Source organism: Myotis yumanensis, unplaced genomic scaffold (genome assembly GCF_028538775.1).
Source record: "Myotis yumanensis isolate MYYU_CA2020_CCGP unplaced genomic scaffold, mMyoYum1.0.hap1 SCAF_10, whole genome shotgun sequence".
NCBI classification, from domain to species: Eukaryota; Metazoa; Chordata; class Mammalia; order Chiroptera; family Vespertilionidae; genus Myotis; species Myotis yumanensis.
Window position 1 is genome coordinate 24,836,450 of NW_027223761.1, and position 144,179 is coordinate 24,980,628.

A 144,179-nucleotide genomic window follows, 5' to 3' on the forward strand; every position below is an offset into this window, starting at 1 on the left:
AAAACCCTAAGGCAGTGGTTCTCAACCTTCCTAATGCCGTGACCCTTTAATTCAGTTCCTCATGTTGTGGTGACCCCCAATTTCATTGTTACAAATTGAACATGATTAAAGCATAGTGATTAATCATGAAACAATATGTAATTATATATGTGCTTCCCAATGGTCTTAGGCAACCCCTGTGAAGGGGTCATTCGACCCAACAAGGGGTCGCGACCCAGAGGTTGAGAACTGCTGCCCTAAAGACTCCATCAAAAAATTATTAGACTTAGTAAATGAATTCGGCAATGTAGTGGGATACAAAATTAACGCCAAGAAATCTATGGCATTTCTATACACCAATAGTGAACATACAGAAAGAGAGACTAAAAAAGCAATCCCATTTACCATTGCACCAAAAAAAAATTAAGATACCTAGAAATAAACTTAACTAAGGAGGTAAAAGACCTATACACAGAAAACTACAGGACACTGAAAAAAGAGATAGAGGAAGACATAAACAGATAGAAGCACAAACCGTGTTCATGGATTGGTAGAATCAACATCATCAAACTGTCCACACTACCCAAAGCAATCTATAGATTCAGTGCACTCCCCATTAAAATACAAATGGCATATTTCACAGACCAAGAACGAACTTTCCAAAAATTCATCTGGAATGAAAAAAGACCCCAAATAACTGCAGCAATCCTGAGAAAGAAGAACAAAGTAGGTGGGATCTCAATACCAGATATCAAGCTGTATTACAAAGCCACTGTTCTCAAAAGAGCCTGGTACTGGCATAAGAACAGACATATAGATCAATGGAATAGAATAGACAACCCAGAAATTGACCCAAACCACTATGCTCAATTAATATTTGACAAAGAAGGCATGGACTCAAGACTATCTCTTCAATAAATGGTGTTGGGAAAATTGGACAGATACATGCAAAAAAATGAAACTAGACCACCAACTTACACCATACACAAAAGTAAACTCAAAATGGATAAAGGACTTAAACATAAGAAAGGAAACCATAAAAATACTAGAGGAATCCACAGGCAGCAAAATCTCAGACAAATGCTGAAGCAATTTCTTCACTGATACTGCTCCTAGGGCAATGAAAACTAAAGAGAAAACAAACAAATGGGACTACATCAAAATAAAACCATCAACACAGCGCAAGAAACCATCAACAAAACAAGAAAGCCCACTGTATGGGAGAACATATTTGCCAATGTTATCACTGATAAGGGTTTAATTGCCAACATTTACAGGGAACTCATACAACTTAACAAAAGGAAGATAAACAATCCAATAAAAAAAATGAGCAAGGACCTAAATAGATATTTTTTGAAAGAAGACGGAAGGAAGGCCAAGAGACATATGAAAACATGCTCAAAGTCACTAATCATCTGAGAGATGCAAATCAAAATGACAATGCAGTACCATCTCACACCTGTCAGAATGGCTATCATCAACAAATCAACAAACAACAAGTGCTGGAGAGGATGTGGAGAAAAAGGGAACCCTTGTGCCCTGCTGGTGGGAATGCAGACTGTGCAGCCACTGTGGAGAACAGTATGGAGTTTCCTCAAAAAACTAAAAATGGAACTCCCATTTGACCCAGTGATCCCACTTCTAGGAATATATCCTAAGAAATCAGAAATACCAATCAGAATGGATATATGCACCCCTATGTTCATAGCAGCACAATTCACCATAGCTAAGATTTGGAAACAGCCTAAGTGCCCATCAGCAGATGAGTGGATTAAAAAACTGTGGTACATCTACACAATGGAATACTATGCTGTGATAAAAAAGAAGGAATTCTTACCATTTGAAACCTCATGGATGGAACTGGAGAGCATTATGCTAAGTGAAATAAGCCAGTCAGAGAAAGATAAATATCACATCATCTCACTCACTTATGGAATATAATGAACAACATAAACTGATGATCACAAACAGATCCAGAAACAGAGAAGCATCATCAGATTGTCAAACATCAGAGGGAAGGTAGGGAGGATGGGGGTAAAAGGGAGAGATCAACCAAAGGACTTGTATGCATGCATATAAGCCTAACCAATGGACACAGACAACAGGGAGTGAGGGCATAAGTGGGGGGGGTAGAGGGGGATAATGGGGAGATAAGAACACATATGTAATACCTTAATCAATAAAGAAATTAGTCAAGAGAATAAAACAAACCTTTGAAAATATGAACCTTTTCTCAAACATGGTAAAGACAGTCATATGCAGTCACAAAAAAATGAGACCCTATAGGCAATAGTACAAAACCACATTTTATACGAGACAAGTTTTATTTGAAACACAAGCTTTATTTGAAACAAAGGCTTTCTTTAAAAAAGGCGTTATTTGAAGAATGGCTTGATTTGGTACAACACTATTTGTAGGCGTTCTGGAGACTCTCATTTATGAGCAAAAGAATTTAGATCATACATGTGCTACACCAGAAGGGATGCTCTGTTTGGAAAAGAGAGAACACGGCTGCAGACATCTAAAGAGTTGGCATTGGAGATGATTACAAAGAAAAGAAAACTCTCATGAGAAAGGTGACATGTTCAATGCTAAGGAAATTAATATGTAAATGACATGGATCATGGTCCCCGAAGACAAGTATCCTTAGCATATCTTACCAGATACACTCATTGGAATCTAACTGAAATTACAGGCAGGAGATTCAGTTTCTATTCTGGACACTCCGCCTTAAGATGCGAAGCCTTGACATGACCACATCCCAGTCGGCGTAAGCTCCTTCTAGATGGCGGGATATCTCAGTCCCAGCTTCGTAGCTACTGCGGCCATGCAGTAAGCGCCAGTTATCAAAAGTAATCACATCACCTAGACAAAAGATTTTTCAATATGAATAATCATGTCTTTAATGTTTGCAGAGCTAGAAAATGAAAAATATCCGTGCTGCTTAGTTCACATCAAGAAACAGTATGTTTACTTCTTTACATAAAACCTATGCATTCACTTTTCACCCAGATCAGGCCACTGGATACAAATAGCTTTAGACATTTTGACATTTAAACTACACAGCCTGGCCGGCTCCTTGTGAGCACTTATATTGTTTTTACTTAAAGTGTTATCTTTGTGTAAAATGTTTGAGTTGTTCTTCCTGACTGCTATTTATCTCTTACTTAGAAATCTTTGTTTCCAGTATAATAGCATCAAATAATTATAAAGATAATGAACTTCTTGGTTTGTCTTCTATGTTTCTGGTATTTTATATACATTATTTCTAAGCCTTGTAAAAATCCTAAAAAAGAGAGTATTATCTCATCTTTTCATACATGAAAAAACTAGGGCTCCGAGAAATTGAGGGATTTGCCTGAAGCTACAGTGCCATTAAATGGGGAAGCTTGGATTCCAGCTCCTATTTATTTTGTATTTTTCTCCCATGGTATTTCCATTTTACGTTACTGCTCTAAAATTAAGCGTGGTGTGACTGCATAGCAGTCAGTTTATGAAGATTCCTAGTATTACTTTATGATAACACAATCAATTCAAAAAATAATCACAAATGAAAAAAGTCTTCTACTTGGTCAAAGCAGTGGCAGAGAGAAATTATGCTTTTTATTTGAAGCCTTGAGTTTGATGTTGTTTTACTGAGTCAAGATGGTCCAGGAAAAACACAATGCTTTCTGCTCCTTTATTTTTTTTTAAATATATTTTTTTTAATTGAGAGAGGAAGGGAAAGGGATATAGAGATAGAAACATCATCGATAGGCTTCCTCCTGCACGCCCATTACTGGAGACGGAGACCACAACCTGGGCACGTGTCCTGATGGAGAACTGAACCAGTGATCTCTTTGTTCAAAGGTCCACGCTCAACCACTGAGCCACACCAGCCCAGCAAAATAAAGCAGTTCTTGAAGTTTTCCAGCTACTTGAAATAAAGGAGCAGAGCAGGCCAGTGTGGCTCATTGGTTGAGCATTGACCCATGAACCAAGAGGTCACTGGTTTGATTCTCAGGGCACATGCCAGGTTGTGGGCTCGATCCCCAATAGGGGGTGTGCAGGAAGCAGCCGATAATGATTCTCTGTCATCATTGATGTTTCTATCTCTCTCTCCCTCTCCCTTTCTCTCTGAAATAAATAAAAAGAAATGCTTTATTTCTGGTAACACAACATCTACCAGATCAAATAAGTTTAATGAGTAAACATTACTCCTATAGTTTAGAGTGAGAATAATGAGGGTAATTTGATGTCTACCAGGATAGAAGAATTAAGTACAAGCTTCAGTTTGTATTGATTGGCTATCAGGGTAGAAAATATAAGTCATCAGTCTTGACCTCAGACATGAGATTTCCTTAGGTTTATAGCTTATCTTTCAGGTATTAATTCTTTAGGTTGGAGTTATTAAATTTTTCTGTGCTTAAGCAATACCTATGAGCTTGTTAAACATGAATATTTTAAAGCCTGGGGAGTCAATAAAGTGGGAGTGGGGGCTGGGAGTCTGCTCTTTAAGCAAGCTGGCTGCTCCCCAAGATTCTACTGTAAGTGTTCCACATTCGGTGCTTGAGCAAAACAGCTCTCTACTGCTCTAAATGGTGAAGGTTGAAGGAAATACATCCTTTCAGTTGTTTGAGAAAACGTGTTCACTGACCTGGATTCATCTTAAAAGTGAACTTGGATTCTTTACAGTTCATGAGGTCCACAAACTCCTTCAGAGCAGCATAAAAGGGCTGAACCTTTTCAACAGGCACATCGAATATCGTGTCTCTCGTTGCATTATTGAAGTTGATCCGAATCACTTGGCCTTTATCATCTAATCTGTTTTTTTTTGAAAGAGAAAAAGTTAAACATATAAGTCATAAAATATCGATTTACATTTATAAGGATCAATTTGTCTTGGGAGATGTTTCTGAAATACAGTATTAAAGAATGCAAGCACATGTACAGAAAAAGTTAATGTTATCTGTTAAATAAAAACAATGTATTTATTTCTTTTTTCATTTAGAGAGTATTTTTTAAAATCTACCCCATAAGTTCCAGAATGATTCAAATTAATTTAAAATAAGCATTACCGAAGACTATCATTATAAAGTTTTTACGTTTGGAGAAACAAATTCATTCTTCATTCTTTAAAATAGTAGCTTTTACATTACTAAATTATTTTTATGTTATACTTCAGAAATTGGGCTTTTAAGCCTGATTTTATTGGAATATTATTGGAAAGAAAGACCTGTTTTTTAAAAGTTTGAAATATTCTTTTCTAACTCAATCCCTAGTTTACAGATGAGGAAACTGAGGGACAGAGAAAAGAAGAGACTAGCCTAAGGTAGATTCTTTGAATCTTTCTACCTGTGGCACCCTTTGTTCCATCCTCCATATTACTGACAAGGATGCCATGACTTTTAAACTTCTTTGGGGTTTTTTGTTTTAGCCACTCTGGTGATCAGTTATTTTTTAAAATATATTTTTACTGATTTCAGAGAGGAATGGAGAGGGAGAGAGCGATAGAAACACCAATGATGATGCCTCTTGCATGCCCCACACTGGGGATAGAGACCACAACCCAGGCATGTGCCCTAACCGGGAATTGAACCATGACCTCTTGGTTCATAGGTGGATGCTCAACCACTGAGCCCTGATACCAGCTGTGCAGTTATTTTTTCACTAATATCATAATTCCTTGATGGGAATGGTTATGGTAATTATGATCTGTCTCTTTTAGAGTGAAAGGAACTTTGTGATTCATTAATCAAATGCAATAAGAATTGTGTGTCTTGCCATGACTGGTTTGGCTCAGTGGATAGAGCGTCGGCCTGTGGACTGAAGGGTCCCAGGTTCGATTCCAGTCAAGGGCATGTACCTTGGTTGCGGGCACATCCCCAGTGGGAGGTGTGCAGGAGGCAGCTGATAGATGTTTCTCTCTCATTGATGTTTCTAACTCTATTCCTCTCCCTTCCTCTCTGTAAAAAATCAATAAAATATATTAAAAAAAGAATTGTGTGTCTCATGGTATATTGTGCTAAGCTTTAATTTCTGAGGGTTCACATACATAAGCAAAAATAATCAGTTTTCTGTGTGTGTGTGTGTGTGTGTGTGTGTAACACAGTCTCTGTCTCCTTTCACCTAGTATTTAGTCTCTATCTGAGAAAACAAGACACATTTATTATTTGACATTCTCTGCAATGACATGAGGGGAAATAGAAAGCAAATTAGTTATAAGGTCTATAGAAGACATTGAAAAATGTTAGAGGAGATAAATAGCTGGCATCTTGAAAAGCTGCCTATGACCTTATAACATAAAAAATACTTTAATATGTAAAAGCTTTGTAAGAAGGAAATCATGTGTGCAATAACAGAATAAAAGGAAGGTCCCAATGCAGGATTACAAGCTAAGGAAAGGTTAAAAGCTCTCCCAAACGAGGAATGACTGGCTATATATTAACTATACAAGCCAAGAATTTAAATATAAACTAGCACCATGGTAACTATAAACCAAAAGAGATCATCAGTGATGCCAGCACCAGAACACAATGAAAGGACTGTAGCATCACCTCCTACAATCTGCTGGGGCTGTGAGTCCCCTTCACTACTTAGAGTATTATGTCTCATTGAGAGATAATGATACTTGATGGGACTTCTTGAACTTGTTGAGGAAATGGCACTATGGTGTTGTCCACTACATCACATTTTATGAGGATGGGCAGTAAAAATTTATTTCAGATTAGAAGCATCTTGAATCTTGCAAATTAAATATGTCCCCCTCTTTCTTTGGTCTCTAGAAATTTAGAGCTGAAATCTATTACCAGTATACTAGTATGTGTTGAACTTTATGGACATTCTAGCTAGCTAAAATTTATTCTGCCCTTTCTGAGTCAGAAGGTGGCATTCATTGATTTTCTCTATTCATTCCTACTTCAATGGTATGTGGTAGGTATTAAATTACTCCCTTTTTACTGGCTGCCTTTTTACCATGGGTTAGTCAGCATAAGTCACTTTACCAAAATCGTAAAACTAGGGAAGGAGTTTTATTTATGTGATTGAATTTGAAACCACTAAGAAGCAATGCTATAACTTAATCTCACTATTATTATTTTTTGTCCAAGTTTTTTTATTTGTTTATTTTTTCTTGTACTGTACCTAACTCTGTCAACAGCCTCCAAGTCTTTTTGTACTAGATAGAGCATAAACATCTCAAAAGAATTATAGCACTTAAAAACATAGAAGATGAAATGAACCCAAATGCAGAGATGACCAAGGCCCTTGATTAACTAAAAACCCTCATTGTTTCATCTCCTATTGTTAAAAATACATTTTTGAGTGAGTTAATGTTAACCATTTGATATTCTCTAGGGATGCTCTGAGACCTTGAAAATGGTCAAATTTTGGAATTTTATTACCAAAAATAACAAAGCCAAATCATGATTCAGATGGTGAACATTCAGGTAATTTCACTCAATAGCTAAATTTTTGGCCTCTCTTCACTAGCCTTGCAGAATCGGCAAACATATTGGGCCACAACAAAATTAACAGTTGTCATGGGTCCCCCACCCCCATTGGATCCCCTCGGATAAGTCTAGTACCTACCTGACAGCATATATAGTTATTACAGAATTATTGACTATATTACCTGAGCAGTACTTCACATCCCCATGACTACTTTGTAACTACTTAATCTCTTTACTTTTCAACCATCCTCTTCAACCCCTCTCATTGACAGTCAGCAATTTATTATCTGTATCTATGAGTCTGTTTCTGTTTTGTTTGTTTGTTTATTTTGTTCTGCAGATGCCACATAGAAGTGAAATCATATAGTATTAGTTGTTCTTTGTCTGTCATAGGTTTTTAAGGTAACTTTTGAACAGTTAAAACTGTCATGATAAAACTGGTAATCCAAGAGTTAGTTCTTCTCTTTCTCATCTCAATGACTGACCTCTCAGAGATGTTATCTTGATCTAGAGTTTATTTTTGACCTCTTTCTCTCACATCCTTCATCTACTATGTCAGAAAAATACGCTGTTTTGTCTTACAAAATATGTCCCCAAACGAGTGCGTCTCCACACTTCCACCATCACCATTTGGACCACTCATGTTCAAGGCACCCTCTCCTCTAACTTGAAGTCCCGCAGTAGCTTCCTAACTGGTCTTCCTGTGCCAATCCTTGCTCTTCTACACTCCATTCAACCCAGCAGCCAGGGTGATGGGTTTAAAATGTACATAAGTTTGTATAAACGCAAATGTCTCTCTTTTGGTCAAAATCTTGCAGCAGCTCCTATTTCATTAACAGTGAAAGCCAATGACTTCCAATGGATAACAAGGCTCTTCATGGACTTCCCCCCATTTGACCTCCTCTCCTAATACTCAGCTCTACCCTGGCCCTTGGCTTGATTGATTGCACCAGACATGCTATTAGGCCTTCTCAAATCCTTTGCTCTAGCTGTTTCAGGAAATGCTTACCTCTGAGTAATCTTCTTCATTGCTTTAAGTTTTTGCTTAAATATCACCTACTCAGTAAAGCTTTCCTCACCACATTATTTAATCATGCAAGTTCTCTCCTCCCTAAGTATTTGGTCTTACAGATTCTCCTTATCTTGCCCTACTTTTCCTTTTTTCTCTTCAGTACATGAAAATGTTTTAACATTCATTGTAATTTATTCATTTGTTTTAAAATTTCTTATTCTCCCATTGACTGTAAGCAGGGATCTTTGTTTTGTTCACTGATGTATGCCAAGCACCAAGAAGAGTGGCTGGCCTCCATAAATATTTGTTGAATGAATAAATGAAGGCTCTATTGTGTATATAAGACAACTGAGTTAGTACACTGGGAATCTGCTTATTTATTAAATGAGTTTACTTTCATAGTATCTGGCTATGTCTCCTGAAAGAAGAATATAAACTCAATTCTAAAATTGGAAACACCCCACAATCCACCAATGGGATCTTATTAAATAAACCATATCCTAGAAACACAGTGTAAAATAATTTTTTAAATAGAAGGATACATTTGTGGCCTTTGTAGATACTTAAAAAATTATGATCAGATAATGTCCGATGAAAAGAGAACACAAAACGTTCCATGTAGGGAACATATGATATTTGTTGGCATCGATTTGGGAAGACATCCTGTTTCATTCTCAGTCCATGTGGTTCAGATGAGGCTGTCTTTGCCCCGGGAATGAACATGTGACCTAGGAATGGTTAATAAGAATTGTCTGACTTTCTGTCTATGGAGATTGCTTCAAGGATACACTTGGACACAAATTGGGCAGTGAGTCATTTAGCTTTGTTGTGGCTATTGGGAAATAAACACTTTCTCTGTGCTGTGTTTACCAGCTCTCAGGATAATGAAAACTTGGAACTTCCATCGATTATCTTTGAAAATGAAGCCAACACAGAGGATGGCAAAGCTAAGAGGTGAAGAAAAAAATAGATCAATTTCAGATAACACTGTTTTAACTCCTGGATCTGTCTCATCATTAGATTCTTCTACTTCTGGCTGAAAGTGTTCTGACTAGCACAATCATACTGATCATAACTAGGTAGAACTTATGTTTTAAAAACTAAGTAAAAATTAAGTGTATATGAAGTCTTAGTTATGTCTCATATGAAATGTGATAATTTTTTTATGGTGGAAAAATTCTTTTTCACTGTAATAAAAAGTAGAGCTCTGGCATTAACTGAAGCTTTCTGTGTTTTAGCTTTAGGTTAATGAAGCTTTTGCTATCAGCTGTTGTATTACTGTGAGTAATTTTTAAATAACTCTTACTCTATAATTTTGTGTTTGGATTGCACAGAGAAATCGCAGTAATCCACTCCAATATCTGTGAAGTCCACAAAGGTAGAGGACAAAATCTGGAATGCACGAGGATTTTTTTCCTTGAGCTGTCGGCATACGTTAAATCCATCTACAATTTCTGAATCACCCCCGGTGACTGTTTGTTTTATGCAGTGCAGAAGCTGAACCTATAAAAAGAAATAGAGAAATAGGTTTTTAAATGACACGTACTCACATATTTTTTACACTGCATTAAAGAAAGCTACAGGAAGGTATGGATGCACTAAAATCAACAAACCTTTTTTATCTGTCTTTGGGTCATCAAAGGGGCTGGGGAGAAAAGTTGCTCGCCATCAATACTTTATAGTTCAAAAATTGTTTCAGTTGAAGGCATGGACATGGATATACTAATGTTCATTAGCAAACAAAAGGCACAGATGAAAATAGGGGCAGGGAGCTAGCACTTCACGTTGGAGTATTTATGCACCTCCCCTTGGCCTTACAAAGGAGGTGGGACCTAATCTGGGTCAAGGAGGGTGGATATGATTTTGAATACGTAGAATAGAATGGAGAGAGCAAATCAGGTGGCAGCAATGACGGGTATGCAAAAATGCACACTTCCCTGGGCATCAAAAAGTTTGGCTGCAGTAGAGGATCACTCCTGGGAATGGTAGATGCACTTGGAAAGTCAATTTGGAACCTCATCATGGAGAGTCTTGAATATTAGATGAAGGGTATTGGACTTTGTTTTGTGCTCAGAGGAGAGTCGTTAAAGGCTTTTGAATATGGAAGTAAAGACTGAATTAAACAATTTCAGTCCAGTGGTGATATATGGGATAAATTTTTAAGGTGGGAACTACTGAGAGTGTTATGTGACAGTTCATATGGACGGATAAGAAGCTAATGATGGCCCTGGCTGGTTTGGCTCAGTGGATAGAGAGTTGGCCTACAGGCTGAAGGGTCCCAGGTTTGATTCCAGTCAAGGGCACATGCCCGGGTTGCAGGCTCGATCCCTAGAAGGAGGTGTGCAGGAGACAGCCAATCAATGATTCTCTCTCATCATTGATGTTTCTATCTCTCTCACCCTCTTTCTTCCTCTCTGAAATCAATAAAAATATTTTAAAAAGAAGCTAATGATGAGGGATATGAGGATGAATAAACCTAAGAAACATTGGGAATGAGAAACCAAAAGGAGAATATTAGTTATTTTTATTAAGATTTAGAAGGAAACGTTAAACATTATTTCATTTTGTAAAGCAAAACATAGTAAAATTTTAAAAATAATTTCTTTTATTAAGCAGAGTTTGTTTTCTTTGGTTATGTGACTCCTTTTGGTAAGTCAGCATGGGTGGATTATTTTTAATAACTAAATTTAGACCCTGACTTTCTGCTTAGAGAGACTAACACCATTCAGCTGTGAAAACTTTATTCTTACAGTGTGGAATAAAAATAAAAACCAATGTCTGGCAGTTCTTATTGAAAAGAAGAAGCAAATATGATCAAATACCCAGACTAGGGAATAATTATGAGTGGGGGAAATATCGATTTAGCTTGCTTATCTCCATAGATTGTCTAGAACAATGCCATCTATTTGAACTTCCTGTAATGATGGAAATGTAGTGTCTAGTCCCACATGGCTACTGTGCACTTGAAATGTGGTTAGTATGACCAAGGAGCTGAATTTTAGATTTTATTTAATAATAAATAATTTAAATTAAAATTTAAAAAGTCATTTGTGGCTCATGACTCCTGTAGGAAATAGTGCAGGTCTAGACCACAATCCTCCACCCTCCCAAAACTGCATACATTTTCTCAATGTTTTAAATCTTATGCATACTTGTTCTCAAACTATGATTGTATGATTTACATTTATTAAGTCCTCACTCCTGTCCTTAGAATTTTATACTTTCATCTTCATTTTATAGGTGAAGAAGCTGAGACCTAGAGTTGAAAAATTCAACCAGCTAGTAAAACTCAGCTAATCCATGGTAACACTGCTATTCAAACTTTGGTCTATTTGCCTCGAAATCCTCATACAGCAACTTCCTTTCCTATAAAGAGAGAAACCTCTTTATAGCACTCCTAATAATTCAGTATTGTGTGATTTGTGTCTCTGTGGTTTGTAAATGTAAACTTTCATCTTAGATTGATGATGCCTTATTTTCTGATCTTAGGAGAAAACTGGTCTAAATTAATAATAATTCAGTCCTTAAGTTGATGCTGTTTTCTTTTAAACTAAAAAAACAAACACACGAGAACTTGGCTGGAGATCCTGGCTAGGCTGCTGATCAACTGAAGGCTGTCTCCTGTCATTCCTTCTTCACCGACTCCGTCCACACCTTTGGGAACCCCTGGACCTGCTGGGGTTGGACCCCAACATCTGGTGCCCGAACAGGAACCCTTAGTGCCTGGTACGTTGTGCCTTGCTCTGTTGTATTTTGTGCCTTTAAATCAACGCAGCAGATCCAAGCAACAGCAGCCCCCTGATCACCACAGCCTCCTGATCACCGCAGCCTCCTGATCACCACACCCTCTGTCTGTGGAACAGCAACTGTACGTGAAGCCTCCCCCCACCAGCCAGAAGAGCCAACACAGCTGTGAACAACACCCACCAGAGGAGCTGCTGCCAACTGGAAAGCAGCTGCTACCGCAACCGTCTGAGCAGCAACCACAACCCAAGGAGCCCCTGCCACCCAGGGAGCAGCCACTGAACACCTCAACATCTACATATGTCAGCGAGATCAAACATGGGTAGGCAAAGAAACCCCCAAAGGAAAGAAAAGGAGGACTCGCCAGAAAAGCAGCTAAGTGAGACAGAGATATGCAACATGACGGAAAAAGAATTCAGAATAAGGTTCCTAGAGTACATGCACCACATGTTCAAGAAGCAAGAAGAAACAGATGAAAAACTCAACTACTTATGCAAGAAGCTAGAAGAAACAGATGAAAAAATCAACAACTTAAGTAAGTCCCAAGAAGAAATGAAGAGTGACATAGCTTCAATAAAAAACTCCATTGAAAGTATCAACAGTAGACTGGGAGAAGCGGAGGACCGAATTAGTGAATTAGAAGACAAGGAAGCAAAACACACTCAAACTGTACGGCAAATGGAGAAAAAAATTAAAAGACAGGAGGAGAGCCTAAGGGAGCTTTGGGACAACATGAAACGAAACAACATACGAATAATAGGGGTGCCAGAACAACAGAAAGACGAACATGGATTAGAAAACCTATTCGAAGAAATAATATCAGAAAACTTCCCTGAGGTGGGGAAGAAAAAAGTCACACAAGCCCAGAGAGTCCCAAACAAGGTGAACCCGAAAAGACCCACACCAAGACACATCATAATTACCATGGCAAATGTTCAGGATAAAGAGAGAATCTTACAGGCTGCAAGAGAGAGACGGAAAGTAACATACAAGGGATCTCCCATTAGATTATCAAATGATTTCTCAACAGAAACACATCAGGCCAGAAAAGAATGGACGGAAATCTACAAAGTGATGCAAAGCAAAGGACTGAATCCAAGAATACTCTATCCAGCAAGGCTATCATTCAAAATTGAAGGGGAAATAAGAAGCTTCACAGACAAAAAAGGGCTAAGGGAGTTTATCACCACCAAGCCAGCCATGCAAGAAATGCTAAAGGGACTGGTGTAAAAAGAAGAAATATCAAGCTCAGAAAGAAAACAGCCACACACACACACACAAAAAGAAATGGCTACAAACAAATACCTTTCAATAATAACTTTAAATGTAAATGGACTAAATGCTCCAACCAAAAGACATCGAGTGGCTGAATGGATAAAAAAACATGACCCATACATCTGCTGTCTACAAGAGACCCACCTCATTAGAAGGGACTCACACAGACTGAAAGTGAAGGGATGGAAAAATATCTTTCACGCAAATGGAAAGGAAAAGAAAGCTGGGGTAGCAATACTTATATCTGACAAAGTACATCTCAAAGTGAAGGCCATAACCAGAGATAAGGAAGGCCACTTCATAATACTAAAGGGATCAATACAACAAGAAGATATAACCCTGGTAAACATATATGCACCCAATGCAGGAGCACCCACATACATAAGAAAACTTCTGGAAGATATCAGGGGAGAGATCGACAACAATACAATCATAGTAGGGGACTTTAATACACCACTGACATCACTGGATAAATCCGCTAGACAAAAACTCAGCAAAGAAACAGCAATCCTAAATGACTCACTAGATCAGATGGACTTAATTGACATCTTCAGAACACTTCACCCCACAGCTGCGGAATATACATTCCTCTCAGGTGCTCATGGGACATATTCAAAAATAGACCACATATTGGGTCACAAGCAAAGTCTCCACAAATTCAAGAAGATTGAAATCATAAAAAGCTTCTTCACAGACCACGATGGCATAATGTTAGAAATAAACTACAATAAAAACAACCCAAAATACTCAAACACTTGGAAGCTGAATAGCATGTTATTAAATATTGATTGGGTTACCGATGACATCAAAGAAGAAATTAAAAACATCCTGGACACTAATGACAATGAAAACACAACAATCCAAAACCTCTGGGACACAATGAAAGCAGTCCTGAGAGGGAAGTTTATAGCTCTACAGGCCTATCTCAAAAAACAAGAAAAAATGGTAGTAAATCATCTAACTCTACAGCTCAAAGAATTAGAAAGAGAGCAACAAGAAAACCCCAGAGTGAGCAGAAGGAAGGAGATAATAAAGATTAGAGCAGAAATCAATGAAATAGAGACCAAAAAAACAATACAGAAAATCAATGAAACCAAGAGCTGGTTCTTTGAAAGGATAAACAAGATTGACAAACCCCTAGCCAGGCTCACCAAGAAGCAAAGAGAGAGGTCCCAAATAAACCAAATCAGAAATGATAGAGGCGAAATAACAACAGACCCCACAGAAATACAAATGATTGTTAAACAATACTACGAGCAACTCTACTCCAACAAACTGGACAACCTGGAGGAAATGGACAAATTCCTAGAAAAATACAACATTCCAAAACTCAATCAGGAAGAATCTAAAAACCTCAATAGGCCAATAACTATGGAAGAAATTGAAGCAGTCATCAGAAAGCTTCCAGCAAACAAAAGCCCAGGGCCAGACGGCTTCACAGGGGAGTTCTACCAAACATTCAAGGAAGAACTAAAACCTACCCTCCTCAGACTACTACAAAAAATTCAAGAGGAAGGAACGCTTCCAAGCTCATTCTATGAAGCCAGCATCACCCTAATACCAAAACCAGGTAAAGACATCACAATGAAAGAGAATTACAGGCCAATATCCCTCATGAACATAGATGCCAAAATCCTCAACAAAATCTTAGCAAATCGGATCCAGCAGTACATCAGAAGGATCATACACCATGACCAAGTAGGATTCATCCCAGAGATGCAAGGATGGTACAACATCCGTAAATCAATAAATGTGATACATCACATAAACAAATTGAAAGAAAAAAACCACATGGTCATATCAATTGATGCAGAAAAAGCATTCGACAAAATCCAACACCCATTTTTGATAAAAACTCTCAGAAAGGTGGGAATAGAAGGATCATACCTCAACATAATAAAAGCCATATATGACAGGCCCACAGCCAACATCATACTCAATGGACAAAAACTAACACCATTTCCCCTAAGAACAGCAACAAGACAGGGATGCCCACTCTCACCACTCCTGTTCAACATAGTACTGGAAGTATTAGCCATTGCAATTAGGCAAGAAGAAGGAATAAAAGGCATCCAAATTGGAAAAGAGGAAGTAAAACTGTCCTTATTTGCAGATGACATGATATTATACATACAAAACCCTAGAGACTCCATCAAAAAGCTACTAGACTTAATACATGAATTTGGCAATGTAGCAGGATACAAAATTAACCCCAAGAAATCTGAGGCATTTCTATACACCAACAGTGAACTTTCAGAAAGGGAGATCAGAAAAACAATCCCATTTACCATCGCACCAAAAAAATTAAGATACCTAGGAATAAACTTAACTAAAGAGGTTAAAGACCTCTACTCAGAAAACTACAGGACGTTGAAAAAAGAGATAGAGGAAGACATAAACAGATGGAAGAACATACCATGTTCTTGGATTGGTAGAATCAACATCATTAAAATGTCCATACTACCCAAAGCAATCTATACATTCAACGCACTTCCCATTAAAATACCAATGGCCTTCTTCAAAGATCTAGAACGAACTCTCCAAAAATTCATCTGGAATAAAAAAAGACCCCGAATAGCTGCAACGATCCTGAGAAAGAACAAAGTAGGTGGGATCTCAATGCCAGATATCAAGCTGTATTACAAAGCCACTGTTCTCAAAACTGCCTGGTACTGGCACAAGAACAGACATATAGATCAGTGGAATAGAATAGAGAGTCCAGAAATTAGCCCGAACCAATATGCTCAATTAATTTTTGACAAAGGAGGCATGAACATACAATGGAGCCAAGATAGTCTCTTCAATAAATGGTGTTGGGAAAATTGGACAGACATATGCAAGAAAATGAAACTAGACCACCAACTTACACCATACACAAGAATAAACTCAAAATGGATAAAGGACTTAAATGTACGACAGGAAACCATAAAAATTCTAGAAGAATACAAAGGCAACAAAATCTCAGACATATGCCAAAACAATTTCTTCACTGATACAGCTCCTAGGGCAGTTGAAACTAAAGAGAAACTGAACAAATGGGACTACATCAAAATAAAAAGCTTCTGCACAGCAAAAGAAACCATCAACAAAACAACAAGAAAACCCACCTCGTGGGAAAACATATTTGCCAACGTCATATCTGATAAGGGCTTAATCTCCAAAATTTATAGGGAACTCATACAACTTAACAAAAAGAAGATAAACAATCCAATCAAAAAATGGGCAAAGGATCTAAATAGACACCTTTCAAAAGAGGACATTCAGAAAGCCAAGAGACATATGAAAACATGCTCAAAGTCACTAATCATCCGAGAGATGCAAATCAAAACAACAATGAGGTACCATCTCACACCTGTCAGAATGGCCATCATCAACAAATCAACAAACGACAAGTGCTGGAGAGGATGTGGAGAAAAAGGAACACTTGTGCACTGCTGGTGGGAATGCAGACTGGTGCAGCCACTATGGAAGGCAGTATGGAGGTTCCTCAAAAAATTGGAAATGGAACTCCCATTTGACCCTGTGATCCCACTACTAGGAATATATCCCAAGAAACCAGAAACACCTATCAGAAAGGATATATGCACCCAGATGTTCATAGCAGCACAATTCACCATAGCTAAGATCTGGAAACAGCCTAAGTGCCCATCAGTAGATGAATGGATTAGAAAACTGTGGTACATCTACACGATGGAATACTATGCTGCTGTTAAAAAGAAGGAACTCCTACCATTTGCAACATCATGGATGGAACTGGAGAGCATTATGCTAAGTGAAACAAGCCAGTCAATGAAGGAAAAATACCACATGATCTCACTCATTCATGGATAATAAAGACCATTACAAACTTTTGAACAATAATAGATACAGAGGCAGAGCTGCCTCAAACTGATTGTCAAACTGCAGTGGGAAGGCCAGAGAGAGTTGGGGGGCAGGAGGGAGGGGAGTAAGAGATCAACCGAAGGACTTGTATGCATGCATATAAGCATAACTAATGGACATAAGACACTGGGGGGTAAGGGAGGGTAGTGGTTTGTCAAGGGCGGGGGGGGGGGGGGAAAGGATACTTATGTAATACCCTTTGTAATACTTTAAGAGGAAAATAAAAAAAAAAAAAATAAAAATAAAAAAAAAATAAAAAAACAAACACACATGTGCCAAAGCTGACCAAATCATTGTAGAAAACCATCTCATCACCAGGGCACTGAGGGGTGAAGCAGCATGATTAAAAATAAGATAAAATGAAAATCTCCACTTAAAATACACTAAACTCCAAGAAGGCAAAACAATAGCATAACTTTGTCTCTGGGAGAATAAAAATGTTCCTTAAATCCTTTTAGATTTTGCCATAATGAAGTCATAGAATATTTCAAATATAAATCTTTAAAAAAGGTCAACTGATGCCTTTTACATATGGCAAGGCCAAGTAATAATCTTCTCTTCTATATTTACATTTTAATGCAATCTTATGAAAGAAAAAAGGTGATGGAGCCAGACGACACTTTCACTACTAATTCAAGAGGAAAATATATGCATGATGTGTATAAAACCCAATTTTATTTCATGTAAGTCATACAGAACCAAAAATATTTTCTTTCTAAATGTTGCTTTATGGCAGCATGTGACTTCTGGCCCAGACAGAGAAGTCGGTGAAGCAACATCTGTGTTTCATTTGAGCCGTGTCTCCTCGTCCCTGCCCCGTATGATCCAAATTGATCAAACGGAACTCTCAACAGGTAACTTATCCAGATCATTTCATTTGTACTGGAAAAACATAGACTAATTCTGTTTGTTAGGAAAACATGGGAACTTAGGGACAAAACCCCCTCAATAATTCAAAATGGAAACTTGAACAGTACACAAACAGTGCCTACATTTTAATGATTCCTCTGCTAGAATTTAGACATTTCAAGAATCATCTTTTATTTTAAAAATCTCCCATTGGGTCATTACTTTTAGATGTTTCATTTGCTGATGGGAGACAGGCACACTTTTGTGGCATTTCTTTACCTCTTTATAGCATATCTGTTACATCTCTATTGCAGGTAAGGTGCTGGGTTAAGTCTTGAGATATAGAGAAGTCTAAAATTAAGTTCCATATTTAAAGAGTTTGTAATATATGATAATGTGTATAAATAAACATCACATTATATCAGTTATGGAAATTTGAAACTCCGACTCCAGGACTTTCACTCCATATTGTGCAGTGAAAATTGGAGGCCCAAGTTCAAGTTCAAGTTCCCTATTCATCAGATGTCACCCTGTGAAAGTATTTAGCCTTGCTATGCATCATTTCCTCGTTTGACATAAAAAAGACATGATCTATTCTGTCTACCTTAAAGGAATGTAGCAGATAAAGTGGTATAAGTAAAAATACTTTGAAGGAATATAAAATGCTGTGAAAATGTCAAACATTATACTTCAGGAATATTTATGAAGTCATTTAGTCACTTTTTCATGGGCTAACAATTTTAACCCAGAAACAAAACCTAAACTCATAAAAACAAACAAACAAAAAAACAGCAGATAATTAAAAAATTCAAATAAAAGCTTTCTAGTTTGATTTTTAAAACTTTATTCCATCTAACTTCTCCAACCTATCTTGAGCAGATGAATGGGGCTGATTAGCTTGGCTTTTAACCCCAAGGGTTTTAGAAAATTTCTAGATCACAGTTAGAACAAATCACATTGTGTGTCTCTTCCTGACTCCAAACTCCATCTAAAAAGGTAATTAGAATGGCCATTTCAGTATCATTTCGTTCAAAGAAATCATGTGGTATCCTCTCAACAAAATAATTTAAAATATGAAGTCATATTCTAGACTAGCTTAGTTAATGCAGGTGAGGACAATGGGTAACAAGAAGGGCACAGAGAAATTGTGTTCAGTCAACGTGTTAACAAAAACACAGACTAATTTTGATTTTTATCCATTTTACCTTCATTAACTAGAGAATTAACCCAAATTTCCACTTCCGTTTACTCTTGAAGATACGGATTTCTGTGTAATATTTCATTGTCCTATTTAACTCTAAAAATAGAAACAAGCCCAACTGGTGTGGCTCTGTGGTTGAGCAACAACCTAGGAACCAAGAAGTCATGGTTCAATTCCCGGTCAGGGCTTATATCTGGGTTGCGGACTAGCTCCCCAGTGTGGGGTGTGCAGGTGGCAGCTGATCAATGATTCTCTCTCATCATTGATGTTTCTATTTTTCTCTCCTCTCTGAAATCAGTAAAAATATATTAAAAAATAGAAACAAAATATCTTTTTAAAGGTAGTTTCCTGACCATATATTTTTCGGTTTAGCAAAACGGTGCTTTTGCAAAAAAATGTAGCTGGTTTACTAAAATGACAGTTTCTCAATAACATAGTGGAAGAGGATCCTAGACGTTCTCCCGAGAGATTTGTGGCTCCACGCTGAAAATCCTCCCTGATGAGGAATCTGATAGATGGGAGAGTAGATGGTTTTCCAAACTAGCCAGGGTTGCTCTGCTCCATGCATTTACACCCCCTTTGTAGTCTGTCTTTGCAGCTTCTCCCATAAAAGGTGAACTCTGCTTCCTCACTTCTTGAATCTGGGTTGAACTTATGATTTACTTTGACCAAAAAGCATAGCAGAAGTGACATTATGTTGGTTACTAGCCTAAATCTTGAGAGGCTTTGTATATTTGGTTTGCTCTCTGGAAACTCTGCCAGCTGCCATGTGCATAAGCCTGAATTAGCCAGCTGGAGTACGATATGATAGAGCAAGTGGGACAGGGACAAGCCATCTCAACCATCACCTCGGTCAACCAGCCCCAGCCGACTCAGCAGCAGCAGCAGCAGCAGAACTGCCCAGATGAACGCAGCCCAAACTGTAAAAACATGACCTAAGTAAGTAAGTGGCTGTTCTTTTAAACCACTAAGCTAGGGAGATGGTGTTCTTTTTGTGTTTGTTTGTTTTGTAATAGCTAATTAATATGAATGATGGTCATATGACTTTGTGGGGGAAATCTACATTGTGTTCCCTTGTTTTATTTTTTCTTTTAACTCTCTTGCGTCTGGTAAATGTGCAAAAAGACCTCAAGATGTACTGCTGTGGTAAAATGTATTAGCAAAGCCAAAAGTGCCACTAGTTACAGGAACAAACAAAACATGTTAAGAAATATACATGAGAATCTTTTATCCCTTGGGAATGGGAAGCTATTCAGGATTTAGGTACAGAGATATTATGAGGTTGGATTGTATTTGGAGAAAGCATAGGACAAATTCGCTATATAATATGATCGTCTAGGCTCTGAATAGAGGATATTGGTCCTTGGCCTGCCCTGTGGAATGTGGCGAGGCTCACCTTACCCCAGGTGGGTGATGGAGCGCTGGGTAATCAGTGTGAAAGCTGAGCTTCCCAGTTGTGTAAGCCACATTGTTTGCGTCGATTTTGTCTTGCACCTGCCAAGTATGTCTGTAAAATACAAGAAACATATGTTTAAACAGGCTGTAACTGAGCCAGAGGAAATGTGTTAAAATGAACTTGATACATGGGGGGAATGGAAACTTTTCATTTTATGAAATAATTCCCATAATGGTGATGAGCCAAGGAAGACGAGTCTGACCTTTCTTTGTCTAAAGTAACCATTTCCGAATTAGCATCTCTTCACTGCTCTTCTCCTCTCCAAAATAGAGTAAATTTGTCTGTTCGACAGAGTTTATAAAGAGGTGTATGTGGAATTTAGGTTGTTTTTAATAGCTTCATGCCTTTCTAGAAATGATTTATTGAGGTGAAATTGACATAACATAAACCATTTTAAAATAAATAATTCAGTGGCATGTTATACCTTTATAATGTTGGTAACTGCCACCTCTATCTATCTGGTTTCAAAAACATTTCCATCACTCTAAACTAAAACCTCTTACCCATTAGAAGTTTCTTTCCATTCTACAGTTATAGTTCAACATCCTCCCCTCTCCTCTGTGTTTCTGGAAAATGCAGAGGCTTGGACAGACTCTATTTTCTCTCTTTGGCAAAACTATAGAAGACAGAATATTTAGGTATCTTTCTGTTTGTAATGTCTTTTCACTTTTATCTTTTCTCTCAACTACTATTGGTTTCCCCATATAATAGCTTCTATAGGGATGATGGGAAAAATGCTTGATTCTTTCTTTTTATTTAACACTAGAGGCCCAGTGCATGGATTCGTGCACTGGTGGGATCCCTCAGCTTGGCCTGTGCACTCTTGCAATCCCTGACACCTTGGGGGATGTTGGGCTGCCGGTTTTGGCCCAATTTCCTGGCCTGCGGGGATCGGGCCGAAACCAGCAGTCCGACATTTCCTGAGGGATGTAGTAGTGTACGAAGTGGCAGGTGGCCAGGGAGGAGCCCGAGCCCAGGCTGGGTGCCATGCTGTTCCTGCTCATCCTGGCCCCACTGTGCCTGCCTCCACTGCAAGTAGCACTGCTGCGGAGGCGGGAGAGGCTTGTGCTGCTGCAGCTGCACTCACCCACCATGAGCCAGGTTTCTGGTGCCCATGGGTCAGCTGAGCAGCGCTCCCGCTGTGGGAGCATACTGACCACCAGGGGGCAGCTTCTGCATTGAGCATCTGCTCCCTGGTGGTCAGTGCACATCATAGCTACTGGTTGTTCAGTCATTTGGTCACTTAGGCTTTTATATATATATAGATATTGCAATGTAATGAATTAGTTTTTTACCACTATAAGGTGAATGATCAATTTTTAAAAAGTAACATTTATTGATAAAAATGTATTAAAACTAGACAGAGATAATGGTTTCACAACATTGTCATTTTACTAAATGACAGAATTGTGTGCTTTAAAATGGTTAGATTTATGTTATGTAAAGTTTACTTTCATTGCCAAAAAATAGCTTGCCTTAAAAGTTAAAAGAAGTTAACAGAACTAGTAATGACTTGCAACCCTGTGACATGGAAAGAAACCATTTTTCAGATTTTGTAAGGCTTTTCAGAAGATTAAGACCATGGGTAATTGGAAAGAAACAGTGTTCCTAAATGAACCCAAGTGTAGTTTGAAAAAAAAGTCACTATACATGCACATCATTTTATTGCTGTTACAATGTATATTTATTAACTATGTTCACACTTATGAAATCATTTTTCAAGAAATGTATATTGAGCACATATTCTATTTGAGGCATTGTTTTTCAATAGAGCTAGAGCAGGGAACAAAAAAGTCAAGCAAATGATCAAATCTAAATCACATGGAGATAAGTGCTATAAGGAGGTAAGGACTGGGGGCCAGAGGACTATCACGGCAGAGATAATGCTTTGGGAAGTGGTTGGAAAGAGCTGGAGTCTTTCACAGAGATTTGAATGAAGTCAGGGAGGGAGAAGTATGTATTTCTGGGACATTTAGTGTTTTAGGCAGAGGAATATGACAAGGAAAGGTTGGGGTTTCTCCCTATTTTCTGGGGCAGAGAGTAAAACTACTTATTTTTTTTCTTCTCACTTAAAACTATTTTTATTGATTTTTAATGAGAGGAAGAGAAAGAAACATCAGCGTGAGAGTACACTATACATGGACTGCCTCCGGGGAACCCACAACTGGGGCATGTGCCCTGACTGGGAATAGAACCAGCAAACCTTTGGTGCACAGGATGATGCCCAACCAACTGAGCCACATCGGCTGGGGCTTTATCTTCTCATATAAATTCTGGGTGGAAAGCCTGGTGTATCTTTCATATCTTAAAGAAAAGGTTAAAGAGCTATCCACTGTGGCCATGAACTACAAAAAGAGCCAGTTAAAAGGGGAGAAGCATATATATCCTGCTGCAACTCACTTCAAGTATGAGTCAAGCAAACCAGTATATATAGTGACTGTTGCCAAGAAGTACACGATCTCTATGAAGTTCATGCCACTCCACATAACATATGTAATACAGATTCAGAATATTGTCAGCATCAGCATCCTAAGAATTATCAAGGCATAGGAAAGGATGGGATTTAAGGAGTCAAAAGAACTAACTTCATCAAGCTGCAGAATATATAATATCTTCTGACTAAGAAGATGATGCTGTTGACACTGTCAGTAGGGAATGACTGCATTCAAATTTTCTTTTCAAAAGTGATGATAGTTTTGCATTGATCCACCTCCCTTCTTTTTCTTGGTTCCTCCTATGATCAAGGGTCAACTAACGAGTTTTGCTGCAGCCAAGAGCTGGCTGAGAGAGCAGGTGAGAGCTTTAGCCAGGGAACAACTCTCTTCTTTGTTTGACATTAATTGGCTTCTACAGGGAAGGGGGCCGGTGTCTTGGCTTCATCGGAGTAGTTCTCTGGCCCTCTGAGCTAACTGGCAGGGGATGATAAACATTTTTTAGCCCTAGAGTATCTTTGGGATGTGTAGTCTACACGTCTGTGCTCATACATAATGATAAGTCCCAAGAAAGGAGCTTGCCAGTTCCAATCACAAAATATCCTCCTAATAGTTTTAGCACAAGTCTGGAAAAATCCTGAAAATGTCATCTGGTCTACCTTTCCTTGTAGAAATTAATCATGCCAAGAAAGCTGCTGACTGTCTGGGACTCTAGGCTTTCACTTATCCTTCTCAAATCCAAATCTCCCATGAAACACGGCAGAAACAAATGCAAACACAATCCATCGACCTGTGTAGAAGCTATCTTGGGGAGCTTTCACGAGGTGAGGGTGTACTGACATGCACTTCTCACTTGAGACATATTCTAAAGTGTCCTAAGTAAGGCAAAACTCAGGCAGATTATCAAGAATTCCCAGGACTGAAGCAGAGGGGCAGGACTGATCCTTCTGCAACTGAAGAGGTGGACTCAGCACAGCATCTCCCCCACCTCCTTTTTTTAAAAAAAATATTTTTATTGATTTCAGAGAGGAAGGAAGAGGGACATATATATATATTAAAAGAGAATCATTGATTGGCTGCCTCCTACATGCCCCACACTGGGGACTGAGCCTGCAACCCAGGCATGTGCCCTGACTGGGAATTGAACTGTGACCTCCTGGTTCATAGGTCGATGCTCAACCACTGGGCAACACCAGCTGGGCCTCAGCACAGCATTTTTATCTAATGGTGTAGATGCTTGGTATTGTGCTACAAGTAATCCTGCTTTTGCCAAAGATGCTGTTTTAAACAAAGCTAAACAAACAAAGATGCTATTTTAAACAAACCACCGAGTTAAAAGTACAAGGTGTCATTCTCAGCATTTAATTAGATTTTTTCCTTATATTTTTCTCTATCCAAAGGTTTTGTGAATAGCTCCTATGTATTACAATACTTATTTTTAGAGAATATTTCATGACTTGGTTTAAAAGCTGATTTACTAGCTTTACCCTAATCTAGATGGCCAGTTATAAATATCATGATATTGTATGATGTTAATAGTATTTTGTGGCAAATTTAAAACCTTCAGAATGTATAGGATGTTTATTGTTTTTGCTAAATTGATCCTTTTTGTCCTGGATGATACATTTTATTCCTTTTTGGTTAGTGGCTCCCACTTGGTGAATCATGCTGGATTTATTTGTAATCTTTTTTTACTTTTGAAATGCTACTTATGTAAAAAGGTGTTCTATATCTGCAACCTGGATTTATTTATTACTAGCAGCTACAACTCCCAATGTTGACCTGCTGCAAGCTCTTCTTGTCAGGTCATGAAAGAATACTTTCATTGGGACAACATTGCTTTTCCAAATGAATTAAAAACATATGTTCATACTAGTATGTTATTTTTAAAATTTTAACATGCAAAATGATCTTCTAGCTAAAATAAACAAAAAATTTTATAGTTAGCCATCCAAAGGAATATCATATTGTGTATTATTTGTAACTACAGTGTGACACTTCCACATATGACTTCCTAGAGGCAGTCACTCACTGGAGCTCTAGACATCATTTATTTTTGCATTATCATTTATTAGGCACACACAATGGGCCAGGGATTGAGGATATGGAATGGAATGGAATAGAATAGAATAGAATAGAATAGAATAGAATAGAATAGAATAGAATAGAGTAGAATAGAATAGAATAGAATAGAATAGAATAGAATAGAATAGAATAGAAAGAATAGAATAGAATAGACTTGCACCTCATGAAACTTACAGTCTATGGAGAAGACAATATGATTAATTTTTCAAAGCTAAAGTACAAGGTGTTATTAGAGTAAAGAAGTGAAGATGAAATGGAGACCTGAAGGTTGAATAGGATTTGCCTGGAAGAGTAAAGGTCATTGCAGGCAGAAGAAAGAGTTTGTCAGAAAGCCCACTGGAGGGAGAGCATGGCCTCACAGAAGTGAGAGGAGTTCACTCTGGGCCGAGTGGTGATTTTCTCTATGTCTATTCTTGGCTTCCCTTCAAATTTCTGCTCCTTTATTGTTCTGTAAAGTCTTACAAAAATATCTCAGTGCTTTAGGGAACTGAGTTAAAACATATTCATTATCTCATAACAACTGACCCTCTATCAAAAATGTTTTTCTGAATGAAAACATGGACTCAATAATAGTAAATAGTGTTATTTTCCTGGTTGTCTATTAATTTTAATCCTGGTATAAGCTCTATATTTTAGGTCTATTCAGTGATGACTACTTTAGCCATCCATTATTATTGTTATGTTATTTCTAGGGGAAGAGTTATGGTTATTTGTGAACAATACTTGGCATTTGTATTTTAGCATTTTTTAAATCCTCATCTGCAGATATGTTTATTGATCTTAGAGAGAGGAAAGGAGAGAAAGAGAGAGAGAAAGAAACATGGATGTGAGAGGGAAAAATTGATTGGTTGCCTCTCATATGGTACTGAACCCAAAACTTAAATATATGCCCTGACCAGAAATTGAACCCATAATCTTTTGGTGCATCGGATGATGTCCAACCAACTGAGCCACACTGGCCAGGGCCTAAGTTTATGTTTTAAAAAATCATTATCTTTCAGTTTTACTTGCATTATGGACACACATTACATTGCATTTATTCCTAAATATGAAAAAGTCCATACCATTTTTAGGTGATAATTAATGTTCCCAAACACAAACAAGAAAGACAGAAGAAACCTTTCTGATATGTTCTTACTCAATCCATCAAGCTAATATGGAAATCTTCATGAGATATAAAGGTGTAAGGTAAACAAGGAAGATTCTGAGGTTATGATGCCGACATAGTTTTTAATTTCTCTGAATTCTCCCTGCAAGACATCTGGAGTGCAAATCCCAAAATTAAGGGACAACATCTAATCAAAATTAGGTGAAGAGATATATCTATGACCCCTCCCCCCAACACACACACACAAACACAGAATGAGTGGGTATAGATAGACCTTCATAATACGTGGTATCAGCAACTGTGTAGAAGAGAGCAGAGGGAAGCAACTAGGTACCTGATGGATCTGAAAAATTCCCAAATTGCTAATAGATACTTGCTAGAAAGTGCAGAAGGGCAATTTATGAATGGCAGTTAAATCTGAGAGGGGATTTTCACATTCCAAATAGCTGAGTACAAGAAGCTCTGGGTAAGGGACTGGAATTGTCTGGGCCCCATGAACTCTTAAAATGTACCAGACACATTCCCTTCCATGATTAAACTTCCATGTGAGAAAAACAACAACTCCAAATTGAGCATTATAGGGACAAAGTAATGAAAAGGTCCAGATGAAAGTGAAGGAGAAGAACCAGGTCTTAGAGTGTTATCAGCCGTAGTTTTGAAATACAGCTTAAAACCATAAGTTTCAAAAGGTTTATGAATCATATCTCTCCTTAAATAGTTAAGAAAACAGATTTTTACATAGAAATTGGCAACATAAAATGATTAAAGTTTAGTCTATTTATAGCTACATCTAATGAATCAAAGGATTTTAATTAATGATACCATATATGAAAAAATAATCTACTTGAGAATTGGAAACTAAAAAATAGGGTGACATATTCAGGACATTTTTTTAAAAAAAAAATCATTAAAAATGAAGATGAATCTAGAAGGAATGCAAGATCAATATACATAGCCCTGACCGGTTTGGTTCAGTGGATAGAGCATCATCCTGCAGACTGAAAGGTCCCAGGTTCGATTCTGGTCAAGGTCATGTACCTTGGTTGTGGGCACATCCCCGGTGGGAGGTGTGCAGGAGGCAGCTGATTGATGTTTCTCTCTCATCGATGTTTCTAGCTCTCTATCCCTTTCCCTTCCTCTCTGTAAAAAATCAATAAAATATGTTTAAAAAAAGATCAATACACATAAAAGATAATGCCTTTAGATAACTAGAAGATAAAAGAAGGAAAAATTTAAATGTAAACAAAAAAGAGATAAGAAGGATCTGAGAGAAAGTAACAAAAGGCAAAGATGAGTTAATATATGCATATTAGGATTCCCTACAAGAAAAAACCCAAAGTAAAGGCCAGAACAAACACTAAAAACTGCAATTAAACTTTTTTTCTTGAAATTAAAGAAAAAGGTTGGAAACTGCGTACTGAAAGACCATATCATATACTGTCTTAAAAATTGCCCCAGAACAACCACCAAATTTACATAGTCTATAAACTTAATGATCCTTAAAAATATATATATTTGGGCATCCAGGTAAAAATAAATCAAATTATTTAGAAGGAAAAGAAAATTAGATAACCAATAAAACCATAGTGCATATTGAAGATGCCTTGAGCCAAGAATTTTATATTTAGCCAACTCAATTTTCAAGTATAAAGGAGTTAAACTGCTGTCAACATGCAAGAATTCAGAGAATATTGTTCCCCTGAGTCCTTCCTGAGGAATTTACGAGGGAATGAGCTTCAGACAACTAAAGTGAGTAGTGAGTGATACATAGACAAAGCTCTGGTGCTGATTACTCAACTTGTTTTACTAACATAACTAATTGCAGGGAAGAAAAAAAGCAGATACCAAAAAACTGCAAAATTGGGAAACCAAGCTGTAGTGCCAAGTGATGCGCACTTGGCGAGAATACTTTAACCACCCCCGCAAAATAAGGTGGTCAATATCATAAAATCCAGAAGAGCTGTTACATTTGGGGACTGGTTAGGATATGTAGGTGGGTTCTGGAGTGAGTGGCAATGTTCCATTTCTTGACCTGGATGGTATTCAAAAGTGTTTGCCTTGTTATAATTTATTTTGCTTTATGTGATTTTTATGTATCTGTATTATATGTTACCATGGGAAATGCTTTTAAAATTTATTTTTAAAGGTTAATGATACTCCCAATAGTCAAAATGAAGACAGGTAATTATAAAAGACTAGAGGCCCGGTGCAGGAAATTCGTGCACTGAGGGGTGGGGGGGAAGATTTGTCCCTCAGCCCAGCCTGCACCCTCTCCAATCTGGGACCCCTTGGGGGATGTCTGACTGCTGATCCCTGTGGGATCGGACCTAAACTGACAGTAGGACATCTCTCTCACAATCTAGGACCCTGCCTCCCAACTACTCACCTGCCTGCCTGCCTGATTGCCCCTAACCACTCCCCTGCCAGCCTGATTGATGTCTAACTGCTCCCCTGCCAGCCCGATCACCCCCAACTGCCTTCCCCTGCCAGCCATCTTGTGGCTGTGGGTGCTGCCATCTTTGAGGGCGTGGCAGTCAATTAGCCTATTCCCTCCTTATTGGCTGTGGGTGCCGCCATCTTTGCAGCCTGCTGCTCAGTCATTTGGTCGTCCCTCACTAACCCCCCTGTTGGCCTGGTTGCCCCACGCAGCCTGTTCAGTTGTCTGTTCGGTTGTGATGGTCGCTTAGGCTTTTATATTTATAGATAACACCCTCTAAAAACATAAAGAAAAGTGTTATAGCAATTTGCTCCAAAGTCCCAAAGGCCTTTCTTATGAAAAATTAGAATGCATTGCATTACAAAGTAATTCCACATTAAGCATATTAAGTAGTTTTTTTGCGGGGGGGTGGGGGGGGGTGGGAGGTCAAATTATGCTTAATTTATTTCATCTGAACAAGAATTAGATGCTAGTTTAGACTCCTGATGTGAAAGATTAAACTATATACTCTATCTTCTCTTGTGACAAGTTAGTTGCTTCCTTGTCATTTTCCCTTTGCATAAACATTTAGCTATAATTGAACTTAATAGGGGGGAAGAGAATTAATATTCTGTTGCTGTTGTTATAATTTAGAAATTTCTATATTATTCTATCAAATTATTTCCTAGCATCTGAGCCAAAAATATGAGTAGAAGCCACATTTGATAGTCAACATTATTATGGCTTAGGAACTATAGGGGAAATGTTAGATGATAACAAACTGCCAAAGAAAATATTGCAGACTGTTGAATCAAGTACTCCTGGGTTTGCAACCTGATTGTTCTGCCTCAGTTTTCTTACCTTTAAAATGGGGATAATGATTCTTATCATAATCATGAAGATGCAAGATAATGATGATAAAGCATTTAGCTCAATACTTACCCCATAAAAGGCGCTTCATAAAAAATTATTTTCCCCATCCCAATAATAACAGTTGTCTGTCCTGGCTAGAATATAACCACGGAGGCAATGGGGTTCAGAGGACTTGAGAAACAACTGCCTTATTAGGGTATTTTATAAATTTTCTCAAATGATTTCTAGAGGAGCATGCGACACAGAAGTTATTTTTCCTTTCATTCATGAGATGACCTCATACTCAAGTGGTTTTGTTGGCAGCAACTTTAATTACCAGGAAACCTGATATTACAGAGGGAACCCCAGGGACTGACTCTTGGCTGATAACATAACCTGGGGTTCACAATGGCCAAAGAACATAGCTTGTAACCCTGCTTAGGAAACTCTAATACTCACAAGAATACACATTTTAAAGGCCCCTGCCCCAAGTCAAACACTATGGTTAGTATTAAATCTTTAAACAACTCATTAAAAAATCCCAGTGTGAATTTTTTACAAAGTAGGATGGAATTACAACTAAAGTCAGAACTCAGACAAGTTTTCTTTGCTTTCTTCCCAAGTCTGAATTGCTTTTAGGTGGTTATTTTTTTTTTTTTTCATAACTCAGAAGCCATTTTTATTCAAGATGGGTTGTATGGTTTTCTCAAGCAATTTCTTGGCTACAACTTCACCAAAATGGGTAAACATGTTTTTTTTTCCTTCCCAGTTAATCCCCACACTTCACAAATGTTTTCTGATAACATGAATATCAAGCAAGTAGCTGCTTTCAAAGTCAGTTCTAGAGGCTGTGCTAAGGGTAGTTGCAATTTCTACGGGTCCCGATGCCAAGGAATAATAATATTTTTCACTCGTACATCCTCAATCTCTAACACAACATAATGTGTGAAATACTGCCGGGCTGGCTTACAGAAATGCTAGCAGAAATTCAGTGAATGCTGGAAGGGAGATATTCTTGTACTCCCAGAAGCCATTTCAATTTTGTTAATCCTTAATTGGACTGGCTGGTGTATTTGACAAAGCGCCCAGTATGGACACTTTCTGGTTGATATTATTTTATTCACCTCATGAAGCCTGCGTGCAAGGCACCCATGCAGATGCAAAGGTGGGCAGTAGTATAGAATTTTACATTTCTCCAGCAAACTTTTATTTGAAGGCCTCAAAGGGCATAGCAGGTATTCACACACTCCTACAGAAAGAGAGAAGCAAGTCTGCAGTTGAGGAGAGTCCTAGAGCTCTGGGAAATTAAATGAAAAGTTTGGATCTACTTCTCACAAATAGCCAACAGGGACGCCATGACTAAACTGTTTCCCTATTGGTCCTATGGTCAGCTGTCCGGGCTGTAACAGGATACAGCTGCTTTGGGGCACTGGGTCCTCAATTTTTTTGGAACTAAATATTCTGCAGTAGTTATTTATATTTTCTCTACAATTTGTGGCCTTATAACTTTTATTCAGCAATCATACAGCTTCCATGCTCATTTCCTCAGGTAAAATTTAACTATCATGAAGATCCATAAGTTTCTTTACTTTTAAAATATATATATTGATTGTGGAGAGGAAGAGACAGGGAGAGAGAGATGGAAATATCAATGATGAGAGAGAGAGTCATTGATCAGCTGCGTCCCGCACGCCCCTATTGGGGATTGATCCAGCAATGTGCCCTGACCAGGAATTGAACCTTGACCTCCTGGTTCATAGGTTGATGTTCAACCATTGAGCCATGCTGGCTGGGCCTGATTGACTGTCTAATAAAGAAGGGTCCCTCAGAATTGGTCATAAGGTTAATTTTCTAACTAAGGACTGGCAAATGACAGTAACACTAAGAAAGAATTTTAGCATATATTCCCTTTCACTAAAATTTCCTGAGAGATAAGTGTGTGTGAGGCACTGAGCTAGTACTCTTTTCTGTTGGGTTAAATTTTGCCATAAAATTAAGATAATTTCTCCAATAAAGAAAGTAATTTTTGCCAATTTTTGGGGTGTGAGCAATAGGGACATGGATGAGGCATCTGGCCCCACTCTGTAAAAACTGCATTGCCCCAAATCAAAGGTTTAAATCATCCTTAAAAAGTTATCATTTTATAGACTGTCCCACAAGTGGATATATTTGATGACATTGACAATGGAAGTCTCTTTACTAACTCTTACTCTTTCCTCCCAGGAATGCTTTCATCATCAAGGCCTTAGGTTGCCGAGCATTTCACATGGTTGCATGAAAAGTGTGTTGTCTGTTGATACACTGACATAATAATGACAAGCATCTGAGAAAATACAGATGTGGATAATGACATGCACTTTTGTCCTCAAAGCTGTTACCATTTTTGTCTTAGTAGTTGAACATAATTTTATAGTTATAAAATGTTCTAATAATTATTGCCTTCATCTGCTGCTTTGCAGCCCTTTAAAAACATCTAGGCATGCATTTATCCACTAAACATTTATTCTTTGTCCACTATATACCGAGGCTGCACAAAATCCTGGAATCTACTGTTTTTGTTCATCCAATCAACCATTTAACAATTGAGATGACAGCCAAAAACCAAAAGTAGATATAACACGTCTCATTTTAGACCCATGCAATTCAAATTCGCCAAATATAACCCTATTTGAATGGAAAAGTGCTAGGTGGGTATTAGTTTGTAAGGGAGGCATATGTAAAGTAAGACCACACTATTACTGGTTTTGGCATCTAAGCAAGAGTGAAAACCAGTCTCCTTGAAAAATGTACATGAAAAGCAAAGTTTACCTTTAACCTTATCCATTTTCCTTTCTCTATTCCTCTCCTAATTTTGGCAATGCCTCTTCTCCATTATTTATTGTCTCTATTTATTCATTACATGCATTCACTCACCAACCAATTATTTTTCAAACAAGAGTAAGGCACTTGGCCAGTGGGAAAACAAAGATATGAAAGAGAGGGGCCCTGATTAAGGCAGCTACTGATTCTTCTGTGAAGATAAGTCATGTCCAGGCATCAGCACAGTACAAAGACGAACATGATGAATGCCATTTAGTGTACATAACTGTGAGAGCTCAGAGAATGTAAAATACCCAAGTTATTTGCTAATTGAGACCCGCCTTTTCTTGAAGAACCTCTTCCTCTCAACCAGAGGTTTGTAACCATTGCTGCACATCAGAATCACCTACAGAGTTTTCAAAAGTCCTGATACCCAGGTCAAATCCAAGTCCTGCTTTAAAAAAAAAGTCTCTGGACAATTGTCTGTGTCCATGGGTTATGCATATATGCATATAAATGCATTTGTTAATCTCTTCCCATTCCCTTCCCCCTTCCCTCTAGGAAAAAAGGGGATGTCTGTAATACTTTCAACAATAAAGATAAATTTTTTAAAAAGTTTATAATGGAACCTAAAAAAAAAATATGTGGAGAATGGTGCAGCCTTGGTTGAGAACCATTGTTCTAAATATTCCCTGTCCTTTTAAATCTCATGTTACCCAAACATTAATATCACTTTCCCTCGTTACCATGGAGAGGAGCAGAAAAAAAAAATAACTTCAGGGAAAATATTCACTTTTCTCATTTTCTTCCCAACAACAACAACAACAATAACAAAACTCCACAAGTAAGCAAACAAATAAATACAAAGCAAAACCCAACAAAACTGTCCTCTTCTGTAAGTTCGTAAGATAGGAAATGAAAAAATCCCCCTTCCCGCCAAAGGAGAGATCTTGATAATCAGTGGTGGGACTAGCAGTAAGGAGGCAAGAAGGGCATTTGTGGCCTGGGCTATTTAGTTTGAGAGATTCAGCAAAGAAATGTGATCATCTGAGGAAGGTGAGACCGAGTAGGTTAAACCTGTCCGATTAGATGCACAGGTCTTGGACAAAGGAAATAGAATAGTAGTAGGAGGTCTGATTTATTTTGACAACGAACACTTAGTATTTATTCCAATAAACGTCACAATATTAGATCAGTGGCCAAATTGTATTTTTACCATTTTTAATAATAAAACAAATAAAGACCCAACTCATAAATCAGGACTGAGAATTTGACCCTTATGTGATGGATGGGGGTGGGCACTAGGGAACTACAACCAAGAGCCACCCATTTGGCCACTATCATGAAATTGTGAAATGTGTTGGCATAGATACAAAAAGTCTGCGTCAGCAAATAAAAGCTCAGTGCAACAACGTAGGAGAGATTTATTTTGAAATGTTCTGTTTACCTCTGGTGCCTGAAAGCATCCTTTCCCTGTTTTTCCTTTATACTATTGATAGTGACATGGATTAAGAAGCCCAGGGATAGAAAAGACCCAGGTCCCAACCCTGGTTCCCTTTTAACCACCTGTGGGAATGTGGGTATAGTTTAATGGGGGCTTCAAATTTCTTATCAGTGAAATGGGAGATAATAACTAGTTCAGAAAGTTGTGAAAATTAATAAAGAACAAATAATACCGTTGAGGCTCTTAGTAATTTTGTGTTTGCCTGTTGTAGCTGCTGTGATCTCTAAGGTCGTTCAAATTCTTGCCGATGTAGGAAAGGTACACATTTTATATGGCATTAGTGGAGTGTGTCATCCAGGTCTACATATAGCATCTTCTGTTATAAATGAATTTGCTGAAATCACTGGGGGCAAGTGATTGAGCTTTTCCAATCCTCTTTTGAGGTCTTACTATACTAGTAGCTTAGGGCTGGCGAACTCAAAGCCTAGCAGGGCCCTCGCAGGCCTGAGGCTGGGAAGGACTTTGGCAAACTGGAGAGTCTGTGTTCTCTCAGGGGCAGCCTCCACTTAGGTCCACAGGTTGTTGGCATGAAGGGCCTTAGTCTGAGCTGTTGCCAGATTTGATTTTTCAAGAAAAGTCAGATCCATATTTAATGTAAAATCTCCCATTTTTAAAGTACTGATGGCTAATTTAATTTTATTTCTACATCATGTGGGCCAAACAAAACATCTGAGTACAGCCTGTGTGCCATCAGTTTTCAACCTTGGGATTTTGAAGGTCCTTTTCACTTCCAGTGTTCTCTACTCTATGAGCCCAAGAATAATTATCTATATCTCATATGAGAGGTTCACCCTAAAAGTTGGAAATAAAGTCATGCCCCCACTTCCAGATAAGTGTTTCCTGTTGTTAGTGTTTCACCATCTATAATTAGTTTTACCTCCCAGGCATTTCTTATGCAGACAGGTTCTTGTTCCAAAGTTAAAATATGTTTCCTGTTACTTGCTGAAGTGCCTAGACTTAATTTTCTGCATGTTAATTTTATCCTTTTTGTTTGTTTGTTTTAATACCTCTGGTGGCTAGTTTCAATCCCCCAGGGCCCAATTTTATTTTATTATTATTAATTTTTTGGTTAATCCTTACCAGAGGATATTTTTTTCCATTGATTTTCAGAGAGAGTGGAAGGGAGGGAGGGGAAGAGAGAGAGAGGAACATCGATGTGAGCGAGACACATCGAGATAAAGCCTGTAAGATTGCCTTCCACCCTAACTGGGGTCTGGATTGAACCTGCAACCCAGGTGTGTGCCCTTGACCAGGAATCAAACCCATGACTCCTCAGTGCACGGGCTGATGCTCTAACCATTGAGCAATGTTGGCCAGGGCCCAATTTTATTTTTCACCAACTCTTGGGAGGTAAAACTTGGATGAACTTTAACATTTGTAACACTAAGTGTTTTATAAAAATCTTAAAGAAACACAGTCTTCCATTCCATCTCTTATGGACCGAATTGTGTCCCTTGAAAATTATATGAGGAAGCCCTAACTAACCCCCAATGTGGCTATGTTGGGAGATAGGGCCTGTAAGGGAGGATTAAGGTTAAGTCATAATGTGGGGCTTATGAGACTGGTAAGAAGAGGAGCAGATACTAGGACTGTGGGTCCACAGAGGAGACACTGAGGAAGTGGTCATCTGCAAGCCAGCAAGAGGGGTCTCATCAGAAACCAACCCTGCTGGCCCCCTGATCTTGAACTTCTTGCCTTCAAACTGTGAGGAAATAAATTTCTGCTGTCTAAGCCACCCAATCTATGGTATTCTCTTATGGCAGCTCTAGCAAACTAATACACACCTAAAACTAGCCTGATGCCTTTGGTATCTGATGTCTTTGGACTTTTAGACTTCTGAAAAATTCCAGCCATTCTCAGAGAAACTTCATTTTTAGACTTATCTTCTCATCTGACTTCCTGCTCAAGATATAGAAATTTCTGTATCTCCAACCAAAAGATGATCCCTTCTGAGAACTATATTAAACTTTACATATAATGGCAGAATATAAACTATTGGATAACTCACCCGTAAAATGTGAGATAAAGGAAACCAATCCTTTTCCCAAGTTTGACAACTTCTCCTCGTTTGTCGGATGCTCCAGTGAGTCGCACTATGCCTACTCTCTTGAGGCTGGAGAGCCACTTGTATGCATGTTCATCATTTTTTAAAACGTCTTCAAAATCCAGAGTAGGTAGCTGGAGTTCTGAGCCCCAGTACTGACATTCTGTGAATTAAGAAAATGAAGAAACCGGATGGGATTTTTTTGTTTTTATTTACAGTGATAACCTCAGGGAAGGGGCTAGTTCTTTGAAGTTGGCTTTTGGTTCATCATGGACTTTCAGTCATATTAAAAATGCCTAAGTCACCAGGTTTTCTTCCTTGGAGCCATGCTAGTCTACTTATATACCCCCCTGTCCTTCCCCCTCCCTCCCGCCCCGTTTTCTACTATGCCTGATCCATGACAGATACTCATTATACCACATTTGTTGAGAGAATGTAGTTTAGCTCATGGCTGACTCTTGATCTGTTCACCTTTAGGCTTCTCTGTCTGGACACTGCTTAAAAATAACCTTGAACACTGTGTGTTTTAACAGCCAAGTCCTATTGCTAAACTCCAAATAGATGATAACATTTGAATGGTGGCCTAGAACATCATATGCCTAATCTTGAGAGTGTGGGGATTGTTTCTCGAGGTAGGTACAGTTCCTTCTTTCTTATTTTGTCTGATAAGATGATTTCTCTGGGGTTGCATTGTCCTTTGGCATCAGCAAAAGCTGGCAGTGGTAAGAGAAGTTGAAAGGTGTGGTCCTCGGATGCTTATACACCTTGGTGACAAAGCCACAGGAGATAAAGTCAAATGCATGCATTAGCTCTTTGGTTCTTTATCTTAAATGCTCATAAAATGTTTGCTTGGAAAAAAAAAACACAACAGGAAGAAAAACAAATATAAAAAACAATTTGATTGCAAACCAGGATCTCCCAAAAGAGGTGGAACACAGAGGACATGGAATTTTTTCAGGGGAAATAACTCAGACATTACAACTGCATTCAGGAAAGACTTAACTCGAGCTAATCCATCTGATTTCTTTTTTTTTTTTTTTCAGGAATGAATTTACCTTAGGAAGGCAAACCTTCCTAACAAGTGACAGAATGAGAAATTATGATCTCAATATCTAAGCAATGCCTCACTTTTCTAACTGGGGACTATACACCATGTTACAGAAAACAACCTTAACACCCCCTTCCCATTTAAGAATGAGGAATGGGTCAATGTTCCCTGGTAGTAGTTGTAGACTGGAAATCATTTCTTCAATGTTAACATAGCTATTTCTGCAGAAACAGGGATTTCTTAGGAGTCAGATAGTGAAAAGATGCAGGCAGGTGCAAGGAGCCACTTCCTGCTCTTCTACCAGCTAGTGGCATAAGGACATTCACAGAGGTGAGTAGGTGTGTGCCTGTGGGAAGACCCAATCAGACTATGCATGTATATATTGCCAAAGTTTCTGGGTTATTATGCATAACAGCTTGCATAATGAGGCAGAACTTCTGGGGCCTAAATTAAAAACTACAAATTAGTTCTTCCAGGTTGCTGAATTAATACATTTGGTGTTAACATTATTTAGTATCTCATACATTCCACAAGCCAAAGTAACTTAAGGTATCTTCTCCAGTAGTTGAGTTTATATCCAGCCATTGATTCCTAACTTCTCCTTTTACAATTTCTCCTTTTACCTCCTCTCTCTCTTTGGGACTGAAAGGACGATAGCCTGACCTGCTCCTTTTCCTTTTTAAAGCATTGCTTATCAAGTGCTTCTTACACTTGAGACAACCTTGGGTGTAATGTTAATCAAATCGCTTTGGCAAAGAGAAGCAGCTTAGCACATGGGCCATTTTGTATTATGCCAAAGCAGGTCGGCTAAAGTAATAACAGACAATGACATGTGAAGGCTTTGGAGTAAGGGTCATACTTTTTTTGGGGGGAGGGTGGGTTAACATACAAGTTCTTGGTATTCCTTAATTATATTGGTGACTCAACACTTATTTGTTGGTTTATCTTTTCAATAAACCTAGTATTTTACTATGTCAAGGCACTGGGATAGGTGGTGGGTTTTAAGGAGTTCATAGTCTATGGGAGAAGTAGACCTTGGAACTGACAATGAAAACACAATATGATAGAGGCTACAGTTCAGGGGTGGGGAATGTTTTTGTTTTTTTTTCTGCCAAGAGCCATTGGATGTTTATGACATCACTCACAGGCCATACAAAATTATTACCTTAAAAATTAGCTTGTTATATCTGGTCAAACATTTGATTAACTCCTCCTAATGCCTTGGCAGGGCCAGACCAAATGATTTTGCAGGCCTTATACAGCTTGTGGGCGGGTCGTTCCCCACCCCTTCTATAGTTGAAATATGTTCAAGATACCATGAAGGTATCAGATCTTCTGACCCCTTATCCCATGCTCCTTCTTGGATGCCAGCTATTCTTTTACATGCATGAAGTTCCACAGGTCTGTTCCTCATGGCTCAACTATTTCTTCTAAAATCAAACAGGCCTGGTTTCTTATGAAGGAACCTCTTCTCAAAGAGGCACTCTACTTGGCTTTGTTGTGAATGTTCAATTATGTGGTTGTTTGCTTTGCCATCCCACTTGCTCTTTTTGTTTAAAGTCTTCAGATTGTAATATCTGATACCAATCAAGAAAGTCTGCAGAGAGAAGGTGATACATGTCATAAATAATGCTTATTGGCTGCCTCACTAGAAAAGTCATTTGGCTTCCAGTTAGGAGAAACATTTCCTGGGCAAAACGTCAGTGTTAAAGATATAAATAACAAATCACCGTCTCTTCTTTCCAAAGCTTACCCTAAATAAACCATATCCAGAAACTTGAAAAATATTTCAAACTGCTTTAAGCTTATTGGCCCTAAATGAAAAGCACAGGCCCATAGAGTATTAGAGGCAGGTGTGATGTTAGGGACTCAGCTGGCATCTTCCCATGGCTTTAGGATTTCCCGCCATCATTAGTTCTCATTATTGACCAACAAGATTGTTTAAACCACAACCGAGGATCCTCTTAGTTCTTGGACACTGTGATGATCTGACTGACGACAGGTTGTTCATTGCCGGGTAGACTGTTAGATAGATTAGTTTTCTACATGGCCATGCAAAAAATGTGTTACCGTTATTACAAACTGTTAACTAATTTACTAATGAACCTTCATTGTAATGTTTAGAAGAAAATCTTATGTCCTGGTGACAACAAACCAGCGTGGAGAGTTGGTATGCTCCAGATGCAGTATTGTCAAGCAGAACTTCTGAGAAAATTCGGAAATATTCTGTTGTACTGTCCAGTACTGTGGCTACTAGCAACAACCTATGGCTATTGATACTTGACATATGGCAAGTGGAACTGAAGAACTGATTTTTAAAAATTTAATATTAACTAATTTAAACTTAAACTTAAGTAGTTACATGTGACTGGTAGTAGATGACACAGGACATGAGTAAAGTGCATGGAGGCAAAGAGGCCTGGTTTTAAATATTATTATTTTGCCTCTTAGCAGCTAGTTTCTTGGTCTCTTCTCTGAACCTCTGTCTCATAATTTATAAAATAGCCATCGTTACATTTACCTTGCAGGTCTTTTATTAACAATGCATTGAGATTGTACAAGGAACCTAGCACAGTGCCTGGCATATAGTAGACTAATAATAATCCTATATAATAAAAGGCTAATATGCAAATTGACTGAATGGGGGAACCACTGGTCTCAATGACTTGCACTGACCACCTGGGGACAGACACTCAATGCAGGAGCTGCCCCCTGGTGGTCAGTGTGCTCCCACAGGGGGAGTGCCGCTCAGCCAGAAGCTGGGCTCATGGCTGGTGAGCGCAGAGGCAGTGGCAGGAGCCTCTCTTGCCTCAACAGTCGGACATCCCCCGAGGGCTCCCACATTGTGAGAGGGTGCAGGCCAGGCTGAGGGACTCCCCTGATTGCATGAATTTCATGCACTGGGTCTCTAATAATAATAATAATAATAATAATAATAATAATAATAAGTATAGCTAATAATTGCTGAGTACTTTCTAGGTGTCAGGAATAGTGCAAGGTGCTCCCTATATATTATTTCCTTTAATGTTCACAATAAATATACATGAAAGATGCTTTCAGTATTTTCATGTTACAGAGAAGGGAACAGAGATCCAAGTCCTGTAGCTAATGATTTGCAGAGTTAGTCAGTCAAATCTACCAATAGAAATTGGTAGAATCACCTGATTCCAAAGTCTATAATTTTAACAACTACACATAAAATAAACATTGGATGCCCTGAAATACTGTCATCCCATGTATTTTTATGTTCTATGTCTGAAGGTCCATAGCTTTTCCTGTCCCTTATGAAGGAATTCTACTAGATAAACAAGAAAGCAGAGCAATTTACAATAAGGAACACTGTGTCTGAACTTGCTCTAGCCTGGGTGTTTAAAGATAAATCTTGGCTCCTCATCAGGATTTTAAATTCAGAAGAAAACATTATGAGTAGGCTCCATTGCACAACTCTACAACAGCATTGCTTTTCACCTGTTGTGAAATGAACCGAGGCTTCAAAATCAGCCGGCTCCTCTACCTTATGCCATTATAATTCAGGGATCATGTCAGTTTGGTTTTACTTGAGGCCAGTATCACTTTCCAGAGAGCTTTGGTGACTGTGGCCAGGAAATAGAATAAAGAGAGATTGGAAAAACAATTTCACTAGATGTAAATGTTTTAAAAACTTTGAGTTTGTATTTTGACTACTTTGGGGGATTCCAGAAGCATCTGCTTTGGGCTCACACTGAACACATCTGTATACATTTATAGCATGTTTCAGTGAATTTGTTTCTACGTGAGTCACTTTCCCATGATAGAATAACACGCACACACAGGACGCTCGCCAACACACAAGTGCACACACACACAATACCCTCTGTTTTAAAACTGCAGAAGGAGTTAGATGCTTTCAATCAAGGTTATACTCTGCATGTGTAAAGTTAACCAATTTCACACAAAGATACTGGGTATAAAGCAAGGTTATCAGTCCCATAGAAGCATGGTGTGGACTATACATATTCAGGCTGGCAGGATTTCACTTTCAGAGTGAGGTTACAAAGATTTTTAAGTTCCGCAAAATTTATAGTGTTCCAGCTATAGCTCTTATTTTGGCGTACCCTGGCAGGAGCTTCGCAGAAATCAGCCACCGAGGGCCACAGCCCTGTGCAGAACCCATGTCCTAGTGTGAGCTGCTCATACACTTGATAAAGCTAAGGGTGACTTTCAGAGACAGCGCTGTGACTCACCAGTCCCCAAATCTATCATCACATTTCATATGTAAGCCACTCAAATTTCCATGAGAGGTAAATTACATTTTTATGAAATCCATGAAAGATAAACTACATTTTATGAAATCCACAGAAACCTTAATATTGAAAATGTAATTTAGAAGCATCTTTTTCAGTCTCCCCCAACTGTAAAACATGACTCCTGGGGGCCCAAAAGAAAACCTGTTTGACTAGAGTAAATCATTTGTCAGGCAGATACACTGAAAGCTAATTGAAATTTCCCACCTGGGTCTGGATACATAAACAGTATGGAAAATGACGGAGTATTTAAGGCATGAACCACCCCGTCTAATTTAACTTACGGGCCCGCTAATAAAGACTTCCTTGAACATGTGCTTCACACATCATAAAGTTTACGAACAGGCTACAGGCTGGCTTTCAAGAAATTATTTGTACAAGGTTTCCTTCTTGGGGTTATGAATCACATTCCAGGATCCTAAGTTCTATTTCAGAAAACGAAAAGGCACAAAGAAGCGCTTCAGCTACAGACTCCTGAGCGCGACATGCCGCGTTGCAACGTGTTATTTCAAGAGTTTAGGACCTTCCGATCACCTGCGCCTAACTGTGCTGTTGGCTCTGAAACAACCAATCTCTTTACTGTCTTTTCCTACAAATGCCTCATAGGGGTCCAGTTAAAACAAAAATCTGACCCCTAAGACACCCGAGTGGAAATTGGGCTTTGATTTTTCTCTCTGCGCTAAGGGGATCCAGCCCTCTTTGGATGTGCTTTTACTTCTTGTCTAGTGAACTCAACATGTCTCTCAAGATTCTGGTCACATGTCCTCACTTCAATTGAGATCTTCTGACCCTGAGACGAGGATGTGAATGCAATCAGTTGATTAAAGAGGTATCCTGGGGGCACTATTAGGAAGTGGAAGGTGTATTACTGAATAGGTTACTGCTTTTGGCCACAGGGCTTGGCACTGCTGGACCTTACGGCAACACTGTAGAATACACTTGAGTTGTCCACCCTGGGGCAGGGAATCCCCTCATTCCTGGTCTTTCTGGCCTTCCGTATATCCTGGCCAACTGTGCTCCCAGGCAGAGAAACCTTCCAGCGAAGAGGCAACCAAGCAGCATGAAGCTGCTGGCAAGTGTAGAAAGAGCGCTGGGGGCTATGGGCGGGCACTGACAGCCTCTACTGTGCCTCCTTCAGGATCTGCAAGGGTGGGTGAGGTGGCTGTCTTCTCTGGTCCCCCAGCCCGATACACACCACAGTTACAGTGCTTGTCACATTATGCTGAAGTGATCTTTCACTTATTCAACACATGCTTATTGTAAGCTTTGTGAGGCAAAAGAGATATCATGGGCGAATAGAAATAGGTGTAATTGCTTCCCCTGTGAGGAAAACAGTGAATAAACAAGGAAACAAACATATAAGCACATAAAAGTAAACATTGCAGCAGTGATAGGGAGTTAACAGGGCATATTGATACTCATTGGGAGATAGATGGGGACCTATTTATACTAGTACATGGCAGTTATGAAAGAACTAGCTGAAGAGATGCTACTTAAGCCAAATCCTGAGCAGTGAGAGAAGCCAGTCATGACTAGGTCAAGAGGGCAAGGAGATGAGTGTCCTGGTGGGAGGGGCAGAAGGAAGATGGAGAATCTCTTAGCTTGTTGGAGGAACTCAAAGTCACTGAGGGAGAACACATGAGGCAACAAGGGCATTTAGCAGATGAAGTGGAAGTTGTTTCCAAAGCTAGTTCATTGAGGTTGTATGAGGCACACCCAGAGAGGAAGATATTGGTCCAATTTGATAGGGACATTGTGTCAAAGTTATTAACTCAAGATTTGAAGGTAACAGATCTGGATTCAAATATGAATTCTGCTACTTTCCATCTACATGACCCTCAGAAAGTGATATATTCTCTCAGTTCAATTTCTCCATCTGGAAGTTATGGGATGAAAACAACCTGAAGGGTTGCTGTTAAAGTTAAATGAGATGATGTTTACAAAAAGCTCACCATAGTATACTTGATTAACTATGCACTTGAACCAGACTGTCTGGAGGAAAACACACTATGATGACTGATCTTATTGCACACCCACTAATCTCTAGTGAAGTCTTACACTCTTCTCGCTGACAGTTTCTCACATTCTCTGTCATCAAATCTCCCATACTTCCTTCCCCTACTCATGCTCAACTGAAAACTTGGCTTTGTATTTCAGTAAAAACATACAAGGACTCAGAAGAGACCTTCCATGTGCTCCCACTATCACAGTCACCAACCTGCCTGCATCCCGTGTCCTTATTGCCATTTGATGTAGTATAAGACATATTTATCAATGTATTGATTGCTTTCTCTACCAAGATGTAAGCTATTTAGGGACAAGGCCTTCCTCTGTTTTGTTCACCACTGCATCCCCAGTACCTAGGACAGTGCCTGGTACATAGTAAACACTCATAAATATTTGCTGAATAAATTCACAATAAATGCTAGATGCTCAATAAATGGTCACTAATCTTAGATATTTTCCTAGAGTCCAACTGTCTAGTGGGGGAAGATGGTCAATGCACAAACATTGGCCATTCATTGCAAAAACTCCAGTGACACAGAGAGAGGAGCCCACACAAACTGCTGTGACCACACAGAAGAGGGAGGGGGAGGATGAATGGTATTTAATAGAACAGTTGATCTTTATTCAAGTCATGGCTCTGCTAGTTCTTGTCTCTTTGATTTTGGATTAATTACTTCAGTTCTATCAGCCTCATTTTCCTCATGTGTAAAATGATTGTAATAATAATGTGGCATTTGTGAAGATGTTGCTAGGATTAAATTGAGAAATAAATATAAAGTACTGAGCTCAGTACCTGACATAAAGTAATGCTTTTTAAAACATTCTGAATATATTAAATATTGATAAAATGACACATTAATTCTAGGATACAAACAAACTGATGACACTGATGGTAATCAGAACTAGAAAGTTGTCATTGTACTTAATCCTTGCCTTGCAGATGAAAAAGACGGTTTCTTCAAGGCATATGAATTGATAATATTCTATTCACATCTAAATTCTTTAAAAAATCTGAGGAAGAAGACTGGCGATGGAGTAGGAAAAGCGATAGAAGAAAAAGGGGCAAATGATGTTGGTAGTTCAGAGAGTTGTAGTGAAGGCAGTAAGATTTGATCAGATTCTGAATTATTTTGATGATAGAACTAACAGATTTTCTTGAGATACTGGATGTACAGTATAAGGGATAAAGGGGAATCAAGGGTGGTTCTGCTGCCAGAGAGATGGAGTTGCCCTTAACTGAGATGGAAAAGACTGTGTGAGGAGGAGGATTATCTAACACCATTGAGTCTCATTGGTGGAGGATCATCTTTCCTCTTTTTTTTTCTTATTGCTCCAAGTAAATTATTTTATAAATCCCCCTTTTGGCTGTCCATCATATATTTTGCTGGATCACTTTATTCTGAGGTAGAAACTCCCATTATGCCCCATTGAAGTTAGAGTTTGGAGACTGCTTCCTCCTGGAATGAGCATATTGTTTTTCTTTAGTTATCTTTCCTTTATCTTCCTTATTGAGATTATCTACTTGTATATACAGTCATGAGATTGTGCCTAATTTGGGCCTGAAATTTATTTCATCCAAGTATTTAGCTTACACATGAAATATATATGTCGATTGTTGGTATTTTCACCTATAGAAATCCTTTAACTATTACTAAATAACACAGCCACTTTCTCTCAAGTTTGCTGACCATCCCAGCTTCAGCAAACATTTCTAACTCACAGATTGAAATTAGGTTTATAGTTAATCAGACTTTTCACTGCTCTCCTTAATTTTATTTCAAACTATCTGCTGCTAGGAAGGTAAAATTTTGGCCCAGACTTTGAACCAATGTCTGAATGACCAAAATCCTTTCCAGGGCAATAATTCATTCCTGAGCCACTCTCATGTTTTTAATCAAAAATATAACATGATTATTTTCATGGAAGGGAAAGTTGAACATAAGATCTTACCATGCCACTGTTGTTTCTTTCTCCTCCTGTTCACCCAAATGCTCTTTACTATGCCTCTGCTTCAAGTTCATGGCTCTCTTAACTGGAGGAAAAAGGGAGAGGGAAAGGACCTAACAGGCTTTGAGGTCTGTGTCCAGGCACTGTGTGAAGCCCAGCAGTTGCATTTTATCCTTTATTCTTTACATCCCCAAACTGAAAGGACTGCCTCTTTTACATAGAAAAAAGCAAGGCTCAGATCATTTATGAAACTAAGTCAAGTTCACAGAGCAGAGTGGCAAAGCCAGCTCTGCTGACTCCAAAGCCTTATCTCCTTTCATAACATGGTATTCCACAGGTGAAGAGCATTCTTGACATACAACACTCTTTCACTTTCTCTCTAGTCACCTTTTCTTTTTGAAAAAATGTATATACTTCCATTGTTATATTACAGCCTTGCATTTTAATGTGAAATTATGTCTATTTCCTTGGCTTGCTTACCTTCTTATCTGTATTTTATGGTTTGACTCAGGGATGCATATAAATAACAGGTCGAATCATTGCTAAAGGGCTTCACTGGGATGTGAGTTGGACTCTGCAGGTGAAATTTGGTCAAACAGAAAGAATGGAATAGGCTATCTGGGAAACAAGGAGAACTTGGATAAGAGTAAGAATTCATATGCTTGTGGGTGTGGCACCAGATTGTTGGATAATGGGAAAACGATGGACTTCATTGTGCCACAGTGAGACACAGAGCGAAAGGGAGGAGAGAAGATGTTGGGCAACAGGAAAATTACCCTACAGAGTTGCGCAAGCCAGGTGTGAACACAGAGGCCATATTATTTTAATATTATTTTAGACATGACATGATGAAAAGCTCCAACCAGACATGAGATGATAAAAGTAAACTAAATTGTGGGCAAAAGAGAAAACCAAAACAATATATCCCCCCCTATAACCTGTTGAGTATCAGTCTTTTCTGGGCAAGCATACAATATGCATGGAATTTTGACAGCCAGTGGGAAAAAGGAGAAATGAGTTTCACTAATAAGATTGAGCATTTTTTCTTTCTTTGTAAACAAATATACTGCTCAAGAAGGTCAAGCAAACTCTCAGGGCTAGCTGGTCTCTATAGCTATTTACATCCGCTGCCAAGGGAAATTTGTGAAGATTGAGTTAATCCATAAAGAATGATATTGCCCTTCACTCAGCATTGCACTACTCTAGAGGATAAGTAGACACTTTTTCTATCATGCAGATAAAGATTTGGAGGCATAAAAAGGTTAAGTAGCTCGCTCAAGATCATAGACCTAGCAACACCTAAGATCAAGAGCACTCTTAACTTCAATGCTACACTGTTCTCTTAATAGCAGTTACAGACTGAGGAAAATGCAGAATTTTGAGAAAAAATATAGTAATGTTAGAGCATTCATTGAATAGAACAGAGGCTAAAAGTCAACTAATTTGTTTGATTACTACTTATTTATTTTTTGCCATGTGCACATTTAAAAGTTTGGGACTGAAACTTAAAAAGAAGAAATTTAAGTATGATGGAGATATTTATTACCCCCAAACTAAAGTTGTGTAGTTTTGTGATCTGCCACTTTGAAAAAGCAAAGTAGAGTCAGAAGTGAGAGGTAACAATTTTTTAACCAGTTGTCATGTGTGTGTGTGTGTGCATGCGTGTGTGTGTCTGATGACTCTCCTAATGTGTAGGCACTAGCAAAAATGGCAAGCTAAATATATAACATATGTGCAGGTTTGGTAAAAATGAAGCCAGCATATAAAGTGGTCCAACTTTACTTCTTGAAATTGCCACACTTTTACATTTTCTAAATTTATAAATGCTAAATTTAGAGTCCAACTGCCAATGTTATAAAACCCACTTCTAGTCTGCAAGAAAAAGTAAGCCTAGTTTCTGAGAAAATAAAGTTTTCATTCATTGAACAAAGCTCATTCTACTTTTACTCTGTTTGAAAAAAAATAGAAACATAAAAAGGAAATTTACTTTAGTGTAACTACAGAAAATTGTTTTTCCAATAGTATAAAAGGTATATTTTCCTTAATTTTTGAAGTGGTAAGTGTACTGAAAAAAAAACACATGAAAAGGAAGTGGACTGTAATAATTCTTCCTTGAAATAGATTTGCTTTAGGTTCTCAAAAATATCCTCAAACTTTTTAAAGACTTTTAAATACATCAGCTTTTAAAATATATAATTAAAAACACATGGTCAGGATGTTATTTATTTAAACATTTTTCTATTTATTATTTTTAAATTGAGGTAAAAGCCTATATAATAAAGAGGTAATATGCAAATTGACCGTCATACCCTCACACAAGATGGCTGCCCCCATGTGGTCACAAGATAGCTGTGCCCATGTCATCACAAGATGGCCACCACAAGATGGCCGGTGTGGGAGAGCAATTAGGGGTGACCAGGCCAGCAGGGGAGGGCAGTTGGGGGGAGACCAGGCCTGCAGGGGAGAGCAGTTAGGAATGACCAGGCTGGCAGGGGAGGGCAGTTAAGGGTGACCGGGTTGACCAGGGAGGGCAGTTGGAGGCGATCAGGCCAGCAGGGGAGCAGTTAGGCATTGATCAGGCTGGCAGGGGAGTGGTTAGGGGGTGATCAGGCTGGCAGAGGAGCGGTTAGGGACAATCAGGCAGGCAGGCAGGCGAGCAGTTAGGAGCCAGCAGTCCTGAATTGTGAGTCGGACATCCCCCGAGAAGTCCCAGATTGGAGAGGGTGCAGGCTGGGCTGAGGGACACCCCTCCCTTCCCCCAAGTGCACAAATTTCATGCACCAGGCCTCTAGTTGGTACATAACATTATATTAGTTTTAGGTATATAGCATAATAATTTGATCTTTGTATATACTACAAAGTGATACCAACAATAAGTCTAGTTGCCATCATCAGCATATTGACCCCCTTCACTCATTTTGCTCATCCCTCAATTCCCTTCCTCTCTGATAACCACCAATCTATTCTTTGTATCTATGAATTTTATTTTGTTTTGTTTGTTGATTTGTTCTTTAAGATTCTACATATAAGTGAAATTATATAGTACTTGTCTTTCTCTGTCTGACTTATTTCACTTAGCACAATACCCTCTAGGTCCATTCATATTGTCACAAATGGCAAGATTTCCTTCTTTTTTATGGCTGCCTAGTATTCTGGTGTGTGTGTGTGTGTGTGTGTGTGTGTGTGTGTGTGTGTGTGTTTGTGTGACATCTTTATCCATTCATATATCAATGAACACATTGGTTGTTTTCATATGTTGGTTATTGAGAATAATATTGCAATAAATACAGGGTGCTTATATCTGTTGGAATTAGTGTTTTGGTAGAGATTAAAGAACAGGACCACTGACTTCCTATCTTACAGGTTGATATATGTTTCTCTTGAATCCAGATTCTACTCCCATCCTGTTTGCTACTTCCCTGGTTTAGGCTCTCAGTGTCTTTTGCAGGATCATTTCTAGGCTGTGCTATGGTCACCCTGCTCCCAGTCACTCCCCAGACCAGTCCATTCAACACAGATGACCAGACCAGGACCTTTCTACAACACAAATCCAATCACTTTACTGTCTTTTGTAAATTGAATACAAACCAAGAACCAAAGGGGTACAGTGGATAAGGGGGAATGCAACAAGAGAAAAACAAAGCTAAGGAGACATTCACAAATGTATAAGCATTTAAGAAATTATATACCTTTGGTCAAAATCAGAAGGATTCAACTCTGAAACTGTAAAATGCATTCTAAAAAAAAGCAAAGCAATCTTCTTATTAAATTTATCAAGATCTTAAACTCATTTCTCTGGCTTTATAACATAAGCTTGAGAACTAATGGAGGGACTATACCTGAGCTCTATGTTGAGAAACTCCCTTGATGAATGGTTTAGGACTGAGACTCTTAATAGGGCATGTAAGCCTCTTCATGGTTTGGCCCCTTCCTTCTGTCTTGTGGACTAATAATTTTAACTTTACCAGCATTAAACTAATCGCAGATTCCTAAACCTACCCTGCTATTTTATACTTCTGTGATTTTCCACAGGCCTTTTTCTCTGTTGAGAATTTCTTGACTTTCTATCTTTGCCTGACAAACTGATTCTTCAAAACCCAGCTAAACCATGACTTCCCTTTGGGGACCCTTTCCTCATCTCTTCAGATTCCTTCCTCTATGTTGTAATTAACCTATGCGTGCTGTCATGGACTTAATGTATTTTACTTATTTGTTTTCATGGCTTGTGCACCCTCCTAGACTTGATACATCCTGGAGGACAGAATATATATATATATATATATATATATATATATATATATATATATATTTAACTTGGTATTTCCTTAAGGAGCTTCCAGCACAAAATAGGTACCCAATCTATGTGCCACTGGAAAGGACATTGTGAGGGAATGATTATTATCCACGTCTCCCTCCCAGCTGTGCCTGTCCCATGACAAAAGCCTTTTCTGGCAGATTATCATCTGTGTCTTCAGTTTTGAGTTCCACATCCAGTGCCAAGGGAAGATCAAGGGAAAGTGGTCTGCATCTTGACGCCAGATTTTAAAAGGCTCTCCTCACTCTAAGGAAAGTGCAGAAGAGGAGGAATTGCCACTGAGGACCGAAAACCTAACAAAGGCCTTTCACGAATGTCACTGAGTCTGTTTACATGTTCTGGAGTACAAATGTTTGAAAATATGCAACGACAGTAAAATAACATGTCAAGCTCTATGGGCAAAAAGCCATAAAAGCAATACTCTCTAAAATGGCCCATTAATTTCTACTTTAACCCACCAACTGCACAGCTTGAGAATATATTTTAAAAATCTGATGTTGTTTTAAACCATTAAAATATTTTCCAGTGTCTAAATAGCAGCCAGTTCTCCTTATATTATTCATGATTGCCGTGTGACCAGCTTTTTCCACTACTTAACTGAGTGTAGTATCATTTCCATTTTGCTACTGCCTGATAGCATTGAGAAATGTAAGCTATAAACTGTGCTCGTCAAGCAATATTAATGGGAGGGGGGTGGCCATGTCCTTTTATAATGCTTAAAAGCTTAAGCTGTAATAATAAGAAGTTGGCTTTTATTCCCTGAAATAATTAAAAGAAGAGCCTGAAGGAAATGAAAGTAAAATCCAACAGGATTACAAAATTAGGGCAGGGTTAAAGAAAAGTATTTTTAGTGCCAGAAGAAATTTAAAGAAAATAATAGTACATTTGTGATTCTGCTATTTGACCCAATTGCTACTCGGTTATGTAACTGGAGAGTCTGTGAAGTAACTAGCAATGCACTCACTGGGGAAGGCAAGAAAAACATATTTCCCCGGGTACTCATATGGATCCTGCCAGCTGGCTGGGCTTGAGAAAGAGGAAAGTGATTCCTGGTGGTTTAGACAGAAAGCACTGGAACAAAATTGTGTCAGTTGTCAGAATGGTGAGGCTAAGGGACTAGAGCAGTGGTGCTCAACCTTCCTAATGCTGCGACCCTTTAATACAGTTCCTCATATTGAGGTGACCCCCAACCATAAAATTATTTTCGTTGCTACTTCATAACTGTAATTTTGCTACTGTTATGAATCGTCATGTAAATATCTGATATGCAGGGTGTATTTAGGCGACCCCTGTGAAAGGGTCGTTCAACCCCCAAATGGGTTGCGACCCACAAGTTGAGAACCGCTGGACTAGAGGGACCTAGTTCTTTTATTTATTTTTATTGATTTCAGAGAGGAAGGGAGAGGGAAAGAGAGATAGAAACATCAATGATGAGAGAGAATCATTGATTGGCTGCCTCCTGCACCTTCCCCCTCCACTGGGGATTGAGCCCACAACTGAGGCATGTGCCCTTGACCGGAATCAAACCCAGGACCCTTCAGTCTGCAGACTAATGCTCTATCTACTGAACCAAACCGGCTAGGGCTAGGGACCTAGTTCTTTGCAAGACTGGCCTATGCTTGAAGTGGAAGGAACAGTCATACCCTGTTGATAACCACAGGACAAGGTCAAGCTGTGTGGTTGAAGTTGATTAATTAGTAACATTTCCATACCCATTACCAAACTGTTATACTAGTAAGTCTAGCATTTAAAAGCACGGAGAGTTACTGAACACATCTGAGATTTTCAGAATTGAAAGGAGTAAGGTACTATCTCTCGATCTTGGGATATGACCCAGAATTCCCAGAGAGGTGTTACAAAATTCAAGGAGCCTGGTCAAAGAGGCACAGGTCCAATATTTCCGGTTAACAGTGGAAAAGATAGTTCAGGAAAACTTGCCTTGTTAGTGTGTTTGTAGAAGTTGAGATTCTAGAAAATACATAAGAATCATCATGTTTCTAGAATTTGCCTTTGTCCCACATAATCTTTGATACAAATCTTCAAAATACACAGAGAGTGAATTATTAACACTTCCCACTTCTCTCTAGTGTCTCTTCTTGAGCTGTAATTATTGTGTATCTCCTAAGAGTCATACTTTAAAAATACCTATATTAATATTTATTTTATCTTGTCTCTCTGCTCAAGAATGAAGTCTTTTTTTCTCCATAGCATTCATTAATGCAGATTTCCTGAACATTTATGTGGTCACAGGTTCCCTTGAGACCCATATAAATTTTCCCCAAGCAAATGTGCTGTGCACACTTACACGCACGCATACTAACACACACACAGACACTCATATAAACACAGCATGGGGTTCATGGATCACACAATTTTATCTGTGGATACCAGGTTAGGAATTCCTGCGTTACTGATTTGGTGTTATTCTGGCCTTGGGTCAAATTATTAAGACGGGCAACTCTGGTTTGTTCTGCCACTATGCAGCGGACACTTTCAGAATGTCTTCTGTGCCAGGTTTCACAGTATATGACAAGGATACAAGTTTGCTGTGTTTCTTTCCTTCCTGTCTCTTGAGAATGTCTAGAATGGATCTATATTTCTTTTCATCACTATCCAAATGACCTGTGTTGGTAAATCATTAGACATTCCACATAAATTACCATAACATTTTAACAAAAGCACAAGGGTTTGAATTTGATTCTGAGCAAATTTCTTCCCATACGAGTTTTAAACGACATTGAAGATCATGACAAGGTTACCTGGAAAAAACAATTCTCTTTGAAGTTTTTCTCTGGCCTGCTGTGAAAAGCATCTCTTCTTCAGCCAATCAGCTTCAAATTCACTGTAATGTTCGCTTGGCCATGTGATAAGAACCTTATAACACAAAAAGCAAATATCACCTGTATGTATATTATGCTTCTGTATACTCAGTTCTCCACTATTGCCCTGTTTCTGAATGTCATTTAAGGTAATCAGGGAATCAATCCCCTCCCCGCCACGCCCTTTTTGCGTATGTACGCACAGGCATAGAATAAGCTTTTGAAAAACAAGAGGATTGAAAGCCACTGGGATCTATCTGAGTTCTGAGGCCCCTTAAATATCACACAAGCAATAAAAACTGGCTAGACCTGACATTCTTTTCTGTATTCTCTAAACCTGTGATTTCCACACTTTTTGCCATGACTTGAAGTTAGAGTATCAGAAATAGTAATGATGTGACCAGGCAGATAATAATAATAGAACACCACATTGAGTGCATACTGTGTAATGAGCACTACAGACATAACTCGTTAGTCCTCATGCAACTCTAGGGAGAAGGCATTACTATCATTGACATTATTTCAGGTGGGGGATGTAGGAGTAAGTACTATTTCTATGGTCGCACAGCTAGCATGCAGGGGACCCTGGGAGTAAAGTGCTCCAGTGGAGGTGAAGACAAGAGTGTGAGGAGGGTGACCTTGCTGGTCACCTTTGCTTCTCTGGTAATTATCCTAGTATTTGGAAGAGAGAAACATAGGGTGGTGGCCACATCTAGTTTGTGGTTTTGAGAGATATGCTTTTGGGAATTCTAGAACAATCCTTGCACAGCTACTCACTAATTTTGAGTGCTTACTATAATGCTAGGCACTAGTCGAAACATTTTACCCATATTATCTCATTGAATCCTCACATTATCTTTTTGAACAAATTCTGTTAGTACCCCTAGTTCACAGATGAGTAAACTGAGGCCCAGGAGCATTCTTTTTATTATAGAAATAGTTCGTTTGTGTCTTTAAGGCTGTCAGTCACTAAAGGAATGAGCAACACTAGATTTTATGAACAATAGTCATAGTAATAAAAATAGTAGGAATAATAACAGAATCTTTTAGTTACTGAGCAGGCTCACTTTGCACCCAGCACTACCCAAGCCTGATGACATATACGATCCAATAATAATTCATTATGTACATTATTGGACATCAACCCCTTTATTTATCTTGGGAAGGAAGGGAGAAATGGTAAGTTAGAGATAATTACCCTTTTTCTGTCAAACGACAAGTCTTTAATACCAATGTTCACATCAAGAGATTCCACGAGAAATTTCCGTGCTTTCGCAGAATCCAGGTAGCAGTGGGGGCACTGGCAGTTGTCCCTCAGCCACACGGCAGGGTAGAAGGACTCCGTACCATCCTGCCAGAGAATCTGCATCAGATGAGCCCCATCCAGCACTTCTGCCTTCTGGATGGCGCAGTGCATGTTTCTGGTCCTTGCAGGTAAATCTCGTCAGCTACCTGCTAATGCAAATCAGTGTTACAAGGCATCTCAGGCAGATTGGGTCTGAACGTGACCTCTAAGAGTGTAAACAATTCAAGTAGACCCTAGCTTCGGCTATTTGCTCATCTGCCAGAGTTTGCGGTTTGACTTAGCAGCGCTGGGACCTTTGTCCTGGTGCGAGTATTTCGTATGTTGTAAATAGAAACACATTGACTAAAAGTCAATAAGATAAACGTGCTGAGTCAGGATCCAAAGAATTCCTTGTTTTTCTCACAGTCATTTTAAATAATAAATTCAGAACCACTGACATGTGCACCTTTAAGTTCTGTTTGTATAAAAGCTCTGGAATTTTTGTAAGAGAGAAAAAATGCTCCATAGATTGAAAGCACAACAATCATACTTGTACTATTTTAATGGATGCCTAATTGTACATGCCATTTAAAGAAAAGAATAGTTTATTGATTTTTGGAGAGAGAGGAAGGGAAAGAAATAGCATTGTGAGAGCACAACATCTATCGACTGCCTCCTGTATGCCCCCTATCGGGGATGGAGTCCACAACCTGGGCATGTGCCCTGACTGGGAATTGAACTGGCAACCCTTTGTTGCCCGGGAGGATGCCCAACCAACTGAGCCACACAGGCCAGAGCTGCACATGCCTTTTGAAAAAAATGTTTCTGTAACACAAAATTAGTAAGCTTGTTCTAATAAGGAGACTATTAATGCAATTTTAAATTATACTTGAAGAGGTACTGTGATCCAATACATTGTACTATTTCTATTCTATCATTTATTTTCTTTAACTTATATAGTATATTTTCTCAAAGTGATATAAAAGTTCCTGGGCTCTGCAAAGAATGTGTTTGGTTTGTTCGCTGAAGATTTTCTGTTTGAATAGAGTGCACCTTGAGATTTTGGTTAGTTTACTCTAACCCTTTCATGAGTACTTTCATGGCTTTCCTTGGGAACGCATTGCTTCTTTTCATGAAGAAATCCACCAAATTTGAGAAGATGCAGTATTGGCAGAAAAGGGAGTCAAGTGAGAGAGCAGGCTTACTTTGCACCCAGCACTACCCAAACCTGATGACCTGTGTAGTGCTGTGGACTGAGCACCTCAGTGTTGATTCTGATTCCAATCATGGCTATAAATTTGACCTTCAGAAATTATATCAATGTTCTAAATCTCACTTTCTTCATATGTCATTCTCCAGGAATCTAAACTTAGATGGAAGAAATAGAATTTATACTGAAGAAGTAGAACTTCTTAATTTCTTTCATGTTATAATTAGGTCATCATTAATAGAAGGTGACATGTGACAATAGAAACAGAGCTTCATTGTCTTGGGATGAAGGGGAGGCAGACACACACATAGTGACTGCTTAACAAGTATCTTCTATGTACCAGGCACAGCAATTGTCAATGGAGGGTTCAGTGACAAGCAAGACAAAATAGCTCTCCATCTTTCTTAAACTTATAGATAGGAAAACTTGATACATCATTAAAAGAACTTAAAAAATACTTCCCACAACATTAAAATAAAACAGCTTTTAGGTGATTGTTTTACATATACTTCTTTAGCTTGGTTAATGTAGTCAGGTTATAAAGGAGGGCCAGGAAAAAAAAGGCCTCTTTTTTTTTTCATTTAGATAATCCTTCTAAAGTTATCTAATGATGAAAAGGAAAATATAATTCATTGGGATTCATGCTTATTCCCACGTGGGAACTCCCATCTATTTTCTCTTAATAATTTATATAGCAACAGGAGAGCGCTGTTACCTAAAAAATCATCAAAAATATAATTTAGTTCAAACCTGGGTATTTATCTCAGATTGAAAAAGAGACCCTCGGGAAGTCCCAATGTCAGTTTCTCTGCGGAATGAGTAGGGAATTTAGTTTTCCTGATAGAAGGGGCAGCTGGCAGGTTTTCTCATAAGAATGGTTTCCAAGGACAGTGATGGTTCCAGTCAGTCTGGCATAGTGTAACCAGTCCATTAAATCACACACGATGCACATGGACAAAATGGAAAAGTGTAGTAAATTTTATCTAAGTCAAGGATTGGCAATAATTTTTGTAAAAGGACAGATAGTACATATTTCAGGGCTGTAGGCTACATACAGTACCTGTTGCCTATTCTTGTTTTATTTTTCCAAACACTGTAAGAATATAAAAGCTATCCTTACCTCATGGGCTGTAGAAAAATAGGCTGTAGGCCATATCTGGCAAAGGGTTGCCTGTCCTTGGTCAAGTTACCTAAGTCATGCTTTCACTACAGTGGAATACAACCACGCTTAACTACAGAAAACGGCCCTCTTTTTCTTCCTCAGATATCAGGTTAAACCTATTAAAATATATACTAAGTATCTTTGTGCCTGCTGAACCAGAGGGTACAAAGATCACCATGAAGTTCTAGACCTCGGGGAAAAGCAAGATAATTATGAAAGTTAATAAAAATAATTCTGGGCAGAAATTCATAGTTGCCTGAGAGGCTCCAGGACACCACCTTAGAGAAAATGGCAATTTGAGTAAGCCGTAAAGGCTTTTTGATCAATGTTACTGAATACATGTTCATTCCATCTTATTTTATTTCTCCCTCATTCTTTTTTTTTTAAATCCTCACCTGAGGATATTTTTCTATTGATTTTTTTTAGAGAGAGTGGAAGAGAGAGGGAAAGACAGAGAGAAATATTGATGTGAGAGAAACACATCCATTGGTTGCCTCCTGCACAAACCTTGACCAGAGCTAGGGCTAGAGAGGAGCCTGCAATCGAGATACATACCCTTGACTGGAATTGAACCTGGGATCCTTCAGTCTGCAGGCCGATGCTCTATCCACTGAGCCAAACCAGCTAGGGCTTTTCCTCCCTCATTCTTTAGCACAAGCATATGACTAGTAATTTGCTATTTTCACATCTTCTCTTTGTAGCCAAGGTTAGTGTGTGATATGATACTGGCCAATGAAATATATCTGAAAGTTGCTGAATTTAGAACAATTTAAAAATAAGCAGACTTAGTTGCCACATGATGTTTCCCCTTCTTCATGCCTGGAATATTGATGTGGTGTTGGCAATGGAGTAGTCATTTTGCAAACATGAGGCAAGAAGCAGAAGATTAAAATCTAAAAGTAGCCTGGGCTCCCCATGGTTCTGTGAAATCATATGCCCACTACTGGATAGTCATGTCTGGACTTGTTTTTGCACAAGAAAAATAATAAACTCCTTACAGATATGAACCTCCATCTGCCAGCTTTTCTGGATACAGATAGGTTGGATCACATGCATAAAAATCTGTGAAAGGTCATTCCAAGGAGCGGGGGCAAAATGAGCCAAGGAATTAAGATTTTCTGAGTTTGAACAACAGAAAATATTTGGTTTAGCTGGAGCCAAAGGCTATGAGAGACAATACAACTTAAAAGAAATTAAAAGGTATGTTGTTAACAGATCAAGAAGCACTAGGCACACAGAAGTTTGGCCTCTATTCTGTTATAAATGGAACATTTAAAATATTTCTTCCAGGCAGGAGATTGACAAGGGAGATGATACTGAGTACAGTGTATTGGAGGCAGGTAAAAACACTAGAATTAGAGAAGTTGTTTGGAGTTTTAGTAGTGACGAGGTTAAGAATAAATGAGAATGCTGGGAGTGGACGTGTAGAGGAAAAGCTGGGAGGAGAGGTGTGAGCCACATTGCAAAGTTCATTTGAAAGTGTCCCTCAGTGTTTGTCCTCATTAATTTCTCTTTGGCCCTTTTACTAAAAACCATTTTATGAAAGAGAATGACTTTGTTTTCTATTCTATAAGAAGACAATTCTTTGGTGAGCTTGCTTAAAAAGAGCAATTACAATAATCTATTAACGATGATCAAGAAGTGCAATGCAGAATGCAATTGTTCACATGGACAGCCATGTGAAAATGTGGATGTGTTACCAGGCACGTGGTTATACCAAGATTTCTTCTAGTACAAGGCTATGCTTTTTTGGTGAGTGGAAAACAGACAGAGAAGGGAGATTCTGGCTTCCCAGCAAATAAATATCTACAGGCATGATGGAGAGCCCAGAGGCCAAATAGAAACAAGAAAAATTATTTACATGTATCCTATTTTGTTTATCTGGGTATTCTTTTTGGTACTTAACCTATTTGTAAACTGATGGATTAATCACTTGCTAAAATTACTTGCCAAGAACCAAAGGCAAAAACATATCTTAAAATATAAACACATGCGGAAAAACCTTTGTAGCTTTAAAGCACACTTTCTTTACCCGGAGACCATATTTAATTTTTAAGGTACATTGTACAAAATAGCCAAGGGAGGTGTAAAGTACAACGTAGAGTATACAGCCAATAATATTGTAATAACTGTGTATAGTGCCAGGTGAGTATTTAAAATATTGGGGGGACTACTCTGCAAAACATCTGATTGTCTAACCACTATGCGGCACACTTGAAATGAATACAAAATAGTTTTGAATGTGAACTGTAATTGAAAAATAAAATATTAAAAAATACATTTACAAATTGGTTCTGGCCTGTTAGTTCCGTTTTTGTAGACTATAATCATCTCCCCCCCCCCCCCCCCCCTTCATCCTCTCTCTTTCTAAATCCACTCAGTTTTTCAGGCTATTTTCCTAAGATGTGATATCTAGATTCTGCACCTTTTCAGTCTATACGTGTTTTTCAAAAATGGTTTACAAGATACCATAGATGAAATATTTCTAGTACAGAAAAACATGAAAACTAGTACTTTCTATGTAGGAAGAGTAAAGAATATCTAGAAGTTTTTTTTGATTTTTTTTTTACCTTGTGAGTTTTAAAGAATAGTGGTAACTGCTTATGGGCAACTCGTTTGGTTCTAAAATAAGAATATTTGTTTTAATTATATTGATATTAAGGTTACAATAATAGTAACAGTAGAAGCTTACTTTATTGAATGTCTTTTCATGCCACTCACTGTTCTAAGTGCTTCATGTATATTAACTCATGGGATCTTCACTACAATCCAATGAGAAATCTACTGCAATTACCCAAATAAGCAGCAAAGAAAGAGGTTAAGGGCTATTAGCATATAGATAACAACAAAAGCCATCTTAAGCTCTTCAAGGGAGTAAGACTATTAAGAAAAATCTTGCTCATTTGTTTTTTTTTATCATCCAAGTTCCATGTGTGCTGATCTATATTCTAAATTCAACTAATTTTCAGTACTGTGGTCATTAATGGGTTTGAAAATGTTTTGGTTGGGAAGAATTTTTATAAAACTTAAAATCAGATACATTGATTCTTAATGGATACATTGTTTGAAGGGTGCATTTTTCACCACAGTAAACGTTGTTCCTGTACTTAAAGATGGCACTGTGCCCATGTCCTAATTATTGTTGAAGTGATCACACCTACAGACATCTGTACCAACAACACTAATTATAACCCAAACTTCTACTTCAAGCTTTCTGCGTCTCTATTTCCTCCTCCTTTGTTTTTTCTCCTCTTCCTACCTAGCATGTTTGAACTGGAGAGGGAAAAGCACGTTTCCAGATATTAGGGGAACCTGAGACTCTTCCCCCAACCCACTTGACCAGTAGCTATCCTTAGAAGGTATTTCAAGAGAGGTTGCACCATCTGGACTTGGCTGATGGTAGGTTGCCTGAGGCACATGAGAGTGTGGAAGAACTGGAAAGACATGGGTGTTGCTGAAGTTAATTGTTTGAGTGTCTATGAAGGTGTTGGCAGGTCATTTCTACTCTTGACAATCCCTTTCTCAGCTGTAGGACAGATGTGCATGGCAATCCAAACCAAAGCACGGAGGAATGAACGGGAAACAGTTTCCCCCTTTAATGTTCCTTGGCTTATGTAAAGGTTTGTTGGGGCAAATGTGATGAATATTAAAAAAGAAAAAAGTTAAGGATCATCAGTATTTGAAAGCAAATTATAAAAATTTATAAGCTGCATATGAGTGTAATATTTTAAAATCTATTTTTCGATTTCATCCACTTGACTTGTTAAAAGCGATCCCATTTGAAGCATCATGGACATTTAGATATTTGATAAACTATTGTGTTTCTCTGGAGGAAAGAAGTAGAAAAAAGCACCCTAACTGGTTTGGCTCAGTGGATAGAGCATCAGCCTGCAGACTGAAAGGTCCCAGGTTCAATTCCAGTTAAGGGCATGTACCTTGGTTGCAGGCACATCCCCAGTAGGGGGTGTGCAGGAGGCAGCTGATTAATGTTTCTAACTCTCTATCTCTCCCCCTTCCTCTCTATAAAAAATCAATAAAGTATATTATTAAAAAAAGGAAATAGAAAAAAGTAGATAACTCCAGATATATATATTTCTACTTACTCCATGATTATAATTTAATTTATGAAATATCACATTAGTTTTGGAGGGGAGGAAGTAGTTTTTCCTGGCCCAAGAATCAGAGCTTGGATTGGTGGAGATTCCTATCTGATGTGATAGAGTTCTTTTAATTTCTTGGTGTGTGTGTGTGTGTGTGTGTGTGTGCGTGCAAAAATGTCTCCTCTCCCCACTCCCTTACCCTATTTTTTCCCTTCAGAGTTATGGAAGTGTGTGTGAAACTCCTGTTTGGCACAACCCAGTTTGTTTTAGAGATTATCTTACTGCAGCAATGGGTGTGGTTTCTGTCTTTTTTTTATCTTTTTAAAAATTTGATGAATTCACATTTTGTCAGCTGGTTTCTCCAGCACTTTTTGGAAAGTCAAGAAAGTGGCTCTGAAAATTATTTTATGCATTGACATTAGAAATGAAATAAAAAATAAACTTAGAACTAGAACTCTCGAACCAGAGAGAAACAACCTGGGATAACACTGGGTTTGGTGCAAGGAAAAGAGAAGCTCAGAGATGTTGGGTGTGACTTGTCCGAGCCCGCACTGCTGGTTAGTGGAAGAGAGTGTCCCAAAACAGGTTGGCCAGCCAACTGTGCACAAATAAAGTGAGTATTTTCTAATTCTAATAAAAGAGAGTGCAAAAATTTCTCGAATGTGAATTACAACTAATTTGAATCATAGGTTTCAGATGGGATTCTCAGGAAGTTGATGCAGAAACTTCATAGTAACTATACATAAAATTAAAATTGAGGGAGACTAATAATATACACTTGAGGAGGCTGATTCATCTACTAGATTACTCATCACCCCAAATAAAAAGTAATTATTTCTTGACTGTTTTTTTTTATTGGAAGACAAGAATAGAGTGAACTCATGTTACCAAATGTCAGTTAAAATTCATCTTCTCTACCTAAGTAAATCATCAGACCTGCTATCATACTAGCAGGATCCCATATATTTGACCTCCTGCTTCTACTAGTAGGTGGTAGGATCAGAAAATGATCAAAATGCAAGAAACATGCATATTGTAGGGGTGTATGGGTATAAGGTGTATATATAAAACCATTTATTCAGCACTTAATATGTTCTGGCCACTCTTATAGTGCTTTCTATGTGTTAACCTTATTTAATCTTCCTGACACTCCTATGAAACCAGTACCATCACTTCCATTTTATATATAATCTCTTTTAAAAACATGTTTTTATTGTTTTCAGAGAGGAAGGGAGAGGGAGAGAGAGATAGAAACATCAAAGATGAGAAGGAATCATTGATGGGCTATCTCCTGCATGTCCCACACTGGAGATTGAGCCTGAAATCCAGGCATATGCCCTGATCAGGAATCAAATAGTGACCTCCTAGGTCATAGGTCTACCCTCAACCATTCCAGTGGGCTCTAGATGATCTTGAGCTTGGAGAGGTGAAGTAGCTGACTTGAAAGCAGAGGAAATAGGAATTTTTGACCACTGCCTAGTACTACATCATGGAGAACCTATGGCTGAATAATTTTCTAAGCAATAAATTCAATTCACCAAAAATGTACTGTAAAATAGTAGCTAAAATCTCAATACGATTGGTTGTTAGTTGACCTCACCATGCTACATTTCATCCTTGGAAGGAGAAGATCAAAAGTTGTTTCCCAAATAATTGGATGCTCTCCCCCACCCCTGCCACATTCCCAAACATTACATATTGCTCTTCCTTTATATTTCAACTTTTAATCATAAAACTCAATTAACTTCCACTTGGTAAGGTTGAGGTTGACAGGATTTTATTAGCAATGTCTGAACTTTAATATCATTGGAATATATACACACCCTAATCATTATACTTGCTGCATAAGGCCCTTCAACTTAGATATTATTTTATTTTTTAAACTTGATTTAATAAGTGGCTGAGTTACTTAATAATTTATGAATATATGTTCAGCTGAATAACAAATTCTATAAAGCCATCAGAAGAACCAGTTTATTATCTTGACCAGGTTCACTATTCTGCTTGCTATTTTGTTTAAAGTCTTAAATTGTATGCACTCACTTGTTCCTAAATTGTAAAAGGGAAAACTTTAGCTTTGCTCTGGTGGAATTGCCACATTCAGATTGGAACTCCAATGATCAAGGCGTCCCTTTACTGATGTAATGCAGAGTATTCATGCTAGACTTAAGATTTCTAAAGCTCTGAACCAGAACATATATTCATTATGAGAAATTTTATATTCCAATGAAATTGATGCAAAATACCTGTCATATCTCTTCTTGAGCTACATTTAGGGAGCAAAACACTTGAAAGGGTGCACAATATCCTTCCTAAAGACGCTTGGTACATCTAGCTTTTTGGGCTTAACCAAGGGCCAAGGTTGAATATGCAGTCACCTTTCTTTGGGTTGGGTTGTGAATTATTCAATGAGGAACATTCCCAACCAGAACACTCCTCCCCCACTCCCCTACCACCCAGTCTGCTTTTTAGACAGTCTTCTCTCTGTCCCCTCTGTATGCTTTCTGGATCAACTTAGGGATTGCAAAGTAACTTGACTGCTAGACTAAGCCAAACATAATTAGGAAAGAGAAGCTGCCAAGAGGTAATCAGATCCACTGCATTCCAAAATCAAGCCCATTCCAAATGCCTGTTGGACCATCCTCATTGCAGCCCACGTGGCCATGAGATCCATGCACCTGGATTTCCAATTGGATGCTTCCCACGCCCCCCCCACCCCCCACCCCGCCACAGTGCATAGACCTGAATCCACAGACTCTTCAAAGAAAGGAAAGTTCAGCTCCATCATACCTGTTCTCAGATGTGCTTTAGACGCCAAACCATGCAAAATATACCAACGAAAGAAAATGTCTTTTAAAAGTCCTTTGAGGAGGGAGCCTCCTGGCATCCGTCACCTCCTGGATTGATCTGACCCCAGTTTCCGATGTCTGATGTGGGGCTAGTAGTTGGGAACCTTTCTCTCTGCTCCTGGCAGCTCCACCGCAGCCCTGCCCCCAGACACAGTTAAGGTTTGCAAATGAGGAGGGATGTCTCAATCAGAAGGTGTAGCAACTCCTGAGAGGAGCTTGGAAATTTTAAAGAAGAAAAGAAAAGAAAAAAAAAGAGCTTTTATGGCCTAAAGGGAAAGCAGTTAGAAAGAAAAGAATACTTTCACTATTGCAAGTGCCTGAAACCACAAAGCCCCAGGTTTCAATGAAAAGCTTTACCTTAGTTCAGAACCTTCCCTGACAGAAGGAGGCGCAGGTCTCACCTGTCTTGTCTCCTGTCCCAGCACTAGCAGCAGCAACAGCAGCAAGTGAAGGAGCTGTCACTCCTGTCCCACCTGTTCACAGTGACAGCTCTTTTATTGCAAAACTCGCTTGGAGAAAAGGCATTGAGATGCACATTGAACAGGGAGGAGCTACCAGCTCTCACCTGAGCAAGAGGTGAGGTGGTATCTACCCAGCCACCATAGAATATTCCATATGAATCCCTTTAGAGGGAGCTTGATCCGTTGTCCAGGGCTGGTATAAGGCGGGAATGGGTCCCCCTGAGCCCTATGCCCTGCTTTCTCTGCTGCTTTGGCTGGAATGAACAGTAGCTGCCAGAGAGGACTTTTCTGAAGGCACCTGGTTGCCCAGTGACTTGACTCATAACACACAGCCCTTAGGGCAACAAAAGGGAAAGGCCAGGATGGGCAGAGGGCCAGGGACCCAGAGCCTGGTTGCTGGGCATTCAGATGGGAAGTGCTCAGTGCAGGGGGAGGGCTGGTGGACAAGGCTAATTTCCTAGCTCCTAACAGGGTCCAGATTCCATTAAAAGAAAGTCTGCAGGTGGCAACAAATATCCAGGAAAGAGGGGCCTGAGTCCTCTGCCTTCCTCTCACCACCATCAGAAGCAGCATCAGCCTGCTACTTGTTGCTTCTTGCCTGAAGGGCATTCACAGCTGGGAGACTCAGGAACAAAAGAGCTAGACATAGAGAAAGCCCAACTCTCCATGGCCTCCTCCATGGTTGGCTGCCCAGGACAACTCCCCTTCCAGGGCTGCAGCAACCCCTCCTCCCCTTCCTCAATAATGCCCTGACAGCTCCTTTCACAGCAACATTGAAATTGTGTCCCTTCCTGCGGTCCCCTCCTCCATCTTCTCCTTCCTTCCTCCAAATCCAGGTCAAGTTACTGACACCCAGTGCCCAGTGACAATAACAGCAGGTTTTGTTTCCCATGCAGGGCAGGACAGTGTGTGAATCTGGAATGCTCTTGTAAATGCCCCAAGCCATTGAAACCCATGGTAACTGAATTTACGGCCAGTAGCAATCAGTTAATTATATTCTAAAATTTCTGATGATATAATAAAAATACACTCAACTATTTTTATTTCACACCTGATGATTAGTAACAATTATTGGAATATATTTGGTAAATTCTGTTTAAGCTTTAAAAATGTTGCTGAAAAGAGGGTGTTGCATATACATGGTTTCTAAAAGAGGAGTAAAACAAAAATAGCAAACCACAAACAAACCTGTCAATAGTTAAAGTTTAAAAACCTGCACATGTTGCCCTAGCGGGTTTTGCCCAGTGGATAGAGAGTGGGCCAGTTGGCTGAAGCGTCCTGGGTTCGATTCTGGCCAAGGGCATATACCCCAGTTGCAGGCTCAATCCCCAGCACTGGTTGGGGTGTGTGCCAGAGGCAACCAATCAGATGTGTTCCTTTCACTTCGAGGTTTCTTTCTCTCTTTGTCTCTCTCCCCATTCCTTTTCACTCTCTCTAAAAATCAATGGAAAAATATCCTTGAGTAAAGATTAACAACAACAAAAATTACCCCCCACATTGAAAACAAACAACAAAACAAACAACTCCTAACCTTGGTGTGAGAAGCCCCTTTAAGATTAAAAAAAAAAAAAAAGGAGCATTTCCCTCAAGGTTCTCTCTCCCCTGTGCTAACCCTTTAGTCTCCAGTCTCCAGCTTGCTTTCACATATGGCTTCTCAGTCTAATATCCTGGAAGTCACAAGCACTATTACCTTTCTGAAATCCAGATGGAGAAAATGAGACCATAGTATTACTGTTCATGAACTACAAAAGGTGACAAAGGTGCATTGGTACCAGAGCAAGAAAGGTTGAAACTTTGCCCAGGCGTTCTTTTTGTCTTCTTCTTCTTTTTTTTAGATTTAAGAAAAGTTTGTTCTTAAAGTTAATTCCATGTTAAGGTCAGCTAATTGAACTTCACTGTAGCCAATGCATTAGACATTAGAAACACGTTGAAACTCAGTGTTCATTTTAAACAGAAATATACCAATGCCCTCATTATCAGGAGCACAGATGAATGAAAGACACTCTGGAATGCTTGAAAGACTTCTTTAGTAATGTCCAAACAGCAGGGTTTTATGACATTGAGCAGGATCTCAGAGATTTTTATTATTATTTAATTCCTAGAGGCCCAGTGCATGAAATTCATGCACGGGGGGGGGAGGGGGCGGGGGAGAGGAACTCAGCCCGGCCTACAGCCTCTTGCAATCCAGGACCCTTCAGCGGATGTCTGACCGCCAGTTTAGACCTGATCCCACAGGACTGCTGGCTCCTAACCACTTGCCTGCCTGCCTGCCTCATCGCTCTTAACCACTCTGCCTGCCTGATTGTCCCTAACCCCTCTGCCTGCCTGCCTGATCATCCCTAACCACTTGCCTGCCTGCCTCATCTCCCCTAACTGCTTGCCTGATCGCCCCTAACAACTCTGCATTCCTGCCTGATTTCCCCTAACCACCTCTGGTTTGGCCCCCGCCATGGCAGCTTCATCCAAAAGGACGTCCAGAATGACATCTGGAAGGTCATTCAGCTGTCTGGTCTAATTAGCACATTACGCTTTTATTATTATAGATATGACATACAATATTATATTAGTTTCATGTATACAACATAGTGATCAAATATTTATATACCTCATGAAGTGACCACTATGATAAATCTAGTAACCATCAGTCACCACACATAGTTATTATGATTTTATTGACTATATTTTCTATGACGTACATTACTAATTTTATGACTGGCAGTTTGTACCTCTTAATCCCCTTCACCTATTTTGCTTACCCCTCCCGACCCCCTTGCCATTAGCAACCATTAATTTGTTGTCTGTATCTATGAGTTTATTTTTGTGTTGTTTTATTTCAGTTTTTAGATGCCACATGTAACTGAAATCATATGGACTTTATCCTTCTCTATCTGACTTATTTCACTGAGCAGGGTATCCTCTAGGTCTGTCCATTACTCAGAGATTTGATGGCAGGTGGTGTTTCTTGAGGATGTAGCCATGGGAGTCTGGTGACTCTAGTAGCAGCAGACTTGTATTATTTTTAGCATATGCTGGTGCTCAGGGAACTGTCCTGGGAATAAGAAGATATTATAGATGGCAGGACTAATTAGATTCAGCGAAATCTAGTACCTACAGAAAGATTATGCAGCTTACACCATTTCCTATTTTGAAGAAGGAAAAATGGGATTTGCCAAGGATACTTCTCATACAAACAGTTGATAGACAAACATGGTAATTGACCATACCTTCACTATGCCCTCCATTGGCTAATCAGTGTGATATGCAAATTAATCGCCAACAAAGATGGTGGCTAATTTGCATACTGTAGGCAGGGTGGGACAGCGCCATCCCGCCTGCCCTGCCGCCATTTGGGCCTGCTATCTGCGACCCGGGGCGGTGGGCATCCCGTGTGCGACCTGGCCCGGGGCGGCCGGGTGGGGCAACGAAGGCTTGAAGGCGGCTCCGGCCAGAGTGAAGGCCTGGGTCCCCGGTGCCAGAGGAAAACCGATGCCGGCAGCCAGGGGAAGGGAAAGCCTATTGCACGAATCTTTTCATGCAACAGGCCTCTAGTATTTATATAAAAAGAAGAAAACCAAAATGGCCCATAATCCCACAGCCCTCATATTGTTAAGAAAGTTATAGAAAGATATTAAATGACATGTACTTCTCTTTTCTCCTTCTTTGAAATTCCTTTTCCTCAAAGGTAATTACTGTTAATAATTTTTTGGCATGTACTGAAGTATTTATTATGCATATGTGTAACACAGTGGTATGCTGGTAAACACTGAACAATCTGCTCTCTGTGCCCATGTGTTTTTAATTCCCAGGTAATAATGAAAGTGCTTTTATTACCCAGGCTGACAGGACCCATGAGCAAGGAGAGAGCCCAGTCCAGAATTTTCAAAAGGATTCAGCTGGGTATGCATTGAATAGGAAGCTGTCTTGAGTCTTTCCAGTAACAAAAACTATTATGATAAATAAACGTTAGTACTCATTTTGCTAACTCAAATCAATAGCTAAGTTCTGAAGTTTTAGTTTCTAAGAACTTAGTAATTTTTGAGTAAATAATAAGCTGTCATGTTATTTTTCTTGGGCTGAAAAGAAGGGTGGTAATAAGCCAATTTAATCTTGAAAATAATTTATCTTAGGTATTTAAATATTTAATATTTAAACTGTTATACCTTCTTGTAGTAGAACACACCCTCCATGAAAGCTTCTGGACTTTCATATTTAGTCCCATTCTTAGAACAGGAAATGGAAGCCTCGACCCTGCTACCTGTGTTTTAGGGGGCTCTACTCTGGCCCTCTTCCATTTGTACCACTCTCCATAGTGATATATCTATGGTGCCAAGGGACCACCCAGAGCCTGCACCATCTCCCAACTCTAGATAATGCTCTGCCAGCCAGACCCTGAAATTTCTGACTTTCAAAGACTTATGTCTACTTCCAGGGCCTGTGAGTTTTCCCTTCCCTTCCTCCAGTTGCTCTGCTCTGCTGGTCTGTACACTCTCATCCCAGAGGTAGTTTAGGGGCAGCTCTCTATGTGTGTGCTGTATAGATGTCGCTTAGTTGTATGTTCTGGAGTGCCCACATGATCTTCCTCCCACTGCAGGATGAAACTTGAAATGCGACAGGAAGTGGAGATCGCTGTGGGTCATGGGCTGCAGGATGGGGGCTAGAGTCTAGGGACTGGTTCTTCCTTACCTACCAAATTTTAATGTGGAACAACAAGGAATATGGGAATTCTAAATTCAAGCTTGATTTTCTAGGCTATGAAGGTATATTTTTTAAGGTTAGGTTATATAGCACATTTTATTCAACAGGTTGTTACAAGCAGTGGTGTGTTGCTGGTAGCTGTTTAACAAGAGGCTCTCTGAAAAAACAATGAGTTAATTGCAGTGTTTGCCATTGTGATGGTGATGATCCTGCCATGGCCAGTTTCAAGCTACCAATGCAATGTTATTGAATGTGAATTTAGGAAAGGTGCATATAGTTGGCTCTCCTGAGCCGATAACAGCTGGACCTGGCACACCACTGTTTTAATTTTAAATACAGTCATGTGCCACTTTACAACTGGGGTATGTTCTGAGAGATTATTGTTAGGTGGTTGTGGGAGCATCATAGATTGTACTTTCACAAACCTAGATGATATAGCCTACTGCACGCCTAGGCTACATGGTGTAGCATATTGCTCCTGTGCTACAAGACTATAAGGCATGTTATTGTACAAAACAACATGGAATTAAATAAAGCACAAGAGAAAATGATGCAATCAAGAGACAGTGAACAGGAGATGTATGAGGCTACTGCCGACATAACTGGCTTAGTTTTACAGCAAACTTTTTTAATAAGTAGAAATAATACATTTTAAAATAACAATAAAGGTATAGTATACATAGTAAATACATAAACCAGTACCACAGTCATTTATTATAATTATCAAGTATGTACTGTACACAATTGTATGTGCTATACTTTTATATGACTGGCACTGCAGTAAGTTTGTTTACACCAGCATCACCATTGCATTATGAGTAATACATTGCATTATGACATTAGGGCAGCTATATGTCACTAGGAGAAATAGGAATTTTTCATTTCCATTATTATTTTACGGGGCCACCGTGATATATGCAGTCCATCACTGACTGAAACATTGTTATGTAGTATGTGACTGACTATATTGAGGCATGGTTTGGGAGCCTCAATTTGTACTCTCATCCTTGGACCCCCAAATGTTAATATTTCATTCTAGTGCATGGAAAAGTGCTGACATGTAACGGATCTTTAATAAATGCCTCTTGAATAAAAGGCCCCATTAGTTGTATGACTTTAGGTAAGCCATTCATCTATAAATTAATCTGCACTTTACAGAGTTATTGACCAAATGATACCGTTCATGTGAAAGCATCTAGCACAGTTCTTGGCACCTCATATACAATCAATAAATATTGAACCAATAATTTCCATTCAATCAATCTTATCTTTTTTATTATCATATTTGGGAAAATTCAAGTTTTTTAGTTTAAACTAATTTTAGGTGTTTGTAATTTTCTGCATTTGTCTGTAGGTCAAGACACATGCCCATAGCTTTTAGGGTTTTCCATGGAGAACCTTTTGTGATAGACATCTCATTTTCATACAGTTCCCAAGGGAACAGTGCTCACATAATGTTACTCATTTTAGAAAGTTTGGTAAAATTCCATTTGGCTGCAAGTCTGTTGTCTGAGCCTAGGGGAGGAAAGGCAGTGTTGTATGCTCTAATTTTGTTCTCACTTGTATTTTATATTCTGAGATGGTAGAGAGAAAAAATGGTTTTGAATTAATACTTAAAATTTTATCATTCCATATGTTACCCTGAGTGAGGAATGCATTAAGTTTTTAAGACGAACTCATAAGAAATAGGAAATACAAATGATTCAACAGTGCACCCTTCCTTTCATTTGCTTGGCTATTTTAGTAAAGCTTGATGAGTGATAATTTCTACTTGGAATAGTTGTCACTCATGGACAAAATCCATTGGTTGGTGATTGATACACTTAATATAAACATTATTTTTTTCTTCAGTAATTTCTAAAAGAAGATATTTTCCTTCTCATGGGAATGTTTTCTTCCTCCCAAAGTATTTCAGTGTTGCTACCATGAGCTCGATGAGCCATTGTTTTTCCTCCTCAATATTGCTCCAGCAGTTAGATAGACAATTTTTTTTCTCTTTTCAGTGCCACAAATTGCTTTTAGTTTCTCCTATGAGTTCCTACAAAACAGTTGTTTGAGCTCTGTTTTTATAAATTCAAAAACCTTAAGAAATAAATCTCTGGTAAACATAGTAGAGACTTTGGGAATCTTCCTTTATATTATAAAAAAACACTTCTTTCTCTAAAAGATCTCCTTAAAGGAGTATCCCCTATCAGATTACTCAAGTGTTGAAAACTCATCTGAACAGGCTGCTGAATGAAAACACAGATTCATCAAAATGGACATTAAGTTAAAGGCAGAGCTCAGGAAAATCATCAGCAAATATAGATATATAACTTACAGTTTGGAAGAAACTTAGATATCTTCTGATCCAACAATCTTATTCTATAGATAGTGAATCTGGAATACTTCCAATCTAAAGGAAAACCAAATATCATCAAGGGACACTCAGATTTTCATGTCTATATTAGTGAGAATGGGCTGGTTATGTTATATAAATAGATAACTGTAAAAGCTCAACACCTTAAGACAACTAAGGGGTATTTCTCACACACATGGCATGCCAATCACGTGTAGGCAGTGGGATCTGCTCCATGAGGTTGGGGATCAAGACTGATAAAGTCTCTGCTCCCTGGACCACCACCAGATGCTGTGAAGAGGGAAAGTAAGTCCAGTGGTCACTTGTCTCTCCAAGGACGTAGGGAACTACAGTCCAACTATGGTACTGAAAGGGGGAAACCGGAATATTACTTTAACAGTCCCAATATCTGGAAATCCTTATGACTTCTCTTGTCACTGACAATTTTCAAATGTATAAACTAATAGACACAAATAGTAAATATGAAATATACTAAGACTTAATAAGACCTTAAAATAATGTTTTGAGAATGCGATTCTAGACAATTTATTCTAGAAAATTATTTCAGTATTAAGCAGGCGAAAAGTTTCTTCCATCTCTCACCTGGCTGCATTAGTAAGACCCAAGCACTTGTAGGATAAATAATATTAACATATCTAAGGAAAGGATCAGTAGGAAGGTGAGGAAACATTGAAAAACAAGTGTTAGAATAGGAAATCATATGTCACCCCTCCAGCACCATCCAAGGATTTGGCAAAACAGATGGATGCATTAATGACTGATAGCATGTATTATTCAGTAACATCGGAGACCCAAAGATAGTTCTTGCTCACAGAGACATTTTTATGTCAAAATTTGGCCTCCACAGATTTTTTTTTCTTAGAGGGAGAAAATGGACTGCTCAGGCTAATATGAATATTTGACATTTGAAAGCTGTATTCTTATTATAATCCAACAAATTGGTCTTTGCATTATATGCTGAAGTTTGGACATTGTAAGGAAGTCTCACTAAGTGTTATCAACTCTGGAGACTGACATTTTCAGGGTCTGCATGGCCAATACTTGATTGTGGTAAATTCATCCAAGAAATGCTACTGGATAAGGCCTTCTACTCATTGGTCAGGTAACCTTCTGGCAACATCTGAACTCTTGTTTCAACCATCTAACCCTCCAAAAGACAGTTCTTGCCTTCTCACATTGATAATAATATCTTCGAAGTGTGATGTGAAGGGTGCTAGTTAACCTCCCTCCTTAATATGGTCTATTCTCTGCCCAAAGAAAGTACACTAGTGGTAGGTGTCCCATTGATTGCAAGGCACAGTATCTCCTCATTAAGATTTAATCTTTTCCTGAGCTCTTTTTAAATACAAATGTCCTTTGAGAGAAGCACTACTTTGTCACTACTATTTACTGAGCACTTCTTATGGAGCAGATACTTTAATCAGTGGTACTAAATGAATGTTACCTGTGGATTTGAGGACAGACATCGATAAACCGTTGCTTTCCTAAGATTATCAAATAGTTCCCAAATCAAAACTGTAACATTTGTCAGAATCCTATAGGTCCACCTTGAAATTAACAGGTTTCCTCCGAGTCTCATGGCAAAAATTCAAGTGATCTGGAAGATGGAATATGTCTTTTATTCTTTGGCTAAATTCTAGGAGACTCGGTGGGACCCCAGGGAGCTTTCCTTGCTATTTTCTTCTTCTATTTTTTTAAAAGCTGAGATGTAATTGACATATAACATTAGTTTCCGATGTACAACATAATGATTTGATATTTGTATATATTGTGAAGCAATCACCAAAGTAAGTCTAGTTAACATTCATCACCACACATCGTTATAAATTTTCGTTTTAGGACTTACTCTCTTAGCAACTTTCAGATGTCCTTGCTGTTTTCTGGTGAGTGTACCTCCTGTGTGAATCTTGTCCACAAGTTGGCTCTGAAGTTATTTCATCAAAGTAACACAGACTTCTGTTTGCTGACTTGTTCAACAAACAAAGTACTCTCCAGGCTGTTGGGACACCTCGACAAAGGACTTAAACAGATGCCTGGGCAAAGAGATTTAGGCTTTGATAATATGCTGTGAAAGATGAATTTAGAATGGGTCTGGAAGAAAATATATGCTACACTGGAACCTCTTCACAAACATGGCCCAGTGTGTGCGCTTCATGGGCAAACCTGCCTTTGGGAATGTATATTAATGGCTTTTGCTCACTTGAAACCAGACCCGAAGTCTCACATTCTTTTCTTTTTTAGGTGCATTTACAATGCTTTTTATTTGTTCTCAGTTTTATATGGTTCTATAGCATTCTTTGTTTTTCTTTCACGACCATTTTTCCAATTAGCTCACAAGGCTCTGACTGCTTTTTTGGCAGAAAGAAGGTCAGTCGCTCCTCCCTCACTGCCTGTTTTGAGCAGTGGGTGAGGAGAGTTCACACACCCTTTATACAAAGCATTTGGAAAACAATGATTTGTGAGTTTATTATTTGTCTAGCCAAATCTGAATTCCTCAAAATACTCTATTTTTTTCCTACTTAGGGAACTATGTCATCTTGAATATCAAAAGCCACTATTAAAGGCTTCACCCAGACATGTGTGCTTAATTTGCCAATGCAGGAGTGAATTTTAAAATGCTTTTAGATAGATAAGTTGAAGATATAAAAACATCTCAATGGAAAAGTTGTTTTACTCCTCTAATAAATTACTTGAAAGGCTTAGGCAGGCCCATTAATGGATTTAAACAAAAATTAATAAACACAGAGCTCTAAAGCTGAAAGTCTTCTAAAAGCAATACAAATGGGAATCTGGAACTCATTTGCGTTATAGTACATTAGCATGACTCGGTTACTTTCATGAGCCCAGTCACATGTATGTATAGCATGAGATTTTCCTTGTGTTTCATTCCTTTTAATTGATAAGAGGATTATCATTACTGACTGCCTTATCAATAAATGATGTTTAAAATATTTATTTATAACTTATACTATTTAATATATTATTAAGTTAAATAACATTAGTGATAAATGCCAGGCACATAAGAATTATGACACATCATGTAAATATACTAATTTATTTCTCAGTGAGATTATAAGAAATCATTAAGTGGAGATTATGGCTGCAGAATTCTGGGTAATGAAGTTTTTTTATATTTAGAGAAACAATTATATCTACTCCTCTGTCCCCAAATTAATTTGTCAGGGAGAATCATGGTAATGGTTTGGAGAATATCTTTCAAGATTTTTAATGTTTATATAGACTTACATAAAGGAATGTCTACAAACACACCCACATACATACATACATTTACATATATAAAACACATGTTTAAGCTCATGTATATATAAGAAATGAGATTATATTACTAATTGCTTTTTCACTTATATTGTGAAAACCTTTCTATGTGTGCATATGTAGTAATACCTTATTATTTTCAGCCGCTGATATTGAAACAATGAGATTCTATTTTTTACTGGTTTGGTAAAATTGGAAAAGATTAAGGCTTGTTTTGAGGTGGGCATGGAGGAACTGGTCCTCTCATATCCTGTAGGTGGGGATGTAAATAGGCAGTATATGACAAAGTTTTAATAAAAATGGACCAGAAATGCTAATTCTAGTTTTCCAGCTTATAGAAATATTTTCTCAAATGAATAACGATTTGTGCAAAGAGATATTCATTGCAGCTCTTTCTTCTTTTTTATTTTTTAAACTGAGACTAAAAACAGTCATCCCTGAGGGTTTTTGAGATTGCTTCTATTCCCTCCAATCTCACCCTGAAGCATTTTTTTGTGTCTCTCTATCATTTTTTTTATTCCCACCCCTCACCCCTCTACTTTGGTAACCATCAGCTTATTCTCTATATATGTGTGTTTCTATTTTATTTTCTTTATTCATTTGCTTTTTGTGGTTTTCTTTTTTTAGATTCCACATATGAATGAAATTATATGACATTTGCCTTTCTCTGTCTTATTTATTTCACTTAGCATGAGCACTCTCTGAGTTAAAAAAAACTTGAAAAGGTAAACAACCTAATGCTTATCAATATGGTGGACTGGCTGAATTAACTCAAATCTGTTTATTTCTCACATTGTGCCAGTTATGAGAAATAAATAGATTTGAATTAATTTAGCCAGTCCATTGTTCTAGACAGGGCTTGCCTGCGGTTTGTGAGTTTGGTTCATTTCTGCTCCATGTGTCTTCCATTCTTTTTGGACCAGTGAAGCGGTCCACCCAAATTCACTCTTTCCACATATCTCAGCCTCCCTCAGTTCAGTGTGCTTATGTGACTTAGTTTCCTCTAATGCAATTTGAGTAGTCATTATTCCAAACCTCAGTGTGTTCTTCCACGTTCACTCCTACACATAACAATGAGGATTTAGAGGGTTATGGAGCCACAAGATGGAAGGAGTTTAGGCCACTGGATGACCACATAGGAGAGCCACTCCATTGACTCAAATGATGCTCCTGGGCCCCTATTGTGTTAAAACACTGGACGTTTAGAGGCTATTTGCCATATAAGTTTAATCAAGCTAATACATGATCAGGTAGACATAGGTTCAACTCTTATATTTATTTTTTAAATATTTTAAAATTGATTTCAGAGAGGAAGGAAGCAGGAGAGAGAGATAGAAACATCAGTGATGAGAACCATTGATTGGCTGCCTCCTGCACACTCCTACTGGGGATCAAGCCCCCAACCCAGACACATGCCCTGACTGGAAATTGAACTATGACTCCTGGGTTCCTGGGTTGCCACTCAACCACTTGATTTTTTTTTTTATTCGATACGTATTATTGGGCTATTCACTTATCCTCTCTGTGATTGTTATTTTGTTTGTAATATGGATATAACAATAGCTTCATCATATATTATAATTAAGTTTTTGGTTAGGTTTGTAAACCACCAAAGTTAAAACTATAAGATCATTTTCCCCCCTTCTGTTTTGAACCCAGGAGCCCAGGGTTAGATTAATCAATCTTTAGCCATGAAGTACTCCCATCACCGGCTCATTATTGGTTGTACTTGTTTCATTGTTTATAATTATTTAAAAATCTAGAGGCCTGGTGCTTGACATTCATGCACTGTGGGTTGGGGGGGGGGGTCCCCTCAGCCTGGCCTGCGCCCTTTAGCAGTCTGGGAGTCCTCAGGGGATGTCTGACTGACAGCTTAGGCCTGCTCCCTGTCAGCTGTCAGCCCAGCTTGTGGCTGAGCGGCACTCCCCCTGTGGGAGCACACTGACCACCAGGGGGCAGCTCCTGTGTTGAGCATCATAGTGACCGGATGTTCCCCAGTTTGGTCAATTTGCATATTACCCTTTTATTATATAGGATTTTAATAATACATCAAACTCTTGAGGAATCACCACTCAATATAAGAACTAGAATATTCCTTGAAATTTCCTTTTGCCCACCATTTTATGGGGTAGGTCACAGTTATCTAGCATAGCTAGATATCAAACTACAGAAAACCCTTACTCTTTGGTTACAGGGCTTTTCATCTGTCTGGTGAAGGATGCTCAAGCTCCTCTGCCTGTGTGATTAGAGTCCAGAGTAAAATATCAACATAACATAGGAGAACTTTTAGTCCAGCCTTATTCTGCTAGTTAAGTCTTCTTGGAGAGTAGCACCAACTTCTCCCTTGCAGTAATGAGAAGGTCGGGTTCCCAATCTCATAGCTGTGTGATGATGTGAGCGAGTGGCAGAATTTGCTACATGGCATGCATCACGTGTTTGTGGAAGCACCATTCCATCTTGGGGCATAATGAGGGGACTGGGGTCTAAGCCTCTTGGTTAACTACGTAGTTTGATGGCCTTAAGTATTTGACCAAGACTGGTTTCCATGGAGCTTTGCAGCTCCTTTTCTTAGAGGTAAGCTTGCAGTAGCTTGGTCTGGGAAAATTAATCTTTACTTCTCAATCCTGTTCATTTTAATTCTTTCCCACACTTGGTGTTGACAAACAGTAGTAGTATCATTTTTATTATTTTGCCAGTCTAAAAGAGTATCTTATGCTGTAATTTGTATGCTTCAGATAACTGGTCAAACTAAATCTTATTGTTTCACATGTGTTTTCTTTACCTGAAGTGCTGGCTCATTCCTCTGACCATTTGTTATTGCTTTACTAATCCTTTCCCTATGATTTTAAAGAAGTTCTTTAGATATTATTAATCTTTTATTGATCATGCATGTTGAAAATATCTTCTTCCAGTTCATAACAGGTGTTTTCATTTGCTTTAATATTTCTTCTGATTAGCATGTGGTCTTAATTTTAACATAGTTAAATTCATTCATGTTTTAATTTACATTGGCATATTTTGTGTTTTAGCAAATCCTTCTCTACCTGAAGTTCAGACAGAAATTCACCAATATTTTTCACTAAAATATTTACTTTTGCCATTTAGGTCTTTAATCCATCTGGAATTGATTTTTGTGGGGCAGGCAGAAATCCAATTTTATTTTTTCCTGTATGGATAAGCAATTTATGATGGTTTTTCTATTACATCATTTGTATTTTCTGGGATTGAATTGGACATTCTACCTTGGATAAAATCATGCACAGTACAGAATGGGCCACATTTCTTAGACAAAGTCTTTCAAACATTACTCTAACTAAGGGGGATAGGAGAGAGGCTTTCTCTTCACCAATATGCCTTTTTATTTTTGAAGCTGTAAGCTTTGTTTCTTACATTTTCTTAGTGACATAATTATTTGACTTACTTTGCTCTAGATAATTTCTCAGAGAGGTTCTTTCAGGGTAATTTAGACTGGGCTATATATTATTGGCCCCAAAACCTCCTTCCCTCGTCACTATCAATGACTGGCGAAATGTGTGATTTGAGTGTTTCATCTTCCTCAGTGGAGGTTCCATCCAGATCATTCAAGGGTCACTTTTAAGAAAGTTTAGATTTGAATGTTCTATACATTTGGGGAAGGACACACTGGATCAGGAGCTGCTGAGATGGTATTGCCTGCACAGCATATGTGTACCCAGAACAAGTCTGGGGTGGTGTGTAGTGAGCACTGTGGCCTCATGAGGAAATCCAGATCTCTGTGGCTAGCAAGAGCTAGTGGTTTCCAATTATGGTTCTCTAGGAAACGAGGTTTATTCTCAGGATCAAGGAGAAATACTACTTGACAAAGTTATCATATATTATTTTTTTTGGTAAACTTTTGAGCCATCTACTAGTAAATACTGGCCATTTAAAAAAAAACACCCAGCCTATTCTTATTATTTTAAAACTAGAGGCTGATGCATGAAGATTCGTGCAAGAATAGGCCTTCCTTCCCCTGGCTGCTGGCACTGGCTTCCCTCTGGCACCCAGGTCCCAGGCCTTCACTCTGGCTGCTGCCTTCTGCCTTCACTCTGGCCCTGCTGTCCTCCTGTAGCTCCCTCCATCCCCCGCCCCCCTCTCATAGCAGGCGTCCTGCCCTGCCCCGGCTGCTCTGCGCCTGTGCGTGCGTGCTACCCAGAGGCCCAGAGCGGCTGGGGCCAGGTGGAATGCCTGCAACATCGCCATAGTGACGACGCAAGAGTCCCGGCCTGGCCACCTCCACCTTTGTCACATCAATTTGCATATTTCCTCCTTATTGGCTGTGGGTGCCACCATCTTTGTTGTGGAGTGACAGTCAATTTGCATAGTCTTTCTTTATTAGCTAGGATTTTATCTTATTAAATAAGTTGCGTGAGAAGAGTTCCCAGGAACACAACAGCAGTATCTAATTTTTATTTAACAAGGGTTGCGCACAATTGACACATGGAATGGATCTAATGCTAAAGAAGGGAGGTATTATAGAAACCTAGTAACATAGAGAGAAAACATTGTTTTCCCTGAGCTTCAGAAGGAAAACCCAACCCAGCTATTATCTGCAATTCTTATCCAGCATACATTCCTTCCTCTGATTCTGCAAACCGATGTTGCTGTTGAGTCAGTCTGTGGTTAAACCAGAGGCCCACACGATACTGCTGTCCATTACAACCACCTCACAATGACACACCATGTACAAACATAGGCAATTGCTTTGAAAAAACATTTCTCTTGCAAATTCTTAACAGAACTCCTCGTAACATAGTGAGACACATAATTTGTCTAAGAAGTGTTTAAATAAGGAGTTGCTGAAATCTTATCTGTCAAGATTCCAGAATGTAATCTTGTGAACACAATTTTCTGAATGGCGATGAAATAGTCTAGTTTTATAGTTGCTATGGGTCTGAGAAAAGCCTGCTTAATTCATTTCAATTCAATTCCATTCAATTATAGTTGCTGAATATCTAACATACAATAGGTCCATTATACAGACTTTACTGAGTATCTATTGTATACAAAATGCTTTGCTGGGGAGAGGTGATGAAAAGCCATTTTTACTGCTTTCATGAGGAGACTAAAAACATCTTGGCAGCAAACAATAAGAATTCCTCTGGCAACTTGAAACAAATGGATTTTGTGGAAATATTTCAGGGGATCTTAGAATTGTAGAATTATCTTGTTCTGTCATTTACAACACCCATACAAGAAAATAGCAATATCAGCAACATTCATAGCACCAGTAATGATTTAAATGTATACTTGTCATTGTACATTTGTCCTTATTGCCATATATTGAGTTTTTGTAAGATGCATGACAAAATAAACATTACAAGCTTATGGAAACAGTTCTGACTAGATGCATCCTTGTTTATGCCTTTTAGAAGCTAGTTAAAAAATTTGAGGAAACATGGATAAAGGTGGATAAATGTTATAATCCTTGAAATACCTTAAGAAATATTGTTGAAGAATTAATGAACATGTTATAGAAATTACTCTTTTATTGTTTTCATCTGTGAAGAATATGTTGAAATTTGCCATATATTAAGCATTTACATTTGGTTTGTCATCTAATGAGATAGCTAGATATGGACAATTGAATGATGTTGAAATATTCAATATACCATACTTGTAGTTTTAATGAATCCCATAGTTAGCAATGAAGTTGTGTTGGAGAAATTTGATTTCTACTGCAAAAGGACTACCCAGCCAAGGCTTCAAACTTGACATTTATTAAAAATGTCCTCAATTGCAATACAAGCATTATAACATAAAAACAAAGATAGTTGGGAGAGAAGGCTTAGGAATAATAGAAACTAATATGTAATATTTAACAACATAATATTTAATAATGTATTTAACAATATAATATGTTATAATTATATGTAATAAATTATTGCATAATATAATATACTAGAGGCCCGGTGCACAAAAATTTGTGCACTCGGGGGGCAGGGGGAGAGGGGCCCCCAAGCCCCGCCTGTGCCCTCTCGCAGTCTGGGACCCCTCGGGAGATAACGACCTGCTGGCTTAGGCCTGCTCCCGGGTGGCAGAGGGCAGGCCCAATCCCTAAGTGCAGCCCCTGGTCAGGCTCAGAGCAGGGCCAATTGGGGAGTTGGGGCGCCGCCCCGTCATGCACAGAGCAGGGCGGATAGGGAGGTTACGATGCCACCCTCAGTCATGCTCAGGGTAGGGCTGATTGGGGGGTTGGGACACCGCCCCCTGTCACACTCAAGGCAGGGTCGATGGGGAGGTTGCGGCGCCACCCCCTGTCATGCACAGAGCAGGGCCGATCAGGGGGTTGGGGCGCTGCCCCCTGTCACACACAGAGCAGGGCCCATTAGGGGGGTTGGGGCTCCGTACCCTGTCACACACAGAGCAGGGTCGATCAGGGGGTTGAGGAGCTCCCCCCTGTCACTCACAGAGTAGGGCCAATAGGGGAGTTGGGGCACCACCATCTGTCACACACAGAGCAGGGCGGATCAGGGGGTCGGGGCGCTGCACCCTGTCACACTCAGGGCAGGGCCAATGGGGAGGTTATGGCTCTACCCTGTCACACACAGAGCAAGGCCCGTGGAGGGGGATTGGGGCGCCACCCTCTATCACCCACAGAGCAGGGCCAATCAGGGGGTTGGGGTGCTGCCACTGTCACACTCGGGGCAGGGCCGATGGAGAGGTTATGGCTCTACCCTGTCACACACAGAGCAAGGCCCGTGGAGGGGGGTTGGGGCGCCACCCTCTATCACCCACAGAGCAGGGCCGATCAGGGGGTTGGGGTGCCGCCACTGTCACACTTGGGGCAGGGCCAATGGAGAGGTTATGGCTCTACCATGTCACACACAGAGCAGGGCCCATTGCGGGGGGGGGGGGGGGGTTGGGGCGCCACACCCTGTCACACACAGAGCAGGGCTGATCAGGGGGTTGGTGCGCCGCACCCTGTCAAACACGGAGTCGCAGGGCAATCAGGGGATTGTGGAGCTCCCCCCTATCAGGCACAGAGCAGGGCTGATCAGGGGGTTGGGGCGCCTTCCCCTGTCATGAACAGAGCAGGGTGGATAGGGAGGTTGTGGCCCCGCACCCTGTCACACACAGAGCCGCAGGGCTATCAGGGGGTTTGGGCACTGCCCCCTGTCATGCTGATCCCGGTGCTGGGAGGCATATTACCCTTTTACTATATAGGATAGAGGCCTGGTACATGGGTGGGGGCTGGCTGGTTTGCCCTGAAGGGTGTCCTGGATCAGGGTGGGGGTCCCCACTGGGGTGCCTGGCCAGTCTGGCTGAGGGGCTGAGGGCTGTTTTCCAGAAGTGAGTGACTGAAGCTTCCAACTGCTCCTTGTTTTCCTTTTTTTTTTTTTTTATTCTGGGCCAGCTTTAGCTCTGAGGCCTCGCTGCTGAAAACATCGATACAATGTTGCTAAAGCCCGGCTGAATGAAAGCCGGTTTCTGGTGTTTTGTTTATCTTCTTATTTGCAACATAGTACATAGTTTCTTAGAGTTGTAGCTCAGAGGCCGGCTAGTCAGGCGGGGAACGTTGGAGTCCGCAGCAAGCAAGCCTCATGTTCACTTCCAGCTGCCTGGTTGCCGGCCGCCATCTTGGCTGACAGTTAATTTGCATATACTCACTGATTAGCCAATGAAAAGGGTAGCGGTCGTACACTAATTACCATGTTTCTCTTTTATTAGTGTAGATAATAATTTAATATATAATGTGTTATATAGTATAGACTTTATTACATATATATATAATGATTATATTAATCCACATATATTAGTTCAGAGGCCCAAAAAGCAGGAAGCTTGGACCATTTGGCAAATATCTCTAGCAGGAAGAAGGACTCCTCCTCAAAGTCCCCAAAGCATCTGATTTCTTGAGATTTGGTCATAGACCTACCTTGGCTAAACCAGAGTCTGATCCATAATTGGAGGTAGACATGTGCAAGCCAGGAATTTCCCTTTCCCAAATTTCCAGTACAATGAGGGAAAGGTAATTCTCTCCCCCCTTAAATTGGAGACTAAGAGGAATAATGCTGGGAACTGCCTACTGCAGGCAAGGTGGGCATTGTTATGCTACATAGAGATGAAGGAGAATGAGGGCCAGAAAGGGCACATTGAATTCGAAGATGAGTTAAAAGGCCATTATGTTGATGATAGGGTAGAGTAACAAGAAATACCTCTGAGAACACACCAAGTGAAAAACACAAACGGTACAATAAGGTGATCACATAAAAGTTAAACTATAAAATGAACACTTTAGGTTTGATTGGCCAGAGATAGGAAAAAATTACATAAAAGAGACAGAGTGCAGTTCAGGCAGTAAGACAGAACCGAAACCTGATTAAAGGCATTGCCTTATCAAAAGAAATAATGTGTCATTCAGAAGGGATGTTGGCCAGCAAAGGAGAAACAGAGAAACACAAGCCAGAGAAGGGAGTGCCCTTATTAGATGGTATAAACATCTGTTTCTCACAGGCAGATGCATCATTAACCTGGATGCAAGCACACTGGGGTCATTAAACATACCAATCACCAGAGTTGACTCCAAAAGCCATTTCTTTTTTTTTTGCTTACCAAGGTACTTTTGGATAAATTGGCTTTTATACAGGGAGAGAAAGTGCAACAGTTCTATCTCTCTGGTTTATATATCTTGGTTTATCTATAAAAATCAGCACGCATTTTCATCCCAAATATAATCAACTCTGAAAAGCTGCTAAGGCCAATTACTAATAATGTGATTGTTGAGCTATAAGTCCCAGTGAAGAGAGTAACTGAGTCCAGATGGCAGGGGGTTTAAGCATGAAAGTGTCTTAATAATAACACTCCTTCATACTTGTGTAATGTCTTACGATTTTCAGAGCACTTTTACTTACATTATCTCATTTGACTATTATGTGAAGGAAAGCAAGAAATTGAAAACCCTCTTGGAAGTAGGGATGCTAGCATGTGATTTACAGGTGAAAAGTGGCAGAGAGAGCATTTCCTCTGCCATTCCAGTGTTTACCATTGATCTACACTTTCTATAATTTCCTCAGCATTGTGCTGATCACCATTGGATTGCAAATGGGGAGTGGGACACTATTCTGGCCCTACAAGAGCAGGATTGCTACAAAGCTGTACACTTACATAATTTATTCAGTATTTAAGCTTTAAGAGAGATCAATTCAGTCATTCACTAATCCAATATAAGCACTATAAAACCAACATTTATAAAATACATGAAAGCATAAGAAAGAACATAGTATTATTTAATTCTACTACAAACCCCATGTATATTTTACACATACATCAAAACTGATATCTGCTCCATTATTTCCTAATTGTTTTCATTTTTTATTATTTTCTCTTTCTCATCTTCCTTTTCTTTTCTTCATTTTTTGGCTTTAAAGAAAGGTCTTGGCTGCTTACGCACCAAATCACTCATAGCCTTGGAACAAACAACTTGTCTTCAGCACTCCAGCTCTGGGGGTCACTCAACTCTAGATCTCTTCTGCTTTCCTTTCTCCCAGCAAGATCTTCACATGTTTCTCTCTTGCCTCCTTTAAGAACACTTTCTGTTTTTTCCTCTGTGTAAAGACATTTCAAATGAACTCTGTGCTTAGGAAACACAAAACACTCTTTTAAAAGTTGTCCTCCCATTTTGAAAGAGGTATTTCTTCAAATTGAGGATGATTTTCCCTTTAATGCTGATTTTCTAGCAGAGGGATAGGACATATTCCACATCTTATTTTTCTTGATCAATTTTTGTAAAATTAGTTCTCTTATTATTCAGGGGATTCCTTGTCTACTTAATTAATTAGTAGTTGTGGCCTCAGAAAGTTGCTCGAAAATATTTTGAAACAAATTCTATTCTCTGACGCCAAGGAAAGTTTAAAGTGATGATGTCACTTTTAAGAGAACGGATAATTGAATAGTAACTAGAAAGAAAATAGTCCCTTACTTACTTTCCTCCTGTACATAACATGTAAAGATTTTTTTTTAAATAAAAAAGTATTTTCTTCCCTGAATTCCACTCACCAGGTATAATACCCTTAATACAAACTGTTATAAAAAGATCTACTTCTCAGTTATTTCAGTTATACTTACAACTACCCATCTATTCATTTTTTTTAAAAAAACTTCTTTATTGATTAAGGTATTGCATATGTGTCCTTATCCCCCCCATCTATTCATTTTATCCACAAATATTTATTGAGCATTCTGTTCTGTGTCAGGCAATGCTCTAGGCTCAGGGGTCACAGTAGGAAACAATACAGACAAGGTCCCTGCTCTCAGAGTCTTCCTCCTGTTGGGTGAGACAGACAGCAGGAAACTAAGTAAAATAATTTTAGGTACTGATAAGAGTTATAAAGAAAATAAAACAGGGTAATGTGATAGAAGAAGAATATAGTGGCGATCTACCTTAGGTATTATGTGTTTTTGCTATCCATTGCTGCAAAATAAATGACCTCCATACTTGGTGGCTTAAAAAAATAGCAACTTAGATTTCTCACAGTTCTTTGGTTGGCTGGGCTCAGCTGGGTGGTTTTTCTGTTTCATGTTGTGAGATAAGGTCACTCATGGGGCTGCATTCAACTGGGAGCTTGGTTATCTTAACATGGCCAATGTGGCTTCTCACCTTCTTGGTCTCTCTCCACATGGTTTCCTTCATTTAGTAGTCTAGTCCATGTTCTTCAGTCCTTGGTTGCTAGAAAGGGTGGAAGCTGTTAAGTCTTATAAAGTTTGGGCCCAGAACTGGCAGTGTAACTTCCATCATAGTTTATTGGTCAAAGCAAGTCACAAGGCCATCAGATGGAAGGGAAGGGAAGTAAATGCCACCTCCTGATGAATGAATCAGCAAAGATTTTGTGGCTGTCCTTCATTCACCAAATTGTAGACAATTATTTGATTGCTGACATTTTTCACTATACTTTAAGCTCTAAAAAAGCAGGGACAACTATTATTGCTCACTCTTGTTAACACTAGTGTCTAGTACTGGTACCAAAAATAAAAACAGTGTCTATAAATTCCAGGAAAGGCTAAGGAAAATAAATACTTGATTCATCTATTACCTCCTCCCCATCTTGTAATCATGGAAGGCATTGCTAATGGATCATAGAACTCTTTCTCCGTATACTCTGATAAGAACTCAATATTCTTCTCAACACAGTGATCCAGATAGTAGTTACCAAAGTTGTAATACATTATTATATCATGTGTTAACAGGAGCCCCAGAGAAGGCTTTAGGGAGGTAGAATGAGCTGGAATTGGAAAGTTACATAACATTTTGGGAAAAAAAAGGAAAACAGGGATAAGGTGTCTTCTAGCCTATATTGCTTCTTTCGATGAATCTTAACAAAATGGCAGGTGAATAAAAAATAAACAAATAAATATGCCGAACCGGTTTGGCTCAGTGGATAGAGCGTCGGCCTGTGGACTCAAGGGTCCTGGGTTCGATTCCGGTCAAAGGCATGTACCCTGGTTGCGGGCACATCCCCAGTGGGGGGCGTGCAGGAGGCAGCTGATCGATCTTCTCATCAATGTTTCTAACTCTCTATCCCTCTCCCTTCTTCTCTGTAAAAAAATCAATAAAATATATTTTTTAAAAAATAAACAAATAAATATATTCCTTTTGTATGAATGCTTCCCCTTGGATTTGTGAACAGATTGTAACTTGTGTTTGAAGACTAAGGAGTCCCTTTCTCCAGGAAGATAGAATCCTGGTCCAGTGAATGTGGCTTCATCTATTGCTTTGATGGATTGCACAGACTTCCCAAGAGTAAAAGTTACTTTGAGAGGGTTGTGGATATGAACAATTGCAGTGAAGCATAAATTAAGGTTATTCTTGAGTTTTTTGTTGTTGTTTTTTTGAATTTTTCATTTTTAATTTAAGAGCTCCTTTTTCTTATGAGCAATGGTCTTTCAGGTTGAAGATTCATACCTATAATTTTTTATTTTAGGACCAGTTTTTCTACCCTGAAATAAGCTGGATTTACAATGAGGACTAGCACGCATCCAACAATGATTATGTTTCCTTCATGTCAAACCACCATATGAAAAAATGAAAGCACCAATCAACCAAATGTTTTGTCTACATTATGCCAAACTATTATTTAGACTAAACCAACACTTCTCATCCCCTTTAATTGTCTTGCCAGAGTGTAAGGGAATCCCTAATCAATGGAAAGACCAGAACTCCAACTATTTGCCTGTTAAAGCCAAGGAGATAAATTTAGTCTGTTGACAGATGCTTTCACTTTTCAATCAGATGTTGGAGCATTATAACCATAATAATATATAAAAATATATGAGTTTGCATCAGAATGCCTCAACTCTTTAGTATCTGTATAATCTTACAGGTTAGACAAAATTTCATAATGTCAATCTTCCTGAAGTTCTATTTTTTTTAATGCATTGAATCCTATAATACACCCATTACCTTTGAGAGGAATCTTAGCCTAATATTCAAGTTCTTCAACCAAATTATCATTTCTCTCTTATCCACCTACTTTATGTTTTTCATTTTCTAGACCAGGGTTTATCAACCTAGGCACTGTTGACATTGTGGGTCAGATAATTCTTTGTTATGAGGCCTGCCCTCTGCACTATAGGATGCTTAAGCACCAAGCTGGATTATCTCATTTAGTGCTCCTCAAAGTCCTATGAAATAATGTCCATTATATTCATTTTACAGAGAAGAACACTAAGGAAGTGTCATTCATTTATCACAGATAACCGAGATAACAAAGGGAGAAGCCATGATTCAGTGCCAGGCAGTTGTGTCCAAGGGTTTTAATACCATTTCAAAGTGTTAAATGATTTAGGAGACATTATCCTTGAGGTGGTTTGCTTTGGTTTCATCTTCCTGTTATTAAAGATGGATCATCTGAGAGAAAAAGCCAATTGAATTCCCAGTTACCCGTGTATTTCTATTCCAAGGCTTTCATTTGCCTTTAATGACTTTGTCAGGCCTTCCTCTTGAGAGTGAGGCCTTCCAGGGCTGAGCTCAGCTCAAACATGAAACTTTCGGGAAAGAGTTAGGAAAGTCTGTTCAGCTGTTTTTGTAAAGGGAGAAAAAAAATAGACATAAAGTGCCTCTTCTCCTCTTCCCTAAAATAACTTAGTGTTTAGACTTTCAAATTAGCATGTTGTCAGACTTTTATGAGAAAGTCTAGAATTGATTACAAAAGACTTGAAGACTCTCCCCTCCTCTTCCTTTGCTGAGCAGAGCTGTGAGCATGAAGCAAACTTTCTTCAGATGGTTGGTGAACTTGTGATGGGAAGGGCTGCACAGAAAGCTGGTCAGCCATGGAAGCTTTTGGTTCTCATTTGGGCCTTTCCTATTCATTCTTCCTTTGACCCTCTCCCCAACAGAGTCTTCTCCAGGATTGCTCATAGATTGATAAGTCTCATTAGTGCTGAGTCTAGCACTCAACCAGGGGTTCATTCATTCATCCATTCAAATATATTTGTTGAATTCCCACACAATGCTAGACGTGGTACTTGAAATTTTATGTACATTATTTTACTCATTTACCTCAACAAGCCTATGAGTGTATGTCATCATCACCAATTTACATAAAAGGAATCCAAGGTATGGTCAGAATATGTTGACTGCCCTTAGACATTAATATTATAAGTGTAGAACTGAAATTTAGCCCACAGATTTTTCTGTTTGCAAAGCCCATTCTTTTAACCACCGCAAATCATTGCTTCCTGGTAGTCAAGTACAGCTGGGAGATCTTGTTTATTGTTTATGTTACAGAATTGGGGATATTGATCATGGCCAAAGAAGCTGTCAGGTCTTCAATTAACTTGAAGTGGACAATGGATACATGGGGACTGTGGTCCCTCAATAGTGGAAGCCACATTATGAGAGATTTCAGTTCAAATTATGGAAGGGTGTGCTAAGAGTTAGAACCCCCCAACAAATGAATTCACTCACTGAGAGTGAAGGGAGAACCCTGTAATTTGAGGAGCATGTGTGGCCTATCACTTGGTGTGGCTGTGATGTTATAGACAAGGTTCAGGCAGGTGTTGAACAGGTGACTAAGATGAGCTTGGCCCTTTAGGTTGCGATTCTTTGACTCCCTGGCCTTAATACCATGAATTAATGACCCAGAATAAATTACTTCACCTATGTAGACCTCAGATTCACCATTTTTGAAGGTATTTCTAGCTCTACTGTTCTCAGACTCTGTAGCTCTCAGATCCAAACTATATTTAGGGATGTAACTTAAAGTATAGTTTTATTACTATTTCAGCCTGAGAGAGGTTAACATAATGTTGATATCTTAGGTTTCATTCTCAGGTTGGCTAGCTTAATCCTGGAAACTCGAGCCTGGAATCAAGGTCTTCTTTTGTTAATTCTCTCTTGTTGTTGTTTTTCTTCCTTCAGTTAAATCCCAAGTTTTCTTTATTTAGCTCCCTGGGTCACTGTTGAATAACTCTCTCCAAAATGTTCCCGAACTCCTGATTTATAGACTTACTGGCCTTTCTAGAATTAGGGTACCTTTAGAGGGTGGGATGGGCCATATCAGGAGAGAGTGGTAGCCAGAGATGGGACTGTGGCAAGGCTGGAGATGGAGATAGCGATAGAGGACTGGCATAGCTATCAGGTGGCATTCCAGAAAGGTAGGCGAACAGTTTACAAGTAACCCTTATGAAGGGTTGTTGCCAGGATTAGTTGTGTTAAATAGATATGACATTCTTATAATAGTGTGCTAACAACATAATAAGTAGTATAAAAATATTGTCAATTGTATTATTATTATCCTATGAGTCTACTACAGTGATTGCACATAATAAGTACGCAATACATGTTGAATGAACAGAAAAATCAATGAATAGCTCCTTTGAAAATTTTTTTTAACAATAATTAAAAGGTAAAGTGGTGGCTGCACGTTTGGGTAATGGTAAGACTTTTACAGAGGAAATGGGAAAACCCTGTAAATGCTGACATCCTGTTAATATTATGTTGTTATTTTAACTGTCGGTCCAGATATTTCACTGCTATTCTTTTTTATGATGAAACTCTTGGAAATTTAGAGGGTCTGTGGAAAATGTGATTATGGGATAAGTATTTATCATTAGCATGGCCTTTGCCAACTTCTAAGCCTGAATGAGTTTTTGTTTGAGCTAAACAGTTAGAAATTGTTTTCTATTTCTGAAGTTTCCCAAGTGACCAAAATGCCTCTAATTAGAAAAGAAATACTGCTTATTCATTCCGTATGTTTATTGCTAAGTATATGCACATATTAGTGTTCACTGGGCCAAATTGTCTGCTTTTCTATTGAAGGGGGTGGAGAGCCAACTCTTTTCTGGGCATGTGTTGTAGGGGTCACCATGCTCTATCCTGAATCCTTGTTTAACCGACCTAAGGCCTCTTGCAGCTCATGTTGAGGCTGCATGGGGAGAAACGCGCAAGCAGAGAATTACCTAACTGTTTCTCACTTTGGGAAGTCTGCCAAGCTCCACACCAATATCTGCAGGTATTCTCATGAGGCCCAACAACATCCAAGCTGAGACTGAGCTGGGATCAGTCCAGTCAACCAGTCCTGGCAAGCTCATGACCAGGAGACCGAGGATTTCCAGGCAGTTAGGGTTGGCAGATCACACAGTGAGAGTCTGGGATTAGATAAAGGGGCTCATGCTGTCATCCTAATGCTTTCCATATTGAGATCACCACAAATGGGTCTGGCCTTCAGTCTTATAGCCCTAAAAACCAGACTTTTCCAGGGTAGTCAGGACCAAATAGTATTTAGTGCTCAATAAATATCAGAAATTAATATTCCTATTCTCTCTCACTTGATAGCCTGGTTGCCAAGTTTTGAAAGCTCTCTCGATGTAGCTACTTAGGTACTGAAATTCCTGCGTTTCTTTCATGTGCATCATCTCCATGCTCAAGGAAATAAAGGGTAAACAACTTTGCTAACTGTTATTTCCTGCTGCAGCATCCATTCTCTTGGCCCAAGTAGGGAGGCATGTTTGCAGTGTAAATACACACATAGGAGTTGCTCTATTATGAATGGGAACAAATGTTTTTTTGGTTTGTGAGGTGCCTGTCTAGAATGGGGAGGTCAACACTAGTTCATAGACATACATAGAATGTCTCAGGCTAATTTTAAACCCATCCATTCATTTCAACCTAAGAACACACAAGGTATCCCTTCTTAAAAGGAGGTCTTTAATGAGAGTGGCACTTATTTTTGCTTGGTATTATAGTAAGTCTTCTCCATACATTGGCTTATCAGATCCTCACAGAATCCCTGTATACTATGCCACAATTCCCGCTGTACAGTGGAGGAAACTGAGACTCTAAGACAGTGGTTCTCAACCTTCCTAATGCCGCGACCCTTTAATATAGTTCCTCATGTTGTGGTGACCCCCAATTTCATTGTTACAAATTGAACATAATTAAAGCATAGTGATTAATCACAAAAACAATACGTAATTATATATGTGTTTTCTGATGGTCTTAGGCGACCCCTGTGAAAGGGTCGTTCGACCCCCAAAGGGGTCGCAAACCACAGGTTGAGAACCGCTGCTCTAAGAGGTTGCACAGTTTGCTTAGGTTCTGCAGCTCATTAATTGCAGAGGCATGATGAGAATCAGAATCCTGCCTCTACTTCCCATGCTCCTAACAGCCAGAGGAGAGAAAGAGAGAGAGAGAAAGAAAGAGAGAGAGAGAGAGAGAGAGAGAGAGAGAGAAGCAGGAAAGAGGAGAATAAGAGCTTGGCTAAGGTTCGAGGGAGGGGACAACCAGGACAGGAGTTAACTGACACTTGAAGGGTAGGAAAAAATATACCTCAGAGCAAAGTGAACCCACTAGGTTTGCTGCTCTTTATAATTTAATCTATAGTAGAATCATGTGGAAAATGTTAGTGGTTGACTCAGTGGAACTGCCAGCAAAGCATACATTTAAAAAGTTGAAGGGAGCACCCGTGTTTGTTTCATCTTGGAATGAGAGCTGGGCAAAGATCAAAGCAAGAGAAGAAGTTCAGGAAACACATTTCTTTGACTGCATGCAGGAGGAAACTTTTCACAACTGGAAAATGCGAGCCATCCCTGCCAGTCCCAGAGCACAGAGGTTTTACCTCATTAATCATAGCTGTCAGGATCCTTTCTGTAAACAGCAGGCTGTTGACATAAAAATATCTTCTGTTTTTCATGGAAACGCAAAACAGGGAGATGGTGAAATGTACAAGTCATCGGTGTAAAATGCTTGTTAGTGTCAAGATAGGATGCTCTTTGACCTTACCGAATACAAGGCAATGCAGACTTCTGAAGTCATTGGAAAGCCTCAAGAGAAAAGGTTGATATTTAGATATAGCTTACCCACTTAAAGCTCCTATGATGCAAAATGAAGAATAAGTAAAGATGCAATGATGATGCTAGAGATCATTAATAAAGGGAAGATGTCTACACCTTAGTGTAGTCACAGTGACTTTTGTGTACTAGTCAATCATGTGTTGCATTCCTGTGGTTTAGTGCAAATCTCTACCTTCACAGGTCTGTTCTTTTCAGCCCATCAAGTAGGGTACACAAGGCTTGGGTTGGTGGGTTAGACGTGGGACTTCCAAGTCAGAGAGCTTAACTGTTGTCCATGTATTGCCTAGTGTGTCAGCAGAGCAGCCAAATGCCATTCATGCATATCCAGGTACCTTGGCAGGGGAGGGCAGAGTGGTTAGGAGTCTGAGGGAGGCACTACTAAGCTCAAATCCAAAGGGGGAGGTAGAGAAGAAATGGAGCCAAGAGTTGGAGAATTGGATCAATGCACAAGGTTGGGAAGAATGACACATTATTCTGGGACAACAGCAATGATGGGACTCATTAATAAGGATCAAGGTCAGTTCCTGTTGTCTTCACCACTAGCTACCACCTTAAACCAAGCCTCTGTCCTCTCTCATCAGCATGACCTACTAGCTACTTAGCCAAGTGGCCTTCCTGCTTCCACTCTTGCTGCCTCACTCCCAGTGTGTATTAATCAGATCACATCACTTCTCTCCATAACTCTCCAGTGCATTGAACTTGGACTATTATTCAAATGAAAATTAGATAATTACTATTTGAATAATATCCAATATATTAATTAATATCCAAATATATGCTCTTCTTAGATCTCCAATACATAGAAATTAGATTAACATTCTAATTTCTCATGATGGCCATCTAGTTCCTACATTACCTGGCCCCAGTTCTCTCTGATTTCAAGCTCTTAAATTCCTTCTCTGATTTACTGTGCAATAGTCACACTAGCTTCCCCCTTTCTTCCTTGCTCCCCTCCATCATCTTAGCAAGCATATAAACTTGTCTCTGCTTGGAAGATTTTTTTTTTTTGCCATTCTTTTACCAAGAACACTCTTTTCTCTAATCTTAAGGTTTTTGGCCTTCTACTCAAGATTTGAGGCTCAGTTCCAATATCTCCTACTTACTCAGAGGGGCCTTCCTTAACCATTTTATCTAAAATAGCACATATCACTGCCTATCATTCTTTTATATATAGTTTAGTTTATTTGTTGTCACTTTTTCCATTGGAGGAGTCCTAATGAATTCATTAAATTTTCACATTCAAATGTAAGATCAAGGAGGGCATGGATTTTTTTTCCTTTTCTGACTGCTGTATCCTGACACACAGTAGGCAGACAAACATGTTTTGTTTGTTTTTGAATAATGAATAAATGCATGACAGGCAGACCTGCAAGGAAAGTGGTGCCTGGACAAGGAATCTTTATATCTGGGTTCAGTCCTGACTAACTTCTCTGGCTGTGAATGTTGGCTTTCATTTCCAGGTAGTGAATACCATGAACTGTCCTGACAGTGCAGTGTCTGTAAACATGTATTATGACCACATGAGCGAATACATGTGAAAGTGCTCGGAAAATACAAAATTGAGCAAGAAGCCAGTTGCCTTTGGGCAAAGAATCAGCCTAATGCATGCAGCTCTAAGACATTTATACTTCACCCAACATAAAATAAAGTGGGAAAAAATAGTTCTTTGAGGGAAATTGGGTTTGAATTTTTCCAATTAAGAAAATGATATAAGGAAAATCTTCATTTCACAGGCTATTTATCATAGATCCTAGAACAGGAAGGGAGTTAAGTACATCTGGTCTTCTGCCTTAGAAAGGAAAAGCATCATTAGTGGTTACAAGGGCCATACAGCAGTCAGACTGCCTGCCTTTGACTCCATTCCTGTCTAGCTGTGAGACTTTGGGTAAATCATTTAACCTCTTTGTGCCTCAGTTTACCTCATTCAAAAAGTTCAGAAAATATGACATCTATTTGAAATATAACCCTGGGAGGTTTATATAAAATAAGGAAAAACACTTTGAGCAGTGCCTGTTTGATAAATATTAGCTATTATTATCTTCATTTTGCAACATAGTGACTGAGTTTTGGAACATTTAAGGAACTTTCTCAAAATTGTACAGCTAATACAGGAAGGGGCAAGCCGTGGAACCCAGAACTGCTGCCTCTTAAAGTGCTGTGGCTAGATTTAACCATTTAAAAAAGATTTAAGCAATTAAGCAAAGTTAAAACCTAACATAGACATTGGCTCCAAAACAATGTGTTACTGTAATAGTTTTTCTAAAGAAAAAATACATACATAGATCTTTATACAAAGTACTGAAAGAATGTACACCAAAATGCCAATAGTTTTTAGTTTGTGTATAGAAGGGGAGTTTGAAAATTCAAACAATTTTCCTTACTTTGTGTTTCACCGTTTGCCATGTTATTAGAATTCAGCAGGTATGGGTTAGATAATCAGAAAATATGTTTAAAAGGCAACGCAACTACAATAATAACATCAGCAATGACACTGCTATATCATGTAAATGTGTCTATATAAATCTTTATATTATTTATAATGCTTTTACATTTTCCAGATAATTCTGGTTTAGACTCTCAGTGAGTTCCCACAAAACCTTGTCCACGGGCCAAAACCCCATGCTGCCACACTCTAATTCTGTGTTTAAGTGTCAGTTTCCACATGTCTACATACTGTTTCTATCCTGGGTACCTCATATGGGGGCACTTTGAAAATGTTTGATGGATGACAGAGCCATTAGGATTCTGACTCATGAAACAGGATTCCTAAGGACCACCCTAATTCCAAAATTACTAAGATAAGTCACAAGATCTCATTCTCTATACTTAGTGAATTGTTATGCATTTCTGTATTTTATTTCTAACCAAGACTTATGTTGTTTTTTTCTTTTACATGAAAACATATATAAACCACATTTAGCATTTGTATTTCATATTCAAGTATTCCGTGTCAAGAAGATTTTTATAATCATCATCTGAAAAATGCCCTAAGGAAATTCGACCATACTACCCTTTTGGTTGATTTCATATCTTTAAGTGATTTTCATGGGCATTTTTGTTATTTGTTAAAATAGTTTATCAACCAAGTTTTAGATTTTTCTCAGAAAGTTTTGAGCCAGTTTCCTTAGTAGAGTTATAAAAGAGAGTTTAAAAGGCATTGAAAAGTATGTGAACCATGGATTAGCCTTTTGGTGCTAATGTTTGTAACGCACCTACACCTGCCGGCTTCTGCTGGCTTCTATGAGCATGGCTGTGGTTGCTGCAGAGGCTAAAGTGGCCTGGTGTTCTTCATCCACTGTAGATAGACATATCTCTATCTTCAAAGTAGAAATGCTTCAAAGTAGGCATGGGGAAGTTTCACATGGTCAGACTGGGAGTGTAAAGATTAGTATTTGTATTAAACAATGAATCATACAGAGAAAGTATCGAGGAATTCTGTAAACAGAGGAGCCACTAGCTTCTGACTGACAGCAGTCAGACATCTAAATTGCAGGAGGAGGTAGGCTGACTGGCCTACAGGGGACAGCGCTTGGAGTGGACAGCTGGCAGCGTCACGGGACCCCTACTCTTTGCATTCTTCTTTTGTTTGATTATCTATCTCACTAGATAATCATTTGTTTAAAATGTGAGAATGTAGTAACGTATATATGACAACACACAGTTTAACCTTGGGGATATTACCTAGAATATCTGGGCCTAAGTTATAAAAATAATGATAATGATAATGGAAGTACTAACAAGTAGCAATTATAGAGGATTCAGTCTGTTAAATACTATTCTAAGCGTTTGGCATGTACCAATTCCTTTTATAAAATGCTCCCCTCACACTGTTTGTTATCAGGACTGAGGGAAATAACTCAGGTAAAGTTCTTAGCATGGGGCCTGATAAAAAATGTGAGTTTCCAAAACGTTAGCTATTTCATTGTTATTTAAAAAAAAATAACAAATGCATCTTTCTCCAAATAAAACTCTAAGAGGCTTTAAAAGTTTTTGGTTAGATGAAGTCCCAAGGCTTTGTCATATCCCAGAATTACCTACAGCCTAACTCAGTGCCTGACAAATATTAAGTCATTGACAAATATGTATAAAAACAACACATATCCCAAATTGTATGGATGTGTTTGTAAGTAGATATCTCAGGAAAGAAAGCAGTATGTAGTTTTCGTCAGATTCTCAAAATATTTCACGGTCTAAGAACTAATGAACCACTACTTTGAACAAAGAATTTGTCACCATGTGAGTATTAAAGTCCTAATAAGAATAACTGGGAAGTAGGGAGGAAAAAAAATCTGTGGTGCTGTCTCCCCGCCATCAGAGGATTTGGAAAAGCCTTGTGATGCTCGCCTCTGGGCTAGCCATACAGGATGGCTCCCTCTCCCCACCTGGAAAGTCCCATTTGGCCTCTGGGGCCATTTACATAAGACTGTGGGATTGCTGGCTGTTCTTAGCTTTGAATGGATGATTCAATGTCAGATCATTTCATTCTGGTTTTGTAGAAATCATAGAATGTTAGTACTGGAAAGAGCCTCATCCCTGATCTATTTCAGGGTTTTTAAATTTGTAGCAGATGTGCCATCCTACCCCACCCTGCACTCATGGAGGATGTCGCTGATGGGGGATAGCACTCTTTACATCTGTGTCTTTTAAATTGTTCTCAACGTAGTACTGAACATAACCATTACCAATTGATTCAAATTAGCATGTGTGAGAAAACCAGTTTTCTATCCATGTCACGTTTCTAATGTCCTTCTATTACAGTTGGGAAAATTGAGGAGATGACATTTAATATGCCCATGGATTAGACTTGAGCACTGTGGGGTGAGTGATATGAAAGCTTTGAAATAGCTTGTGACTCCCAACTAGAATCATCTCAGTACAAATATCATCTCCTTTGCCTCTGCTGTTGTTTTCCTCATCTTTCATAGGATAAAGAATAATGCTTTTAAATGATCATTTGCCTTCTTACTACACACCAGTCTAGAGGCAGCTAAAAACAGGCTTCTGGATGAGGAAATTACAAATGATTAGTTTAAATAGTATTCCATGTGTTTTTTATTTTAAACAATAAAACAATTATCCAAAGCCTCAGGCTTTATGCCACTCCTCTCATCTCTCAGCATCCTTGAAAAGAGCACTATGGGAAAGTCCTATACTCAAATGTAAGACACCTGGAACAGTTACAACTAGCTGAGGATCCATCATTTTCTGAGCCTCAGTTTCCTCTACTTAGTAGGAGGATATTTGACACTTCATAGGAATAGCAAACTGGATTCCTTGTGCATTAAGAGACAAAAATGGCTCACTGTTGAAGAGTGGGTTATGAACATTTATTTATTTCCCTCTGTGTGTATGTGTGAAAAGAAAGCAAATTTAAGTGAGGATGAGAACTGGCCAGGGAAAGACATGAAATAAAGTGCATTTTCATCCTTTTAAAGTATGAATTAAATAACATAGACGTGGCCTCAGAATGACTAAACACCATTGTAGTTCCTATAGCTTTGAATGGAATACTCCCTCTGCATTCTGAGGGCATATAAGGTATGAGCCCTGGCCTAAAGTTTTCCAGTTGATTCTATGGGAAAAACTGGAGAACACTAGAGTTTTTAGGCAGACCAGCAGACAGAGATCAAGTTCTGACATGGCCTAGATTTTTTTTTTCCTTTTGAGGATCATAAGGGTGGCCAGGGAGGGAAGGAGTGCCAGATACGTAGCTATCCCTCTGCCTTTCATACACACTCTAAGTAAACTGGCTTACGTCCCATCCTTCTCTTCCCTTTTGCTTTGGCCCCTCTTGGCAATGTGAAAGTTACAGATAGAAATTAGAAAATAAGCCAGCGTTACACAAGAACATATTTATTGTCTGAATAATAAAACTTGGTTAAGGAGTTATTAGAATTCCCCCTACCTGAAGTACAAGTCTCCAATAAGCAAACAGAAGCAAGACCCCTAAGTGAGAAAGAATATATTGATAACCACACTCATAAGGCATTTGGGGGGGGGGGGGGTGTTCAAGCAAACAAGCTACTTCTTCCTAATGGACCGGAGCACTGATGACACAGACATACAGTGAGAGACACAGCAAATCAACATATCGACGTGAGTGCCCAACCACCACCAACCTTAGACTTCTTAAAGGTGGCCGCTTTGATTTACACACACAGGCACTCGGACATCTCCCTGCAAAGGATGATTTGCATATAGTTTCTAGCCAATACTCTTACCAAAACACAAACAAAAGAAAACAAAAGAAAACAAAAAACACACCTTAAAACAAAACCTTAGAGACAATGGTAATAAATAAGAGAGAAAAATTGAAGAGGAAACAGGCAGCTCCCATCCTGCCGGGAGGCATGCAGAGCAGTGCTTGGGCCTTCTCCCAAACACAGGCAGCACTGACAGCTTCCAGCGCCCAGGAGAGAAGGCTGCGAGGGGGAAGGAGCCAGCACTCTGCCGTCTGGGTATTTGCAGCAAATCTCTACGATGGGGAAACTCAACACTGTGTAATGGGTGTCCTTTTCGAGGTGGCTGGAACAGGTGGCTCTGCAGTTACCCAGCCTCTGAGGAAAGGTGGGAGGCATGGCTTAGCACGGTCTTTGCAGTTGGCGAATCAATGGCAGTCTCATAAATAATGTACAGAAACCAAACCCACTTCTTTCCTTTTCAAACATGACTTCAGATCACTCTCCACGTGCAAATCTGGATAGAAAAACGAACTTTATGGGGAATGCTAGCCCTGTCTTCTGTCCCCCTATCTCCAAGGCAGGGCAGACACGGTCCCCTCTGCTTGCAGGACGCCCCATCACCTACACCTTAAGATAATCGTTTTTCAGCCGGCCTAGCCGGGTCCCGTGGCTCCGGATGGTGAGGGCCAGCAGCTCGTATCGGTCCCGGAGCCCCGCGGAAATGTCCAGCGTTTCCTTCAGCAGGGACTTGGTGTGGACCAGCATCCCCAGGAAGTCCTCGTTGAGCCTGCTCTCCTGCCGGCTGTCCTGCTCCTGGCCCTGCTTAAACTTGCTCTCCAGCTCCGTGAGGGACTTGTCCGAGTTGGAGTAGGCATCCCCGATCTGGTGGGACTCCCGGCGCAGGTACTTGCCGTAGCTCTCTTCCCCGTCCAGGTCGTAGGAGATGCTCTTGCTGATGCCCTCCAGCACCCGCCCCGCGTCCTCCACCTGGCGGCCCAGCACCGTGAATTGCTCCCGCAGGGTGAGGCTCAGCAGCCGGCTGGCCTGGCTGCCCTCCCCCTGGGAGCAGCGCCTGTGGTCACTCACCCTGAAGAGCAGCTGGCACTTCTCGGGGTCATCGTTCTCCTCGTAGTCCCCGTCGGGCACGAAGTAGTGGTGCAGCGTCCCATTGGACATCTCGGGGTAGAGGGGGCCATCGAAGTAGCCCTGACACAGGTGGCAGAAGAGACCCAGCCAGAGCAGCTTCAGGAAGGCCATCTTGTGGCTGCAGGAGGACAGGGGACCCCTGGAGAAGACTTTGCGCCGGGACACGAGGAAGGGGGTCCCCTTGGGAGTCAGGGCCGCCTCCCCGAGACAGCGTCAGCCTCAGGCCCCGCCGGCTTGCTGCTCCCTGGTGCCCCCTCTCCAGCAGGCTTCATGGGGCTGTGGCCCCAGCGCCTGGGTAACAGGGACAGCAGCGCAGGATGCACAGGGCTCTGTGTTCCCGCGCTAAGTGCTGCTGGGCGGCTGCAACTCAGCAGGCTCTTCCCCCTGCGGGTCTCAGGGTTTGGCAGGACTGGCTCTGCTGCTCCGAGCTCTCTCCCAGAGTTTCCCCTGCTGCTGGGAGCTGGAGCCTGGAGCTGGAGAGAAAGGCTGGCTCTGGCCCTCTGGTGCTATTTCAACTCCTGGGCTGGGTGGGAATGCCGAGCTTTTCCTTTGGCTAATGATATCCTGAGGATCTCTCTGCTCTCAAATTACAGCTGGTTTCGTCACTTGGAAGCCAGGGAACAAGTTTGGAAAGAAACCTCTCACCAGGTCTCTGTTATTAAAGGTACAGGGTCTCTTTTTCAAGACTGGAAGGGAGACCCTAAAAAAACAGACTTTGGCTTAAAGGAGAACCTGGGGAGAGGATGACTGGAATTCCCACCCCAGAAAGACTGGTTTGCTATTAATATGTGGGGAGGACGAAGGATGGTTACCCTGGAGAAATGACATTTCACATTTTTCATAAGGGTCAGTTAGAGTGGATTCGATGAGTATGTCTATCATTAAAAAGGTTGTGACGATGAAGGCAGATTTGAAGTATAGAAAGTGGCAGTTTGACTTGAAAATGGTTAGTTAAAATTTATAATAACAATACTTTGGATGAAATAGGAAATAGAAAACTGATGAATTCATGTGTATAAGTATACATAAGAATAAAAGCTGAAATGGAGTTTTACTGGTTTAGTAAGTAAATGGACAACTGAGATAATTGTTTAATTTTATGAAAAACCATCCATGCTAAGCTCCTGCATTGTATCTTTCACTTGACACCTTTATAGCTATTATCTCTTTGAGGATAGTTAAAAGTTTTTGAAGAACAAAGGGCTGGCACTGTTTCCCCATTTTCCAGATGGAGAAACAAAGGGGCATTATGTTAAGCAAATTGATTATAGTCATAAAGCTATATTGTAGTTAAGATTGTAGTTGAGACAGCACTCACTAAGTCACAGGGTCTTTTAACTTAATTCAGGGGGAAAAAAGGTATTTTTTTTTAACCCAGCCATTATAGTTTCTGGTTTATTAATTGATTAGCAAATAACCATCCTTCAGGACATCTCATTTGTTTAACCAATGTTTACTGAGCATCCTATATAATAAAAGGCTAATATGCGAGTTGACCAAAAGGCAGAATGACCGTTTGCTATGACGTGCTCTGACCACCAGGAGGCAGACGCTCAATGCAGAAGCTGCCCCCTGGTGGTCAGTGCACTCCCGAAGGGGAGTGCTGCTCAGCCAGAAGTGGGGCTCATGGCTGGCGGGCGCAGCGGCGGTGGTAGGAGCCTCTCCTGCCTCAGTGGCAGTGCTAAGGATGTCCGACTGACAGCTCCTGGACATCCGTCAGCCGGACATCCCCCAAGGGCTCCCAGACTGTGAGAGGGTGCAGGGTGGGCTGAGGAAACCCCCCTGAATGTACGATTTTTGTGAATCAGGCCTCTAATTTACTATATACTATAATCTATTAAGGTATTGTGATTAGACCAATGAACAGAAGTAGAGACAAATCCTTGCCCTCTTGGAGCTTATGTTCTGGGAAATGGAGAAAGGATTAGATTAATACTAATAAGACATATTGTATGTTGGGTAGCAATGGAGTTGCAGAGAAAAGACAAGAAAGGGATGGGAAAGCAAGAGGCAGCATTCCTAACATGGTTATTTCCTCTTTCAACTTAAAATATAACAAACACTCACATGATTTGCCTGTGTTTATAGTTATCTCCCTCTCCAAGTCGTAGGTGGCTGGTATCATTCAGAGTCACAGTCTATACAGCTTTGGGACTGTCACATTTATTGCCATCACTTTCACTGACATGGGGCCAGACTCCTGGATAGACATGAGAAGTCTGCTTAAGTAATTGGATATTTTGTTAATGTGGTGTCACATGCATAGATTTTTGAGATATATTAACTGCATATTTTTTTTTATCCCCATTTTATTTTATTTTATTTATTTTTTAATTTTTTTATTGCTTAAAGTATTACAAAGGGTATTACATATGTGTCCTTTTTTTCCCCGCCCTTGACAATCCCCTGTCCTCCCCTACTCCCCAGTGTCTTATGTCCATTGGTTATGCTTATATGCATGCATACAAGTCCTTCGGTTGATCTCTTACCCACCTCCCTCCTGCCCCCCAACCCTCCCCAGCCTTCCCGCTGCAGTTTGACAATCTGTTTGAGGCAGTTCTGCCTCTGTATATATTATTGTTCAAAAGTTTATAATGGTCTCTATTATCCATGAATGTGTGAGATCATGTGGTATTTTTCCTTCATTGACTGGCTTATTTCACTTAGAATAATGCTCTCCAGTTCCATCCATGCCATTGCAAATCATAAGAGTTCCTTCTTTTTTACAGAAGCATAGTATATTATCCCCATTTTACAGATGAATAAACAGATAGGTTAAATAGCTAGTTTCAGACCCAGGTAATTTGACTCCAGACAGCATATTAAAAAATATGGAATGTTTCATGAATTTGCACAGGGGCCAAACTAATCTTCTCTGTATTGTTCCAATTTTAATAGATGTGCTGCCAAAGTGAGCACTTAACTGCACACTTTAATTGTTATCCACATATTTGGCATCATGAAAACATAGACTCCTTACTGAAAGGCTATGGCTTATTTGAACTGTGCAGGTTTGCCCCACTATCTGAAAGTACAGTGTTCCTATGAAACCTTTTGTTATCCAAAATGGCATAAAGCAATTACCATTAATTTATACAGGAAAAACTGAGGAGCATTCCCACACCCAAATAATAATCAAACCAATCATACCAAATAATACATGACACTTAAAATAACGTCAACATAGAGTAGGAGCAGGAATGATATGCTATACAGCCTATATAAACTAGAAATAATGCATGTATGGTGTAGTTACAAGTGCACTCTGCCCCTCTAACTGGTTTGCTGCAAAACAAACACTGAACACTATTTTCACTTTTTGCTTTTTTTTTAAAGCAAAAATATTCTTCAGATTTTTTTTTTTTTGGTTAGTAAAAGTACCAATGTAGGTAGATCTTTCATAAAAGCGAAGTGGTGCAAGGTGACCTTTGGAAAAGCAGGGCATACCTATAGTCCAGCAGAAAACTATAATCTCCTCTGGGTGAGAAACTGAATTTTTGGACTCAAGAACCACATGGCTTCATTCCTTTTCCCTGGGGCATTCACAGATGATGACAGATGGATTCAAATCGGCTGCTTGGCAAAGGGAAGAGGGATTGACTCCGATTCACTCCACTTCCTACACAATCTCCCCTGGAATTACTAGCCAATTCTATTAAGCACATGTCTAGTAAGCACTTACTACTGTTTGTCCTCCACTACCTACAGGGTGCAGTGTTAACTTAGCTACAGATACAAAAAGGTGCAATAAAAAATGTCGGTCTACAGAGAGCTTGCTCTCTGGTTGGATATATGTGTATTACACACACACACATGGTCAGGATAAGAGTATTTACTTTTTCCTGCATTTTCCTCATGTAAAGATAGGAACCCTCTGTTACGTATCACCATTTTTGGTTCTACTTCCTCAGCTTATATTCATTCTTGGGCATCTCTTTCATGTGTGTTTCCAAGATGGCTATCAGTGTCCTCGGGACTACAAACATCCTGGCTCATGTCTACCAGGAATGACAGTTTAGATCCCTGGTATCTCAAATGCAGGTCCTCCCAATCAGCATTGGTGGTCACAGTTGGCCTGATTTCAATCATTAATCCACAATCTAGATATATTCCCTTTCTGGGAATCAAACCCACAACCTTTTGGTGTATGGGGTGACACTCCAACCAACTGCACCACCCAACAAGGGCTAAACAACTTAATTTTTAATAGTGGCTATGTTAAACAACTGACTTGCAAAATTCCTGAAAACTTAACTGGCTTTCATGAGCAGGTGCTAGTAGGCAACAGCATACCTTTTGCACTAAACACTTCATCTTGTCCACTTTTAAAGGGTATTTATTTGTAGGTTCTTCATATGTGCCCACTTTCTCCTTGGGCTGGTCTACTGGAGTCAGAGTTAAGGTGGGTCTCTGAGGATCAGCCTAAAATAAATGGAGCTTGAGGAGATGTCCAAGTACAGATATCAGAGGACTTTGAAGGATAAGTAGAGGAAGCACCATGGCTGATAGAAACCATAGCTGAGTCTAGGGCTGAAAACTAGAGACAGAGTCAAAGGGTTGGAACTGGGCAAATTTCAGGATAAAGGGGGACCTCAGGAGCCGGGCCAGAGTCGTGTAAATAAGTAGGGGAGCTCCGTCGCCCAATACAGGTGCTCATATGCAGTCCTTGCCATGCAGTATTAGTAGGGTTGCTAGCTCAAGACTTGCTTATCTTTTATCCTTTTCAGTGCACTTTAAAATCGCATTCCTTTGGTCCAGTTACCACTTCAGAGAGGGAAGCAGGACTTCAGGCACCATGAGCCTAAAGACCTGTAAGATTTCTTAAGCTCTGTGATTTTCTCTTGACAAAGGTTTTTGTGATCCCCTGGCTGTTTCTGATTATGGTAATAATAGAAGTTTTCTAGAAAAGGGGCTTGCATGCACTAGGTATAAGGAGGGTTGGAGAAATGGGGTCCCACTATACAGTCTAGAAACCAAAAGGGGCCTCAGAGAAGTGGAAGCCCTACTCCCAACATCTACCTAAAACTGTCAGACTGAATCTCTGGACCATGCCAAAGGAGAAAAAAGAACAAAGAGAATTAGCCTGGACCAGATTAGAGATCTCGGTGGGAGAAGAGAGGAAAAGAAGAGAAGGGGGAAGATGAGAAGAAGGACAGTATTTAGCACTTTGGGGGTTATTTTAATAAAATAACAGGTAATCAGTAGTTATTGAGCAGCCATTGTGTAAAGAGGGTGGGAAGAAGAGAGGAAGAGAAATGGATGAGAAAGAAAGGGAAGAGAGAAGTAGGGAAGGAACGAAGGTAGCAAGCAAAGAAGAAAAGATAGAAAGAAGACAAAGAAGGGAGAGAGTGGAATAAATTTTGATTATCTAGTCTGTTATTTATTTATTGTTGCTTATTATTGACATTATTACAGATATCCTCCATTTATCCCCCTTTGCCCACCTCCACCCAGCCCCTGCTTCCCCCTCCCATGGCCTTCACTACTTTGTTGTCTGTCCATGGGCTATGCATATATGTTCTTCACCTTCTTTTATCCAGTAGCCTCCATCCCCTTCCCTCTGACATTAGTATCCATGACTCTGGTTCTATTTTGTTTGTCAGTTTATTAGATTCCACATATTAGTGATATCATGTCTAGTCTGCTATTTATTTGTTACATTAGCTCAGTGAAGTTGTTATTATTTGCTATAAGAATATTGGTTAGGGGCAGAGGAGAATTGATTAACAAGAGCAATTAAAAATGTCAGTTATATACAGGCAATAAAACACACCCATGAAAACATAATTAGAATGTTTACAAGGAAATAAGTATAATATGGGAAGTGTCTGGTCAGTTCTCCAAATCTTTCTCTATTAGTCAGAATAAGCTATGATACACCATGATAACAAACATCACTAAAATGCTAACACCAAATTCAAGTCTCCTGCAAGCCAAGGTGATTCAGTAACTCTCCTCTATGACTTAATTGTAATGTCATTTCCTCTCATGTCTTAACTTTAATGCCTTTTTTTTCTAAAAACCCCTCCTTGATTTCTGGATTTTAATTAGTTCTCCCTATCATTCTACCTATTAGTTCGCCCTATTGTACCACCTTGTTCTTTTCCTCATGGCACTTTCCACTATTTATAATTGTACCTTAGGTATTTATTTGTCCTAGGTGTGTCTCTACAGCTTGACTTACTAGTACACTACATAGAGATAGAAGCTGTGTTCACTTCTATCTCCCCACTGCCTGGATCAAAGGAGGTACTTAATGAATACATGTCAGCACCCTGGCTTAAGTTGGTCACTTCCTATTTAGTGTTTTGACACCTGTTTTTGTAAGTAGTGGTACGTTTTCTAATAATGTGATTGCATTTTATTGTGTTATCTATTAACCTGGTATATTCCTCCCCTCCCCCCCCCCCACTTGACTGTGAGTTCAAGTGTAGGGGTGTGTTTTAGTTACCTTTATATCCTTTGTAATTAGCACAGTGCCAAGCAGATAGCCAAATATTTGTTAGTTGTTGTGATATCCAAAATGTAGAATTTATTTAGTGGTGGCCAGATAATCTGAGTACATGTTTTGTCCGGCCAAGTCAGCCAGTGATATCTCACACTTAATCTGGATGATCCTGGCAGAAGAGAAGGGACAGAGCCCTGTGAATTCCATTATTCAGAACATCCAGAAGGGAGTATTTCTCAGAAGGCTGACTTCTGACCCATCTTAAGTAATCTGTGCAGCAGTCTGTACAGACAGTCCTAGGATGTTCTGGGCTGTGAACTGCAGAAGCATCAGACCACCCTGCAGGGCAATTTGCTGTTTGCCTGGTAAAAATTTTTACTTCTCTGCTATTGGAAGTGCCCACCCTGGTTTACGATCTAGCTAGTTTGGAGAAAAATCAGACCTTATTTCTTTCCCCCTTTGATTAGTCTTCTATTCTGTCTCATTATTTTAATGATCAGGTCTAATAGAATTGAAAGAGCTGAGAAAAGGCAGAGAAACAGAATATAAGAGAACAGAACAGTCTCACTTAAATTCTGCAAGCACTTTGTTCAGCAACCACATGGGAAAACAAATCATAGCAGCAGCTCTACAATCTGTTGAGGCTGTGGGGGCCATGGGGTACAGATGGTCTGCAAATGGAAATATATAGTGGGGGTCGGAGGAGAGGGACCTACAAAACCTATGATGATTTGAGGGAAGGAAGCTCAAATCTAAATGGAAACAGAAACAAGTGTCATGGAAAGTTTAGGTCAAGAGCCACTGACAAAGGTTACTGAAGAACCATGGGGCTGAGTCATTCTCTTATTAAGGCACTCTGGTGTTTCTGGTCTTAATAAAACTTAAAAAGGAGTCCACAAGGTGGCCAAGCAGATGCCCCTCAGACATCAGTTAGGGTGGGGAGTGGAGAGATGTGGTGGGCTTCTAATAGCATTTCTTTTTCTTTTTTGTTGTCAGAAAACAGGAACATCTTCCATGCTTCTGTTTCTTAGTTCTTGGTTGCTCCCCCCTCCCCCCCAGATCTTGGAGATTTAAAAATTGTCCTGCAGTGAACAAGTCCTTGATTATGTTTAGAATCCAAATCCAAATCCAACTTTTAATTCTAAAGAAATGCAGTTGGAGGAGGATAATAGGGGCTATTTTGAAGATGAGTCAAAATGGGCTTGCCATTATTGACTTTGGGAGAAGTCTGAATTCATGTCAGAAAGCTTGTTTCCAGATCCAAGTTCCAGGGTGGATCCAATTGTCTCCACTTCTTATTTTGCAGCTTTGTTTATGCCACCTAATGAGCACCCACACTTTACTTCTCACTTCCTCTACCTGCTCCTCATTTGGCCCTTGTTGCTGATGATCCTGATGAAACTAAATGTCAAACAGGTGTAGGTAGAAGGACAAGCTTATCTAGATGTTTGCCATAAAACATTTCACTTAAATATGCTTTTTAGATATTGCCCAAGTACCCATCAGTAGATGAGAGAAATAAAAAGGGGTGGCACATTTACACAATGGAATACTACGTGGCTATAAAAAGGAAGTAAATCTTACCCTTTGAGACAGCATGGATGGACCTGGAGAGAAATATGCTAAGTGAAATAAGCCAGTCAGAGAAAGACAAGTACCATATAATTTCACTCATATGTGGATTCAAATGAACAAAGGAAACTAACAAAATAGAATCAGACTCATAGATAGAGAACAGACTGACAACTGTCAGAGGGGAGGGAAGTTTCAGGGCCGGGCAAAAAGGTGAAGGGACTAAGCAAAAATCAACTCATAGACAGAGATAACAGTAGGGTGATTACCAGAGGGAAAGAGGGCCTTGGGGAGGTAGAAGAGAGTACAGAGGGGATAAGTGGTGATGGAATAAGACTTGACTTGGGGTAGTAAACACACAATGCAATATACAGATGACATATTATAGAATTGTACACTTGAATCCTATATAATTTTATTAATCAGTGTTACCCCAATAAATTCAATAAAAAACCCAGATATCAAATCTTAATTTAGACATGCTCTTGTTCAAAATTGGGATACTCTTTATTCTGACCAAGTTCAGCATAGGTGCTCAACAAATGTTTGTTGATTGAAGTATGAAGCAAATGGTTATGAGATAAGTGAGGATATCAATTTAATATTGACCATATATTTTGAACCATCGAAATGAGATGACTAATGGTATAGACTTAGTGTGGGTAAAACTTTTCAACAGTGATTATATACTGTGTAACTAAAGATTATTTGGAAAATAAAAACCTATGTATTGGTGAATTCTACCTGCAAAGTTTTTGTTCATGACCAACAACTCTTGATTTGTTGGGAGTGAATCACAGCCTGCCATACCTTTATCATGCTATTGCAGCTCTGTGAAGACTAAACAGCAAATAAAACAATGTTAGCAGCTATAAAGGGAAAATAAGATAGATTTGTTTTCATTAAAAAGTATATGTGAAAATCATTATAGTCACCTTAAGTGATTTGGGACATTTGCAACACATTTTGGTAAGGAATGTTTAATATTCTTTTGTGTGTATTGTGTTCATAGAACTTAAGAAGAAAAAAACACTAAAACCCCAGAAGATAAGTGAGTAAGTGACATGAATAGGCAGTTTTCAGTAGAGAAAATGACATACTAACTTAACATATAAAGTACGTTACCTTGCAAGTAATGAAAAGCCAAAAATAAAAATAACAATGAGATAATGTTTGTCCTAATATCATAATATGAAATAATTATATTTCTTAATGCTATAATGACAGAAAAACAAGCATTCTCATATATTGAAGGTAGGGATATTAATGGATTGAGATTTCTGTAAAGCAATCTAGCTATTTGCATTGGCAGGTTTAAATTTAAAGATATTTTAATAAAATGGCAAATGAATACTATCCAATACCATATGAAAAAATGGTTAATAAAATAACAATAACAACAAAAACAGCAATACAAAGGCAAGACAGTAATATGACAAAAGGTACCTGCTTATTTCTATGGTGGGATTACAGTAGTTCCCCCTTATCTATAGGAAATGTGTTCCATGACCCGCAGGGAATACCTTAATCCACGGATAATACTGAAGCCTATATATGCTATGTTTTTTTTTTCTGTACATATATACCTATAATCAAATTTAATTTATAACTTAGGCAAACTAAGAGATTAACAACAACTACTAATAAAATGGAACAATTATTACAATGTACTGTAGTAAAGGTTATGTGAATGTGTTCTCTCTCTCAAAATAACTATTATACTATACTCACCCTTCTTTTTGTGATAATGTGAGATGATGCAATGCCCAAGTGATGAGATGACGTGAGATGAATGACCCAGGCATTGTGACATGGTATTAAAATGCTTCAAGGGTTACTTGAACCCAGACACTGCTACACCATGGTAGTCAATCTCATTACCTAGATCAGTGGTCGGCAAATTGTGGCTCACAAGCCACATGTAGTTCTTTGGCCCCTTGAGTGTGGCTCTTCCTAAGCCTTAGGAGTACCCAAATTAAGTTAATAACAATGTACCTACCTATATAGTTTAAGTTTAAAAAATTTGGCTCTCAAAAGAAATTTCAATCGTTGTACGGTTAATATTTGGCTCTGTTGACTAATGAGTTTGCTGACCACTGAAGATGGCTAGTAAATGACATGAATATGCTGGACAAAGCAATAATTCATATCCTGGGCCAGATGGAATGGGACAGTGCAGGATTTTATCATGTTACTAATGACAGTGTTTGATTTAAAACATATGAGTTGTTTATTTCTGTAATTTTCCATTTAATATTTTCAGAGCACAGTTTGACTGTGAGTAATGGAAAGTAAAGTCATGGACCGGGGTGGATTGCAGTATAGGTAATAGCTATGTTCTTCTTTAATTTGGTTTGCATTCTCCACAGTGCCCACCATAATCCTATGGTTAATATACTATAAATTTTAGGAGGAAAAAGAAAAACAAAGAAAGGGAAATGGTTCAAAGGGGTAGAACAACTTGGGCCACGTTCTGGAAGCCCTCACCTCATGGAGCTTGACTTCATGTGCTTTTGGCCGTGCTTCCCTGACATCCTGATTCTGGGTGTGCAGACGGCAGAGTTTTACCTGATTTAGTTTCTTAAACCACTTGGCTCTGAAGCCAGATACCTGAGCCTTTGGATTCAAGAGCCGCTGATGGACTTCTTCCATGGTTGAAATAAAATCAGCATGTTTGATTCTTATAGACATTGAGGTTAAGTTTCTAGATTTTCATGGACTGGAATTTTTATTGCTAGTGTTATGGGTTAGGTTGGAGGCATAGTGAGGGGAGATGCAATCCTCATGGATTGTTGAGTTATTTTGTAACAAAGATTCTCTGAACTAGGCTAGGTAGTGAGCTTCTAACCAGAAACCCTAAAATCTAGGAATTATAGTCAAGCTGAATAAGCCAAGACACATGAGTTTTAATCTTATTTTCTTTCTTACTTGCAGGTGCCTTATATATTTATTAAGACTGCTGCTTTCCAGATGTTGTCTCACACCATCACCTAAATGGAAAGGGTTTCTATTATGTAGCTTCACAAGCTCATTTATATCATATCATGTGCACCAGAAAAAAATTCACATTATTAGATACTTAGCATATTTTTTCAATTTTATCTCTTTTAATAGAAATGAGGGTTTCCTTCAGGGATATTTAAATCAGTTTGAAGATGCGTGTTGCCCACAAATGTTATTGTAAAGAAAATGGGGGAGAAAGTTATAATTTCTTATTCCCAAAGATGACACATAAAGAGGGCAGGTTTTTAATAAAGTTAGTGACAAAATTTGTCTTGGTCTTAAAACTAATCATGGAAAATATCCTCTGAAGTATTTTTTGCAAAGCTGTGAAGAATAAAAGTGAAGCTGGATTTTAACAGAGTTTAAAAATAGACCATGTGCTACCAGGGAGGTCTGTGAAGTAACCAAGTAACTGATGGTGTTTAGAGACTCTTAACAGTATATAAAGTTAGAAAATCAATTTTTTTTAATCCCAAAGCAGGCCAGTGTCTGGTACAAACTGGCAGCAACTTATAATATGTAAATAGTGGGAAAACGTGACTAATAACATTGCTATTATGATAGTACAGAAATTTAATAGGATTGAAGATGTTTTGATACAGAGAGAACACAAAACAAGAATGTTCTCTGTCTTTTCTTAGAGATTTTAGTTAGCATTAGGGACACTGAGATGAGCATGAGGCTTTCTGCCTAGGATAAGCCATCTTCCTTTTTTCTCCTTCCAAATTCTTTATTGATAATGGCTTTATCTCAAAAGCAGGAGGAGCCAAATGGAAAAAGACAAAATGATCCCCGAAGGAAAAAGAATATTCTTGTCAGGAATAATATAAATAAGTTTAAAAATAACTAAACGTGATTTGTCATTAAAAATTAGCTTTCCACGCGCAGAATGATTTTTGCCATCCCCAATGAATGAGAAGTCTTTCTTATTTTTAAACTCCTGGGCCCTCCTTGGCTCAGGTACGGCTGCATTCCAAAGCTGCTTGAAGAGAAGAAAGGATTAGCTCTGGAATGGTGGAGTCACTGTGGTTTGCACTGTGGAATTCACTGTGGATGCTGAGCTCCAGCAGCGGACAGGAAAGAGAAAATGCTAACATTCAGATGCTAGGTCTATACGAAACCAAACATCAGGCTACTTGGATGCATCTAGATTTTAGATGTTTGGCAATGTGAAGGCAAGCTGTTTCTATGTTTTGTTCTGACTCTAGATATGTTAATATTTTTGGGGATCCTAGCCTTAGAATCTTCAACATGGAGAAGTTTATAGGTATTTTTGTTTGAGGAAGAAAGTCTATTGATTGGAAAATGCCATCCCAAATAACTAAAAGCAGAATATCATCAAATCATATGAACTCAGATATTACAGGAAAACACACACACACACACACACACACACAAACACACAAACACACAAACACACACACACGCACTACATTGATTTCTGCTTCTGGCTAATGTGGAGTAACAAGTTTGAATGTGCCCTCCAACCTGAGATAACTAAAACATTGGACATAGGACATTAAACAAGAGTTTTTAAGACTGGGCGTCAAGCAAAGAAGGACAGTGACCCCTGAGAGATGGGAAAACAGACATGTGTCGGGAATGGGAACCCAGTGGAGCCTGAGTTGAGAAAATGGGGCCAGAGGTCCAGGGAGGCCAGGTGGCTGGAGTTCATAGAGCAGAGGAGTGGAGAGGTACAGCTGCACAGAGAAGGACCCCATACACCGGCAGAGGGTCTCCCTCAGGTCTTCAGACAAGCATTGACCAGTACATGCATGTAAGGAAACTCCCAGAAGTAGAGAAAGAGCCACCCAAAAGGGATTAGAGGGAACAATTGTTAGAGCTTACTTAGGGCTGAAAAGGACTCCAGTTCCGACCAGGCAGAGTAGAAAGCTTCATAATTCACTACATGTTCGGTAGATTACTAAAAAATATTTTGTTCCAGTGGTGGGGAAGTATTAACCATATTCTAAATGCTGCTCTGATCAAGGCTCTAAAATATTTTTTTAAAAATTTATCTTTATTGTTGAAAGTATTACAGATGTCCCCTTGTCCTCTGTTGACCTCCTCTCCACTCCCCCACCTGCCCACCCAGGCCTTCACCGCACTATTGTCTGTGTCCATGGATTATGCATATATGCATGTAAGTTCCTTGGTTCATATCTTCCTGTTCCCCCCTTCCCTCTGAGATTCCTCAGTCTGTTCCATGTCTCTGGATCTGTTTTGTTCATCAGTTTATTTTATTTATTAGATTCTACATATAAGTGAGATCATGTGATATGTGTTTTCCTCTGACTGCTTATTTTGCTTAGCAAAATACCTTCCAGGTCCTTCCATGGTGTCTCAAAGGGTAAGAGATCCTTATTTTTTACTGCTGCATAGTATTCCTTGGTACAAATGTACCACTGCATTCTTATCCACTCATCTACTGATGGCCACTTGGGTTGTTTCCAGATCTTAGCTATTGTAAATTGCACTGCTATGTACATAGGGATGCATATATTCTTTCTGATTGGTGTTTCAGGATTCTTAGGATATATTCATAGAAATAAGATCACTGGGTGAAATGGCAGTTTCATATTTAATTTTTTGAAGAAACTCCATACTGTTTTCCATCATGGCTGTACCAGTCTGCATTCCCTACAGCAGTGTACTAGGGTTACCTTTTCTCCACATCCTCACTGGCACTTTGTCATTTGTTCATTTGTTGATGATAGCCATTCTGGCAGATGTGGGATGATACCTCATTGTTGTTTTAATTTGCATCTCTCTGATGATTAGTGACTTTGAGCATTTTAAAAAATATTTCTTTTGGTCATCTGTATGTCCTCTTTGCAGAAGTATGTATTTAGGTCTTTTGCCATTTTGAAATTTGATTGTTTGTCTTCCTTTTGTTAAGTTGTATGAATTCTTTAAATATTTGTCAGATGTATCATTGACAAATATGTTCTCTCACACAGTGGGATCCCTTTTCATTTTGTTGGTCATTTCTTTTGCTGTGCAGAAGATTTTATTTTGATGCAGCCCATTTGTTTATTTTCCCCTTAAATTCCCTTGTCCTTTGAGATGTATTGGTAAGCATATTGATACAAGATATGTCTGAGATTTTGCTGCCTATCATTTCTTCTAACATTTTTATGGTTTCATGACTTACATTTAAGTCTTTTATCCATTTTAAGTTTATTATTTGTATGTTGTAAGTTGGTGGTCTAGTTCATTTTTTGCATGTACTGTCCAATTTTCCCAACACCATTTATTGAAGAGACTGCCTTTACTCCATTGTATGCTCTTGCCTACTTTGTCAAATATTGAGAGTATGGCTTAGGTTGATTTCTGGGGTCTTTTTTTTGTCCAATTGATCTATCTGCCTGTTCTTGTGCCAATACTAGGCTGTTTTGGGTACAGTGGCTTTGTAGTATAAGGTGATACATGGTATTGTGATTCCTCCAAATCTGTTCTTCTTTCTTAAAATTGCTGTGGCTATTCAGGGTCTTTTTTGACTCCATATAAATTTTTGGAATGTTTATTCTAGATCTGTGAAATATGCCATTGATATATTTTTTTAAAAAATATATTTTATTGATCCTCCACAGAGAGAAAGGGAGAGAGATAGATAGCCAGAAACATCGATGGGAGAGAAACATCGATCAGCTGCCTCCTGCACATCTCCCACTGGGGATGTGCCCGCAACCAAGGCACACGCCCTTGACCGGAATCGAACCTGGGACCCTTCAGTCCACAGGCCGACGCTCTATCCACTGAGCCAAACCGGTTTCGGCTGCCATTGATATTTTAATAGGGATTGTGTTGAATCTATATATCGCTTTGGGTAGTATGAACATTTTAATGATGTTCTTCCAATCCATGAACACAGTATATCCTTCCACTTGTTTATATCTTCCTCTATTTTTTTTCAATGCCCTGTCATTTTCTGAATACAGGTCTTCTATCTTCTTGGTTAAGTTTATTCCTACGTATTTTAATTTCTTTTTGTTACAGTGGTAAATGGGATTGTTTTTTTAGTTTCTCTTTCTGAAAGCTTATTATTTGTGTATAAAAATGCCATCGATTTCTGGATGTTAATTTTGTATCCTGCCAAATTCATTATTGAATCTAGTAGTTTTTGTGTGGAGTATTTAGGGTTTTCTATGTATAATATCATGTCATCTACAAATAATGCCAGTTTCACTCTCTCCTTTCCAATCTGGATGCCTTTTTCCCCCCTTTTGTCTAATCAGTGTGGCTAGAACTTCCAGTACTATCCTATATAATAAAAGCGTAATATACAAATTAACCAAATGGCAGAACCACCAGTCAGCAGGGGACGGAGCCGGTGAGCAGGTGGTGCCAGGCCAGCCAAGGCATGTGCCAGTGGGCAGAGGGAGGGAATAGCAATAGGAGCTGGGGGGGGGGGGCGGCGACTAATGGCGGCGGAGGGGCAATGGGGGGGGGCTGGCATCATCTTCTGATAGCCTGCCTGGCTGCCTCCTACAGAGGGAGGCTGGTGGCAGCTGCTGTGGGATGATGGGGGCAGCACCATCCCCTGGTTGCCAGCCCAGTCACCTCCTGCAGAGTGAGGCCAGACTGCAGAGAGTGGGCCTAAGCTGTCAGAAGGACATAGATGCAGAATAAGTATTATAAAAAGCTCTCAGCAAATTGAGAATAGGGGCCATAATAAAGGCCATATATGACAAACCTACAGCCAACATCATGCTCAATGGTCAAGTTTCACCATTTCTTACTTCTTTTCAGTTGGGTCAAGTTTCTAAACTTTCTAAATCTCTGTTTTCTGGCTAATGAAAAGAAAATAGGATTCTACCAAGTCTCCTATCTACCTACTTTAGGACTTCTGTGAGAAGCAAATGAGATGAGGCATGTGAAAATGCTTCACAAACATTTGGTTAAATTGTAAAATGTTTGCACCTGGCTATAAAGCAAGTTGGGTTCTTGGGCTGAAGAAACTCCAAGGAGGCTAGTCGCTAGGGAGAGGAAGCTGGTTGTTGCTATGTGATGGTGATGTCATTACCCGATGCCCACAGAGACCATTTCCAGGCTGGGCTGGGCTGCGGGCTGCATTTTGCGCCATGAGGTCTTGGCAGTGTTAGCTGTGATTTGGTGGGGTGTTGCTCCGGGGTGGTGGCAGGGCCTGTGTCCCACTTGGGTGAAGCTGAGTATTGGTTTGTCAGCGCCAGGTCCATGGTGGCATTTATTTTTGAATGGCCAGTGTGCGTCATGGCAGCTCCTGTGTTGAACATCTTCCCCCTGGTGTTCAGTGTGTGTCATAGCTACCAGTCAGGTGGACGGACACTTAGCCTTTTATATATATAGATAGTCTGTGACAGCCATGGCATCATTAACAAATCGATCATAACATGGCCTCTATCTTAGCCTTATGTCTTTCTCAACAAAGCCTCAGACAATTACTACCAGTAAATCCATTCATTCATCATGTTTATAACTGAGTGAGTGTTTACTGAACACCTGTTAAATGCCAGATGTTTTAGGCATTGGATATAAACTGGAAATTATAAAAATACTGAATTTGAACTTCAAAGATAAAATAATATAATGCATATAAATACCCTTTGTGAACTCTAAAGTTCTATTTAAAGAGAAAGATTAGAAAGTAGTTTCCATATCCCTCAATTTCAAATTTGCTCTTTTAGTAGCATGATTTTTGTAAGGTATGGTACCTAATTTCTCATTGATATTTTACTTTTCAGTTAACCAGAGGCAGAAAGTTGTACAGGCTCAGAAATATAACAGATTTGTTTTAAAAACAAATATACCCTCTAATATTTACATGACTGTGGCCAAGTTATTTGACTTCTTTGGGCTACTGGTTTCTTATTGTAGAGGTACTAATACAGCAGGGGTACATACAGATTCTTGAGAGGATGAAATAAGGACATATTTCTAAAACATTTTGCTTTGCCATTTAGCACATAATAATATTGGCTATTTTTATCACACAAGATTCTAATAACACACATTTTCCCCCTATGAAATTTAGTTAAGTTATGAGAATTTGGGGAAAAACTTAACTTATAAACAATTTTATTTTCCTTAAATTATCCCTTGTACAAAAATGTTGCTCAAAAATGATTAAGCATTGGAATTTTTACAAACACAGAATTTCAGAATCATCCCTAGATTCACTGAATCAAGGCCCCAGGTAATTGAGATGCACATTAACATTGGAGAAGTTGTAATGGGTGGAGAGATACATAGTAGGTGCTCCTGACTGATCAGATTTATTTTCATTCCTACTTATTCTTCAGGTTTTGGTATATTATGGATTTTCAATAACATTTAACTTTTCAGTTTTCCTTAATTAATGTCTAGAATAAAACAAAAAAGAGCAAAACCAAAGACGGTATCAGCATCTAGAGTGGGCTTTAAGTTGTATCCGTTTCATTTAGTGTCAAGTTCCAACCATGTACCAGACATGTGTGTGCTTTATCTTGTTAAATCTATTTAGTCCACATAACAAGTATTTAAGGTTGGCATTATTGTCTTCATATTACAAGAAATGAAGCTGAGTCTCAGTGAGATTCCAAATGTTTTAAAAGGACATGAAGCCAACAGGCAAGAAAGGTAGATTTGAACTCAGGTTTGTTTCTTTCCAAATTATGTTTTTCCCACCAATATACTAGTGTGTCATGTGCTTGGTTGCATTGCATTTCTTCTCTGTAGGTGATTAATCAAAAGGGTGGCTTTTTCTCTTTCACAACAGATTGGAAACACAGTGTCTCCATCTGTCCAAAAGTATTTATCCTGCTATATCAGCTCCCCCTTCCTTTTTTTTATTGAGTCTTAAAATGGCACACATTTTGCTATTGAGAATTATTGAACCAACATATGGTTTCAATTGAACAATTCTAATATGTCATTGTGAAAAAAAGGAAAGAAAAAGAAAACACAATCTAACCTTTGTACTTTTGCTATGAAGTAAAAATGTGTTTTAATAAAAAACTGAATTGAGAGGTCTAGAGTTAAGTAGACACATTTATATTTGTTTATTTTTACCTCAACTGTTGGTCATGACTAACAGCCAGAGGGCTTAAAACACAGCTTTCATTCAGCTGCTTTTATGATTTCCCCGAAGCACCATTTACCAGAGTTACAGACTATAGCTCACTGTGTCTACCTATGGTCTGTAATGGCTCAGGAGTTGCCAGCTTGAGTTAGATCTTTGTTCCAGAAAGATCGTAAGGATTTAACACACCACTCCCATTTTACTGAAAGAGAGACTCACATCCCTGGGTTGGTACTGCCTCTGAAATGTTTGAGCTGGGAAATCATTGAATTTCAATTAGATTGTGGTATCCACACCCAAACCAGTTTGGTAAAACCTGATGTGGTAAATTAGAGGCAATGGTTGAGGTAGGTTATGGGAGAATTCCAGCTCTTCAAAAAGAATTGGCAAAGGAGAGGAGCTTCTGCATGTGACTACAGTGATCATTAATGTCATAATTTGTGTAGGAATCACAGTACTTTCGCATACACTATTGCATTTTATCTTCATAATGAATCTTTTAAGATAAGTGTTATCACTATATTATTATACAGGTGTGGGAAATTCAGTCCAGGGAAGTTGTGACTTGCCATAGTAATAGTTGATAACTGATGCTACAGAACATGACTTTGATTGGATTTTGTAACATCAAAGTTTCCTGGTTTTCTTCTAGCTGTAAGTCTCAATGGCCTTCCCATATTCATTTTCCTCTTGTTGACTGGGCTTCTATACATTGAAGTATCTTGGGCCATGCACAGAAGGTAATTTTCAAAGCTGTTCAGTATTTGGTCAGAGTGGTTGGAATGGCTTATTCTGTTAAAAAATTCTAATCTTGCATGTGAGCTCCACAAAATAGCAACAAAATTTCATCAGTGCTGAGTCATTGAACTGCTTTTGGTAGGGAAAGTTAGGGCTTTCAGCTGCAAGTCACAGCTTCAATGCACAGAACTGACAATGTTTGAGTCCACAGGAGGAAAGGAAGCTCCATTGACTCTACTGGTTTAATATCACATAATAACTAAGATTTTTCTGCTAAGTATCTGCTGATGAATAATGCAATGAATACAGGCCATAAAAACTGTGCTTATGGGTTTGGCAAATTTGTTCAAATTGTGTCTCTTTCTTCTCCATCCATATTTTTATTATCCTTAGTTGTAATGCATCTTAGCAGATTCCACTTCATGTTATATTAAATTATGTCTTCTCAATTTTGACATAATTTCTGCTTGTAATTATTCCATATAGATCAATTCTTCAGTCTTCAGCAGGCTAATTCTTCAGTCACTTCAAACTTGGTATTAACTCTTTGAAAAAACAATTACTGAGTGGTATGGGTACCATCTGTTGACTCAGTAAGTGCCATGAAAACCACTTTAAATGAGTTGTTTTGTTTTTAATTGACTATTGATGTCACTCCCAATGTTCTCAACTCTTTTAACAATGGTTTTTACTGAAGGGCTAATAGTCTTAAGCAAGTTTTCTTTGGACACATTTCATTGGCTGCTGCAATCAAACATGATTTAATTAACTCACCATCAATAACTTGCTTGTTTGGCTGGCTAACAAATAAGCCACTTGGAAATTTTCTTTGGTTGTAACTTTACTTTTATTTGTGTGAAGAAATTCTACTGTAATGAAATGTTTAGTTTTAAACTTTCTAATTTTTGGACTGTTGCTCCTCTGTGAATTGCGAATATTGTTCTAACTGCTTAATCTGGATATATGTCATTACATATTGTATTCTATAGCTATATTTCTTTGCATAAGAAACACAGTGATTTGCTCTCCAGTTTGATAATGAAATAATCTGCACACCACTGTGCGTTAAAGGCATGACATCCAAGGTCTACTTTTCTCTTTACTTTTATTGACATGAGCGGTATGCACTCGTAATAAAAATTACATAAAATATCAACTTATGACAATATGTGTGACATTTGAAATGCTGTTGAGTAGTAACTCTGCCACTGTGATTTATAGTGCACCAAGGAGCAGTGTGAAGGGATTAATGCCACATATGGTTTCTGTCATAAATGCTCAACCCTGTCATTTTAGAGCAAACGCAACCACAGGAAATGTGTGAGTGAATAAGTGCAGCTGTGTTCCAATAAGCTTTATTATTAACACTGAAATTTAAATTTTACTTAATTTTCACAAACATTCTCCTTTTTCTTATTTTAAGCCATTTATAGATGTAAAAAATCATCTTTAGCTTACAAGCCAAACAAAAACAGGAGGCCAGCTGGATTTGGCCCGAAGTCCATAGTTTAGTAACTTCTGATCTTGACTCATACAATGTCCATAACTGAATTATTGTTTGTACTTTCCAAACATGTTATTCTCCAGTCCTTTCCACCACTATGAGTAGCCAACTTGTTTTTTTTTTGTGCGTGTCATCAATTTTACTTAAATGTTGGACATCATGTGCAGGAAAACAGTACAGCCAAGGTAAATAATATTTACACCTGAAAATGGACATAACTCTTTGTCAGGCTGTTCATCTGAGGGATTGAGAAATTTGGTTAGAAGTTGATCTCAGTTTGGATTTTGCTGTTGCTAGAATCATCTTCAATGCACAAGGTACTTCAATTTGTTCCAGTAGTGGGCTCTTGTTGTTTTATGGTTTGGATGACTAAAGGGTTTTTCTCAATTTACTGTTCCACTTTTGGAACAATACTGTTTCAGAAGTCCCCACATGTGTATTACAGTGGGAATCTCCTTCCATGCGCTCACCCATCCCCTAGCCCATGGTCAGCAAACTGTGGCTCGCGAGCCACATGAAGCTCTTTGGCCCCTTGAGTGTGGCTCTTCCTAAGCCTTAGGAGTACCCTAATTAAGTTAATAACAATGTACCTACCTATATAGTTTAAGTTTAAAAAATTTGGCTCTCAAAAGATATTTCAATCGTTGTACTGTTAATATTTGGCTCTGTTGACTAATGAGTTTGCCGACCACTGCATAGACTTCTGTTCTTTTTATTTGGTTCTGGACTTGTTTGGTGGGATGGAATTTTCTCAGTTCTATTAGTCCTACCCCAATCTTAAACAGAATTTGGAATCTGGGTCTCAGGATTGTGGCTTTCTCAGAAATTTTGCCCCTTGATTCATGGAGTCTAAAATGTGCCTCTTTCTATAAGGATTCAAGGTGGGAGGAAATTTTCCTGTTGGTTTTTCAGTGGTAACTGATCTGTACTTTGCAATGTCTGCATTCTAAACAGAGATGAAACCAATATATATTTTTACTGAAAATTCATATTTGCAATACAAATTTAATATATAGAAAAACCATGGAATGATGAACATGAGATTCAGGATGATGATTACCTTATTTGGGGGAAGTAGGCAATGGCTGAGAATGGAAATAAATGGTTAGACACAGGTTATATAAGAGTTTTAGTGTTGGCATTGTGGATTATTAAAATACCTAACCAACCACATAAACAAACAAACAAATAAGTGGGCTGCACATGGACTGATAAGTGGGTATTATCAACCAAGGGTATGTTTAATCCAATCTAGTGCAAGTGAGTTTAAAAAAATGTGATAAAGGACAGATATCTATGGAAACACCAAAATATCTGTTTATGGATAAAGAAAATGTGATATATATGTCACAGATATAATATTTTGTATATTGTACATAAAATATATAACATATATAATATAAAAAATATTAGTTGGACTTAAAAAAGAAGGAAATCCTGTCATTTGCAACAACATGGTTGAACCTGGAGAATATTATGGTAAGTAAAATAATACAGACACAGAAAGACAAATGCTACATGATCTCACATATATGTAGAATCTAAAATAATCAGACTCATAGACTCAGACAGTAGGATAGTGATGACCAGAAAATGATGTTGGTCAAAGGGTAGAAAGTTTTCTATTATGCAAGATTAATGAGTTCTTGAGATCTAATGTACAACCTGGTGACTATAGTTAACAATAGTGTATTGTATACATGATATTTGTTAAGAGACTAGAACTTAAGTGTTCTTACGAGAGAGAGAGAGAGAGAGAGAGAGAGAGAGAGAGAGAGGAAGAGAGAAAGAGAGAGAAAGGGAGAGATAAATAAAATGGTAACTATGTGAGGTGGTAGACATGTTAATTAGCTTGATTGTGGTGATCATTTCACACTGTATATCAAGACATCAAGGTTTTTTTTTTGTTCTTTAAAAAAAATATTATAATAAGTATTACAAAGGGTATTACATATGTGTCCTTCCCCCACCCCCCGCCCTTGACAATCCCCTGCCCTCCCTTACCCCCCAGTGTCTTATGTCCATTAGTTATGCTTATATGCATGCATACAAGTCCTTCGGTTGATCTCTTACTCCCCTCCCTTCTGCCCCCCAACCCTCTCTGGCCTTCCCACTGCAGTTTGACAATCAGTTTGAGGCAGCTCTGCCTCTGTATCTATTATTGTTCAAACGTTTGTAATGAAGACATCAAGTTGTATACCTTAAATATACACAATTTCTATTTGTCAATTATACCTCAATGAAGCTGAAAAAAGATAGATATCAATTGTAGGGGTTATTTCTCTTCATATCATAAAAGAGGACAAGCACTGATCTTATTGTAGTGATAATGAAATGATCTGTTGTATTTTAATATTAGTCTTGAATGTAAATATAATATAAGTCTACTTTCACTACTCTCTCCAGAGATGCATGCATATTCCAGAACTAATAGACTACTGTAGCTGCTCAGTCAGTCCACATTGTTCCACCAAGAGTTGGTGTAGATTCATGTTTAGGAACAACTGTTCTGAAATTGATAAAATCTCATCCTGAATGTTGACTTTGTCCTCTGTAGTATAAAACTTTTAGACTCATTCCTAAAATGTTGATTAGAATTTCTAATTCAAGGCTTGTTTGAAATGTCCTAAGTATGGTACTTAGTACAATCTCATAGTAAATATACATTATTATTATTATTATTATTATTATTACTTCACTCTGTCTTATCAAGTGCTATTCCCTTTCACCTGAAGGTTTCTTTTTAATGACCTGGTGACAACTTTTTCTGTGCCAGATACAACTGTGATGCTTTTATTACACTGAGAATAAAATTTCAGGTTTTCAAAATAAGCAAAAGAGTTTCACACATTCTTTATTTCCTTAGTAAGTACAACAATCAGACATGATTAAATACTGCTCTGATTATTTTTAGTCCTCTGAAGATGGAAGATTTTACCCTCTTTTTACTTTATTCCAGAATAAGTATGCACTTAGGGTGAATGAACCCGGAGACATTTCTGGACTTTGTGCTGGAGATTCTGCAGGTGTCTGGTCTGTTCTCCAGCACCTGTCTCTTCATAACTCTTTGGAGTGGGTGGAGTTTGTGACCTCACAGTCAGTTGACAATGAACATTTTATAAACAATTGTGTTAGACCTTAACAAAGAAATAAGCTTCTTTCCAATGCATTTGGCAGGACGCGCAAGCAAGGCCAACAGAGTTATAAGCTTATAAATAATAGATATGTTTTCTCAGTGCAAATATTCAGTCATTCTACAAGAAAATGTCTAGCTCATTTTGACACTTCTTGTTTAACAACAATGATCAATGATATTAATATATTATAATATCACAAAAAGGAAAAATCATACATAGGATTCATGCCAGAAAAAATTTCATAGGGTCTTTTTTTTTCTGTTACTCTAATATACTTACAGTTTTCTATTGTTTATCTACACAATCAGTATGTCATAATTCGTCTGTTTTCTCTATTATTATATAATTTTAACCATTTTGGAAGATTAAATCATTCTTTATTAGTTCCTTAAATGTACCATTTTTATATGTGTATGCAAATGTACATTTCATCTCTGTGATCTTAGTATATAGCCACATGTTGGCATATAGTTTGCAAATACCTATCTGTTCAGAGACTGAATCTGCCAGAATCTGAAGCTTCTGAGCAGTTCAACTCTTCCACCTGTGCAAAGCTGTTTGTACATATCAGAGCCCTGGCTATGGTGCTTTTCTAGTCTGCATAGAATTGAGCTGAATGCCCAGGGTGACCTTCTCCACATAGTCTCACCAGCCATTGAATCCTTCCCAGGGAGTTCAGGAAGTCTGGCACTGCTGTTGATGACACATCAATGACGTGATGTCTGGTTTCTATTAAAAATTGAAAAGCAAAATATTTGATGCCAAAAACAAAAGTATAGACACTGTCATATACAAACATTAACATATTGCCTAATATACTAAATAACAAGTCTTGAGGGATTCCAGTGTGTCCTGTACCAAAGTGGCCGATGGTATAAAAGGCCTCAGCACAGAGATCTATACCAAGTACCATAGGCAAATGCCACACACCATCACAGTCTTCTTCCATTGTGGTCTTTTTGGATTTACTACTAAATAGTCCCAGTTAATTTAGCTACAAAATGTGCACACTACCCAGTTACAGGCAAAGTAGTTTTCAAGCCGGGGTCATGAATCTCTTGAGTTGAGTTTTAAAGTAAAGTGGACCCAATTGCACACAAATGTGGTGCGTCCAAATTTGCTACATGTAAAAGATGTGGCTCTGCCTCAAGTAGACTCAGGACTCAGCTATATTTGTGCTATGATTTGAACTAGGCCCCACGGATTCTTCTATCTGAAAATGTAAATAAGTTTATTATCTAGCAAACCTACTATACACCAGGCTCTCTATGAGGTTCTGGAAAGACATAAATAAGATTAGTGCTTTGTTCTCAAGGAGCACACAGTATAGGGGAGAGATAGACATATAACTTGCAAACACAATTCAGTGTAAGAAGAGCTATGACGGGGAATGTACAAAGACAGGACATGTAACAAACTGGGGAAAGGGTCACAGATGCCTCCAGGAGGAGATGATAGTGGTGATCCAGATGCTCACCATGAGTTATTCATTGTTTCATGGCCCAGGAATTGGAGATATTTAAAATGAAATATATTGTGTGGGCAGGTGTTATGGACTGAATATTTGTGTTCCCCTCAAATTCATATGTTGAAATTCTATCCCCGCAATGTGATGGTATTAGGAGGTAAGTAAGCCATGTGGGTGGAACCTTCTTGAGTGGGACTAATGAGAGAGAGAGAGATCAATTGTTTTTCCTCCCTTGTGCACACTGACTGGGATTGAACCCACAACCTAGGTATGTGTCCTGACCGGAAATTGAACTGCAACCTTTTGGTATATGGGATGATGCTCAAACCAACTGAGCCACCTGGCCAGGGCTATGGTATTCTTTTATAGCAGCTGGAATTGAGGGTAACTACTGATATCACAACAGAGAGCAGAAATGCCACAAGGTTTCGCAGGTAGGAGAATTTTGTTTCTGTCAAGAGGAAGGAAGGAATAGTAATATTTACGTTAATATCTAACACACAGTCTTATTATGTGCTAGGACTTTAGTATACCTATCATTTCATTTAATCCTCTAACAGTCCTATCAGCTAAGTATTATTTTGAGAATGAGAACCTTGTGGAGAGAAAAAAGTTGTAGACCAGGAAGACAGGGCAAAGGATAAAAACCGAGTGGAAAAAGCCTCTAAGGGAGTGTCCCACCCAGAGAACATAGTTCTTGGACTAGACTCTGAACAAGCATAAAGTTAACCGGCATCTTAAGAGGACTAGTTGGAAGGGATGGTGGCCACAGGAGAGTAATTTCATTTTTCTGGCAGTTTATTTCAAAATTTGGTCCTTAACAGTGTTTGATAAGTCATCTATTCTCAGAATTTTACTTCTGAGAATAGGAAGTAAAATAACCTATTTACTTTATCAGTTTCCATCCATTTGAGAGAAAGAAATAACCTTATCTTTCTCTCAAATGGATGGAAACCGATAAAAAATAGTATCAGTTATTAATTTTTTAGAGGGTTCACTATGTGCTAGGAACTATTTCAAGCACTTAGCATACATTATTTCATTTAACTCAAGTAACAACTCTGTGAGGAATGAGCTATAATCACTTTCATTTTATAGATAAAAGAGCTGAGATTTAGAGAGGCTGAGTAATTGATCCAAGGCTCACATCTCTTAGTGGGTGTTGGAGCCAACATAAAAATCTCCAGCAGTCTCCTTCCAGAGCTTACACTTTGAATCCCAAACCAAGGAAAGCATTAGACTATAACTCAAGAGAAAACACTTGGGCTATGGTGGAAAAATCAGAGAAATAAATTATAGCAAGATGTGTCCTTTCAAAATGAAAATAGGGTTTACGTATTTAAAGGTTCTTTTTGCTGTGAGGCATTACAGACCACTGATAAATGTGTGCTGTCTCAGGCAAAGGTTGGAAGCCATGCGGTGGTAGCTTTTACCATCACCCTGGGGTTTCCTGCAGCTGTGATTTTGCACGGATGAAGTTTTGGGCCATCTTGTCACTTGCTTCTTGGTGCCTGAGTCTTCAGAATGCAGAGTGCCTCTCCATTTTTTCTTTTATTTCCTTCAGACTGGACTGTACCTACATCACCTAACTTATTACCAGTATGGTGCCCTTTGTTGTACGAACATCTTTTTCCTTATTTCAATCACCTCTGTCTTCTCCGAAGTCATTTTCATCCTGAGGGGAAAGAACAAAACGGTCTGTCTTTTGACAAATTTTTTTTCCCCTTGGAAGGAACCTGCAAAAAATGCTTTTCATATGACCTCTCTCATATGTGGAATCTAATGAACAAAATAAACTGATGAACAAAATACACCCAGAGACATAAAAGCATACAACAGACTGCTGCATCTCAGAGAGAAGGCAGGGGTAGGTGGGAGGAGATCAACCAAAGAACGTGTATGCATGTGTGCATAACCTATGGATATAGACAATAGGGTGGTGAAGGCCTGGGGTGGGGGTGGGGGTGGGCTAGAAGAGGTTAATGGAGGGGAAAAGGGGACATAGGTACAACTTTCAACAATAAAGATTTTAAAAAAAGAATGGAATAGAATAGAACTAAAAAAAATGCTTTTCAAAACATTTGAAATGGCAGCACACAGCCTGGAGGTGATTAAATACAATGGAAAAATACGGGATTCATGAAAAAAGGATTTTCAGGGAATTTGCACAGAAAATAAATTCAAGCTCTTTAAAATGCAGCTTTGTCTGTCAGAGTGACCTGTTTGGTACCTTCACACATGACTCTCTTTCCCAAGAGTGCAGGCTCTTAAGGTTTGAGTTTACAACCGTGGGCCAATGCCGAGTGATTGAGGCAGCAGATGAGAGCAAGCAGGGACATTGGCTCCAGCAGCAGGCTGTCCGCTGCTGACACTTCCTACCAGGGAGCCCTGAGGCAGGTCTCTGGGCTTGACCTCTGTTAGGCCCAGTTTCTCTTCTGCAAGATGACAATAACTGGGGAAGATGACAATAACTACCTCATAGTTATATAACTGCTTTCATATCTGTGAAGATTAAATAATATGTATAAAGCAATTTGGAAAAAGCTGAATACCAGCAGTTATTACTAAACATTTTTAAAATATATTTTTAATTGTTGATAGTATTACAGATGTCTTCCATTTCCCTTCTCTTTACCTTCCTCCTCCCAGCCCCTTCCCAGGTATTCACTATCCTATTGCCTGTGTCCATGGCTATGTATATAAGCATATAAGCTCTTTGGTTTATCTCTTCTCATCCTCCCAACCCTACATGGAGGTATGTCAGTCTGTTCCATGCCTCCATACTTTGGGTCTTATGATATTACTAATTTACTTTTATTATTTTATAAGTGTCTTTTCTTCTCCCTCATTGAAATTAAAATGACAACAGTAAAAAATATATGTGTGTTGGTATTGCCTCTTTCCTCATTAAAGGAAACCTAGACAGCTTCAGCCTCTCCCTAGTCCTGTCTCTACCAGATCAGAGAACCCTGCCTCTTTCTCCCAGAGGGATCTGCATTGTGCTCATGATTGCTTTTGAATGAACCTCACTCTTTTGCATGGCAGCTCCCTGCATTCTTGGAAAACTAGCTCAGGCTTCTAGAGTTCCTGTTCCGGGACTCCTTTCCAGTAATTTCTACCCATTGGTTTTAGCTTGGCTCCCTGTGGCCACCTGGGATGGATGTAGACCCTTTTCCAAATATTGGAAGCTACCTGGGGAAAGTTACTCAACCACTCTGCATCTCAGTTTACTCATATATAAAACAGAAGTTATTGTTTCACCCCCATAGGATTTTCCTGAGGATTAAATAGATATAGGGTGCCCCCAAAATGTATACACACACTTTAAATAATTATAAAGGTAGCGTTTATGAAAATACATTTCATCTTCAAAACTGAGCCATCAGCTGGTAAAGTGTATATACATTTTGGGGTCAAAGTTAGAACATCTAAGAAAGTCCCATGAGAAAATGGGCCGTCAACAGCTTGTTATTTTTCATGTCTTTGGTTCTCCCTTGATCATGAGGTTTATAAGGGCAGGGACCCTGTCTGTCCCTTTCAACACGCTATCTCCTGCACTGAGCACATTGGCCTTGTACATTGCATGTGCTCAGTAACTATTTGCCATTTGGTTGGTTGAATGAATGACTGCATCTGGCTAGTTTCCCCTCCCCGTAAGAGAGCTAGAGCCTGAATCTTGCCTAATTTGCCCAGCCTTCCTCTCCTTCCTCTTCCCTTCCATAGAAGGATTCCTATAATCCACGGGTGCTTCTCACATGCTCCTCCCAACCACAAAGGCTCAAAGCCAGAAGGAAGTGCTCAAACCACCTCATGTAACTGAGTCTTACATCAGTCACAGAGAGAGGGAGATTTTCTAAGTTCTTGTTGCTGTGGAGAGATGAGTTCAAACTGTAGGAGGTCAGCTGTGCTCTTAACATTGCCTTTGTGTTGTTTTCATATAAATATTTTTACTGGGACATCTTCTGGCAATGAAAGCTAGTTCTCAGTACTGTGGAGAGAAGGGAAGCTTTGCTCACCACATGCCAGTGGTATGCACTTGAGTCAACTTAGGGTCAGTGTGATTTGATAGCATGTTCCTTTTCACTTTTCTCTTGATGCTTTCCCACTGACTCAGTGTCTATCCACTCTTTATCCTTTCTTCAAATGGGAAACAGCTGGGCTAAAGTGAAGTCCATGTCCAGATTCCCCGCTCCCTTCCTTCTCAATGTCCCCGCCCACTTTCTCTGGCCAAGAAAGCAGCAACCATTTCTGTTTCTGAGATGCTAATCCTATTACAGATGTTTTACTAATTATCAAACAGTTCAGATTGGCAGCTTGTAGTAGCTAAGTCCGATTCACACATTTAAACGTTTTTGCCACTCACCTAAGGAAGTTCTGTTTAAGGTCTATTACATAAGTTGTTGGAGTAGCTCTAAGAGGGTGTCTCTTTATCAAGGTAGGTGAGTTTCATCATGAAAATTCAAACAATAGCCCTAGTCTGTTTGGCTCAATGGATAGTGTTGGCCTGCGGACCAAAGGGTCCCCGGTTCGATTCCAGTCAAGGGCATATACCTAAGTTGCAGGCTCCTCCCAGTCTGGCCCCTGGCCCAGCCTTTGCAGGAGGCAACCAATTGATGTGTTTCTCCCATATTGACGTTTCTCTCTGTCTTTCTCTCTCTCTTCCACTCTCTTTAAAAGGTCAATGGAAAAATATCTTCTGGTGAGGATTAAAAAAAATTCAAACAATAACATCTTTGATCCTTTCACAGGGTGTGTGGTTGATTCATCTCTGTCCCTCCTGCTCCGCAGTGCCTAGTCCCTAATGGTGTTGATGATGGTTGGAGGACTAAATCGATAAATTCAAAGCTGTATGTTGCACTCTTTTCTTTGTAAAGGTTTACTCTGTCCACAATAAATTTAACTCATTTCTTCATGCTAAAGAGTAAACTGAGCCCTGACTGGTTTGGTTCAGTGGATAGAGCATCAGCCTGCGAACAGAAAGGTCCCAGGTTCTATTCTGGTCAAGGGCATGTACCTTGGTTGCGGGCACATCCCCAGTAGGGGGTGTGCAGGAGGCAGCTGATAAATGTTTCTCTCTCATCGATGTTTCTAACTCTCTATCTCTCTCCCTTCCTCTCTGTAAAAAATCAATGAAATATATTAAAAAAAAGAGTAAACTGAAAGTGTTTGGTAATAAGGTCTTGTGATAATAAAAATATGTTACATATGTAAAGAGCTTTACTTTTTTAGGTACTTTTTTATTCATAATCTTAGCTCATTTTTACTACTGTATAGCATAGGAAAATACATTATTTTTATTTCTTGGGTTTTTCTCTCCCTCAATACCTGCTAGTATATCCAATATAAACTTAAACCTTTGGTTCTACCTTTGCAATGGTTCCCCAGTCAGTTTCTTATACTATTTTCAGTGTTATCAGTTTAACCCATACTGTCATTTTTCTCTCATACAGACCCTTGCAATTATATTCTAAATGGTCTCCTGAACTTTCGATTCTCCTCTTCACAATATTGTCATGATCTATTCAAAGCATGGGATTGGTCTTGCCACTCCCCTTCTTCTAACATGCTACTATCTCTCCATGCCTACTAGGTCAAATCCAAACCTGTTAGTATGATGCCTAAGGTCATTGCTCAGGTCCTTATATACCTCTTCTTAGTTTTCAAAAAAACTTGTGGTTGCTGAAACATCTCATGCCCCTTAATATCTCCCTGAATTTTCCTATGTTGTACTATTTGCTCTGTATTTTTTGAAAAATTCCTATTCATATTTGAAGACTCACTGAAACACTCACCTCATTTAGGAAGGTTGCTATGACTCAGGTAGAGTCAAGTGCCTCTTTAGGTAGCACTGTAGAAAAATTTATCAGCCCTCATCAAACTCTAAGAAAATTGTTTGCATGACCAGTTCCTCCACTAGACCATTGCTTAGCTTCATACTGCCCCTGACGATAGCCTAATGTCTATCACATAGTGGTTCCTGAACAAGTGCTTATTTCATAAATGAATTTTACAAGTGAATACTAGTAAAGACACTGTGAGAGAATAGTAAGGAATGGAACTTTAGAGTGTTGGCCTGTTCTAATTCCTATTCTGCCACTAACTTGCTGTAACTTCTCTGGACCTTTATTTTCTCATCTATTAAAAGAGGGCACTTGATTAGACTAATCAGTACCAGTATGGTCTCTTCCAGTGCTGAGGACTTAATACTGTAAGAAATTATCATGGGTTTTCTCATTTTCTTAGTTAACAAAGACAAGGCCAAATTCAACATCTTCTAACTTGGAGTCTAGGTACATTTAATATGCTTCATTGTTTCAAGACAGAGATTGAAGTGAAATAGGATGATACATCAAGAGAAAAGGAATTATTGACCCTAGTGTTGGGAATATGTTGTACCAACTGTATAATCTTAGATGAGGCTTTGTCCCTTTGGTACAAATTTATCCATTAGCATAATGAGGGCAAGTGCGTAGATTTCAAATACATGGCACTCCTTATACCACTCACTACTACTATGCTCAAGGCAGGCATTCTTACTAAGCCTATATGCAGGATTAGAATTTGTTATAACATAATCTACAAGAAGTGACATTATTTTATTGGAGTCTTTTAAATGCCAAGAATATACATGAGACTAAAATAAAAGAAACCCTTCACTATGCTGGGCTCTTGATATTTTCTGAAGTCCTATTCAATTCTGTTATTTTCTAATAGAACTGTAGTGGGCTTTTGGTGCATTTGGACTTAGGTTTCTATCCTTGGAGGGTTACAGTGAGGAGGAGACTATGCCTGGATCCCTGGAATGGGTGGGCTTTTTCATGATGAACCCATGCATAATCACCATCCTCTGAGTAAGTGGCAGTCTTTTATTTCACCCAAGGCATAATGCCACTGACTTGGTCTCATAAGCCATCAAAGGTATCCACACTGAAAGCATCTGAGCTGAGTGAAAATCAATCATATTTGGGGACAGATGTAGGTGTCCTGTTCTCATGTATCTTTTGTCTTCTCAGTGGACTATAGCAAAGGAAGTGTTAACTGATTTTGTCATCCTCATCTGCTTTTCAGAAGGCCTGTTTAGCTAACAATTTGATCACTTGGGGAATTCTAGATGCTTTTGGAGAGTAGATTACATCAGAAAGTTCTCTGAGTTCTAATTCAATTAATTTCCCATTTTTGATCTTAGCACATAATAAGTGTAAAAATAAATATTGGTGGCCCTGGCCAGTTGACTCAGTTGGTTGGAGCATTGTCCCAGGCATCAAAAGGTTGTGGGTTTGATTCCTGGTCAGGGCACATACCCAGGTTGTGGGCATGATCCAGGTCAGAGTGCATATGGGAGGCAACTGATTGATGTTTCTCTCTAACATTAATGTTTCTCTCTCGTTTTCTCTCTCTTTCTCTCTCTCTCTCTCTCTCTAAATCAATAAAACTTATCCTTGAGTAAGGATTAAAAAGAAATAAATATTTGTGAAATGACTTTTTTTTGGCTTTTCTCTAACCAGCAATTCAATTGCAAAGTGCCATGTTCCTTCTAGAATGATCACCTACTCATTCCTACATATGTAGTATCTCTCTTCTGTGAGTTGCCTTAGCTCCCCTGACTTGGGTAATAGCTGACTGTGGGGTATAATTAAATACATTTGGACACATGAGATTCCATGTCTCCAATTAGCCTCTATGTCCCCATTGCATGGCCAGCATTTAGTAACTACTTAGCAATAAATTATTATCCATAGGCATGGTAAGAAGAAAGTCTCTAAAATGAGAGTACCAAGGCAAGAGAGGGAGGTTTATTATGGTATGGGTAATGTAGGCTTAAGCCATATAAGCAGAATCATCGTCTCAGGAATACAGGGTGAGACAGTCTCCTGGATGGGTGAGAAATCATGTTATATTTAGTTCTGCCACTACCATCTTCAGAGAAGTAGGGACAACCAGGAGCACATTCAGAAGAGAGGATTAAGGTCGGTGATGGACCTGGAAAGCATCTTATGCAAAGACTGGTTCAATGTTCTTAAGTCATTTACTTAGGAAAGAAAGGCTTAGAGCGTACATGATAGCTCTGAAATATCTGAAGGCCTGCTATCCAGTAGCAGGATTAAGGATTATGTAATCATCATGGGGAAGAAGTAAGATTGGTGGTAGAAAATATAGGCAAGTGTGGAGATGGGAGCCCTCTTCTATATATTCCACAGAATAGCTCACACTCACCTCTTAAGGATCCAGGTGTAAAATAAAAAAAACCCTAAACTGTAGTCTGGCTACCAAATTTGAGAATGTGTATTGATTGGTTGATCACATAGGACTCAATATTCCCTTTATGTATTTATCTATTAATTTTTAAATCACATCATTTTTTATTGGTTCTTAAAAATTTAATTAATCATATATTTATATTCAATATTATTTTGTATTAGTTTCAGGTGTACAGCTCAGTGATTAGACAATCATATTCTGTACAAACTGTTCCCCCAATACTTCCAGTACCCATGTAGCGCCATACATAGTTATGATGATATTGTTGACTATATTGCCTATTCTGTGCTTTATATCCCATGACCTTTTTGTAACTACTACTTGTACTTCTCAATCCCCTCATCTTTTTTACTCAGTCCCGCCACTGCGCCTCCCCTCTGGCAACCATCATTCTGTTCTCTGTATCTATGAGTATATTTCTGTTTTGTTTGTTCTTTAGATTTATAATATTTTTTAGGTTTCACATATAAGTGAAATCATACAGTATTAGTCACTGCTCCTTTTTGAATGAGGTATAGGATGACATATTGTTGCATGGGGATAAATATTTGGTGCCTATCCCCTGACTTGGAAATCTTGAACCAGAAAACAAAGCTGAGAGTGGAAGCATGTCACTCAGCTAACAAGCCTAAATAATTACATAACATCTAAACATTAGGCCTTGGGGCTCAAACCCCACAGATCCATGAAACCACCCTGTGATGCCTCTGAAGTCTTTTCATAACTTGAGAATCAAATACTTTCCATTTGAAAACCACTTGACTGATGTCTCTCATCACCACTTATGTCTGAGAGGCAGTGGCAGTGGGCTCTAGAGGTCATGGAAAGAATCTGCACCTCCCTGGTTTGCCAGGGAACTTGAGGCTGGTCTGGTTACTATCTCCTATTGGGATGTAAATTTCAGCTTAATAACAGGGATGCCTTTCTAGAAGCTGGAGTTGCCCAAAGACAAAATATACTGCCTTGGTCCATGGTAAGTATTCCAGAGCACCTTAGACATGAAGTAAAGAAAGTTTTCTGACACCACAGAAAGTAGAGTAGTTAAGCACACACACTTTACAGGTTATTCCCCTTCTGCCACTCCACCATTTCTGAGCCCCAAACACAGGGAAGCCACAGCACATACACTTGCAAATTTCCATCTTTGTTCACATCCACGTTTCTTAAACCATCCCCGGTCCTTACTCATATCTGACTTCTCTCCTTCCAGCAGTGAGTTTTACTGTTTATCCTCCTAAAGCCATCCCTTTCTCGTCCCTAAGACTTTATTATTTTATCCTGTGACTCTGACCATCACTTGCTTCTCTTGGACCCAGCCAGGCTGCCTCTGAGTGCCTAGCACAAGCACAGCCCTTGGTTCCCTTGGCCTGGGACCCTTCTATCCTGAGATCTCTTTCCTGGTTTTCCTATGCAGGTTGCTTTCAATTCCCATGAGCATATACAGCAGAAGCCTAGAGAGTCTGGAATCTTTTATTGAATGCAAATGTAATTGGTTCCCCAGGGTGAGGAGATAGGCTCCTATGAAGCAAGGAGATGCCCTCTCCTTTTACCCAACCACTTGGAGGGCTGAGTTCTTCCATCTGGCCCCAATTCTATGGTTTCCAAGTACAGAATAGCACGATTGCTAAAAAAGCAGTAAAACTGGGTGGGCTTCTCTCCCCCAACATCTGTGTTTACCTCACTGAAGCATGCTTTATAGCACACAGCCTAATTAAAACACTTTTACACACAGCAACATTTTAGTTTTAATATCTTCTCAAGGAAAAAGCAAAACTGTGGGGAAATGAGCTGTGTTAACAAAAAGCATCTGATCTATTTTGCAACTTTTCTATTTAGGCTCTCGTTGGTAAAACAATGTATTAAATTTTCTTCACTAAGTTGTCTTACAAGCCCATGCTAATGACTAGAATAATGACTGTCTGGATGTAATTAAAGAAAATAAAAACCTTTCCATCTGCCCACTTCAGATGACATCCTGGATTTCACATGCATGCTTTACCCTCAAAAGCTGGTCTTAGATGTGTCAGCGCAGTTAATAGAGATGTTCCAGGGCAGAAATGCTTTTGAAGGCATTTCTTCATCATAATTAAATATAAACTAGCAGACCATTTAAAAATATATTTTCCTTTGGATCACAACCAAACAAATTCCGTGGAACCTGGAGCAGGACAGTGAGGCTGAAATATAAATATGGAAGTGGAGAGTGATGCCATGGACCAACAATGGGGCCAAAGTGTGTTTCTATCCTTTCACCTGAGCTAGGCCTTTGGATAGAGGACAATGACCAATTCAAAAAACTCTGGTTTCTTTCATTCAGTAACATTGGTGAGACCCCAGTGGTTCATAACCATTTATGGGGTCACAGATTTCTTTAGAAAATTGATGAAAGCTTTAGATATCCTCCTTAGAAAAAGACATCCTCACATGGGCAATTTAAATAACATATGCATCATATAGGAGCCTCAGGTAAGGCGGTTAGGGGGTTAGAACTCAATATAAATTTAAGGTCTAATTTGCAGCTCAGAACTCAACTAGCACTCTTTCTCACACGAATCACCATCTCTGGTCCAGAGTTTCAGATTCTTTCTTCAACAACTTGCTAAATATCCCCCTGAGTCCCATTCGTATGTGTCATCAGTAACTCAAATGCAATCCTAACATTTAACATCTAAGCTCAAAACCTTAGTCATTTTGATTTCTTCTTCTTTATTCCTTTCAGTACTCAGTCAGCACGTTCATCCATTTCCCCCACCTCCATCCCGGGATCCCTTACATGACCCTCCCCTTGCTGCTCCCTGTGCTGCTCAGGTCCTTGTTACTCTAATGTGCTTTGGCATTGAATCTCTCAACAGATGTGAACCTTTAACTCAACAGCATTTCTTTTTCTTCACTATCTCATAAATTATATCCAAAATTATCATGTTCAGTTAACATGCCTCTCTTTACCTGGTGAATTGATGTCTACTTGCAGAACTCTTCCCTTGTTAAAGAATCTCTTGACAACTTCCCCTGCCTTTCTCTCTGTCCTTCTCCCTTCTAGAGAAGGTATCTTCTTCCCCTGAACTTCCATATGACTGTACCCACATATCCCTTGAAGCCTGACAAAAATACATATGGCTTTGTTGAGGTATCATTTATATACTATAAAGTTTACCCATTTTAAGTGTGCAATTCAATGACTTTTAGTAAATTTACAGAGTTGTGCACCCATCCCTGCAATCCAGTTCTGTATTTAACTTAGTGATATCTACAGTGCCGGCACCATGATCAGCTCATTATTTTTATAATGCTAACCCTTCTTAAGGTAGTAATTATTTCTAGTTTATAAATGAAGAACTTAAGGCTTAGGGATGTTAAGTAATTGTCTGAAGTCACACAACCACAAGGAGGCTACACTGGATTCCAGATCTGCTTGACTGCAAATGCCATATTTTTAGACACTATGACATCATATTTCTCAAATAAAAAAGAAAATCATACTTTAAGATTATAATGTACTAAATAAAAAGTGGATTAGTTTTTCCCATGGTTGTACCTAAATACCTAGCACACATTGAAGCAAGCAATACATAAACATCTGTCAAGTGAATTCATGAATACATACCTATGATTCATGATATTTTAGAATTATTCCACTGCTGTTTTTGTTCCAATTAAAGACCATTGATAAGTTGTTGGTGTATGTGTAACTATAACCTTGAGGTGGAAGGGGGAAGGGATTATTAACCTTATTGCCCATGAAGGGATGAGTAGGGTTACTAATTTATGCCACCCTTGAGCTAAATAATTCCTCAGGGTTTTAGTTTTCTAATCTATAACATGGGATAGCAATGACCTATTTACTCACTTTGAAGAATAATTATAATGAGAAAAATGTGAGAATAAAGGTGAGAAAAATAAAGGAATGAGGAAAGAACAAAGAAAGGAAAAATAGTGGCTCCATTTAGAGAAAAGGATACAACCTCTTTCTCTCTTGCTCGTGTCTCAATGGTTTATCCATCCATTTTCCTCATTGCAACAAGTAAAGAATAGATACTCATAATTCTTTTTGATTGTCCTGAAATTCTAAGATTTCCTAGTGAAATGGACCTAGTATAATCACAATTAAATAAAACATTGTCTGTGTCTGACTTTAACTTCATTTTATAATTAAACTGTACCCAATAGGATGGAAAGAAATAAGGAAAGAAGTAAACAAAGAAAAGAAAAGAAATTAATAGAAGAAATTGGGGACTGCAAAAGAAAAAAAGAATGAAAGACCAAGAGAGAAAAGCAACTGAAGAAGAGAAGGGAAAGAAAATAAAGGAATCAGAAGAAAGCAAAGAGTGAAACAGGAGAGAGGAGAAAGAAGGAAATAAAAAAGAAAGTGGAACAAAAGGAGTGTAGAAAAGTTTTAAAGAAAGAAAAGAGAGAAACTACATTCAAATTATTTCTGCCAGGCCTGTGCATTTTGAAGTAGAAATATCTGAATCCATACTTTAACCACAAGTGTTGAAATACAGTTTAGAGTAGAAACAGCCTCCATCCTGACATTTTTCCAAATGTTTTTCTGCTGAAAAGACTGCCTAATGCATGGGATCCTTTTGTGTCCCAGACCATGTTTGAAAGGAAACCTGGAAAGCCTTGGTTTTCCATTTCCATAAGGAGCAAAGGGTTCTTGCTTTATGTTAGCCAGACATGGCAAGGCTCAATTCATAAACGCACGCTGGCCAAGGGAGCAGAGTATGAGTTTTGCATTGCTGCAGGAGGGTCGACAGGCTCACATCTTTCCTGGTTCTGCTCCAGTGTGATCTCACATAGCATGACAGGGATTCTATCCCACTTGGTGAAAATAGGCCTCGTTAAGTGAATCCTAGAGGGCTCAGCAAGGCAGATAAAGATGACTTTGGCCTGTCTTGGGCGCTCACTGAAGGAAAAGGATGCTAACTTTCTATTAAAAATTTCAAGTCCAATTCTCAATACAATTCATAAATTATGAAAACCTCTTGAATCCTCTTCGCAAATGGACTATATATTCTGTCTATCTGGAAAAATGAACACAGTCATTTCTGCCCAACTGCTATATTTTTTCAAGATCATGATTTGCTATCTTTTCATATTGAAGCAAAGGGATAAAACACATCTGGAGATCACAGAGAAGCTTGTTTATAGTGCTGGTATTTCTACCATTACCTTCACCAGTGGTCTGGAGATGCTGATTGGTTTCAAAAATTAATTAACCAAGAAGAGAAAAAGTATTTGTCAAAATTTTTATACCAAACTTTGGTTAAGAAAATACCATCACTGCAATTTGGGTCTACTACAATATTTGGGGATGAGTAAGTTATGAAGATGTTGAGACCCATCAGAGAAAGCCATCTTCTTGTCAGCTCTCCAATTTCTGATTTATGCTTTGTCTTGTCCCTTAAGTGCTGACATGTGTTTGGCTAATTCCAGAGGCATGCTTTTGATCAACTTCATTGTCTCTACTTTCTCTTTCCCCTTCTCATCTTCATGATTCTAGGAGATAATTCTAGTTGGTACTGTGTAGCAGGATGGACACTTTTTACCCTTACTTTCATAAGCTTCTCTGCTCCAACCTCAAGGGCTAGACCATAGTATGTGGGTATGTCCAGTGCCTTCATGAATAACATTTAGCTATCTACTAGGTCCAGTCAGGGTGAACAAGAGACAGAGGTTGAATATCATCCTAGTTACCAGGCACCTAAGTTAAACATATCTGATTATTCCCAAATTTATCCCTTCTCAACTGTGTCATCTTGGGAGAGTTAACCTCTCTGAGCCTTAGTTTCTCCTCTGTAAAATGGGAAAAAATAGTAACTACTATTGGAATGATTACATAGTGCATGTCAAAGTGCCAAGGGTAGTGTTTAATAAATAATAAATACCCAATAAGTAGGTCTACTTTTAAAAATTATTTTTATTGTTATTACTACTAAGATCAGCATGCAAGAATGTAAACATATGTATAAGCATGTATATATGTATTTTCCATGCCAATGATGGAAACAAAATATAAGCCACTCACTGGGTCGTATTGTCCACAGGAGGCCATTATATTAAGAGAAGAGCAGTAGCTGGTATGGTGTACTGTAACATAGAATCAAGGGGTAAATATATACCAGTACATCTCCAGTCTTTTCAAGGAAGGAGCGCACTAGTTTCTAAACACTGTCCCTTTGTCCCTTGAGGGAGAAAGGCAATTGATCAGGCTCCCTTGGCTGGATGGAACCACTGCTTGAAAATATTCAATGCCTCTTGGTCTAAGTTTCTCTTTCTTAAAATGAGAACTTGTAGATACTCCTTGAACTGGCAGTGTATGGTCAAGTACATTTAGAAACTGTTGTAAATGGCTTATTCCTTTAGTAGTAACATAATCTTAGGATAATCTTAGGATAAAGAGTTGCATTTAATTTTAAACCAGCATTTTCCAAACATATTGGCCACATTTACACACACACTGGCACCCAAGTTCTGTTTGTTTATTTTGTTCTAAAGCAAGACTTAGCCCTGATTTCTTGTTCATGCAAACCACAGACCAAATCACCCTCACCTGCCTCGGTCCTCTGATAACAAAAGGAGCAGGGTATCCCAGTTCTGCCATCTTCTGTGCCCACACAGATCTAGGACCCATAGGGGTTGTCTGTCTCATTTCCAAACATCTTAGAGAAAGGCTTACTGAATCTTGATCTCTACTTGCCCCAGCATTTCACAGGCACACACCAAGGATCCAAAAATAACAGCTTGCCACCCTGACTGATGGCAAAGTGGATCTTCTCACAGCCTGGCCTGGGCAGCTAGCTATCCCATGGAAAGAAATGGCCTTCTCAGCACAGGGCAGGACCATGTTAAAAATACAGCCCTTATACCTGGAATCCAAGGTGGAGTGGTGTATACACAATCTACAGCAGGATCTGTGGCACCTTGGGTTCCATTGTAGACACTGCTGTCAAGAAAAGAAGTTAGTACACTACGTAGTAAATGGAGAAATAATGGGAAACACAGAAACATGTGCACAGAAACACACACACAAACACACTCATGCCCGTGTCTTTTCCAGATAACTCTAGAATTTCCATGGCAGATAGTCAGTCCTCCATATCTGCAGGTTCTGAATCTGAGGATTCAACCAACTGCAGGTCAAAAATATTGTTTTTAAATGTTATATTGTTGCTGACATGTACTATGTACTTAAACCTATAATAATGTGTATCTTATGAACATGTACATATTTTTTCTCATCCTTATTCCCTAAACAATACAGTATTACAACTATTTACATAGCATTCACATTGTATTAGGTATTATAAGTAATCTAGAGACAGTTTAAAATATATGGCAAGATATGTGTAGTTTATATGCAAACACTATGCCATTTTATACAACAAATGACTTGAGGGAATTTTGGTATCCTGGAACCAATACCCCTTTAATATAAAGGGATGACTGTAATTGTCCCTCCTTCTGGAACCAGGAATTTCTTATCCCCAACCCACTGGAAGTTAGTCTTTTGTGAGTAGGGTTAATAAATCCATCTTCTAGAACCCATTCGTCCCTAAGTGAACTGTTAATAATCTAGTTTCCGAACCTGAAAAACTGAGCCCACAAACTATAGCTGTGAGTGGATGCTATAGAGTTTAAGCTCTCAGCTTACCACTTTCCCCTTTCTATAGTAAAGGGATGATGATGCCAATTTTATACTTGTAGTTGAAAAGTACTGTGTAGGTATATAGTATTGCCACATTACAGGAACCCTGAAATCCTTATTCCCAGAGCTGGAAAGCATTTGAGAGATTATATCTTCTAGACTCCACCTTCAGAAGAGTGAATGTCTGACTCATCACTGAGATTTAAGTCCTGGTTGACTTAATTCCCAACTCAAAGCAAGAAAGTCCTGCACATGGTAAAAACATGGCTTTTCAGATCTCATAGCTGGCTTTCCACAAATACTTGTCTGATCAAATTCAGTTGAAAATATTTTCTGCAGCATGTCGCTTATGTAAAACCTGAAGCACACAAAAGTTCCCTTTATTTTTCCTGTAATTGGTCTTTCCATCCTGACCCTCTCTTCTTCTTGCTGTAGATCACTTGATCTAGTCACCTCCAGGTGACCTCAATCAATTCAGATACTAAGCTCAGGGCCATTCAGGATTTTTTTCTTGTTCTCTAGTCCCTGTTCCACCAATTCCTGTCACTGTCCAATATCATCTGCTCTGGTGTCTTCTGGGAAGTACAGTTGTCCAGTCTTCCCTTTAATCATCTGCTGGAGAAACTAAACCTTTCCCATATTTACATCCATAGGGAGGTCTGCACCCCTACCTGGCTTCCACAGTCCATGGTCTAGGCTGCCTTCTGCGCTTTGCTCCCTTCCTCCATGTTTCCATATCCTCTTGCCTTCTTCCTCTCTTTCCTTCTCCCTCATTTGTTTCTTTGTTTCTGTCTCTCATGCCCTGCCCACACCCCAACACATGCACACCATTTAATGAACACATAGCCTTACAACGGTTACTAAGATATAGCCCTTGACCTGAAGGAGCTCTGAAACAAAGGAACCTGTATCATCAAGATGAGGCCAAAAATTTCAGCCTTGCAAAAGCCCAAATCTCTCAAAAGGACTTTTCCACTAAGGAAGTCAAATCCCCAAGCCCCAAAGACACTGAATCTGAAAATCATCTGACTTTGAATCACCTAAGACTGAATCCTACCCATCACCTGGCTCAAATGCCAGAAATAAGAGTACAGCATGGAGTCTAGAAACTTCTTTTGTTGGAGGATCAGAAGGGGGAGGCCCATCCTCATTGTCTCTTATTAATCACCATCAGTTTGACTGTGGTTACTGATGAGGTAAATTCCCTTAGCAGGCTGAGGCAACATTTTCCAAAGGAAAGCAAATTTTGTTTTGCAATTGCTCCTCCTCCTCATCACAAGCCATGCTTGGATTCCCAGCCTGGATCTGCCCACAGTGACCATCTGGCTCGCAGCTGCAATGTCCAAGTGGAAACATTCTGGCATGAGTGTCCAATAGTTCCTTTTACTTCTTGTAAATGACAATGTCTGGGTTGTAGGTTACCCCATCCTTTCCACTGGAAAGGCATCAACTGCCATTTTCTTCCCTTTTTTCTTTTCATACACAGTTGTTTGCAGTGGGCCCACATATGTCAGGCATATGGCAGGGGATGGGTTGGCTTAAACTGTAGGCCTGACTGGTTGTATTTCATCAACTCTGTGAAAGCAGCTCTTTGGGAGAAACTTGGAAACTGAAGTTGAAAGGTTAGAGTTGTGGAATCCAGCCTAATGCATGTTCATTTGGTTGGGAGGGCCTGCTGGTTGAGTGCTAACAGTGGTCTCAACACCAGATAATAACCCATTCCTTCCATTTTTCTGACCTGGCCAAGATGTGGTTCAGAATAACAATAGTTAATATTTATAGAGTGCTTATTATGTCCCTGGCACTGTGCTGAGTGCTTTATATGCATTATTCTATTAACTACCCTGTGCAGTGGTTATAGATATTATCCCACTTTAAAATTTTTAAATCTGCAGCTTCAAGAAGTTGCGTTATTTGCCACGCAGGTTGTCTGGTCTATTTCCCTTCATTGAAAAATGGCAGGATTACTATAAGCTCCTCGGGGACAGGAGACTTCTCAATACTTAGCACAGTCTCACATACGGAAGATGCTAAAAATAACAACAACAACAACAATGAAAACCCAACCAACCAAACAATACCCCCAAACTCACCTACAACCCAACACTATGGAATGAATAGATGTTGAATAAATGGATAATAAGTTTGTGCCTTTACAGTAGAAGACTGTTTCCTCCACTAAAAACCATGAATACCTCCAACCAACTTTACTGGAAGTCATCTACATTCAGGAATATGGCAGAGAAAAATGCCACTACTACATTGATTTCTCTGGGGACTACTCTCACCCCCTGTCGCCACCCCCCCCCCCCCCGCCCCATAATCTGGCAGCTGGCCCTTCTCACCTGAAAATAGATTATAATTAATGTTGCCTCATCTGTGTTGGTCTGCGGTTTTCCCTTTAGTCATGCTGCTTGTTCCATTGACTCAATATTGTCCACCTTCAACTTCCAGCTCAGATTTCATCTCCTCCTGTCTGCCTCCCCCAGGGTCCCACAGCAATTACAGACTCTTTACTGCCAGTTAGAATATAGTGATTGCCAGGAACCCAGCAGGGTTTAAAGGCTGAGGATTTAGGTCTGCTGGGTAATGAGGGCTTTAGGCAGATATTGTCCTGTGTCCTGGACAGTCCCTGAGATCATAATTAATAATGACTTAATGATCCAGAATTTGTGGTCACACCTTTGGGCTCATGTCCTTCATGGCTAACATATCCTTTGTTCCTCCACTTTACATCTGTAAGGTCCAAATTATGCCAATGTACAAAGATACAACCTTATAATGAGAGTATTTCTATATATTGAGATTTAGACAATGTTCTAATTGACATTCAAGTGTCTACTCTGTGCTAGGCAGTTTACGTACATAGCAGCATAAATCCAGTATTCAAAACACAGGGACCGTCTAAACTGAAACAAAATATGCCACTTTCTAGGGCTGGAATTTTTGGAAAACCACAGAGGTGTTCTGGATTCCTTCTACCTGTATCTTCTTTATCACTTTTCCTTCCTCAAGTTTCTCTCTTGATATTTTGTTTTCTTTGTTGGTCCTATAAAGAGGCAACCATTTGGGTTTTGATGATCATCATATTATGCTTTGAAGAGCCATCCAGTTAGTTACTTTATCTGTCAGACTTGCTGTGAGGTTTGCATTGCTTTCTTTTATGACACTCTGTGTTAGAAGTAGGGTCAGGATAACCTCATAGCTGATATTTGATCAGAATACCATAGTTTGAAAAGTGCTTTCAGAGTCCCTCTCCTTGGCCTTAAACGTCCCTAAAAGGGACAAGAAGATTATTATCCTCATTTTGCAAATAAAGAAACAAAGATATAAAGATACTGAGTTTCTAGTCCAAGGTCACACAGACATTAAACACTGACGTGTTCCATATCCCCAGCTTTTCCCAATATATCATGCTTGCCATTCTCAATATTCTCCCACACAGTGGAATGCTCATAAAAAAAGACCAGGGCCAAAGCCCTACCCCAAGTGATTCTAACTTCATTGGTATGATTGAAGCTGGCCATCTTTATAGTTTTTCATGTCCCCTATTTCTAATGTGAGAACCATTGATTGATAGTCTTTATTTCCATGACACTTAGTGAACTGCAAAGGATTCCACAAATTGATAGTAATATTAATATTAGTGTTTTCTTCTTTGTAGCAGTTGTGAATAGCCAAGACTATTAAACCATTGACTTTCTGGAGAAGTAAATTTTCTGTCGATACATGAGTTTCAAACTCCAATTCCTCTGTCATTCCAGAAGTCAGTTTCCCAGGCCAGAATGCATGCTTCCCCAAGCAAAATGAAATAAGAAAAAGCTAAGAACCATATGATTTCACTCATATCCTATATAATAAAAGGGTAAAATGCAAATTGACCAAACAGCGGAATGACCAGTTACTATGACACGAACTGACCACCAGGGGGAAGACACTCAACACAGGAGCTGCCTCCTGGTGGTCAGTGTGCTCTCACATGGGGAGTGCTGCTCAGCCAGAAGCTGGGCTTATGGCTGGTGAGCGCATTGGTGGTGGTGGTGGGAGCCTCTCCTGCCTCCATGGCAGCACTAAGGACATCAGAGCCTAAGTTGTCAGTCGGACATCCCCCAAGGGCTCCCTGAGTGCACGAATGTCATGCATCAGGCCTCTACTGTGGTATATAAAACTGAAACTCATAAGCACAAACAACAAAAGATGATTTGACTTAGGGTGGTGGGCACACAATGCAATATACAGATCATGTATCATGGAAATGTACACTGTAAACTATATAATCTCATTAACCAATTTCACCCCGTAAATTTAATTAAAAATAAAATTATTAAAAGAAGTAAAAGACAGAGGTTATTTCCTTTAAGTGGCCAGCTGTTGATGTTTATAAAGCAGTTTGTGCTTCTACAATTGCTTTGCCATGGTAATCCTATTTATAGGAGTTATCACTTTTATATCTGACCGGCTGTCCAGAGGAAAAATGTTAACTAGTTTACAGTTCATACTTTTTCAGAAGTTTTATGGTGAAAACACATTTTCCAGTAAGTCCATTCCCCTGTTGTTCTGGGTTTCAAACATAACGCTTTAGATGTGATCGGTGGCTTGGACGTGGAAGCACAGTGTGCTCCTCCTGGCCAGGGAGGCAGGTTGGTAAGCAGCAGGAGGTGGTTGCAAAGCCAGCCTGAGTGCTGGTTCCTCCAAGCTCACATGGGCTAGAAGGCACTGCATTTTCAGTTGTCCTCATTTTGAATAAGACAACAGGGTCTCAGTTCTTTCTGTGCCTCCAGTGGGTCCAATGTGCTGGGAAAGTTACAAACAGAATAGAAAGGAGGCAAAGTGGTGAGGGA

General features: G+C 39.1%; 2 protein-coding genes and 1 pseudogene across 5 annotated transcripts; all 3 read right to left on the reverse strand.

The window, feature by feature from the left end:
• Positions 1 to 2,305: 2,305 nt before the first annotated feature.
• Positions 2,306 to 63,844, reverse strand: BBOX1 (gamma-butyrobetaine hydroxylase 1). Of its 4 annotated transcripts, none has more exons than XM_070426633.1 (8): positions 63,659 to 63,844; positions 53,686 to 53,939; positions 52,428 to 52,542; positions 36,033 to 36,231; positions 20,774 to 20,879; positions 9,728 to 9,924; positions 4,616 to 4,782; positions 2,306 to 2,844 (listed from the first exon to the last, which is right to left on the reverse strand). In XM_070426633.1, the coding sequence occupies exons 2-8, from the start codon at positions 53,902 to 53,904 to the stop codon at positions 2,684 to 2,686; spliced, it is 1,164 nt and encodes a 387-aa protein (XP_070282734.1). In that variant the 5' UTR covers positions 53,905 to 53,939; positions 63,659 to 63,844; the 3' UTR covers positions 2,306 to 2,683. The 4 variants fall into 4 exon arrangements, with proteins under 4 accessions (XP_070282734.1, XP_070282731.1, XP_070282732.1 ...); XM_070426630.1 differs by having other exon boundaries at positions 63,495 to 63,844; XM_070426631.1 differs by having other exon boundaries at positions 53,686 to 53,942; positions 63,495 to 63,844.
• Positions 63,845 to 97,031: 33,187 nt separating this feature from the next.
• On the reverse strand, positions 97,032 to 99,058 carry FIBIN (fin bud initiation factor homolog). The gene has a single exon (XM_070428137.1). The coding sequence runs from the start codon at positions 98,631 to 98,633 to the stop codon at positions 97,998 to 98,000; it is 636 nt and encodes a 211-aa protein (XP_070284238.1). The 5' UTR covers positions 98,634 to 99,058; the 3' UTR covers positions 97,032 to 97,997.
• Positions 99,059 to 101,347: 2,289 nt separating this feature from the next.
• Positions 101,348 to 101,441, reverse strand: LOC139019080 (U6 spliceosomal RNA; annotated as a pseudogene).
• Positions 101,442 to 144,179: the final 42,738 nt, after the last annotated feature.

What these genes read in the sequence shown, in the direction of transcription:
- BBOX1 (XM_070426633.1), bottom strand. Translation starts at nt 53,904, where the DNA reads ATGCACTGCGCCATCCAGAAGGCAGAAGTGCTGGATGGGGCTCATCTG. An exon ending in AAGAGAATTGTTTTTTCCAG is followed by an intron (nt 36,232 to 52,427) that starts GTAACCTTGTCA and finishes CTTAATTCACAG; the next exon opens with AATGTCAGTACTGGGGCTCA. An exon ending in TCCAAACACAAAATTATAGA is followed by an intron (nt 4,783 to 9,727) that starts GTAAGAGTTATT and finishes AAAAAAAAACAG; the next exon opens with ATTAGATGATAAAGGCCAAG.
- FIBIN (XM_070428137.1), bottom strand. Translation starts at nt 98,633, where the DNA reads ATGGCCTTCCTGAAGCTGCTCTGGCTGGGTCTCTTCTGCCACCTGTGT.